Below are 110,938 nucleotides of genomic sequence, written 5' to 3' on the forward strand. Positions count from 1 at the left end.
TCTCAAGCAGATTGCACTGAGCACAGAGCCTAATGTGGGGTTTGATCTCACGACCCTGAGATCATCACCTGAGCTGAAACCAAGGGTCGGACGCTTAACCAACTCACCCAGGCGCTCCTCTTTATTCCTATTCTTATACAAAGTTGTCTGTCTTGGGCACAGGACAGCCACCTAAGTGACTAGTACAGCTGCCAATCTTAAGACTCCCGTGTGAGGTTTCCTTCTCATCGGGTCTAATGTGACCCCTTTCGCATCTCTGGTCCAGCCACTTCTGGCCGCGAGACCTCCTCTGGAAGCCAGCCGAAACCAGTACCTGATTGAATTAAAACCCAAACGGGACCATTTCCTAGGGAAGTTGACTGTAAGGACCAAATGTATTGGGATGTTGCTTAGACCATGATGGATTTCTACCTTTACTGTTTTCAATGTCCTATACCACTTAAATTACAGCATGGGATAATTTCCGCTTGTAAAATTTTTCTAGTGTGTTCCATGGGTTAAAAACGGTGGGTTCTTCACGGCACAGCATGGCAAGGCAAGGCATGGCATGGTATTTTGGTCCATTCACTGGCACCCCTTTGTAGCCTAGGATGCAAGGGAAAAGCGGGGTGGGGGGGCACCAGCATCCCTCCTACAGGGCGGGGTGGTGATCATAGCAATTTCCTTAGAGGGACACCTTGGGTCGCTTTGACACCAGGAGCCTCTGATATATCCTACATGGGATGCCACCCGGGGGGTGGGGGGAGGGAGGATTTTCTTGATAACGGACCTTCTAGGCTTCTTTTTCAGTTCCCAAGGGCTCTCCCTTGGGATGCCTTTTTACCCACTGGAAACAATTTGGATTGCAAGCTCCAAGAAAGGACTGGTCTTCTGTAACACTGCATGGCCTCAGTATTCCTTAGGAGATGAGGAGGGGCGCCTGGGTGCCTCAATCAGTTAAGCATCTGACTTCAGCTCAGGTCATGATCTCAGGGTCCTGGGATGGGGCCCCACATCCGGCTCCCTGCTCAGTGGACAGTCTGCTTGTCCCTCTGCCCCTCCCCCCACTTGTACTCTCTCTCAAATAAATAAAATCTTAAAAAAACAAAACAAAACAAAACAAAACCAGGGGCGCCTGGGTGGCTCAGTTGTTAAGCGTCTGCCTTCGGCTCAGGTCACGATCCCAGGGTCCTGGGATCGAGCCCCGCATCGGGCTCCCTGCTCAGCGGGAAGCCTGCTTTTCCTCCCACTCGCCCTGCTTGTGTTCCCTCTCTCGCTATGTCTCTCTCTGTCAAATAAATAAATAAGCTCTTAAAAAAAAAAAAACCCAAAGAGATGAGGAAAAATGGCTAATTAATGGGACATTAAGCTTCAATACGATCTATCTGTTAGATCTCTTCTGCAGGAAACATGGCAAGTGGACGGAGGTACCCTATGTCCAGGCCTTCAGGGCCCTAAATCAGGACCCCGACTTAAGGGCCTCTTGTAGAATGTGTTTGGCCATTAAACAGTCTAGAAAACCCCCTCCCCATATATTGGATGATGATTATCTAAACAGGCTTCCTCCGAATAAACTCAGGGTACTGGAGGAAATACGGGCCATCCCTGACAAAGGGGACACGGACTCTCTCTCACTGTTCCTCCTGATAGACCCAGACTACTAGCGCTGTATGTGGGGGCTTCTCCCTCACTCACTTCCCGGGCTCATGGCTCTGATAATTGGAGCCAGCTGTCTCTGGTTAGTCTACCTTGGGATGGGGACTTTAAGGAATATTCCCAAGCAGCGGCCGAAATTCCTTTTGTTTCGGGGAATTTCTCTGTCTTCTCCAGCCCGACAGGGACTGCCTATTTCTGCTTGTTGTTGGAAAGACAACCTGTCTTTTTATCTGTCCAAGCTGGTGGGCTTTAGGACTGGGAATCCTCTTTCTCTGCCCGCTGGGCTTTTATCCACCTCCAGCCTTCCTGGGCGCATCTCACCTCTTCTGCCTTCCCCTCCCCCTCCTCCTCCTCCTGTTTCTGCACCACCTTGGGTGTGGCCTGCATAGTTGGCCCCTAGACCATCCTTGGTGCCTCCACCCCACTGGCTCCTTCTCCTCCCCTCACTGTCAGGGAGCGAAGAGCACCCCCTTGGACTTACACCGCCCCCTTCAGATTTCCTCACCACTGCCCCAGGTAAAACTTGACAATGGGGAACAAACGGATTGACTTTTAAGTGGACCCAGGAGGAACATATTCTGCATTTAAACTAAATTTAAGTTTGTTGGTTTAATTAAGACCTGTCTTTAGGGTTATCAGCATTAAATATAAAACTTTTATTCTACCAAGGAGTCTCTTATTGCCACCTTGGTTAAATAAATAATTAAGTTTTAAGTTCTGTCATGATCTGTAATCCTATTTAGGCATGGGCTCTATAACTTTCTGAGGTTTTATTTTATTTTTTTAAGATTTTATTTATTTATTTATTTGAGAGAGAGAGAAACAGCATGAGAGGGGAGAAGGTTAGAGGGAGAAGCAGGCTCCCTGCTGAGCAGGGAGCCCGATGCGGGACTCGATCCCAGGATTCCGGGATCATGACTCGAGCCGAAGGCAGTCGCTTAACCAACTGAGCCACCCAGGTGCCCACTTTCTGAGGTTTTAATCAACTTCCCTGAGATTTAAATCATAAACGAAGTCTCTTTGACTAATTAGGCTCATTTATTTGGTGTGTTATGTTCTGCTATAAGGTCATCACTTAATATTCTGATTATTGAAGTGTTAGATGTCACAGAGATAACAGAATTTCCTTGTCAGCTCTATTACAATGAACTCTCATCAGATCTTGAACCATGTCCATTTTTGAGTCTTTTGTCATTGATAGTTATTGTTCTTATTTTCTTGTGGAATGTGTTTCATCTTCAAAGAGATTCATAAAAAGGGCTTCTGACAAATACAGGTTTTTGATATCTTTAAAATCATAAAACTGAAATGGGTAAGAATTTCCGGAACTAACCAAAGAGCTGCCTTCAAACTGAATAAGAATTAGGAACATGGGACTAAATGCACTAAGGAAGATGATTATAGTTTTTGTGACTCTTGTTTGAAACATTGCTGGCTCTCTGATGTTTGCTCTTCCAGATTGAGGGAACTTTCTCTTAAGATGTCCATGACTTACAGAAACATGATAAAATGTTCTTTTGTGAACAATTTGAAGTATTTAACTTTTCTCTCTACCTGAACTCTCTGAAACTCAGAAACTCTCAGTGAATATTCTTTCTTTCATGGCAATCATAATCATTGGCATAAGTTCAATAAGAATCTGTTCTCCTTGTAACAGGACACCATTGGAAACATTGGTTATTTTACCAAGGCTTTGAACAGAATGTCATATTTGAGGGACATGCATAGACTCGGATATGACCAAACAGCTTTAAGGAATTAAGTCTGACTTTATGAAACCCGGAGTCAATAGAGCCCCTTGGAAATGCTGGCCGGATACCTTGCTTGCAGAGGTCCCAGCAGCCTTACCAGGTGAGTAAAGGATGTCACCTCCTGGCAGGTGCAGGAGCCTCAGGATATTTAGGGACCTTGAGAAGAGGAACACGCCCAAATCTACAGCTACTGCAGGCATGTCTGATGGTAAGCACTTGGCTTGGCTTCTGGCCTAGAGAGGCTACTGAAAGTTCAACCGAGATTCCTTATAAAACTTCCAGCAAAGCAGATTTTATTTTATTTTTATTTTTTTATTTTTTTAGATTTTATTTATTTATTTGAGAGAGAGAGAATGAGAGAGAACACATGAGGGGGGATAGGGTCAGAGGGCAAAGCAGACTCCCTGCCGAGCAGGGAGCCCGATGCGGGACTCGATCCAGGGACTCCAGGATCATGACCTGAGCCGAAGGCAGTTGCTTAACCAACTGAGCCACCCAGGTGCCCCAGCAAAGCAGATTTTAAAAGATCTATGTGATCAGTCACTATTCTTGCTGAGCTTATGTAAATAATTAGGACAGGTTTGTTAAAATTGGACTTTCTGGGACGCCTGGGAGGCTCAGTCGGTTAAGCATCCAACTCTTGATTTCGGCTCAGGTCATGATCTCAGGGTTGTGAGATCGAACCCCACGTGCTTAAAATTTTCTCTCTCCCTCTGCCTCTGCCTCTCCCCACCTCTCTAAAAATAATAATTATATAATAAAATAAAATTGGACTTTTTTAAAATGAATTAGTCTTGATTTGGCTATCTTTGATAAGAATGAGGGTGATTATAGAGAGAAAATAGGTTTCAATAACATCTTTGTAGATATTAGATTTTAACACTATTTTCTGAATTCTTCTGGTTTCCTCAAATATCTAGCTAAAGGAATACACAGGCCATATCCTCCCTCCACCTGATCTGACGGTTACTAGCAACCCACCCCACAGAAACCCAGGAGACACGGTTTATTTCAAGGATTGGAAGTCTAACACAGCAGGGGGTTTAACTCCAAAATGGAAGGGCCCCTACTGGGTTGTATTATGTTCTCCCATGGCCATAAAATTGGAAGGTCATTCCTCATGGACTCCTATATTAGGAATGAAACCTGTACCTTCCTCACAGGAATCCAGCGGGCTGGCTAACCCGCCTTCTTATTTCTGTGGACCTGCGGAAGACCTCTCACACTTCTCTTCAAACGACAATGAAGGCGCTGGAGGAAAACTTTGGTCCACTATCAAAGGCCTTTTTTATTGGGCTTCTCTTTCACATAATAATGTTAATCTTCTTTTGTTTTTGGTTTTTGTTTTTGGTTTTGTTTTTTTCCCGGTGTCTCCCTGCCTGGTGCCAAGACCCCTTCCCTACCATAACTTCCTGCCGACAGATGATCCCTTTTCCTCAGGGAGATTCATATGTGGTGTCTACACCTTGGATTGGCTGTCTCTGCCTTCGGTAACTCCTATATATATAAAAGTTCCCCAAGTGACCAATGCTGACCCAAAGGTGGGGACATCTCTAGGCCCCTATTCAGCAGGAAGAAGTTACAGAAGAGAAGACCTTCCTCCCTCAGCAACCTTAAAGGTTTAAGGGTCAAAACTGTTCAGAGGGGAGAAAAGGATGAGGAGAACAAAAGCCAGAGAAATGTAGCTTAAATTCCATCTCCTTACAGCCTGCAGCCCACTGCCGAATACCTGAGACAGGTTGAGCGTGATCTTTCTCAAGGAACTCAAGGCTGCCTTCCTGTTGATGTTTTACTAGGGACGAAAGCAACCTTACCTTGACGACAGCCAGGCCTCCAAGGTCCTGTAGACCCTGCTCTCAGCGCACAAAAATTCCTGAGAAACTCACATTATCTCTACCCCGACTTCCTCCACAAACTTAAAAGTATATAATCAGTTGCTCCTCACCATCCTGGTGCAGCATTTTCTGCCCATGGGTCCTGTCCCCGTGCTTTAATAAAACCACATTTTCTACACTGAAAATATCTCAAGAATTCTTTCTTGACTGTTCACTCCCGGGCCGCACATGAAATCACACAGTCCGCACTCCGCCCTCTCTTTACCCTGCATGATTTTTCTCCATGACTTGCCACCACCGAACAGAGTAAAGAGAGTATAGTTTGGTCCTCTCCCTCCAGGGGCTGCGAGCCACTGTCATTTTTCCCCTGGAGTATTTGCAGCACATGGAATACTACCTGGCCCATAACAGGGGCTTCTACACTGTGCAAAACGAGCGCCCGGACCATGGGAAACGCCATGCAGCCTTTACCATACACCCTGCCAAATAGGCACTGCAGCCCGAAGCATTAGGTCCCTTGTTTTAGAGATGAGGAAACTGGAGCTTTAAGGGGCTCCCTGCCCAGCCCAAGCGCCACAGCCGGTCAGAGGCTGCAGAAGGGCCAAGGGACTAACTCCACAGCCCACGCTCAGAACCAGGACCCCGCCCCCCCAACTCCGTCCACCTCCTTCCGAAAGAGACAGGAGACAGCTCAACCCACAGGATCCCTTCCTAACTTGGTGCCCCCACCCCGTGCCTGGGCGCCATCTATCCATCCACGTGCTCCTCACAGCCCCGCCTCCCCCTCGTCTGCCCCCGGCCACGCCACCCCCATCCCTGTCCAATTAAGGACATCAGAGCCTCCCTCCTCTTCCCACCCAAAGAACCGGCGGTCAGTTTTCCTGGCCTCCTGGGCCCGTCCTCTGGCGTCTGTCTTCCTCCGGTCCTCCTTCACCCCACCGGGCTTGAAACTGGAGAGGACCTCGGGCGAGGGCTAACGACCCAGGCGGGTGGGGTCGGGGGACGGCAGAGAACGCGCCGCCCAGCGGCCGCGGAGCCTGGAGGTGCACGCGGGGGCTCCAGGAGTCCGGAGCGTGGCCGCCGGTGGCCGCCGCGTGGGCAGCAGGGCGCGGGGCGGGGGGGGACACCCGGGCGCGCGGTCCTCCGCGAGGGTCTCGGCCCCGCCGCGCATCCGGTGGCGAAGCACGTGGCCTTGTGCAAGCTTCTTGCACGTGCAAGATAGGCGACGCGCTGGGCCGTCGGGTCCCCCTGAAACTGCCTGGAGTCCACCCTACCCACTCCTCCCGTGTGGCGGGCTCGGCCCAGTGACAGTGCCCTCTAGGCTTTTCCCATCTGCCAAGCCTTTGCCCCCGCTGTTCCCCATGGAGCCCTGCCACGCCTTTCCACTCTCGGTCCAGATTGTATGCTTTCCCCTTTGCAACCGCGAGAGGAAAGAGCACTTGACCTGGGGTCAGAAGACCTGTGATCGCCATCCGTTCTGCTGCCTTGTGCCTTTCGCAAGTGCTTAACTTCTCTGACCTTCTCATCTGCAAAAGGGGGATGATAACACCTCCTCTACCCGCTCACCGGTTGCTGTGAACATTTAACAAATAAATATGCCCAAGAGCCTCCTAAAGTCTAAAGCAATTCTTGAAGGACAGGGGTAATTACTACTTCCTTCCTGAGTCTGTGTATCTAATATCTCTTCCCAAATCTGGTGGATCGAACATTTCGTTGTTTAGATCTTGGTGCTCTTTTATCCCAAGAAGATGGTGCCATAAAGGCAAGCTGGTCTGATACCAATCTAGCTACACCAGCTCTCTTTGCCTGATTTGACTTTTTTTTTTTTTTTTAAGATATATTTTTAAGTAAACCCCACGCCCAATGTGGGGCTCGAACTCAGGTCGCAAGATCAAGAGTTGCGTGTTCCACTGACTGAGCCAGCCAGGCACCCCTGCCTGGTTTAACATTTTTCCCTCTTGTACTCTCAGCCTTCCTGTGTCTGTATATTTTAGGTGTGTCTTCTATAAACACAATAGGGCTGGAAGTTTCTAGAAAATCATTTACAAAGGTATGATCATGATGTGTATATATAAAATCCATCTTATTTTTGTGTTTGCCAATGGTCCAAATTCATGTTTCTTTTTTCTCTTTTCTTGGCTTTTTAAGAATTGATCAAACAACAACAAAAGAGTTGATCAAGGCTCTCCCCCCACCACGCACACACCCAAACACTGTCTTGGAAATTACACATTCTATTTCTATTCTTTCAGTGGTTCTCCAAGACATTAATTTGGCAAAGTCTAAAGTTAATCCAGTGTTTACCCTCCTCCCAGACAGAAAAGGACTTTATAACACTTTGTGCCTTGCCAGCTCCCCCTGAAATGTACCAGTATAGTTTTGAACACTAAACCACATGTTTACTGTCTCCTTTGTGTGTCAGATCTCCTTTGTGGAAAAATGTCCTTCTTCCACAAGGAAGATTCTTTAGATGTTTCTGTATCAAAGGTCTGTTGCTGATAAACTCTGTTGTCATTTCTCTGAATAGGCCTTTATTTTCTTCATTCCTGAAAGATAACTCACAGTACACAATTGTAGGTTGACGGTTGTTTTTCACACCACTTTGAAGATACCATTCCCCTGTCTTCTGACTCCTTTTGTTGTTGAGGCATCAGTTGCCAGTATAATTGTCATTTCTTTTAGGACAGCATCTTTTCTACCTGCTTGCTTTGGGGATTTTTTAATTTTTATTTTTAAATTAATTTTTTAAAGTAATCTCTATGGTCCAACATGGGGCTTGAACTCACGACCTTGAGATCAAGAGTGCACGCTCTACCAACTGAGCCAGCCAGGCGCCCCTGCCTTGGGGATCTTAATGTTCATCTTTGGTGTTCTGCACCATCCATTCTATATTTGTGTTTTGTTTTGTTTTTTAAGATTTTATTTATTTATTTGTCAGAGAGAAAGAGAGAGAGAGAGCACAAGCCAGGGAAGTGGCAGAGGGAGAAGCAGGCTCCCTGCTGAATAAGGAGCCTGATGGAGGACTCAATCCCAGGACCCTGGGATCATGACCTGAGCGGAAGGCAGATGCTTAACCGACTGAGCCACCTGGGGATCCCCCATTCTATATATGTTATAAAGCACTTACTGTGTGCTGGAACTGTGCCAGGTGCCAAAGATTAAGCAATGCTGAACAAAGTGCCAATATGATAACTATAAATGTGGATTTCTTCTGTTTGGGGATTGCTTGGCTTCCTGAATCTGAGGTTTGGTGTCTTTCCATTTTGGAAAATTCTCTGCCCTTATTCCTTTGAATGTTGCCTCTCTCCCAGGGCCTCCTTCAGAACTCCGATAGAGTTATGTCAGACCTTCTCATGCTATCCTTTGTTTCTTAACCTCTCTTCTTTTGTGTTTTTTGCTCCATTCTGAGTAATTCCTTCAAATATCTCTTCAAGGCTACTGATTGTCTCTTCTGATGTATCTATTCTATGAATTAATCCATCCATTGAGTCTCTAACTGTTCATTTGTAGAAGTTCTGTTTTTTTCCTTTTAAGTTCTACCTGGCACCCCAGTCTCCCCATCGTCACATTCCAAAGTCTCCACGTGCACTTGACCACATCTCCTCTTTGTGGGCCCGTGTCCCGAGCTGTGAAATAAGGTGGATGTAGGAGAAGAGTTTCCGTATTGTGTTTTGGGGGCCATACCTCAGAGTGGCGGGGGTGGTGGTGCTGGTGGGCTCTAACAGACCCGCTCTGTTTTATACCCTGTGTAAGATTTCTTTTGAGCCAAGGGTTTGAAATAAAAAACATCTCAAACTGCTGGGCTTCTGGAGCTCTAAGCTCCCTTCAATTTCAAGTCTGTGAATCTGAGTGTAGATCTTCGATATGATAATGTTTTATAATGTTGAATCTGTCAATAGTTTTTAGATTCATAGGTATGAACACAAGCCCTCGACTACCTGGAGAACTGGACCCTCAGGGTTCTGCTGTGGCCAGTGAGGAAAACCTCTGTTTTACTTCTTGACAATTTTTTCAAAACTTGTGGGAAGCACTCAATAAATTATTATAGAATTGATAATAAATGAATACATGAATGGATGGTCAGACAGACTGGTGATGGGGCTCAGGACATGCTACCCCCAAATTTTGGCACCATGGCATACTGAACATCTTAACCTGAGCGTTTGAAAAAATGGCAGAAGGAAGTCACTCTGACCCCATCCCTTGTCCTTTCCTGAAACAGGTCCTAAATCTCTGCGTGAATGGTATCCTCCCTGTACCACGAGGAAAGAGGACATTTTTATTACCAGAGACAGGGAATTTATAACCAAGGAATCTGTATAAACAAACCTTGTTAATCTAACCCTTATCTTCCTGGTTACCTCTTCACCATTCACTACCCCAGCCCAGACCTCTTTGTCTTGTCAATTCTTCACACATTTATTGTCTCTTTGTGTGAAAGGTATAAAAGCTCCCTGCTCTTATCACTTCATCAGGCCTTCCTTCTCTTGTGAAAGTTCTTGTGTACATGTAAAAGTTCGAAAAAATGTACGTGTTTTTTTCTCCTGTTAATCTTTGTCAGTTTAATTTTCAGACCCAGCCAGGGACCCTAAGAGGGCTGAGGAAGACTCTTTCCTCCCCTACACCCATCACCCCCTCCCTCTCTCTGAATAATTAACGTGGTAACACAGGTAATGAGAAATGCTGATGTTACACATTTTCAGACTTTACTAATCCCTGAGTCAACACTATGAGTAGCCCCACTTTTCCGATGAGAAAACTGACTCACAGTGAGGTTAAGAGATTGTCCTGTCTCTTACACAGCCAGTCATGGGGTGCCAGTAGGGATTTGACCAAGGCTTTCTGGCTCTAGGGCCACTTTGGAGGGAGGCCGGGAGAGTTGGAATTTCCAGGCTGTTCTGGAGACTCCCAGGATGGGCCTACGGCAGGGGCTCCTGCAGGTTCAGCTGCCTCTGGTCCAGTTTTGGCCAACAGAAGACAGAGACTTCTCCTGGGACAGGGGCTTGTCTCTGGCTCCCTCATCTCGAAGGCTCAGCTTTGTGAAAACAAGAAATACAAGATTTGGGAACTAGACAAGTGGCTTCCGTCCTCACTGGCAGGAGAGCAGAGACAAGAGGAATTTGCTTCCTGTGGTTGACAGTTTCCGGATCAGCAGATACTATAGGATGAAATACAGAGTACTTCCAAGTGTCTGTAAAAGCTGGCCTCCCGGTGGTGAGAAGGTCTGGTGGGAAGCCCCATTTCCTCAGTGTGGCTCATCTGGCCTTTCCTGGAACCTGGCCTTCCTGCCACCCTCCCTCCCAGTCGGTGGCAGCTCAAGCCCCAAGCTGCTCAGGCCCCAAACCTTGCAATCGTGGATTCTTCTTTTTCTCTTGCATCCTGTCCACGAGTGAATCCTGTCGCCTTGCCTTCAGAACATATCCAAGAGCGGCCCTGTTGGGCGAGGCAGTCGCTTGCCTGTTGTCTTTCAAACCCACCCACTGGGTAACAATGGGCCTTGAGGCTGGAACACTTCCTTCCCAAGAGATAAAGAGCCCACAACAGCCTGTGCTGACCTTGTCACCTCGTGTGGGAATATCTTCCCCTATTTCAAGCCCAGGGTTCGCTCTTTTGTTCTGCTTACGCATGCGTGTCATGTGGCGCGCGGCCAACCCCACTGCTGTGTCTGTCCTCTGCAGGGAAGGGAGTGTCCTTCCACTCTGGCAGGAGAGAGGGGAGAGTAAGCCAACTGCCCTGCCTCAGTTACTGCTGGCCACGGGGGACCGCCGCCCGCCGCCAAGGCTGATCTGGTCTTTTCTAGGCGTGAGTAAGGCGTTGTCCAGCCAGTGACTGACCGCACTGCTTTCCTTGGAGCCTCTGATTACTCTGACAGTGGGCAGAACTGCCTGATGTCCTTCCCTGGAAGGGACAATCGGTGCATGGTGTTCTGCTCAACACGGCCACTTGTCACCACCCCCATCTCTACCTCCCAGCCCAAGCCATCGACACTGTCCTTTTAGAGTGTGAGTCAGATCATGTCCCATTCTGCCCAAAGCCCATCAGCGGCCCCTCATCTCACTCAAAAAAAGCCAAAGTCCTCAAAATGACCTACTAGCCCTTTGCTACCTGGTCCCTGATGCCTCTCTGACCTCGTTCTTTCTTCCCTCCCTTGGCTCCAGCCACTCCGGCCTCCCGACCGTGCCCAGAAACAGTCTGGCCAGGCACACACCTGCTCAAGCCTTCCTATGAGCTGTTCCCCTGCCTGGAACCTCTCATGCCAAATGGAATCTCCTGGTACTTGGGGCTTTTTCCCCTTGATTCGGGTATCCCCAGCAGCTGGAAGACTCCTAGCTCCCATAGGCTCTTGGTTGCTTGTTGAATGAATGTTCGAACGTCAGTTACGAGACCTGCCATTTGGAAGGGGGGCACCCCACTGGTGGCTCTCGCTGTCCCCGTACCTCTGGTGGCACTCTTCTTGAAAGACAGCCCTCCAGCTTCTGGGGCCACTGGGCCTGCCTGGTCAGGGAGCCAGAGTAGCCTGGGAGGTTAAGTCACTGTCCCCCAACTCCAGAGCAGCCCTTGGCCAATGACCAGAAAGCCCAGCCCCCGCCCCTGCTTGCACCAAGCCAGACGCTGCATTCAGGGTCTGCTTCTGGGGACCCCCACTTAAGACAGGGGCCTTCCTCTGCCCCCCATAAAGATCCGATCGAACTCGAGGGTCTGGGACTAGGAGGAACCGGGGTCTCTGAATATACTCTCCCCTCTGGTTGACACAGGCTCTATTAGCTGTCCCCCCACTGTGGCCCCCCCACCTTTTCATTCCCTTTGGAAATCTGACATATTCACCACATACACACAGGAGCACGCACAGCGCAAGCCTGCCGTGTGCCAGGAACTGGGATAAACAAGAGAACCGGAACTTGGGTTTTTAGTCCCATGCCCCGAAGGTCACACCTCTCCCCTACCCAAGGCTGCCTCAGCCATGACCTTGAAGGGTCCTTCCTTCTAGTCCACACTTCTGTATTTCACTACATATACGCTCAGGAACGACATATGATATCGCTTGGAGGTTTTTAAATTCATGCGAACGCTCACGTTGAAGATGCCATTCTACAATCTGTTTTGCTCACCATAGGGGGACCCATGTCAATAGAACTAGGTCTGGTTTATTCACATGAACTGCTGAACCATATCCATAGAATGAATGTACCACACGTTATCTATTCGTCCCCTTCTGATGGTGAAACTGTTTCTAGCTTTCCTGCAGCTGCAGCCACTCGGTGTCCCTTGGTCCCTTCCCAGGGGTCCCTTTCGGAGCTCTTGCCTCCTGCCAGAGGACTCTTAATATCTGTTCCCTGAGAGCAGGCCCCAGAGTTGAGCCCTGCAGCCCGCACTCAGCAATACCACGTACCGAGCCCCAGGAGGGTGGTGGGATTGTGCACTAGGCCTTGATCTCTTTGTGCTGGGGACAAGCCGGGATGGCCTGGGAGAGCCCAGGCCCATGAGGCCCTGAGGTCAACACTCGGTCCAGTCGATGTAGATTAGGACCCTGGCCATGGGACACTTGGGGCTTCTGGATGGGTACTGGTCCCAGTCAGCCCTGACACCAGGACATAGGGTCTGCCAGGAAGAGGTCGCCCCTTGCCTACTGACCCCACATCATCACAGGATCAAGGAGCAACCCACCAACTTTGCTGTGGCTTAGGGAGCTTTCCGAGGGCCAGGCACGGCACACTTCATTCGTCTCATCACCCCCGGGGCAGGCATTAGCTCTTTTCCAGGAGACACTGAGGTCAGAGACATTAAGCTGCCCAAAGGTACACAGCCAGAAAGTGGCAGAGAGGGATGCAAACCGGTAACCAAGTCATCTGATTCAGAGACATGGATGCCCATCGGCCACACCAAACAGCGCCCTCCTCTGCTGGGGCCTTGGCTAGGCCAAAGCTGGGGAGTGAGCCCCTGCTTCCTCCTGCCACAACAAAATGGGCAGCTAAGCCCAGGTTCCCTGCGGGTTCAAAGGAGAAATCTCAGGAATGGCAGGTCCAGGCCCCAGCCCGGCTGGGAGATTAACCATGGCTCAAAACACACCCAGCTACCGATTCCCCAAATGTGAATGCCATGGCCGTGGGAAGGGCAGCTGGAGGCCGTGGTGGGTCTCAGGTGCTGCACACACCTCCTGCCTCCAGCCCCGAGGTCCCCAAGCACCAAGTTACCAGGCAGTGAGAAGCACAGGGACCTCACTCCCATGCCGGGCTGCTCCCAGGACTGAGCATCACCCAAAGCTCTCAGAGCTTCCATGGGCGAGGTCAATAAACTTTGGGCAAGGCCTGGCTCAGGCATGGTTCAGGACGGGGGCTACACGGAGCCGCTAAGGGAGGTGAGGAAAGAGACCACGGTTCCCAGCCTCAGACCACTGGGGTACCTTGAAGGGAGAGGAGGCTTCAGGGAGTCTGGGACAGGTGTGCACGGGGCTCCGGGCCACTCAGGGCACTTGACTAGGGAGATGGGCAACAGGAGAACACAGTCCAAGAAAGGGGGGTGGAGGTCAGGAACATCTCTAGAATGCCATCCAAGCCACGAGGAGGGCGATGCAGCCTGGGCTGTCTCTGGGGTCTGCTCCATTGGCCCCTGCGCTGGGGCCAAAGCAGACTGGCTTCAGTACCCTTGCGGGGAGTGACCCCTGCCCTCCGAGCCTACAAAGGGGTCTGTGGGCGCCTCTGGTGAGTCAATCGTCTGGTAGTCACTGCGCTCCTGTGATGGTCCAAGGAAACCTGAGGGTGGGGGTGATGAGGGGGGAAGGAAAAAACGAAGGGTGAGGACTCAAGGCAGTCTACTGAGTCCCAACCAAGATCCACCCACCCCCCACCAGGAAGGCACTGGGACAATGACGGGGGCAGCAGTGCCCCCCCCCCCGCCGGCTTTTAGCAGGTGTTCAGCCAATCCTCCCATAACCCTCCAGAGCAGGTATTTGGGTTGCCCCCACTTCACAGACAGGGAAACTGAGGGTCAAAGAGATGAACTGACTTGCCCCCAGTATGGTGCTTGATGCGGAGGACACTAAAATTCAAGCCAAGGCAACATGGGCCCAAAGCCAGTGCTCTTGGCCATCACACTGGGGCCTTCCCGGAGCAGCACGCATCTGAGCAGAGGGATGCCCAGCCCTGGCCCACAGGCTCCTCTCCCGGGCAGAGTGGACCCCGAGCTACTGTAACCAGAAGGCCCAGAGCTGGCACAGTTGCAGAGCCCAGAGCTCTGGGCTGGGGGTCCTAGGTAGGGGCGAGGGCTCTAAGTGCCCATGCTCTTTGCTCCCCTCTCTGCCCTGCACACTTGACCCTGAACAAGTCCCAGGGGCTCTGGGCACCAGCTCCTTCATCTGCCCAATGCAAGGAATGTGAGTGACTCCCCGCAACCCCAGGGCATTGCTGAGATCAGCCCTGGGGAGGCCACAGGTGCTTTTTGCCCTGGCCCAGCTGCCCCTCTAGGTGGGTCATGGGCCCCTCCGGGCCTCTCCTCTTGGGAAGGGACAGTGGAAGACCACCCCCACCCTCTCCCCACCTCTCTGAAAGGAGATGAGCAGTATGTGAGAGAGAACAGGAAAATGGCCCAGCCGCCAGGAGAAGGGGCTACAGCTCAGGAGGGTGTGGGAGGGCCAGTGGTGGGCAGGCTGAGGTGACCGGGACATTAGCAGGGAAAGCACCCGCAGTTCAGGGCCAGCTTCGGCTGAGGCTCCACGGCCCATGCCAGCAGACCCCCTCCCTTGGCCACCCAGACCCCACACGGCAGGAGGGGAGGCTCTAGGCATGGGGCTGAGAGGAAGCTGGCCCCGTGGATGCCTACCAGCCTCAGGCTGCAGGCCGCCCAGAGCTGCCTGCGGGACTGGGGCTCACCCAGCTGCATCCGTGCTCGGGTTGAGGCGGGGCTCTGGGCCTGCCCCCAACTCTGCCCGTAGCCTGATGCCCGGGAAAGCTCACAGCAGGCTGGGATGGGAGCCCTGGGCTCGTGCAGCAGAGACCGGAGCTTGTAGACCTTCTAGCCTGGTCGTCAGTGTCGGCACCCACCTCCCCCACCCCCACGCCTTGAGCCCTCGTCCCCCGGGGCAAGGCCAGCTCACATGGGCAGGGGCTGTGGGTGAGGCAAGCCAGAGACAGGGGAGACGTGGGAGATGGCGCCGCCAGCACCTTGGCCGGCGAGAGGGGCAGTCAGGGAGCTGGCCAGAGGTGTGGCCTCACCAATACGGAGCAGGAGCTCACCCCCGCGCTCCCGGTACATGTGGTAGACGAAGCAGCAAGACAAGGGCTTGAGGAGCAGGCTGAGGATGGCCATGCCGGCCCCAAAGCGCTCTGTGTCCGTGAAGCCGGCCCGCTGGTAGAAGACGCTGATGTGGACGATGTCCAGGAAGATGGTGGCCGCCAAGCCACTGAGGAACTGCAAGACAGGCCAGGCGCAGGGCCCGGGGGGACCATGTGCCATCAGGGTTTATGAGCACCCTGACGCTCCATCACGGCTCATGGCTCCCTTACCACAAACACCAGACTGGAAGCTCCGTTTGTGCCCTCCTGTGTCCTTAGGCTTTGCTGGAAAACAGATCAGCAAGCAGGCAGGACCTGGTGGGTGAGACGCCTGACCGAGGACTACAGCACCCAGTGCAGGGATGTGGGGACCCAGGTCTGGACCTAGCCTGTGGCCACGATGGGGCACAAGACTTGGTTCTAGAACCTCTGAAATGTAAGGTCCCTTGGAGTTCACCCACTCCGTCTGCACCACAGGGAACTCCCTTCTTAGTTATCCTGACAGGCCCTGCTGGAGAGCTGGCTGCCCCTTGGGGCGCAGTGGGTGCTGGGAAGCTCCCCCACGGCAGAGCTCAGCGGGGCTGTGTCCACTCTGACCTCACGAAGTACAGCAGTTCCCTCTTCGTGGGGCTCCCTGCTAAAAGAGGGCCCTAGAGGTGGGTTATCGGGGACATGCTCCAGTGCCCTCGAGGAGTGGCCAAGCTGGGGCACTTGGGGGGACCCCGCCCATGCTTCTCTCAGGGGAACGCACTGAGCAGACTCAGGGCTCCCGGAGCCAGGCAGGCCGAGAAGCGGGCCAGGCTAGTGAAGACACACCTGGGCTGGTAGCTGGGGAGGGCTTCTTGACAAGGCTTTAGAAATGGAAAACAGGGGGAGGGGTGGGGGCCCCCTTCCTTGGAAGAGACAGGATTGGGATGGGTCGAGGGGGGTAAGAGGGGGGGCCACGGACCACCCCGAGGCCGGTCCCTTCCCTGCTTCCCCCACCTCACCAGACTTATGGCGTCGATGGAGTCCCGCTGAGCGACAGCCCACACACCCACGGCCAGGATGGTGAAGTTGGCCCAGGGATAGGGGCCCGAGAACGTGATGCAGCCCCTGTGGGAAGAGGCACCCGAGTCACGTCAGGTTTCTGGATTCTGAAGTGTTCCCTACAGAGAACGCGTACAAAGCTGTGAAGTGTAGAACCTGACTCAGCTGGATAGTCTTTAAGTCACCTGACTTTTTGGTTTTAAGAAGCTAGTGCGGGGGCCCCAGCCCAGACCACAACTCAGAATCTTGGGGAGTATGACTGAGAAATCTGTATTTTGACCTTGCTTCCCAAAGTCATTAGCCATGACTTTCACTGTCTGCATTATTCACAACCATTTTACATGTGCAGCATACTTCAAGCTCTGCAAAATGCACACAGAAGCTCAGCGGTTTCCAGTCCTGCTTTGGCAGGGAAATCGCCCCACAGCTCGGCAGGTAAAACAGACAGTAATAATGAAATCAAGCCTGCAATGCTCGAGCCTCCCTCTGTGGCAGGCCCTGGGGAGTGTTGGATGAGCACAACATGCTTCTCCCTCACAGCCCCTGAGGGATGTGCGCTATCCTTATACCCATTTTACAGATGGAAACCAAGGTCCCAAGAGGTGGGCCATTTGCCTAAGGTAACCTGGCTGGACCACAGCTGAGCCAGGACCTGCCCAGGTCCATCTGAATCCCAAGTCTGCCATCTCTGGGCAGGAGTGTGATATAAGAAATAGGGTCCACCCCTAAGCAAGTGATCCCACCTTGCATCTTGGGTCATAAAGTATCTACTTGCTGAGCTGTGGAGCCAACCCACAGAAGGTGCTCAGCCCAGTGGCTGGCTCCTAGACACCCTCAAGAAATGTTAGTGGTTATTACAGTTTCTAAAACTCGGCTTTCACCTTCCAATGACCTTACAGGCTAAATGGGAGGGTCAGTAATGCACTCATTTTGTAGGTGAGAAAATGACTCAGGGAGTCTAAGTGACTAACCCAAGGTCACAGACACACAGAGCTCTAGCCGGCATCCACCCCACGGCTGCCTCGGGGAGTCCAGCAGGCTATGTGAGACGGGCCCCCTGGCTTTAGCACCTCACACCTTCCAGATACAAAGGCCTTGGGGAGGAACCAGAGTCATGCCAAGCCCCCAAAGGGGCCTGGGCAATATCTGGAGGAGGATCTGAGCTGTGGGGACTGCCCTGGGCCAGCCACCTCCCCTAGGATGAAGGCTTGAAGCTTCTGGGATGGGGGGGGGGTGATGGCAGAGGCCTCTGGAAACTGCCTGCTCCTCAGACATTCTTGGGACATGGGGATGCTGATGACATTCTTGACAAAGGTGCTATTTAGTTCTGGAACTGGCCAGGAGACACATGGACGAGAGCCTGGGGGTATATGGACCCAGATCCTGGGAGACAGGTGGACTCAGAAGTGGTCACCTGCGGAGTCACTCACCAGGTCGTCAGCAACCAGTGAACCAGCAGGATCGTCTGGGGGAAGGAAAGAAAAGAACTATGAGTGAGACCACCATCTGGGGAGGGGTGGGAGAGCTTCTGGAGCCAGAAAACACAGGAAGCACCTGTCTAGCACCTAACAGGGCTTTACAAATATGTTTAAACAACAACAGCAACAACAAAACACCAGCAACAGTGAGCGAAGCAGGGGTGAAGGAGGAAGAGTGCAGGTCAGGCCGGGGGAGCTGCCGTGTCACTCGGCCCTACTCCCTTGGGGCAGCAGACACCCACACGCCCTCCTGCTTCCCTCCTGCTTCACAATCTGCTCTGGCATCAGAGGATATACCTGGATAGGAAATGGCTGGGGGGAGGCGTGGGACTCAAACGAGGCTGGTTTCTTGGCACACAGAGCTGGGGTACAGAGTGGGGCCCAGTGGCTGTCTGCTACCCGCATCCAAGGAGCAGGAGAGCACCAGGGGGCAGGAGGGGAAGAGCAGCGGGAGGGTAGCGAGGGCCTCAGCACGGAGCGTGGATTTTTTCTAGATTTCTACACCATTCTACCCCTTTCATTTTCCCATATGTCCTTAAAATCGCAGCCCCCTTTACTAGAACTTGTCTCTACTCTTGGTAATCAAAAGGGCCCTGCTTGGAAAGCGAATGAAGAAGGAGGGAGCGGATGCTATGGGGAGGGCAGGGCGGCTGTCAGCTGGAGCTTCCGAAGTAGGAGGGCGCTCCAGGTAAGGGATAGGCAGGGACCAGCCAGGCAAAAGGGAGGAGAGCAAGGTGTTCCAGAGGTGGCAGAGGGAACATAAATGGGGAGGAAGAGGGAGTGGACCCACATCAGGAGTCCCAAGTCAGGAGCTTCCATGGGGGTCCCAATGGTAGATGGGGGACCTTGAAAGAGTTACTCAAGGGATTGGGGGGGTCAAGCTGGGAGGGGGGATGCCAAGAGCCCGGGGAGGGGGCAGTGTACTGGCCTGAGTGTGAGGGCAGACACGGCAAGAGTGTGCAGTGAATGGCCCAGGCTTCTGGACCGGTGAAAGGGCAGAAGTGGGGATTGCCACCTGCAAGAAAGAACTCTGGCTTTGGAGGGAGAAGCCCTTCGAGAAGAGTTACTATTTACTGCACACCTGCTCTGTGCCAAACACCTCACGCCTCCTTCTTTGGGCCTCACGAGAGCCTCTGAACAGACACCATGATCATTCCCATTTTACAGATGGGAAAACTAGACTCCGAGGAAAATTAAGTTGATCTAGATTCCACCGATGGTGGGGTGAAACTCGAGTTCAAGTGTAAGTCTGACTCCGGTGCTCCCAACCTTTGCAGGGTGGGAGGGCCCGGGCTTTCAGCGGAGGGGAGCCTTTGGAGCTTGTGACAAATGTGGACATTTTCTGCACATGGGGGGAGCTGAAACGGCCGGGACGTTCCACCGTAACCCCCCAGGGCCCAGTGCGAGTGAACCAAAAGGGCTCTGGTGCCATGGCCCGAAAGAGAGTCGTTAAGCTGGGAGAACAGCCCTGCAAGGACCAGTGCTCCTGACTTTACGGAGCAGCCGAGCCCCTGACACAGCCACGTGTGCACTCTACGGAAGGCTGGCGCTAGAAGGGAGCTTCGTGATTGGCTACCTCTGCTCTGGAAGGGAGCTTTGTGATTGGCTATCTCTGCTCTGGAAGAGAGCTTCGTGATTGGCTACCTCTGCTCTGGAAGGGAGCTTTGTGACTGGCTATCTCTGCCCTGGAAGGGAGCTTCGTGATTGGCTACCTCTGCTCTGGAGGGGAGCTTTGTGATTGGCTACCTCTGCTCTGGAAGGGAGCTTTGTGATTGGCTATCTCTGCTCTGGAAGGGAGCTTCGTGATTGGCTACCTCTGCTCTGGGAGCTTCGTGATTGGCTACCTCTGCCCTGGGAGCTTTGTGATTGGCTACCTCTGCCCTGGAAGGGAGCTTTGTGATTGGCTATCTCTGCTCTGGAAGGGAGCTTTGTGATTGGCTACCTCTGCTCTGGGAGCTTCGTGATTGGCTACCTCTGCCCTGGAGCGCTGCCTCAGTGTGGGCACCACTGTGTGTTCTGAACGTGGACGTCTTTAATCCTTCCAACCCCCAGAGGTGCCGTTTACAGTTGAGGAATCTGAGGCTCCGAGGTGAGTGACTGCTGCCCAGTGGCAGAGCCACGGCTCAAACCTGACCGTGAGCCCGGTGTCGCCTGAGCACTAGGCCTCTCTGGGGCTGGGTGGGTGTGCTCCTCCCGTTACAAAGTTGGGGAGACCGAGGGAGAGGAGGCTTAGTCTGCCATGGGTTTCTTTTCCCAGAGGCTCGAGACACATGATCAGATGGTGCTAAATTTTCAAACACTTCACCGGGCATCCCTGGCATCTGCTTGGCACCCACCCTGGGGGCTCAACGGTGAGCAGGGCAGCTGTGGCAGAACTTTTATGTCTCACCTGCTGATCAGATCATCATCTTAGGAATGAGGGATCCAGTGAGACCTTCTGAGGGACAGTTATATAGTAAAGGAAAAGGAGCCTCATTCTACAACCGGGTGGGGTGGGGGAGAGTGGGGTGGTTAGGAGGCTTCTCTGAGGGAGTGACATTTAAGCCAGGGTAAAAACGGTGAGCAGGGGGTTCACTAGGGGCAGAGATCAAAGAAGAGCATTTCAAGCAGAAGGGGCAGCACCTGCAAAGGCCCCGTGGCAGAAGGAAGCATGGAACATTCTGGAAACTGAAAAGCCAATGTGGCTGGACAGAAGATAGTGGAAGACAGACAGGAAGCTGGGGGGTGGGCAGGGCCAGGCCTGGGGGTTGTGGGGAAGAATTCTGATCTTTATCTCAAGAGCCAACCAATACCCCCTCTGTCTTGACAGGAAACCCTGCCCACAGAGGGGAGAAGCCCTGCCTCAAAGGCCCCAGCATGTGACCAGCCGCAGTGGTCCTGGTGTCCGGCTTTCAGACTGAGAGCAAACACTGAGGAAGGGAGCACAGGGGAGGCAGGTCACATGACCACCTTCCTCCTGAAAATCAACACCTGAGCCTTCCCCACTGTTGGCTTCTATTCCAGAAACCGTCTTCATTTCCAAGTGCTCTGGTTCCCACATCCAGACCATGCACACAGTGGGTCTTTAACACGTGGGTACTTCTTGGCCCTGCAGAGCCCTGCTTGATGAAGGGGAGATGAAAAGCTGAGACCCGGAAGCCAGCTGAGATGCAGGCAAGCCTGTGGGGAAATGGCTGCGTCACCTGTGAGACAAATATTTTGCCAAGCGCCGGAAAGACCTGTAATACGCAGTGAGCACCTGCCCGAAGTCCAAAACTAAGCCATTTGTTTTGGGAAGAGTGCAACCTGGAAACACTGAGGACCCCTAAAGACATACTGTGTCCCCTCCATGTGCCGTCACTTTTGCTTTATAAATAGTTAAGAAACTTAGCACCTTTTGATCATGTCTCTTAAGCCCTTGGGAATAGAAACCCCCAGAAGATGAATCCTCCTCTTTATTAGTTTCCCCATCTTCGTAATGGGAGGGCACACCCACCCAGGCCTACAGAGGCCTGGTGTCCAGAAGAGCTCCAACCAGAAAATGAGCCAAATGGGCCCGGCTCTTCCTGACACAGGAGGGAACAGTGACTCATCTCAGCACAAAGAACTGTCTGCCGGCTGCTGGGAAGGTTTCTGATAACCAAGGGGACACTAGGGATTCTCAGGTACTGCCTGAGAGACTAGGGGAGGAAGGCACTGCGTTCTGAGAGAATGCGCCTGGGCAGCCCATCCTGGCTGGGCAAGAGCAAAGAGAGTTCGGAGCTCCTGCACTCTTCATACAGTGCTCGGCGCCCGGGAGGCTGCCTGGCTTTTCCCCAGAAGACGGGGCAGGGGAGGGAGGATGAGCCAAGGCAGCCAGGGGTCACAGGATGCTGGACTGGAGGCCTGGGTTCTGGTCCAGGGACCATGTCCCTTTGCGTCTGTGCCCAAGGTTCACTCTCTGCGAACTGGACGCAATCCTTATCCCCCGCCCCCATATGTCCCAGTGGGGTGCCTCAACCACAGAGAGGTGTCTGACAGTCACTGTGCGAATCCACGTAACAACCATAAGTACCCACGTGGAACAGGCATCCTGTAACAGCGCTAACAAGCTAACAACACACCTCCTGTAACTGACAAGGACCTGCCTGCCATGTGTCTGCACTGCTTCGAACACTTGGCCACTGTGTGTGGGGGACTATTCATGTTCTTGTACTTATGAAGACACTGAGGCAGCGGGAGATTAAGTAATCGGCCCACAGTGTGATACTTACAAACAAGAGAGCTCAGATGCAAATGTCCAATAGCTCTATCTGGCCTGACTTTTTCTGCTACTAAAAATGTAATGCCCCACCAACTCCTGGACCACGGGATCCTCCTCTTACCACCCTAGAAGGTAGGGTTTATTTTTATCTTCTTTTTACAGTGAGGAAACGGATAGTCAGAGAGTTAAGAGACCTGCTTAAGGTCAAAGGGCTAGTAAGTGGCAAAGTCTGTGCTATGCTGTCAGGATCTGGAAGAGCAAGGGAAGGGTGGATGGAAATGAGGAGGTTTAACCAGAAGGGAAGGCTAAGGGGAAGCCAAGGGGTCATGGGGACCAGGACTTAGACCCTTTATGTGCCACTAGAGGGCCCAGGGGCGAATGGGGTGGGGGGCAAAAGACTTCTAGGACAGGAGGTAGACAGACCTAAGGCCAACAGACAGATCAATACGGGAAATATAGTTCTATTAGTCCTGTGTAAACACTCAGCAGCCTGTTACATGAGGCAGTAAGGTCCCCAAGGGTAGCTGAGGCTAAGAGACCTAAGTCAGGAATGCCGTACTGGGGAGGCAGAGTCAGCCAGTGGTTAACTGTGTGGGCAATGAAGCCAAATATGCGGATCTGATCCTATGGAGCCGGGGCTCCGTGACTTGGAAGCTGTGTGATCTTGGGCAAGTCACCTGACCTCTCGGAACTGCTGTTTGCTCTTCTATAAAGTAGGGACCATCACGCCTATGTCATGGGGTTGTTCTGTGGATCTAGTGGTCCAGGGAGGTGGAGAGGCGTGTGAAACACACAACACAGTGCCCACCAGGTGGTCAGCCTTCAGTGCGTGGCCATTCTCATTGCTACCACTAGGAAGTCGGCTTCCTGAGTCCTTAACCCTAATGCTACACTACTCCCTGGACCCTCCTCCCATGGCCTTTTCTCACAAGACTCCAGGAGGTTTCTTTTCCCAGAGGCTTGAGACACATGATCAAATGGTGCTAAGTTTCTCAAACACTTCACTCGGCATCCCTGGCATCTGCTTGGCACCCACCCTGGGGGCTCAACGGTGAGCTCAACGGTGAGCAGGGCAGCTGTGGCAGAACTTTTATGTCATGGGGGACACCTGCTGATCAGATCATCGTCTTAGGAATGAGGGATCCAGTGAGACCTTCTTTCTGAGGGACAGTTATAGTAAAGGAAAAGGAGCCTCATTCTACAACGGGGTGGGGTGGGGGAGAGTGGGGTGGTTAGGAGGCTTCTCTGAGGGAGTGACATTTAAGCCAGGGTAAAAACGGTGAGCAGGGGGTTCACTAGGGGCAGAGATCAAAGAAGAGCATTTCAAGCAGAAGGGGCAGCACCTGCAAAGGCCCTGTGGCAGAAGGAAGCACGGAACATTCTGGAAACTGAAAAGAAGCCAATGTGGCTGGACAGAAGACAGTGGAAGACAGACAGGAAGCTGGGGGTTGGGCAGGGCCAGGCCTGTCTCAATGTCATTTCTCCAGCTCAGGACTTGCCTCATAGATGGGACTCAGTTAGGGACGGCCCTTTGTGTGAAGGGCCTGGGGCAGCTGTTTCTTTCACCTGGCACCACTGACCACTCCGGCAGGGCTGGGCACGAGCAGGATTCAGCCAAATGCCATGGAATAGATGAAACGAGGGAATGCAGGTCCACAGGCATGCATTCTCCTAGCTCCTGAGGGGCTGGCTCAGAACATCCCACTTAAGTGCCTACAAGCAAGGTGTCGAGAGCCGCCCTCCCTACAGTGGCCAGATTTAACAACAACAACAAAAATACAGAATGCCCAGTTAGTTTTGAATTTTGGTTAATAAGCCCTTTGTTAGTGTGATCCAAATATTGCCTAGGATATACTTATGCTAGAAAATTATTCACTGTTGATCTGATATTCAAATTCAATGGGATGTATGTTCCCTGGCAACCTTGGCCCCTCAGGGCCTCCCAGCACTTACTGGTCTCTGACTGGTAGCAGCTAAGACCTTTGGAAACCTGGGGTCCTGTTTCCTAAGCCAAGGGAAGGCCCCGTTTCACTCTGGGGCAGAGAACACCAGCACAGCTCATACCTGTGGGCACACTGGGCCTGTCAGCCCATAAAGTTGCTCAAAAAAAAAAGAAAAAAAAAGCCCCAAACAGACGAAGCCCTCCTAGTGGATGGACACCGTCAAGGCCAAAGTCAGCCCTAACTGGTGGCCAGGAAAGGATATGGCTTTGAAGTCTGACCCCAGTGGGTTCAAAGCCTAACTCTGCCACTTAATCCCTGTGGGACTTTGGCAAGTTACTTATCTGCCCCGAAGTTTGCTCATCTGTAAGAAAGGCGACAATATCAGCTTTCTCAGAAGTGGCTGTGATCAAATGAACCACTTGGCATACCACAGATGCTCCAGGAATGAGGGCCCCCTGCCCTCTCCATTCCTGCAGCTCTGTCCCTCGCCTGATGCTCTCTTAGCCATGATTTTAGGCAAATCTCTCATCAGAGAAAAGGCAGTGGGCACTGACTCCACACTGCCTGGAACACAGTGAATGTTGACACCAACAAACCTCGGTTGCCCTCCTGTAAACCAAACTGGCTGGAAGCTTCTGGGAGGGAGATGAGATTAAGGGAAATCTGCCTCCGTTAAGTCATAACACAAACCCCGTCTAATAATCCAAATATGGATTGTGTTGTTTTGTGGTCCTCTGTCTCTTAGGTTCCTTCAGTGCTGGACACCACGTGTGCTAAATGCTTTGTCACTGGTGAGTAAAAGGGCGTTCCTGGATATAGTCTCTAGGGGGACAGCACCGAGACCCCAAATGGCAGGTTTGGGCCAACGTTCACACCTTCCAGCCCAAAGCTAAAGGCCCCAGCCCCTCTGCCGTCAGCGCAGTCCAGAAGCGGAGCCCGCCCGCACGGCCGGGGACAAAATGAAGAAGCCGCTGGCATCTGGAGGAGCTGAGAACATGCCACAGGAAATGAAGACACCCCAGGAAGCCGCGCAGTGCTTTCCTAAGGGCACAAAGTTGGGGTTTTCTGTTTCTAAGTAACTTCTATTGGAGTTCCTGTTTCCTATGAAATAAGGACGCTGGATTTATAAGCTTTGGAAACCACTGGTCTGGGAATTTCGGGTTTTCTTAACCTGATGAAGCCAACGAAGCAGCGGGGCGGTGCGGGGCGTGCAGATGAAAGGTCTAGCCCCCTCTCTGGGCGACCGGCAGGTGACCGCCGCCGAGACCCCTTGGGCTCTCAGGGCCCGCCCCCACCCCGCGGCTCCCTCCCTCCCTCTCTCCAGGGGAATTCTGGGCGCGCAGGCCAAAGCGATCCTCAGGCTCCCGGGACTCGCGGGCCGGAGGCGCCGAGGCTGCAAAGGGGAACGGGCGGCCCTTTCCCTCCCCTACCGCCTCCAGCTCCCCCTCGGTCTTCCCTGCTGGCCCTTCCCTGGATTCCTCTCCCTGCTATGGCCGGTCTGCTCACCTCCTTCCCACCTGGGGGCCACGCTCTCGCTGTCTCCCTACCACCCCCTCTTGCCCCGAGCTCTCGGTCCTCTCACTTCTGAAATCCTTCTTGAAAAAAGCAAACGCCCCACACACTCTGGGGGAACCCGCCCCGCCCCGCCCGCGCCCCACCCTGCCCGTTGCCACCTTCAGGTTCACGGTAGGCAGCTCCATCCCGACCCAGGCGGAGGGCACCTGCGCGGCAGCCGCTGGGGCTCCTGAGCTCCGAACTCGGGAAACGAACTTGCCCCGCCCCTGCCCGCCCCGCCCCGTCCCGCCGCGCCCCGCCCCGCCCCGCTCGCGGCGGCCGCTCGGACTCCAGCGCCGCTCCCGGCCACGTGAGGCGGGTCACGTGACCCCGGCCCGGTTGCTAGGAGACGGCGTCCGGCGGCTTGCTCCCTCCGGGTTTCTAGCTCCCGCCGCCTCCCACGCGGTTCCGGCAGGCTGTTGGAGAATATTGGGATTTGTGTCGCAAAGGACGCAATATCTTGCCTGGTTAGTATCCCAACAGATGGATTGATGGGACCACCTGCTGCCGAAGAACTTGGGGGAACGTCCAGGTGCCAACAGCTGATGTCTCACCCCCAAGGAGACATCTCTCCTCCCTCCTTCCTCGCTTCTAAGTGGAGACATTGATGGTACCTACCTCTTAGGATCCTTGTGAGGTTAGATGAACTCATTCATGTTGAGGATGAAAAAATTATTCTGACACTTGCTGGAGCGGTAAGGGAGACTTTATTCAAGACTGTTGCCATAGGGGTATTGCAATAGGGGGGGAGTGAGGAAGCTCGCTTCCCAGGACAGCCCGGACAGGCGCAGAGGGAGGGGTCAGCGGATGGAAAATACCAAGAGGAGATATAAAGGGTAGGGAGATTCTTGCTAAACTGACCCAGCAGGATTCTTGCTAAAGGCAGGCCAAGACTTAGACACCAAAGATGGGGGATGGGGAACTTGATCAGATATGGAGGGTGACCAGATATCAAGGGTGGGGGCGATTCTCACTCAACTGACTTAGTAGGAGTCTTGGTAAAACTGGATCTTGCAGTCCCAGCAAGGACAGGCTGACAGAGAAGGCCAGGCCTCGTCTAGAAGAGGGCTCAGAGGAACCTAGCTAAAATTTGGTCAAGGATAGTGTCTTTGTCAAGGTAAAGTGCCCAGAAGTACCTGCCACTTAGTAAGTGAGCAATACACATGAGCTATTGTTATTACCAATACAGGAGGTTATTATCGATACACTGGTTGGAGTCCACTTGAGTCTATATACCAAAAACTTTAGGAAAATCTAGCCGGAAAACCAGCAGAAAACCTATAGCACACACCTCTCTGCAGAAGGAAGAAAACCAGAGAACAAAAAGATTTTATCTAAACACTGTGTGCCCCTCAATTGTAAATGAGAAGAATTGAGGAAAGAAAGAGCTGTCTTACCTGGCATCTCTCTTAGGCTGTTGACTACCCTCACCCCACCCCTCCCCACCCCATCCTTCACCCATAACCAGAGACAATTCTCAGTTGGAGAACACCAGCTTTTATTAGAGTCACTTGGGGTAAGGGTCCCCTTAGGGTTGGTCTGAGTGCTTGCTGGTCTCCAGGAGGGAGAAACCACGTGGGAGGTTGAGAATCTGCCAGGGATTGGCGGTGGGGAGTGGGAGGGTCCTGAAATCGGATCAAGACAGGTGCTCTCTCCAGACACAAAGAAAGGGGGACCTTTGCAGGGCTTCAGGGCCCACTGGCCTAATTTGATGCCCTGTTTGGAGATACAGTCCTCCAGCCCAGGGGACAGAGCGCCCCAAAGCCTGCCACTGGGATCTTGAGCTGGGAAATGGCTACACCTAGTTTGATTTTTGCGGAGTTAGCACACAGGGGAAGAGGCGTTTGAATCCTGGCTTTGCCACTTACTGGTGGAACTTGGGCAAGTTGCTTTGCCTCTCTGTGCTTTAGTTTTTTCATATGTGAGATGACATTAATAGTTATCTTCCTCAAAGGGTTGTTAGGATTTGTTAATACACAAAAAGCATTTAGAACAGGGCCTGGCAGATAGTAAGTGCTAAATCAGGATTGGCTACTATTGTCATTAAGTATTAGTTATTGTTTTTTTTTAAAGATTTTATTTATTTATTTGACAGAGAGAGACACAGCGAGAGAGGGAACACAAGCAGGGGGAGTGGGAGAGGGAGAAGCAGGCTTCCCGCAGAGCAGAGAGCCCGATGCGGGGCTCGATCCCAGGACCCTGGGATCATGACCTGAGCCGAAGGCAGACGCTTAATGACTGAGCCACCCAGGCGCCCCTAGTTATTGTTAATTATTGGTTATGTGATACCTAGAAGAGAGTAATGCCTCAATAAATGGTGGATATTATAACATTATATTATTATTTATCAATTCTTTTTTATTTTTTAAAAAAGATTTACTTATTCATTTGAGATAGAGAGAGGGAGAGTGAGAGAGAGAGAGAGCTCGCATGGGGGGTCCGGGGGAGGGGCAGAGGGAGAGGGAGAAGCAGGCTCTCCACTGAGCAGGGAGCCCCATGCGGGGCTTGATCCCAGGACCCTGGGATCATGACCTGAGCCGAAGGCAGATGCTTAACGGACTGAGCCACCCAGGCGCCCCTCTCTCTCTCTCTTTTTAAAAGATTTTATTTATATATTTGGCAGAGAGAGAGAGCACAAAAGACCAGGAGCAGGAGGAGTGGCAAAGGGAGAGGGAGAAGCAGGCTGCCCCTGAGGCAGGGCTTAATCCCCTCACGGGGCTCAATCCCAAGGCCCTGGGATCGTGACCTGAGCCAAAGGCAGATGCTCAACTGACTGAGCCACCCAGCGGCCTCCATCAATTCTCTTCTAAGAAACAGTCCCCATCCACCTCAGATCCTAGAGGTGTTTCTTCCAAGCCTATAACTGTGTAATAAGACCATGATCACCTTAGGAGGAGAAAATGCAAAACAAGTACTAGATTAAGGCGGACATTAATTAAGTACTTAATTTGTGGCAGACAATGTGAAAAATGGTCTGTAGTCAATTCTCAGTAGTAAATTCTCACAGTGACCCCATGGTGCAGGTACTATCCTCATCCTTGTTTACAGTAAGATGATTGAGGTTAAGAGAAGTTGGAAGGATTGCCCAAGTCACTGGTTGGTATGAAACTGGGCTGGGGACCGAGGAGGTCTGGCTCTGGGACCTTGACATTCGGCCCCTCAGCTCCACCGCCTCCATCTCAGGAAAATGTAGCCCAGGCTGGGATGCAAAGGATGGAGTGAGGCAAAGAAGGGGAAGACAGATTGTGGAGGAAGCACAAGGCTGGGTCTGTGGAATGTCCCTGCGGCTCAGCTCACACAGTGACACTGCATTCATCCTGACCAGCTGGGGCGGGAGGCGTGGGGGAGGAGGCACAAGACCCAGCTGGCTGGGGTTGGGGGTAGCTCACAGGAACAAAGGAAAGTGACTATTCTCAAAGGAGCCATGACCCAGTCCTGACTATGCGAGGACAAATGGGCCCCCACAAAGCATATTCCACAAGGCTTTGGGGTGATAGCTTTCGTGAGCACACTTCTGGAATTCAAGTTTAAATTTATCATGTCCCGGGGCGCCTGGGTGGCTCAGTCAGTTAAGCATCTGCCTTCGGCTCAGGTCATGATCCCAGGGTCCTGGGATCAAGCTCCGCATCGGCTCCCTGCTCCATGGGAAGCCTGCTTCTCCCTCTCCCACTCCCCCTGCTTGTGTTCCTTCTCTCACTGTGTCATTCTCTGTCAGATAAATAAATAAAATCTTAAAAAAAAATAAAAATAAAAAATAAATTTATCATGTCCCTCACCAATCCTGTCTGCCTCAGCCAAGTTTTATCTCTGTACCTTCAATATAGAAAGACATGCAAAACAACTAGACTGAGCTGTAGGAGGGTCTTGCATCCTCAGTGCTCAGCCCCATGCCTGGCACATGGTAGGCACTCAGGGAATGAACCAGCACATGCCAGCTGAACACATATGTGGGCACCACTTCCTCCCATCACAGGCACTGGGAAGACCAGCCACCCCCCTCCTCCGCTTGTCCTCAGGGTACCACTAGTAGTCAGGCTCTGCCCAGGAAGCCATTCAGTCAGTGGTGCTGGTTTTAGAAAGGCTCGTCTCTCTCTCTTTTTTTTTTTTGAAGATTTTATGTATTTGAGAGAGAGAGAGCACATGCACACAAGCTGGGGGGAGGGGCAGAAGCAGAGGGAGAAGCAGGCCCCCGGCCGAGCAAGGAGCCTGACTCAGAACTTGATCCCAGGACCCTGGGATCATGACCTGAGCCAAAGGCAGACATTTAACCGACTGAACCACCCAGACACCCCAAGGCTCGTCTCTCTTTTCACATCTTTAATTCTCATGTGGTAGGGTAGCAACTCCTACTTTATTAATGGAGAAATTGTTACAGTTCGGATGACTTAGCCAAAGTCACAATGAGCAAAGCTTGCATGGGAGCCGTGTAAATAAAACGTGCATACCCCCTCAAGGTCTGCGCATGGATGCCGAGGACTTGGTGTCAGGCAGGAGGCCTTTCCACGGCACCGGAGATGAAGATGGGCGTATGTAGCCGCGTACTGCCAGAACAGTGAGGAACTCATTAAGGAGAACCACCAGGAAGTCAATAGTAATGACTGGTTTTTAAACAGGCTTTCCTCAAATTCACTTGTGTAGTACGGGATGGGAAAAAATGAAATCTCTTGAGAATGTTTTGAGGGTGATGCTGTTTAATTAAAGGCATTGCATTGTGGGTACCCTGGGAGGTCCCTTTCCCTGTGATGTGGGAAACAAAGGCAGAAGAAAAATTACATTTCCTTACCACCTACAGCCCACTGACAAGTCCTTGAAACAAGCAGAGTGACGTTCCTCTAGGAACTCAGCTGCTTCGGTGTTAATACTTTGCTAAGGGCAAAAGGCAATCTTAGCCTGACTCCCAGGATCCTTTAAGTCTAACATATAAAAATTCCTTTGGAAGCTTCCTTTATCTCTACCCCCCAAGATACCTGTTGGCAATCATCCCCCAAGCATAGGACCCACCGATATACATCTGAAGGGTCTCACGACTGAGGGTTTACTAGACGGTAACAAATGACCTTTTCCCAACAATAGCTAGCCCCCTCAGGATCCTGGAAACCTTGCTTCCAAAATACCTGGGAGACTTACGCTATCCCTGACCCCCTCCCAACTTGAAAGTCTATAATGGGCCACTCATCATGACCCCAGTGCAGCTCCTGCTGCCCACAGGTCCTGTCCCCAAGCTTTAATAAAACCACCTTTTTGCACAAAAGACATCTCAAGAATTCTTTCTCAGCTGTTGGCTTCGAACCCTAATGTCTTTCCTACATCACCTGGGCGCTGTCCAGATGGCGTAGGGGAGCACAGGGTTAAGCCCCATGATGTACAATCCTTTTCCCCAGTGTTGGAGATGAAGCCGGGTCTTGAGTCTGCACCTACATATTCCTGTGGCTTCTCAGAGCCCTGTGGACAAGGCCTGAGGGGACAAACCACGCAGGAAACATCTAAAAAGAAAAAAAACATAGAACAAAAAGTAGAAAGGCTCCATCCCCACTCTTTCTGCTGGGCCCCATTTACTCCTACTCTTTACTTTGCCTCTAAATAAGCCAAAGAAGCTATGTTCCCACTTCCAGGGAAAGCAAAAAATTTAATCATTCTCTGAGTTTTGTCCTAGGCCCCAAAGACCTGATAACACCTAAGAGGAGCCAGATCCCAAATATGTTCCAGGGCATCAGCTTCCAACAAACCTCGGCCGATGCTGGCATCAATACCCCATCCCTTCAGTGATTTATAAGATAACACCTGTTATTCACCATCACTCGTCTTTGCTCTGACCCTACCCTGGATTCCCGAAGGAACACGTCCCCTAGACTCCTTTCCAATGGAAACCCCTAGCCCCAGCTGACGACAAGACTCATTCTCCTTTCCGAGTCTCCCAACACTCTGTCAGAAGTACACTGTCACGCACACTATTCGCTGTCACTCAGGCTGTTACTTCCTCTGGCACACATCTGCTTTTCATCCTGCACAAAGCCAAGGACCCTCTTGGTAGGTCCTGCAGGACCCCCACTCTGGGGTCCTCAGACGCAGCCCGTCTGCATCACAAACACCGTCCCATCTCTTTCCCGTGTTTGCTGGCGTCCTTTGGGTAAAGATGTGTTTTTGGATCCCCGCCTTGCCTCCTCCTAGCAAAGCGATTTGGGCAAATTAGGTAGCCACGCCGAGCCCCAGGGTGACGGGGGTCGCGTGAGATGATTTACATACATGCGTGGCCCAGCTCCTGGCACTTCATAAATGCTCAGTAAGCAAATAGCTGCCCTGCTGCTATAAAAACAAAAACAAAAACAAAAACAAAAACAAAACCCCACAGCATCTTGCAGCGTCTCGCAGCAGGTCCTGGCCCACGATAAATGCCGGTTGAATGGAGGCACCAGGAAAGACCCCTTTGATGGAGGGAAGATGCTCTTCCCCCTTTTCCTGTTAGCAGAGACACCGTGGTTCACCCCGCCCCCTCACCCCCACCCCAGCACTGCCACTTTGCGTCTATGTCACTTCGTCTGTCACTTAATCCCTCCGAATTTTTCTCTGCATCTTGACAATGAGGACAGCGATCATGAGTCCCCGGGGGCGCTGTGTGAGGCACCAAGGAAGCACCGAATATGGAAAGGTTTTGAGATGCTTCCCCACCCACTAGCCAGCGAACTTTGGTTCTCAATGCACTGGAGGCCCACAATTGCAATGGGGCCCAGCCACTTCCTTTCCCAAGTGGGTAAATCAAACTGGAAGAAAGAGAGCAGCGAACATCACCCAAACCCTGTTGAAAGTCACACGCACCTGTCAGAAAGCAGGGCCCTTGGCAAGAAGCTTTCAGAGAAGGGCCTGGAAGCAGAGTCGTGGCCCCTGGTGGCCCAGGGGTTCTTTCTGGGGTTTGATCTGGAGACCTGTCCTCCAGTGTTTGTGTCAGCTTGTCTCAAACATGCTGGCTCTGTGTTTCTTGGCCTAAGGTCTGGTGGGGTTATAGGGGAGGCCTGGGAGTTTTGTTGGTCAGTGTTGGCCTTTGGATCTGTGGCTGTGGTCTTCTGTCTCTTCCCAAAGGCCAGCTCCCCTGAGCAGACAGCAGGGCACGGGGGCAGGAGCTGATGGGACTGAATGGAACCCTGTAGGACTGGGGTTGGGGTGACTCTCTTGGGCTCCCAGGCTTCATTCCCTGTCCTTCAGCCCAGTCCCTGGTGGATGCCAAGATACTGAAAGTATTGAACGCCATATAACTCATCAGGAAAATCACCGTGTCCATAGCAGCATTCACTCAGAGCCAGGAAGGGGACACGATCCTGGGGCAAGCCGGGCCCAGAGGGAGTCGGGGTGGACGATTCTGCTACTTCTCTTTTCCTGGGTTTTCTGGAGGTGCCTGGACATTGCCGGGAGGTGGGAGGGACGTCCTCTGTAGAGGACACATTTGTTTTTGTGATTAGTCAAAACACAGGGGGGCTGATTCCGAAATATGTGTCCCAGTGGCACAGAATTCGAACTTACAGCAGCATCCATGGCCGACTTTTGTGGGCCCCACTCAGGATCCTTGAAGACTCCCCCTGGAGCTTTAAAATGTAGCCCGTAGGGCACCTGGGTGGCTCAGTCGTTAGGCGTCTGCCTTCAGCTCAGGTCATGGTCCCAGGGCCCTGGGATCGAGCCCCGCATCGGGCTCCCTGCTCGGCAGGGAGCCTGCTTCTCCCTCTCTCACTCCCCCTGCTTGTGTTCCTGCTCTCGCAATCTCTGTCAAATAAATAAATAAATAAAATCTTTAAAAAAAAAAAAAATGTAGCCCGTAATTCCCAACGTCCCTGTGGCTTTGCCACCTCATCGGGGTCCTATGAACATGACTGCGGGGTGAGCCCCGTCCTGGCCTCACCGGACACTTAGTGATATTACCTTGTCCCTGCAGAGGCCCGCAGCTCATATCAGGCATCAGAGAACACATCAGAATGCCCATGGGGCTCTTGGTGAGCGTGGCAGAAGCAGAAAACGAAGTTGTGTCCTGTTCTTGAAAACAGATGTGTTCGACACCAGCCAGAGGGAAGGCAGACAGAAGAGGCTGCTGCCAGTACGCTCTGCCCTGTGGCTTTCATCCCCCTGGGCCATACTCCAGCAACCCTCTTCATGTCATTGTGTGTGTGCGTGCGTGCGTGTGCGCGTGCCCAGGCTCTCATTAACTCCGTGCCTCCTGCCTCCCACCGCCTGTCCCGGCTCTGTCGGTCTGTCCTGAGTTCAGGCTACCACCTCTTTCCCTGTCTGGCCTCCCATCTCTCCGCATGCTTGGGGCTGGAATTTCAAGGGAGGCATCGGAGGGCTCTAACAGCACCTTAGTGACCACTCAGATCACAAACAAGGCCAGTTATGGCCCCCAGGCCCCGAGGCCCCCAAGGTGCCTATCTGCTGCGGGGCTTTATCCTGGTGTTTACTTTCACACCCTTCTGCCGGGCCAGCTCAGTGCCGATGGCTTTCGGGTCCAGGTCTGCGGCAGGTCCGTGAGGGCTCACGTTCCTCGCTGGGGGACAGTAAGGGAGCCTGCGCCCATGGTGGGGGGAGACATAAGAGAAGAATGGGGAAGTGGGTGCCAGGATCAGGCAGGTTACCTCCACAGGTTCCACCTGCTGGGAAGCCCCTGAGAGGGATCTCAACCCGAGGGGCTTTCTAGAAGGCGGCCTGGTGAGTGCAAGATCTTCAGTTCTGGCAGCCCGGGGCTGGGGCCTGCCCAGCAGAACTCCTGTCCCCTGCTGGCCCTGCAGCAGCCTTGGTGACCCCAAATGCACCATGCAGCTCCTGTGACCTGGGGTGTGGGTGGGGCAGTGGGGGATAGGGAGGACCGGTGACCGACTCCTAGTAGGTGCTCAGCAAACATGTGGCATTTGAGAAGCAACGTGACATCGGTGGACATGTTCAGGTTTTAGAGTCAGAGAGACTTGACTGGGGTCCCTGACGCTGCCATCGAGTAACTGCACTACTTTGGACGAGTGACCTTTATTTCTTGGTGCTTCGTTTTCCTGCTCTGAAAAGGGGGCTCTACGAGTTTCTAACTATACAAGAGGAGGGTGCCTCTGGCCGTGGACGCAGCTCAATAAATGAGCTCACAGTTGTGTTTGGCTGAATGTATTCCCTCTCTCAGCACGCATTCTGCTTTGTGCCAGCCACTGCCACAGGGTCAAGGCTGGGGCATGGAGAGACCGCTCAGGACCACAGTGCCCAGAGCTGAGCAGCCTGACCTGCTGGACGGACCAATCACCAGCGTGGTCCCCCAGGCACAAATATGTGGGTTTCAGGAAACGCCATCACGGAGGGGTGGGATGAAGGGACAGGAGCGCCTCTGTTTAGCCACTTGCTTACCCAAGTGTCTGTCATACACCTGCCCCCATGCCACGCCCACCAGAATAGTCCTGACACTAAGACATGCGTGCCCACTTACATGACAGACGGCGGTCACTGCTGCCACCTGACACTCAGGCTGACAAAGGACTGAGGAAGCCCAGGATGTCACAACACACCAAAGACAACTGCCATGTGCCCACGTGCTGTGATCCAGAGCTGGGGAGCTGAGCTCCAGATGCCACTCTGTGATGACCAGTTTTCTGTCACAACAGGGCCAGCTGCAGTATGGGAGGCTTTAACTGCACACTAATCTAGGTGCTGCTGTGAAAGCATTTTGTGGATTTGGTCAACATCTACAAACAATTGACTTCCAAGCAAAGGAGAGTAGCCTCCATCATGTGGGTGGGCCTCGTCCAATCAGTTGAAGGCCTTAAGAGCGATAACTGAGGTCTCAGAGAAGAGATGTGGTCTCGAGGCTATAGTATCAATTCCTGCCAGAGTTTCTGGCCGGCTGGCCTGCACTACAGATTTCAGACGTGCTGGCCCCTGCCACAGTGTGAGCCAGTTCCTTAAAATAAATCTGTATAAATAGAAGATATATACAAATACACAGACATTTAAAGATATATAAATACAAATTCCACTGGGTCTGTTTCTCTGGAGAACCCTGGCTGATACACCCCCAAGCCAGCTACCTGATCCCCTGAGGGCAGCGCCCAGGCTGCCAGCAGAGAGCTGAAATCCCTGTGGCCTTGGGTTCAACTGGCTTTGACTCCTCGCTTCGGCACTGCTCCGGCCCTCATGAGTAGAGATGGATTTGAGTTGACGTCCCAGGACAGAAGGGGTTTTTAAAAGCCTAGCATACCTTTCTGCAAAACATGGACCCAGGAGTCAGCAGTATAGTTTAGGGGGTGGCACCTACAGATCATGGGCAGACCCAGCCTGCTGCCCTTCTGTGTGAATAAAGTTTTACCGGAACACAGCCATGCTCATTCATTTGTGCATGTCCGTTTTCAGTGTTGTCTATGACTGGCTTGCACTACGATGGCAGAGCTGAGCAGCTGGGCCAGCGAGGGAAGGACTTTTGAGGCTTCTATGAAAGGGGAGCTTCTGGGCTCGATTCCCTAGAACCATCCCCAGCGAGAGGCTCACCAGCCACCTGGGGCCTGAGTGGGGAGGAAAGTGAGTTCTCAGGAAGGTTTGATGATGCAGTTCTCAAACCTAGGGCAGGGGGCTCGTCAAACATGCAGCTTGCCAAGCCCCATCCCTAGAGATTCCGAGGCCCAGGCCCAGGTGGGGCTCAGAAACTTGGGTTTTCTCCCCCAGAGGATCCTGATGCTGGGAATCCCTGGCCCATGTTTTGGGACACTCTGGATTCCCACGCGTCCAGGCTGCAGAAGCCGGTCCCTCCGTGGTGTCTGGGCAGGGAGATTCCCAGAGGGACAGCAGGCCCTTAAGGGCCTCTCCCCAGGACAGTCTGGACCCCGGCTTGGCTTCGGGACGTGGAGCCACTGAGAGCCATAACACAGCCTTGCTCTGTATTACAATCAGCCAGGCCTGGCGGGGCCTGGTCAGCGGAGGCGGGTGGCACTGGCTGGAGCTGCCACCAAGATAAGAGATGGCCTTCTCGGTGCTGAGCCAGGTCCCCCCCTGGCCAATTCACGCCCTTTCCCAAGATGGCATCTGAGCCTGCCCAGGCCCGGCGTCAGGAGGCTGTGCTTTGTTTATCCCCATCCTGCTGAAAGTGGCATCTGCTTTTCCCTGCACGTGGCCACCCAGGCCCCAAATGAGGCCAGCCTGCTGTGACTAGCCTTGTCATCTCTTTGGGACCTCAGCTGCCCCAACCCTAAAATGGAGAGGGAGGTCAAGATATGAAATTCCCACCAAGAGGTCTGGTTAAAGGAGCACGATGAGGTCCAGGTGAGGACAGAGACTCTGTCTCGTTTACTGCTGAGCTCAGAGCAAATGCTCAAAGATGTGGCAGAGGAAATACTCTGCCCCTCCAAACGCCCCAAGCATGCTCCCTGCCTGCACACACAGATCATCTCCGGGAGAGGCAGAGAGAGATGAGAAGGCAGCTAATTAACCATCAGCTCTTTATTTACAGCTCAAGAGAGCGCATGCAACACGCCATCACAGGACTACAAGGGCATAGCACCCCCCTCCCCCTGCTGCCCCCACACTTTAAAGAGGAACCACAGCACCCCAGGGAAGTTCCCAAGAGTCAGAAAACCCAATGACTGCAACTGCGGTGGGGGGGGGCACCCCAGGTGCTCCACTTGATTTCCTCTGAAAATAGACCACTCCCAGCCCAGGAGGCAGGGGCTCAGAGCCTGGGAGTTTGTCACTGCTGGTTATTAACCAGGCAAACCGGATCTCCGATTTGCCAACTCACACCTGAAGGTAAATGCCCTGAATCATCCAAAAGTCCCTGACCATCCAACTTTTCTGTTTCCCCTTATGGATCATAGACCTGCGTGTCTCAAACTTGATCGTGCCCAAGAATGGCCTGGGGACTTGGTAAAACCCAGATGGCTGAGGCCCACCGCCCGAGATTCTGGTTCAGCAGGTCGGGGATGGGGCCCGGGACCCCGTGCTTCTGCCGAGCTCCCAGGTGATGCCCTCCCTGCTGCTGGTCCAGGACCACACTGCATAAAGAGGGACTAGGAAGCCTCTCGCACCCAGAAGAGGCTGAGGATCCTGTATCAAACTACCCGTCCTGACTTAGAATTCAGAAAACACACTCCCTGCAATGAAGGTCCTTGGTTCTGCAAACCAATTCCTGCCGCCCCCCTCCCTGACACACACACACGCACACACGCACACGCACACACGCACTCCTGTCTCCCAGAAGAGGAAAGGTGATCATGGAGGTGATGGCGCCAGCCCCATGAAATCCTAAATGGTTTGCTTTTCTGGCTCCTCTCAGTGTCCCTCCCGGCACCCACTTTCCTTGCTCTTCTGTTGTCTTATAAACACGTTCCTTGCAGGTTACATGTCAGTTCACTGACTCTCCTGCTGCAAAGTGAATCCCATTCAAGGCTGTGCCCACCCTCTCAGCACTAGATATTATTCGGTGTGTTGAATATGGCTTTAAGTGAGGATCCATCTCTGCGGTGGAAGGGGTCGTGGCTTTGGGATTTGACTTGTGGTTCAGTCACCCCTCAAGGGGCAAGCGAAGCTGTCACTTTCCCATGAGGCTCGTCCCTCATACCCTGTGCCCCTCAGCCCATTCCCAGCAGGCTTGGGGGCTACTCTTCACATGGCCGGACAAATCCCAGAAAGGAGTCCCATGGGAACCGTGAGCACCTCTGGGGAATGGTGTAAGACTCTGCAGAAGGAATGCAGGAGGGCACGGACCACCCATGGTACCACCACCTACTGGTTTCCACTTGGCCTTCTGCTCAGCTCGCCCTCTGGTTGTATTTTTTTGAAACTCATGAACCCCACCCCAGACCAATACCACTTACACCTCTTCCCACTCTGCCTCCGCACCCGGGATCTATACCTGCTGCCTCGGGCTGAGTCCAGAACAGTTTTCCAAACGTCTTTGACCCCAGAACGCCACCCTCTCTTTCCTACAGGAGCATCTCCTGGCCCGTGTTGCAGGGGAAGGAGCCTGAGTGGTGATTTTGACAGATCATTGTCAAAGAACAGACCACCTACCAAAATTACCCTAGAAAACAAATTAGCCAACACTGGGAGCTTATTATGTGCTTGGCACTGTTCTAAACACGCTATAAGGATTTTACGTTTACTTCTCACAACATTGCTATGACGGGAGAGTCATTATTCCCATTTTACAGATGAAGAAATCAAGGCACAAGTAACTTTCCTAAGGTCACCATGGTGGTGAGAGGTGGAGCAGGCCGTTTGTCACCAGCAGCATTCCCATAGTCGGGAGGACGAGGGCAGAGTTCATGCCCAGCTGTACATTAGGGTTGCCTGGGGGAGCCTTGAACACACATGAAGCCCAGACACAACACAGACCAATGAAACCAGCACCTCTGCAGGTGGGCCTGGGCATCATCAGTACCTTTGAAAGTTCCCTAAATTATTCTAACGGGCAGCCAAGTTTGAGACCAGTAGACTGGAGCACGAATCTGCCAAATGATAGCCTGTGGGCCAAATCCAACCTGCCGCCTGTTTTGGGGTAATCTGCAAGTTAAGAAAGGTTTTTACATTTATAAACGGGTTTTAGAAAACCAAACGACAGATAGTAGTTTGTAACATGTGAACATGATATGAAATTCACATCTCAGCTTCCATGAGTAGTTTTATGGGAACACAGTCTAAAATATTTACCTGCCCTTTATGGTAAAAGTTGGCTGAATCCTGGATTAGGGGGAATTGACTTCTGTACTAGCCAAAGAAATCTGAGATAGACCTAAGGAAGAACTTCCAGGCGGAGAGGTTTGTTAAACACTGAGGGGGGCTCTGGGATCTCTAACTCTGGGGTGAGGAGGTTTTTACCCACCCACCTTTGCAACCATGAAATGAAGGTAACTAGGGCAAGGAGCTAGGGCCTGAAGGTCCAATCGCAGAACTCCCCTGCTAGACGGGGATGGTTCCATGGGGCCTTTCAGCTTTGTCCTGACCTTCTGTGCTTTCCATTGTTGATGCCCCAGGGCCATCTGAACTGTCACCCCCAAGACATATGCGATGCCAGACATAAGCAATGCTGTGTTTCCTGCCTGCAGCCCACCCCCCCTTAGGGTTCTAGCACATTCTCAAATCAGCCAGCCCCAGTGAAGCTCACACAGCATGGGTGTCGTCTGGTGTCTTAGACAAAACTGCTGGTGGGTTTGATTTCCAAATAGCCGGCTTTGATCTCTTTTAGTTCCTCTGCCCCACCCCCACCTCTAAGATTCCTTTGCCCATAGAACTTGAATAGGGAGACATGAGCAAGGATATTTGGTTTCTCCTCGATCCATCTGCTTTGCCTGGTGCCAGACCCCTGACCCTGACTGATTTTCCCATGGAGTAAACAGCCCTGGCATCGAGGGTGTGGTTCCTCTGGCAGGTGTCCAGGCCTGCGAGGAATTTGGATGGGGAGGGCTTTTGTCATTTGTAGCCTGGTTTGCCCTGGACCAGAGGGCTGACCAGGAGTGAGGTGCCAGGTGTGGGGGTGGGGGGTTTAAGTGGCTCTCCTGGGGTGGCCCTTAGAGCCAGATCTGCTGGGATAGATGTTCTGGGTGGGTATCGTGGGTCTAGCTTGTGGGGGGTGGTTTCAGAGAACACCTTGACCTCAGAGGTGCCCCAATGTCTCAGTAGGCTCTGCTGCAGAAGTGTGGGGTCGGGGGTGTCTAGAGATGGTCTGTGGGAGGCCTGAAAGCCACTAAGGCCGAATGCAAAGTGGGTGCACATGCGCGATGTGTGCATTATTTTGAGCCCATATCGGCATTCGATTCTCAAAGGGCATGAACTACTATGAAACTAAAGAAGCTGTAAGAGCAGTGTCAAAGTGCATGTCCTGGGACTGGGTGAGCAGAGCCACAGAAACAGAAGGAACAGCACTATCGTTTCCCCCAAACACATCATATCTCAGATTACCAGCTCCCAGAGGGCAGCGGCCAATCTTCCCAAATCATGCCTTACCACCAAGCAGGGGCTTAATGCAATGCTTTGTTTTTAAAGATGCTACACCTTTGTTCAGGGAAGGAAGAGAACAGCCTGTTACTGCAGACCTCACCACCGTGAAAGGAACTCCCAGGGAGGGCTTCTCTCTCACTGAAAGCCATGGAGAACTTGGAATAAGTCCGTGGCTGTGGAGAAGCAAGGATGCGGGCCCAGGAACCCGACAGGCTTGGCCCAGGTGCAGATCCCGGCTCAGGCATTTACTCCCTAGGACCTGGGTGCTCTCGGAGGGGTTCCCGCCAGCAGCAGCAGCATGCCCCCGAGAGCTTGTTAAAAATGCAGAATCGACCCAACCAGACTCTGCATGCTACCCAGATCCCAGGGATTCTTACACAGGTTAAGGTTTGAGGAGCACTGATCTGGGACCCTGGACAAGTCCAGTTATAACTAACTGCCTCGGTTTCCTCACCGGTAAAACGGTGATAATGCTCCTTTGAAAGGTCATTGTGGTAACTAAATGAGATAACGCATGGCACGCATCTAGCACAGTGCCCGGTACGTACAGGTGTTCCGCACTCATCCCCTGGGGTGCTCTGTCTCTCTGGTCCTTTCCCTTTCTTGACGCGCCCAGAAACCTCTTCGTTGTTTGACTTGAAGCGGCTGCAGTGCTGAGGTTGGGCAGTAGAGGGCACTCTCGACATTGCCAACGCGGAGCACCAGGCCACCGGGAGGCGCAGGCCTTTGCGGGTCCTCCGGGGGCGGGGAGGTGGGCGCAGGTGTGCTGCAGCTTGGCTCCTGGGCCAGGGCTCCCCTCCCAGGGCTGAGGGTCCCGGGCTCGAGCCTGCAGCCTCGGTCATCGGGTCCCCCATCTGAACTCCCACTGCTAGTTCTAAACAAATCGCCCGGCTTCTCCAAACGTCGGCGCGGGCGCCAGTCCCCAGGCCGGTGGGGAGGCGCCTCCCGCAGAGCCGCTAGACGTTGATGAAGGATCCCTGGTCGCCGTTGGCCGTCTCCGGCTCCACGCAGCGCCCCTTCCTCCGCGTGACCCTGCGGTTCCGGTGGAATTTGGCGTAGCAGCGCAGCCCTGAGCGAAGAGAGGCCAGGGGGTCAGGGGCGCCCACGGCCAGGGCCCTCCCCTTCCTTCCTTGCGCCCTCTGGGACTCCCTGCACCCTCTCACCACCACCCTACGCTGCCCTACAACCCACCCACTCTCCCAGGACAGCCTGAATGGGCTTTAAAAAGGCGATCATTGGGGGAGAAGGGAAGGAGGGACAGATGGAGCACAGGGGCTATTTAAGGCCCCCCAAACTATTCTGTGTGATACTGTAATGGTGGGTACCTATTACGATGCATTTATCAAAACCCATGGAATGTACAATGCGGAGAGTGAATGTGAATGCAGATTATGGACTTTATCAACGTTGGTTCCTCCACTCTAAAAGCCGAACCACACTAATGCAAGTAATAACAGGGGGACTGTGCAGGGGGAGAGGGTATATGAAAACCGTGTTTTCCGTGCCACTTTTCTGTAAACCCAAAACTGCTAAAAAAAAAAAAAAAGGTCTATTAAAAAAATTTGTAAAGGAATGCAGGTTCTGCTCTCCCCTATAAAACCTCCCGTGGCCCCCCCTTGCACTCAAAAGGAAATCCAAACTTCCTACTCTGGCTTACAAGACCCCCTGGGACCTGGGCCTGCCTCCTCTCTGCCCTCTTCACTTCCCACTCCCCTCTTCATGAGCTCCAGCCACACTCAGTCTTCTTGCTTTTCCTCAATAGCCAGCCATGCTCTGCCTCAGGGCCTTTGCACTTGCTGTTCTTGCAGCCAAACCCCCTTCCCCAAGCTCTTTGCATCATTGGCTCCTTTGTGGCCCCAGCCATGTTCTGCCTCAGGGCCTTTGCACTTGCTGTTCTCGCAGCCAAACTTCCTTCCACAAGCTCTTTGCATCGCTGGCTTCTTTGTGGCCTTCAGGTCTCAGAGACCCTCCCTGACCACTCAAACTAAAGTCAGTGTGGCCCTTTTGGCCCACCAGTGGGAGGGCTTCAGAGCTGAAGCTCTCTCTGTCATGACCACAGGCATCCCCTGAGATACATGGGTGGACATAATTTTTATTTAAGGCCTCAGAAGGCCACCTCCTCTTGGTGGTGGGGGCAAGGGATGTGAGTGTGGCCTGAGCAATCCCTACACTTCAGGTTAGGAGTTGACCCCAGGGAGAGAGGACATTGCTACTTGAAGATTCACTTATGTCACTACCAAGAGAATAAAGGAACCGCTGTGAAGTTTGTGCTTAGGGGCCTAGAATTTACACCTGGGTCACTGGGCATCTAGACATGAGGTCACACAAGTGACACTTGGAAAGGGGCAGGGGATTCATGAGCAGGAGTGCTTGGTTTCCACAGAAGCCCTTCTGGAACCCTTCACAACTCAGGCTGGCCTTGACTGCTGGACTTCAGCCCTGGGCCCTCAGAAGTCCTCAGGACTCTTGGTCCTCATGAGGGTTCCCGGCCTCACCTAGATCCCTCTGGTGTGTCATCTTAGTGACACTCCTCCTGGACCAGCTTTAATGAGCTGCCCAAGCTGTCATTTCCATTCTTCTTTTTTCTCTGGAGCCTGAGTCTCCAGGGAGGAAGCAAGAGTTTCCTCCAGGACTGACCAGTGCCAGACAGATCAGAGGAAATGAGCAGATAGGGCTTTGGATGCAGATACATCTTTTGGATGCCTGCAAAGCTGCCCCCTCCCACCTGAGGTCCAGGGGAGGAAAGAAGGAAGGATTCCTGGACTCAGTAGGGCCATATCCCCCTCGCCTGGGCGTCTGGGTTGGACCTGGAGGCCAAGGACTATGATTGGGCCTCAGCACTGTTCTGGACTCTGTGGACTAGAGTGCCCTCTGGCCTGCTCCACACCTCAGTCTCCTGCTCTGTGAAATGGGTCCCCAACCCTGCACGCAGGTAACAGAAGATAGTTTCCCAGCATCTCCTGCCCCTCCCACCCCTGCCTGCCTCCAGCCCCTCACCTCTCTGTCTCCACTCCTGCCCCCCAGAGTCCTGCAGCCAGACCATGTCATTCTCCAGCTTAAAACCTGCCTGTGACTTCCAATTATAAATCAAAAGATCCTGTGTGATCCTCCCCACCAGCTTCTCCCACCTGGCCCTGGGGCCACCTTCTCTGTTGGCCACTGTGTGCCAGGCCCACTCAAACACGCCAGCCCTGTTCCTGCCCGAGGTCCTGGCTTCTGCCCTGCTTCATGCCTGGGGCTCTCCCTCCCCGCACCCCCATCCTCAGCTGGCTGGTTCTGCTGTCCCCTCCTGTCTGTCCTTTCTAAAACAACCCTGACTCCTCATCACACCACCCTGATTTTTGTTACAGCCCTTATTTCTTTCTAAAGACATCTCATCTCTGGATTTGCTTACTATCTGCACATCTCACTAGAATGGAATCCAGAGGGGCAGTTTGCCTGTTCTCTTCGCGGCTGAATCTAATCTCAAGTCTCCAGAATGGTACTGGACACGTCGTGAGCACTCAGTAAATATTTCTTGATTGACTAGACCCAAGTAGCTTTATTGCTTGCACAGCAGATAATTTCTGAGGCTCATATGAGCAAAAATAGGGCTCGTATCTAAGGATGGTTAATAGAAGGACCAAGACCAAATTCTCCAACTCAGGGCATGTGAACAACCAATTAGCTACCGAATGATATTGAGTAATTATTGTTCATGTTTGTTTGTTTTTTTGTTTTCCTTAGAGAGAGTGTGTGTGCGCGAGCAAGGGGTGAGGGTCAGAGAGAGAGGGAGAGAGAGAATCCCAAGCAGACTCCACACTCAGTACAGAGTCCGACACGGGGCTCGATCCCACAACCCTGAGATCATGACCTGAGCCGAAACCAAGAGTCGGATGCTCAACCGACTGAGCCACCCAGGTGCCCCGGTATTTTATTTTTCAAAGAGTACTTATCTTTTAGAGATATATACCGAGGGGCGCCTGGGTGGCTCAGTCGTTAAGCGTCTGCCTTCGGCTCAGGTCATGATCCCGGGGTCCCGGGATCCAGCCCAGCATTGGGCTCCCTGCTTGGCAGGAAGCCTGCTTCTCCCTCTCCCACTCCCCCTGCTTGTGTTCCCTCTGTTGCTGTCTCTCTCTGTCAAATACATAAAATCTTTTTTTAAAAAAGAGAGCTTTATACTGAAATATTCACAGATGAACGATCTGTAAACTCCCCAGAGTTGCTTCAAAATCATACTGGAATGGGGAACTGAGTGGGGGAGAGACAGCAGAGATTGGCAGTGAGCTGGTAAGTATTGAAGCTGAGTGATGGGAAATGGGGGTTCATTATTGCAAACACGAGTATTTGAAGTTTTTCAGAATATAAAATTAAAAATATTCCCCCACTTTTCTAGCTGTGTGAGTATGGGCAAGTCGCTTAACTTCTCTGTGCCTCAGTTCACTCAGGTGTGAAACAGTGATGGTAAGAGCTCCTTTCGTGGGATGGTTGTGAGGATGATCATAACGGGAGTGAAGTGCTCGGCACAGAGCCTGGCACGCCCGCCGGGGCACACCTGGGCAGGAGGGCACGCCCGCTGCAGCTGGGAGCTCAGAAGAGCTAAGGACATAGCTGGCCAAGTGCATCCCCCCTGGGACAGGGCTGGGAAACCCAGCCCCCCACCCCCTCATTCTCACACTTGGAATGCTTCCCCTGGGGTAGAATTCTGGTGTACCAGCCTTCTCAGATTTGATCTTATATAAAGAGATGTGCTCCTCTCCTCCCTTCTCCCACCTCCAGATCCTAGGAGATCATGCCAGCTTGTATTTCAAGAGGCGAGAAAAGCAAATCTGAGAAACGATGCCAGGAATCGAGACTGCATGAGTTCACAGACTGGGAAGGCACGGAGCAAAGCTGTTCTTGCTCACGTCTTCAGCTCGCGAGGGATCCCGCTGCCCTCTCCTCCGCCACAGGCCCCTGGGCCCGCCCTCCACCCTCCGCAGGGAAGCCTTGGCCCCCATTCCGCGCAGAACCAGCTTGGAGAAGAAGGGGTTTAGTGGCCCTGGGAGCACAGGGGCACTCCCCTCCCCGAGAGAATGGGGCTCACCTTCCATACACATGCAGTCATCAAAGCATTTGTTGTTGAAGCCGCGGTTGTGGGGCGTGCAGAGATGCTCTCGCAGGTCACAGCAGGTGCCTGCCCACACAGCAAGGCCACCGTCAGCCGAGCTGCCTGGACCCTCCCCCACCCTCCCCCCGCCGACGTGCACACGGCCCCGCTGGGCGGGAGATCCATCATTTCCATGGCAGGGCCGTGCCCTGGCAGGGTGTGCCATCTGATGCACAAGGCTCCCTACCGGGACCACCAATGGATAGCATGGCCAGGGCCGCCGGGGGGCCTGTGGCGGAGACCCCAGCTGCCCCAGATGGGCAATTGATAGATCATGGGCGGAGCGAAGGCAGTGTGGGATGGCCTCCCAGGGAGAGGGGGCGGAGCAGCTGGGGGTGGGGTGAAATCAGCTTGGAGCTGGGAGGGGCCTCCAGGATCATTGCCGCCAACGTCTTCTTTGACAGATGGGGAAACTGAAGCTCCCCGGGGAGCAGCGGGAGGGCCCCAGGGAGGCCCCAGGGAGGCCTGAGGCAGCGGTTCGCCCCCCACAGACCCAGTCAGCTCCTAGGGCCACTGCCCAGTTGGCCCAAACTCAAGCCTTTTCTTTCTGCTCAGGGTGAAAACAATGGTTTGGAGAGGCAACAGCCTGTCCGGGAGCTGGTGGTCTGCCTTAAACAGCGCCGAATTGCTGCTTTGGTTGCTATTATTGTGGAATATTCTGGCCGCTGAATTAACAAGCATGGCACTGTGGAAGTGGGCCGCTTGGGTCTCCCCCCCTCACCCCCGTGCTGTCCGGAGGTGAGGACAGCAGTGAGCTGGCGGCCTCCAGTGTTTGCACCTTCAGGAGCCACCAGGCCGATGTCACGCTGGTTCCGCAGCAGCCCCACCCCCCAGCAGAGGGACCAGGGCCTGGCCGGTCCTGCCCAATGGGGCCTCCGTCAGCAGGCAGTCTTGCTCTGGAGCTCCCCATCAGGCTGAGACTGCATCACAGGTTTCTGGGTCCATTCCTGCTTCCTCCCCCCTTTTGCCATTCACAGGCCTTCCCTCTTCCCCCAGAATAAACCTCCTGCACTTGGAACCCCACCTCGGTATCCGCTTCCCGGGGCCCGAACCGACCCGACAAGGGCCAAGGGCCAGCAGTCCCAATGTCAAGCCCCTTGTTTGTAGACTGTATGATGGGCGCAGCTGCTATACAAGGAGGGTGTCATGCCCCTCACCCCCCACCCCCACAAAGCCCGGCGGTGTCATAAGGGGACAGGGACAGAATTAAGCCCGAGCAGGTGTTAGGAGGAAGAAGTCGAGAGAGGGCTCATCCTGACTTGAGACAGCATGGGGCAGGGGTGAAGAACCACACAGACCCAGGTTTGAGCTACCTCCTCGCTGTGTGACCTCAGCCGAGACACTCAGCCTCTCTGAGGTTCGGTTTCCTTGCCTGAACACTGGGGATGAGAGAGGCCCTTTCTCGGGGTTGCTATGAGGACTTAATACAGGACGACAGCAACTCTCAGTAGAGCGGTAGCCCTGATTGTTATCATTTGTCCTCCCTAAAGGGTCAGGGACCCACAGGCCCTGCTCGTGGGCCTGGGAACGGCCGCAGCCCTGCACGGGCTCCCCCGGCACCCAGCCTCCTGCTCTGAACGTGGATGCTGCTTGGGTACCTGGCAGGCAGTCTTGGTGATGGTCGCACGGCTCCCCTTCAGCTGGTGATGTCTCGTTACCATCGCTGGAGAGTTTACCCCGGTGTTTCTCTGGGGACAAGAAGATGTGTCGTCAGAAGCTGACGCCCAGCAGAGCAGAGAGACTGAGCACAGGGGCTCATACCGACACTTGCGCTGTGTTGTGTGGATAAGACTCTACCTCTCTCTCTGCCTTAGTCTTCTCCTCTCTAAAATGGGATCAATAGCAGGGTAGACCCAGCAGCTGGTTTTTCAGGGGAAAATGAGTTGGTAGAGGAAAACATTTGGCCTGCGATCAGCACTTGATAACAGCATTTGCGTTTTGGGTGTTAGTCCCAGTTTAGACTGCATGCCCTTCCACTCTGGACATCTGTAGGTCAGGCTGGGCTCACTGGGGCCCTCAACCCAATAGACAGTGGGCAGGGGAGGGAGCCCAGGCATGGGGTGGCTGGGGAGGTGGACATACCTTTCTTTTTAGCAGAGGGCCAGACTTCAGGTTTTAAGTCTTCATAATCGGTCCAGTCGAACAAAGCCATGTCCAGTGTGGGCATCACCTCCCCATCAGGCCTGGGCTGAGCCTGCAGAAGGGGCACGGAGAAGAGTGAAGCTGGAGCTCCCAACAGGTGGGAGCGGAAATGTGGGACCCCGGGGCCAAACGGCAAAGAAGGGACTCCTCAGAGGCCAGCTTATCCCCTGCTGGGCAGCCTGAAATCCCAGCCCCAGGGACAGGGAACAGCTGCCTGAGGCTCAAGCTCCAGGAGCCACCATCCTGCAGGATGGTATGGATGCAGATGGGTGAGTTATCCCTTGGGCCCCTGGGGGAGGGGCTGGGAAAGCAGTTGCACCTGCTCAAGGTTTCTACACCTGTGTTGTTGAGGGGAGCTGGATGAAGCCAAGCCACTCACTTCCCTGCCCCTTCTCTCCTCCGCAAAAGTTATCAGCTCTCTGTGGCCCATGAGACCACAGCTCAGTTGGGCTCACAGCCCTGGCCAGCAGTCTCGGGGCTGGATCAGCACACGGTAGGACATGGGCAATAAAGGCATCTTCTAGGGCTGGGTTCTCAACCGATGGGCTTCCGGGGGCCTTCAACAGTGTGGATCGCCATGTATTCCTTGGAGATGGTCCCTAGCTTTTATCAGACTCTCAAGGGGAGGGGGGGTGCCTGGCTGGCTCAGTTGGTGGAGCATGTGACTCTTGATCTAGGGGTTGTGAGTTCAAGCCCCACATTGAGTGTAGAGATTACTTAAAAATAAAATCTTAAAATAAAAGAACCTCAAGGGGGTATGAGACCCACAAGGGAGTAAGAACGATCTACTGCTTAAAAAGTTTTATTTCTTGGGCGCCTGGGTGGCTCAGTTGGTTAAGCGACTGCCTTCGGCTCAGGTCATGATCCTGGAGTCCCTGGATCGAGTCCCGCATCGGGCTCCCTGCTCGGCAGGGAGTCTGCTTCTCTCTCTGACCCTAACCCCTCTCATGTGCTCTCTCTCATTCTCTCTCTCTCAAATACATAAATAAAAATCTTTTTAAAAAAAGTTTTATTTCTTCTATACATATACTTTACTGATCATCTTAAATAATTTTATTTGGAAAAAAATTCAAAGCCACAAAAGGGGTCCAAGAAGGATGCACCTCTTGTTGATTTTTTATTTATTCATTTGAGAGACAGAGTGAGCATGAGCAGGAGCAGGGGGGGAGGGGCAGAGGGAGAGGGAGAAGCAGACTTCCCACTGAGCAGGGAGCCCGATGCGGGGTTCGATCCTAGGACCCTGGGATCAGGACCTGAGCTGAAGGCAGACGCTTCACCGACTGAGCCGCCCAGGCGCCCCGGGGACATGGTTTTAAAAATTCTCTGGACTTTTGGGTATGTATCAAATTCTCCCCCGAGTTCCCCGCTCTTTTCCATGCAGAGCCAGCATGATGAGCTGGTGCTTGCTTCCTTGCCCATCCCTGGAGTGAGCCCCTAGGATCACGCTCTCCCTGACAGCAACAGCCCTTTCAGGACAGAGCGAATGCTGGGCCATAGCTGAGCTGGACGGGCATCAGGAGACCTGGTTCCATGGCCTCAACCAACTCCCTCCCATCTCCGGGCCTCAGTCTCCCTGAATATACTCCGAGGCTGTTCTGGGGCCCCTTACCTGGGGCCACAGGGATGTGACGGGCAGGATCAAGGACTCTTCTGTGGCAGGTGCTGCTTCAAAGGTGGTTAGGTAGAGTATGGTGGGGGCCAGGCTGGTGGAGGACTCCTCCATCGTGGCATCCAGTGCCTGGTCTTCAGAGGGTTCTGCTTTCTTCATCAGGGAGCTAGGACCTCGGACCACAGCTCGGCCTGAGACACGGAGGGGGAAACACAGGGGCTTTATCTGCTCACCGCCCTGTGTCAGCCCACATCGAAACTCACATTTCCAACTGCAAGCAGGGAGGCGGCAGGGACCATGTGACAAGCCATCGGCTCAGCCAACATTCCTGCTGTCCCCCTTCCTGGGGAGGTGGAAATGAGGGACTGGGGTGGCAGGGAAAGAAGAGGGAGGGAATGTCTTGAATGAATCTGTGGTGTTGTTGGGGAGACAGCCCAAGGATTCTCTCTCTAAAGCAACATTCCAGCAAGTTCAAGTCCGGGTTGGTGGGTGCAGCCAGGGGTGCAAGTGTAACAAATGGGAACTAGTGGGATTAACCACGGAAGGCTTCCTGGAGGAGGTGAAGTTTGAGGAGGGGAGTCACGTGATGAGGCTAAGAGGCATTGCAGTGGGGGCGGAGACTTTGAGAAGGTAAGAGCCGCAGCTTATCATGTATAAACGAGTGCTTCCTATGTGGTGATAATCATCACCCTGTTTATTAAGCACCTGCTGTGTGGCAGGCCCCTGGTGTATGCTGGGTCCTGCCTTACAAGCATTATTTCATCTAACCACCGTAGGAACTCTTAGGAGATGGGTGCTTCTTCAGTTTCACCTACGGGGGAGGAATCTAAAGCACAGAGAGTTTAGGCAACTTGCCTCAGGACACACAGCCAGAGGGCAGCAGAACCTGGATTCAAACCCAGGTCCATCTGAGCACAAAACCAATGCTTTTTAACCACTGATGCCACCTTCCAAGACCCATGGGCATTGGGGTAGGTTGAGTGAGAGGGGGAGAGAGTGTGCAGGGTTGGGGGTGATCAAGAACAAAGGGAATTTGAGAGAAGCTGGGGGGCCCAGGCTCATCCTTACCTCTTTTTCTCAGGCAAGATCTGACTTTAAGGTTGGTTGGGTCCTTTGGGGCCACCTCGCCCTCCAGAAGCGAACCCCAGAGAGTAGATAGGGGACTTAGGGACCACTGAATCCACTCCATTCCTTTGATAGACAGGGAAACTGGGGCCCAGTCAACTGGAGCACCACAGCAGGTTAGCAGGGCTGGGCCTGGCCTCTAGATTTCCACTGTCCCCTCCTCCATGCACCCAACACACCGACTCCCTTAGGAAGGCCCCTTTGGCCTGATGGAGCTGGGGCCTGGAGCTGAGCCAGGGATGAGTTCATGCTCCAAGGATGCCAGCGTCCCCTCCCCAACCTGAAACGTGACCTCCAGGGGTGGAGGCTACGTCTAAGCTGGGGTCTCTCAACCGTGTTCTGTCCACCTGGTGGGGGGGGGTCTCAGTAGGCCTGGCAGGGAAGCAAGCCCCAGCTGATGCAGGTGAAGGGGGCGCCGAGTCTCCATCACTCTCCTCCTACAGAACACTTGCCCCACGTTTGTGGAACTTGGTCTGCCCAGGAGGCCGTCTGGTCACATGAAGAGACTCGGAAGCTGAGGTTGCCTGGTGGCCTTGGGGCCTGGTGAGACAGGAGGAACCGCCTGGATGGAGCTGCTGGGGCATGTTTGTTCAAGGACTCAGTGGGCAAAGGGAGGGGGCAGCTGGGGCCAGGGGGAGTGGGGCCCTCACAGGGATTTGGGGATGTGGGGGAAACTTAAAAGAAGGTGAGCAGGGCTGCAGGGGAGCACCCCAAGAGACACACAGGGCAGAGGCTGGAGGGATAAGGACACCTCGTCTCTCCCTGGGTCATCTGTGTCCGGGTCGGAGGCCAGTGATTCCACGTCGAGAGCAAGTTGAGAATTAGCTACTGCTCATTGCCCCTGACGCTTGCTAGGTGCCATTCTGAGCATCTAAGTCATCTATGAATCGACCCTGAGCGTAGATGGGATGCAAAATTATCCTCATTTTGCAGAGGGAGAAACTGAGGCACAGAAAGGTGACTTGCTCAGGGCACATGGCCAGTAAGTTGCAGAGTCACAACCCGAACTTGGGCAGACCCAGCGTCAGGTTTCTAAGTGCTTGGTCCCCGCTCTGGGCTTCAGAGTTGATTAAGTGATGTGCTTAGAGGGCACTGAACTAGTGCATCTCAGTTCAGGGCTCATAGTGGGGTGGATTTAGGTCAGACACAAGGTAGAACTTCCTGACTTAGGAGGATCGTTCATTGTTAAGACGGAGCTTCGAAAGCTATGTATCCCTCTCTTCCCCTGTTCCACCACCAGGCCTCTCCCAGCTCCCTCCCCTTCCCAGATCACTTTGACTTTTGAGAGACCCCTCCCCTTCTCTGGGGGCTCACTGCCTGCCCTCTTTGGGGCCTCTGGATATCTTCCCAGGGTCCTCACATCATTGACACTTCACTCACGGCCTCCCCCTCCTGCTTGGAGAGCCCCCTTGGCCATTTGGGTATGACCTTCCCCCATCCCCCTACCCCTCCCTTCCAGGGCAGGACCCCAGCCCCCGCAGACCTCCGCTACCTCTGTGCAGCTTCAACCTCTCTCTGCGCCTCTTGTGCTCCCTGCTGCGTTTCTTGACCCTCTCTGACCCAGGAGACCGGTTCTCCTTCTCAGGGTAGGGCAGCGCCAGCCCCAGGAGCAGCTCCTTGTCCTGCACCAGGCCTGCAGGACTCTGCCCAGGCAGCAGCTCCCCTGCTCCTGGCAGCCTGGAGGCCTGCCTGGTGGTGGAGACCACAGTTCCGTCCTGGGCCCGGCCGGGCATGCCTGAGCCCCGCTCCTTCTTGCCCAGACCCCGCCGGCGGTGGTGGCTGGCTGGAGGCATCCACAGTGCTGGGTCCTGGAGGTCGATGTGATTCTCAGGAAGGTTCCGAGCAAGGGTTCCAGGTCCCAGGGAGCCTGCCAGGCTCAGCTCCAGGAGCACCAGGAGGGCGAGGAACAGCATAGGGACAATGTGGGTGCTGGGCCCAGCCAGCCCCAGGAGCAGCCCCATGAGCTCTGGTCTGGAAGAAAAGCAACACCATGAGTGGACAGCTTAGCAGCCCTCCTCCTCTTCTGCTTCCCCATTTCCAAGTCCCCTGGCCCACATTATTAGAGCCCGGTGTCTCTCAACAGGGATCAGGACAACTTTGCCCCCAGGGGACATTTGGCAACGCCTGGAGACATTTTTAGTTGTCACAGCCGGGTGGTGCTGCTATTCCAGTGGCTGGGGTCAGGGATGCTGCTGGACGCCCCGCAGCTCACAGGATGACCCCACCATGGAGACTTCCCGGCCCAGAGAGACCACAGTGCCAAGGCTGGGAAGCCCTGGTTTAGTTTAAGCAACATCCAGCTTCCAGATGAGTCTAGAATCCCTTTCTCCACACGCACCTCTGCCCTTTGCCAAGTCCCCCAGAATGAGCTGAGTCCTTCCAAGCTCAGAAATAGGCCTGTCATCCCCGAGGCTTGACTCAAAGCGTAAATTCAAAGGAACAGAACAGCTTCTCTGAGCACGTGCCCTAGGCAGGAATCAGCTTTAGTGCTTCGCGGGAATTTATATCACTTTGTCCTTTCGACAAGCGTCCGAGGTGGCTCCCAGCATTTTCTGCAGCAGAAATTAACTGGCGTACTTGGCATTGCCATGTCTGTGCTCTGAACCTCGCTCACGGCTGCCCCAAGACAGCCCAGTCCTGTCCTTGCTCCTTTCTTTCCCTCCAAGGGCCCGGCAGGTTCTGACCCAGCTCTGTCCCTGCTGGGGCTGAGGAACTCTGGAAGCCTGGCTCTGCCGCCTGCTGGGCGGGGTGAGCTGACCCTGACCTACCCTCAGGAGCACCCTCCTTTCTCCACCAGAAGTGGGGCCTCCTCCTGTGGGAGGAGGGAGTGACCGCCGGATGTCCCGGAGGACCTTGAAGCTAAGGCTCATAAGCCCTGTGGATGGGGTGGGGTGGGGTGTCTGCTGAAGTCTGGAGACCTCCCCCTGCAGCCCTCCCCTGCGGCCCTCCCCCATGGCCCTCCCCCACGGCCCCCACCTCTGTACCAGTCTCACAGCGTCCGGACAAGTTCGGCACCAGGCTAGCCAGGCTGATTGAATTTTTATGGCCTCCCCGGGCCTCCTACGTAGCCATTAGGCAGGCAGAGGTGCTTACACAACCATTTCCTTTGATTTGCAGCCATGGGATCGCCCAGGGCCGAGGAAAGGTTGGTGGGCCTGTGATAATTCCCAGCATCTCTCCCTCCAGCCCTCTCAGTCCCTGCAACTCTCTCCCACCTCACCGCCCCCCACCCCCCGCACCCCCACCAGGTTCATCTTTAGCCAACTCCCAGTGAGGCCCTGGGAATGGTCATGGGCGGAGAGGGTAGGTGGGACAGGGAGGCTGGAGCCCAGCCGGGCTGACCCACTCTGAGGGGGTGGGGGGCCAGAGGGGGGGATTAGCTCCTCCCACCTTGCCTGGTCCCCACCATCCTTTATCCTGCTCTCCCTTCATCCCAGCCAGGAGTGTGCTGGTCCCCGGGAGGCCCGGGCCCTGTCCCCACCACTGCCCTTAGTTCTGCTCTTCCTGGAACCATGGACTGAGAGAAAGAGGCTGCCCTATATCCCCTCCCACCTCGGGAGCTGCATGCACGTCCTGGGAGAGCCTCAGGAGCTGTGTGGGACCATGGGATGGCTTGGGGTGACAACTCCAGTCTCATCACACACCCTTGCATTCCTAAGACTATACACCATGCAGCCCCAGCCCGCTCTCCTGGCCGCCTCATGGGCCACAAGAGGATTCTGCCCCCTCGGCCTCACCTCCAGCCTTTCCATAATGAGGGCTCTGGAGGCCCAGCTCAGGCAGCCAGGCCCGCGCTCCGGAGCTCCTGAGCAGCTGGGTGGGAGGAGGGGCCCATTCTAAAGGCCTGTCAGTCAAGTATTGTTCTGCTCCCAGGAACCCCTCAAACCCGGTTTCCAGGCCTGAGGCAGATGTGGGCTGCTCTCCAGGCTGGCGTTGGCCAGACTTAGCTCTCCGTGTGGCTGAGAAAGGCTTTGAGGCTGTGTGGGATGCTGTCCCCCGCCTGGCCCAGCCCTTCTGTCTCGCAGGGACAATAGCCCCGGAGAAGCCCACAGAGCGCCCTCCTGGGAGGGAAGCTTTGGAATCCCCCCTCCCGCGGTGGGAGTCGGTGAGGCAGGTCACTCCAGAAGTGCAGGAAGAGGCCAGCGAAGCTTGCAGAGAAGGAGGGGTGGGCTGAGCCGCGGGCCTGTGCTTGACACGTAGCTAGTCAGTGACTCCCAGAGCCAAGGTCTGAGCTCACTGACCCGCCCCCGGGGGGCGCTGTCTCAGGGGACGGCCCCTCCTCTGCAGAGCCCAGAGAGGAAGCCTGTCCCCACACCCTCAAGGCACCACGAGCCCATCCGTAGCCATCTCTCTGTCTCTCTCTCTCTCTCACTGAAGTCCTGTTGCCAAGACTCTTCTAGTGGCTGTGGGTCTGTTTAATGTACCCCAACTAATTTCAGGGCCATCTTTGCTCCCTCCCTCCCTTTGCACCCCACAAATCATGCACGAGCCAGCCAGGGGCCAGCAAGAGGGGGATTTCGGTGTGTAGTGCTGATGCACCCACGGGGAGCCGTTCCTCTGCCAGGACCTTCTCCGCACCATTCTGCCCCAGACCAGCCCATACTCCTGACAGATTTCTCTGAGCCTAACCCTCGCCTGCTTAAAACCGTCCTTGGCTCCCTGTTGCCTTCCCATTTAACCATGGACTCCTTACCTTGGCACTCAAGACCTTGTATAATGTGGCCCCGACCTGGCTTTGTAGCCTCGACTTCTACTCCCTCCCCTTCACAGCCAACCAGAGACTATTCCCTGGGCCCCAAACACACCCCTCCTTTGCTGTGTCTATTCTCACTTGGGCTGTTCCCTCCGCCTGAAACAACCTCACCTCTCCACCCCCATCTCTCTCTGTCCAAATCCTGCCCATCCTCTGGGGTCCATCCCAAATGTCCTCTCCTCCAGGAAGCCTCGTCCATCCCCCAGTTATGAGTGCTCCCACACAGCTTTGTCCAGCTCTTGAAGACCTCCCGTGCTGTCTCGTGCTGGGGCAGTTGGCCTTTTTTTTTAAGATTCTGACTGGACATAAAGATCCTATGGGTCTCCATCCCACTCTTCCCTCTGTTCCTATCACATCTATAGGACCCTGCAAATAATAGGCACTAACTATGGATCGGGATGGAAGTAGATTGAGCACAAACTGACAGCCGCGCAGAAGATCACAAATAAATTCTCAGGGTGTGTGTGTGGGTGTGTGTGTGTGTGTGTGAGAGAGAGAGAGAGAGAGAGAGAGAGAGAGAGAGAGCTAGCGCTGGAGTGAGGGCTGAGGATCCTGGCACCACTTTGCCCTGATGACTACATGGAGCCCTCTCTCCAAGCCCACAGGATTTGTATGCAGATCTTGGCACAGCCCAGCAGCCAAGATGCCAGCCTGGCAAAGTGCCACTCAGGAAACGTGGGATTCTACAGAAGTGGTGCCAGGGATCCACGGCGATGAAGGGCTCCAATCCATTTCTGTCACTCTGGAAGCCGGTTGGAGGCTGCGTCACAAAGCGCCAAGCATCCAGGCAGAAAGGGGCAGCAGGTGCCCACCTCCCCCAGCCCCGTCAGCCCTGGACGGTTCTGCCTGTGGCTTGCTCACCAAGTCTGCTCTGCTGCGTCCCCAGCAGCCTGGAGGAGAGCTGTCGAGGGACATCAGGACCCGTCCACAGCCCAGAGATGGCCCTCGGCCCTCTCATAACTGAGATCTAAGTGACTCACTAAAAGCAAAACAAAACAAAAGCAAACGTAATCATCGGAGCCGCTGTTTCCTGGGGAAATGTGGGGCCCAGGCTCTCACATGCTGATTTCACCCACTTCTTACAGAGTCCTCTCAGCTACCCTGCGCAGCGTGCCATTTTCCACACTTTTACAATGAGGAAGCTGAGACTCTGGGCAGGGGGCGGGGTAAACCACACATCCAAGATGATGCGACTCACGCCGCACACACAAGACAGTCCTTGCACACCCTGCCCGTGCACTGAGCTTCATCAGAGGTCCCCTGCCTCGCCCTCATAATCTGTTATTGCTGTGAGTGCAGTCAAGGCCCAAGAGGGGGTCCAGACACTGGCAGCTGGGGACAGAGGGGAAAGAGCTGACCTCATGTCCTTAAGCTGTCTCTACACGGTGGGGACAGCTGACCTGCAAACTGTCGCCATCCAAAGGCTGCATGTGCAAATGAAGGCAATTAATTGAGCCTGGAGTGGGCTTTGATTCCTGACCCCTCCCCCACCAACAGCCTGGCATGTGGGGGCTGGGAGACTGGGGGGACTGCTGCCCCACCTGCCTGGCAGACAACTGTGGAGCTGGGATGCCCCTGGGCATCCCAGGACAGCTGTAGGTTCACATTCCTGCTTTGCTGATCAGCTCATCCGCTGCATGGTGGGTTGGGGGATGGTGGGTTGGGGGCGGGAAGCAGGGGGGAGGTGGGTGGGGGTGGGAGTAGGGCTGGCTGAGGGGCATCCGATGGGGATCTGGGCCAGGAATATCAGTGATGCTCTGACGGAGCTGAGGATTAGGGAGCTCAGTCCGGGCTGTGAGCCAGACAACCACCCACTGGGAGAACTTGGCCCATGAATCCCTCTCCCTGACTCTGGGTCTCCTCCTCATGTGGGAAAAGGACACATTGGAGCCACCACATTTGGTAGAGATGTTTCAGGGGTCCTTTAGATGTTTGATTCCAACGTTACTTTTTAAAAAATATATTTTAAACTATTCTGAAAGCTGTAGCAAAAACAGCAGACTCTCAGAGGCGTTCTCTGCTCCAATTTGAACATGAGTGTGCCATCACAACTCGGGTTCTCCCGGGTCACTGAAGAGTGTCCCAGGGATGTAAGGTGAGCAGTTTCAAAGAACCGTGCCCATTTGCACCTACTTATGTACCCACTCCAGGATTTTCTGGACGTGACTGACCAAAGCCAGTTAGAGGCCCAGCCTCCTCGGAACAAGTGCAACCCGCAACCACTACATGCCTTCATATCCCCAAGGACGGGTTCTTTTTTCTCGCTGATTCGCTTTAAGGCAGGATTGTAAATTGGGGGCATAAGGGTGGTCACCTGGCATGTCTACGCAGGAGGCTGAATGCTTAGGAGAGCTTGAAGTTGTGTCTGCCTGAGACAGGGAAAATTTTGATTCCGGGAAGAGATTCGTGGTGGGGGTGTTCTGTTCGTAAAACACTGCCTTTCTCAGTTTGATGTGTTGGGATTATGAATAAGATTCCATGGGAAATGATTTGCATTGCTCGAAAAAGTTGGGTGAGGGGAATAGGGGAAGAAGACCACTGGATCAACAGGTTGGGTGGCCTCGGCCTTGTGTGCCATGCTGGGGAGCCTGGGAATTTACGACTCACAGTGACAAGCTGTCTCTATCTGTCTGCCTAACTGACAGCCCCCTGTGGGGAGGGATGACAGGTAATATCCTTCAGGATCTGGAGTAAGTCCCCAGGGGCTAGGAGCATCTCCTGAGGGAGCGTGAATTCAGAGGCCGTATTGGTTCATGCTAAAAGATAAAGCACGGGGCACCTGGGTGGCTCAGTAGGTTAAGTGTCTGCCTTCAGCTCAGGTCATGGTCCCAGGGTCCTGGGATTGAGTCTTGAGTCAGGCTTCCTGCTTGGTAGGGAGCCTGCTTCTCCGTCTCCCCCTACCCCTCTCCCTGCTTGTGCTCTCTCTCTCTCTGTCAAATAAATAAATAAAATCTTTAAAAAAAATAAAGAGCTCCCCCCCACTCCCAGCCCCTCGACACCCCCAGCCTGGGAGCCCTGGCAGCGACTATAGACCTGGAACCCTGGCTCAGTAGTGCTTAGGATGGATTTTGTTCAATGCAATAATCATCTCTGGTTTTACATTCCCATATGTCCATCTCTGGTTTTACATTCCCATATGTCCATCTCTGGTTTTACATTCCCAATGTCCTAACTTGGAACCCATCTGTCTGACTCCTCCCTCTGGCGCCTCGTCCTCATCAGGTTGGCCGCTTCCTGGAAGGGCTGGACGTGGAGAATGGAGGGGTCCATCGCCAGGCCCTCCTTCTGCTCTTAGAACTGTGGGGCTGCCCGAGCTGGAGCTCCGGTTGGGGGGGTCTTAGAGCTCCTGGGAGCAGATTCCTGTCTTCTTTAGAGGGAGCTGACCCCCCCAGGGCTGGAAAATGGGTAATTTTGCTTGTTCGATCAAAACTGTTATAGCCTAGATGAGAGGAGGGGAGGGACAGGCGGCTCATAAATTCATGGGCTGGGCTCTTCCCAAGGCATTTTGTGACTAGACTTCGTCCCTCTAGCTGCTCCCACCATCAGACCTCCTCATGAGTCCTAATGTCCCTATCTGTGAAATGGGACTATCAGCCTGTCATGAGGTAGGATTATTTAGGAGATCAGTATTTCTGTATGCTGCGTATCTGGGGAGGAAGCAGGATTCCAGTATGCATGGAACCCAGGTAGTGTATATGGGGTGGAAGGCAGCAAAGAGGTGCCCACTAGTGGGATGCTGCCCTGGGCGCTGCTCACTGACATTCTGGGGCCTTGACAGTCTTGAGCTAGTCCCTACCCCTCTCCCTGGCCAGTAGGAAGGGCCCTCAGAAGAGCCAGAGCCCTACCTACCCTTCCATAGGCCTTTGAGCCAACCTGGCCTCACACAGAGGACTCTGCATCTTGACCCCTGGAGCACCAGGTGTTGAGCACCGGGTGCTTCTCTGCAATGGAGGCTGCAGGGGAGAGTGACACCAGGTGGTCACCACTTGCTGAGCCCCTCTGGGTGCAGGACCTGGATGTCACGTCAGCCTCCTCCAGTCTGAAGGAGGAGACCTGGTTCTGCTCCAGAAATTGCCAGTCCTAGTGGGGATACTAGCCCTGGCCCTAGAGAGCTCCCAGTATGATAGGGGAGATCTAGGTCTTGCCTTGGGAGACTAGGATCTAGGGAGGACTCCTAGATGGATAAGAAAGACACCACTCCTGCCCACAAGGAACTCTCAGCCCTGGCCCCAAGCTGCCCTTAGGGATTTCCCAGTCTGATAGGAGAGACCCAAATCTGGCCTTGGAAGTTCCCAGAACATGGGGAAAACATATCCTTTGCTAGAAGGAGATTCTAATCTGCGGGCAAAGACATAGTCCCCTGATCTCCAAGTATCCCCACTCGGACCAGGTAGAGAGGCCGCAGGTCTAATGAAAGATCAAGGCACAACCATAACTAGCAATGATTCGAACACAGATGGCGGCACAAATCCATGAAGCTCCGCCATGGGAGGGCCCCATGGAGCCGAGCGGGAAGAGCTGTGTGACCTTGGGCGAGTCACTGAACCTCTCTGAGCCTCAGTTTCTTCTCCTATAAAATGCTAGGCCTTGTGAGGAGGAGGAGAGGTAAAGTATATAAAGTGAGCAGTCACCAGTAAGGGCAAAATAAGCATGAGCCCTCCTTATTATGGGGAAGGGAGAGAGAGAGTGGGTGGCAAGTGGAGGTGGGGAGAGGGGTTGGTCCTGGAAGCATTTGTGCATCTGTGCCCGTGTGTGTAGGGGGGCAAGCGCAGGTGGTCCTGTCCTCAGTCCTCAGTGGGGTGATCGATGGTTTCCATGGGGTGGGGCAGGACAGGCCCAGGCCTGCCTGGAGAGGACCATTGTCTTGGTAAATGAGGTTTGGCTTCCCCACAGGGGCGGCCCCATCTGCTTACATTGTTTCCAACAGCAGCCTTGGGAATTAGCAACCCCCCAAGGCCTTACACCTCAAAAAACCTACGTAGGGGTGTTGAGTTGGGGGGCTCCTCAGAGCCCCCCCCCCCCCCCCCCGAGGCTCCCCCCTTTGTGCTTCTCTCTCCCCGTGTCCCCCGCCCACCTCCTGGCCAGAGTCCTGACTTCTGCTACATTATAGGTAGCCACCCCTTCCCCCCAAGCAATCCTCTGGCACCCCTCTTCCCCAACTTCATTATCTTGGTGCCCAGACAATTTAACACCACTTTGCTGTTCGGTCAGAACCACCACTTAATCATCAAGTGACAAAATGCTTGCTGTTCGCTCTGGCAGAGGCCAGCGTGGAGTGGAAAGACACCTGGTGTCAGGCAGGCCTGGGGGTGGATCCTGGCTCCTGCACTTCTTAGCTGGGTGACCCTGGGCAAGTCATTTAACCACTCTGGGGTTCAGTCCCACATCTGAAAGAGGAATGTGTTGTTTGAGTACCATTTATTGGCCGTTTACTAATGGGGGGGGCCCAGAACTTTATGCGCATTATCTAATTCAGCCCTTTGAAGTGGGCAAACAGGACTCAACATCAGGACAAAGCTTTGAGGGACTTGCCCAAGGTCACACAGTAGAGAAAGTGGTAGAGCTGAGACTTGAACCCATGGTTATTGACTCCAAAGGCAGGTCCTCTGACCACTCCTCATGCTACCCTCGGTGACCCATACCAGTGCCGGTGCTGTGACTCTCAAGGACAGCTCATGTGGGCGGCTGTGACCCAGAGCCTGGCACAGAGACCTTCAAGGACAGCTCATGTGGGGGGCCGTAACCCAGAGCCTGGCACAGAGACCTTCAAGGACGGCTCATGTGGGGGGCCGTAACCCAGAGCCTGGCACAGAGAGAGCCTCAAAAAACTTGTAGTTTCTACAATGACTTCATCTCACCTGCTCTGGATTCTAGCAGGGGCCTTACCCCTTGTACCCCCACACCCACCCAGTGACGTGTCCCAGACGGTCAATGCCGGACCATGGCGTTGTGGTACGGAGAGCTGCCAAAGCTGGGACCTGGTGGTGGTGAGGGGCAGGGCTTCTAGTGGCAAGGGTTCAGCCACCCTCCCATGTCCTTCCTGCGGAGGGCCTGTGTCCTTCCTGGGGAGGGCTTGTGCTCTGGTGGCCAGCTGGCCCCCTCAAGAGGAAGAGCAGCAGAAGACAGGCAGAGGGGCTGGAGCAGCAAGAGAGGCTGGTGTCACCCGAAAGGGCCAGAATAGGGATGCTCGTATGACACCTGCCCTTGGGAACATGCCCAGGACCCCTCTCCGGAGGGAGCTCCTGTTCTCCCCAGGCTGCAGACTCAGGGAGGCCAGGATGCAGATCCCCGCTCCCCCACATTCCTGGCTGAGACCAATGAAGGAACTCCCTCCAGGTCACATAGCTAGGAAGCCTTTGGTGGGGATTCAAACCCATTCTGCCGGACTTAGGCAATCACTTCCCTGTCTATAACCAGGCACAGAAATCATCCTCATCTTCCAGAAGGATGAAGAGCCCCTAGTACCACGGGGATTTTCCAGGTGGCTTGCTCCCCCTCCAACCTTCCCATCTATGGTCCTTTGCTCCAGGGCCAACCCTGGATAACCTGTGGCTTGCAATTTTCAGTTCACTCCTAACCCCTTGACCAACGGTTCCATTGGATAGAACACGTGTGCACAGAGCACCGACTGTGTGTACTGGGACCACAAATGGAACAAGACCCAGCCCTGCCCAGGGAAGGGCAGACCACGAGAGAAAGGGAGGCAAGGGGGAGTAGGAGGGCTTCCCACAAGAGGGGACGGCTGACCTTGGCCTGCAAGGAGGGCAGGCTTGGACTGAATGCAGGGCAGGGGAGACATTTCAGATGGACGGAAGAGCCCTGGCAAAAGCTCAGAGGAAGCCAGCGTGGAGATGCTCAGCCCTCGGTGGTGGCTGAAACCCAAGATGCAAACGAGAGTACTGTGGGAGGCAGGTAGAGTTGTTAATTGAGTGGCAACAGGGAGCCATTTGCAGGATTCAGGGCTGGGGAGAGGGGGTGGATTGAGTGGTGAGGAGGAAGGCAGAGAAGGTGGGTGAGGGTCAAGGAGGCTCTGAGCCGATTTCTGAGGGGTCGCAGGGGTCGCTGAGCTGGCTTTCCTGAGGATGGCTATGGCCAGAGGAGGAAGAGATGGCAGAGGGCCCTGGGTTGCCAAAGCTGGGCCTGTCTGCCAGGCAGGATCATGAGCAGGAGGCTGGATGGGGTGTGCCTGTGTCTTTTTTTTTTTAAGATTTTATTTATTTATTTGACAGAGAAAGAGATAGTGAGAGCAGGAACACAAGCAGGGTGAGTGGGAGAGGGAGAGCCCCTGTGTCTTCTTTAAAGAGAAAGGCTCAGGTTGCCAGCCCTGACTGGGGCTAAAAACCAGAACTTAGCCAGGAGAGCCTAGAACTTGCCAGCTGGGAGGTTTCCCTCTGCTGAAGTGGCCCTCATTAAGCCACTTGGCCTCTATCACTGCTGGACTCCTGGGGGGGGGGGGGTGTGTGTGTCACCTGCTATGAGGACAGAGATGCTATGATGGTCAGAGGCTCTGGGCAATTATACAGCAGGTCCAGGATACAACAAGACAATGCCCCCAGAGGAAAGGAAATGGCTTGTGAGCTAGTGCCATTAAAAAAGAAATCGGGGCAAGACAGAGGTTCAGAATTGGGAATGAGTCACATGGATGCCTCATGATGAATGACCAGCTGTTGGCAACATTGACTCAGCGACACTCCTCTCATTTTGGAAGCAGAGACCCTTTTCACCCTGATTTTTAAACTGATTTGAGGACAAGCAGAGAGGAGGATCGAGAAGAGAGGACAGTGCCTATGAGAGTGGGAACCCTGTAATGGGGGGGCTGCAACTGTGACCCCCATGTGGTAAGGGACCACAGTCCCGTTTCTCTGCAGTGTCTCTAAGGCTTGAATTGGTGATCCATATCCCCCTTGCTGTGGCGCCCCCAACCCCACCCCAGCCAGGGACTGAAGCCTCCCCCATGATCCCCAAGCGTGTACTGTGCTGGCATCCAATCTGTTTTTTTTTCCCCCCACTGTTCCAACACACGTCCCTGTAGGTAGGTGCTATTATCCCCGTTTTATGAAGGGGACACTGAGGCTCAGAGACATGCGTTCCTTTGTCCACGATCACTCCCAGGGCCTCTGTCTGCCGGATCCCAGAGGGATGGTGCTGAACCCGCACGGGGACACTTCGGCGTGCCACAGGCTGGGAGGAGGGCAGAGTGGAGGAGTGCGCAGGGCAGGAGACCAGATGGAGGCGAAGGCCGGAGGGAACACCCAGTGGAAGAAAGCAAGAAGAAAACCCAAGAGCCCTCACGTCTCAAACCTCGGCTCCTGGCTCCGGCAGGCGGCTGAGACCCGGGTGCGCGAATGGAGAAAAGCCAGTGGGGAGGAAGAGGGCCTGAGCCGGGGCCGTCGGGGTTTGCAAGCGCGCGGAACTGGCCCGGGCGCGGGGCCACCGGCAGCGCCGGAAGGGCGCACCCTGAACCTTCTCCCCCCGACATACTTTAGCCCCCCAGGCAGCCTCGAAAGGGGCAGGAGGACATGCCTGCCAGCTCTGTTCGGGGCTCAGGAAGTCTTCGAAGCTTCTTTGAGCGGTGCGGACTCCCCAGTCCACTCCCCCGCCTTGGTGACCACCCAGAGACTCAGAGACAGAGAGACAAAGAGAGACGCGGTCCCTGAGGGAGGAGGAGAGTGGGCGACAGCCGCGACCCAGAGAGGGCGGCGAGGGCGCGCGCGAGACAGAGTGTCAGAGCGTAGAAAAGTGAGCGTCCGGCGGGAGGTGGGCGGACGCGGGGACCGGGAGCAGAGGCTGGAGACGCCGCGAGGAGCGGAGGCGGCGGACACACGGACCGACGGCTCCGAGGGCGGGGCGGGCAGGGAAGAAAGCGGGATCCTCACCTCCGGCCACAGTTCCCCGCGCGCCCCGCCCCTAAGCGCGCCAGGTAGCCCACCTTTGTCCGGGGCCGCTACCAGGTGAGGCGGGAGGGCGGGGCCAGGGGCGGGCCAAGGCCATGCCTTACCTGTCCGGTCAGCGGGGCGGGGGCCGAGGGGCGCGGGGCCGAGAGCCTGCGGGAGCCGAGCGCAGCGGAGGGCCGAGCCGCGAAGCAGGGACGGCGCGGAGAGGTGCGCGGGCGGCAGGAGGATGTGCCCAGGCTGAGTGGGGCTGGAGCGAAGGGGAGGGGGCGGGCGCGCGGGAAGGGGGCGGGCGCGCGGGGAGGGGGCGGGGGAGGGGCGGCTGGAGCGGGCTTGGCTAGCCCCCTGCTGAGGGGCAGCCCCGGGCCGGGCCGGGGCCCCCGCGCGCTCCCGGCCGGCGCGCCCTCGCCAGCTGCGCTCGGCGTTCCGGGCCCGCTCCCCAGAGGCCTAGCCGCCTCCGCCGCGAGGGCGCGGGGCAGACAAAGGAGGCAGACAAAGGCGGGCGCAGCCCGGCGGCCGTGCGGGCACCGGGCGAGGCGGGCCCACTCCTCCCGGTGCGTAAGAGCCGCCTCGGCGCTGCCCCGAGAGCGTGGGACGGGCGGGGCGCGGGCAGCGGTGGCGCATCTGGAGCTGCCCCGCCGGGAGTGGGCGACAAAAGGCCGCGGCAGGGGGTCCCTGGCAGACCCCAACAATGGATCGGAGCTGAGCGCTCAGCTGCGGCCGCGTCTGGCTGGGCAGGGGCCGGCCAGTCCCCAAAAGGATTATTCCGCCCAGGCTGTCAAATGGGACGGAAGAAATGCCCGGTGCAAGGAAGGCGGGACGGGGCACCGCGGGGCCTTTGTAGCCTCGAAAAGTGCGCGGAGCGGTGGGGCGGGGTTCTAGGAGAGGTCTCTCTTCGATAAAGGGGTATAGGGGGGTCTTCAAACGTTACCAGGTGGGAATCCCGGGCGCTGACTGCCGCACTGGCGTGTCCCCTCCCCACCCCCCGGAGGGAAGGGAGAAATACAATTCTCCTACCCAACACACACACACACACACACACACACACACACAGTCTTCCTCTCGCCACGCCCCGTCCAAAGTCCGTCTGATGCTCCCCAGCCCAGCCCCGCCGGGACAAAGCCAGCCCCAGGGGCGGCTCATCCATCACCGCGTGGGGCGCCGCGTCCCGACGACCCTGGGAGTCCAGGAATGCTGTGTTATGAGTCCCGCGGCCCCCATAACTCACGGCGGGGTCAGTGGGGCCACAGGCGCTGCAAAGATCAAAGAGTGGTGGGGCGGGAGTCTTGCCTGGCTCCCAGAGTTCGCCCAGTGGCTTCCATTTCGACTTGTTTTCCTCTTCCTCCAGAATGTGGCAATTATGGCTCAGAGGTTTAGGAGCTCCGTTCTGTGGTCTGGCCAGATGCCTGGGCTTATCTGCTGATTGCCATTCCTGGTGCCCTCCGGCAAGGCGCCCAACCTCTCTGAGCTCATCATCATCATCCCTAACTCTTGGAGTTCAAGGATTAAGTGCGATGGCCTTTGTAAGGAGATAATGTTCCTAAGATCCTGACCTCATGGGAAATGCTCTAGAAAAATTAAGTGCTATTGTTATTGTAATATTATCAGCCTGATGGGCACCAGGATGGACTGGCTTCTGAGCAGAGTAGAGACCCAAACTGATAGGCTTTAACTAATTCCTTCCAATTCCTAAAGTTGGGAATAGACTGCTGTAGGGCAAGGACAAAAGTGGGGAGACAGGAACTGTGGCTTGGATGAGAGGGGGGTCTGTGGGCATGATTCTCCTTTTCAGGAATGAAACTGTGGCCAGGTATTCACTGAGGACTCTGGTTCAAAGGCTGCTACTCTGGCTTTTCACCAGTGGGGTGATCTTTTTTTTTTTTTTTAAGATTTTACTTATTTGACAGAGAGAGAGAGAGAGAGCACAAGTAGGCAGAGCGGCAGGCAGAGGGAAAGGGAGAAGCAGGCTCTCCTCAGAGCAGGGAGCCTGATGCGGGGCTCAATCCCAGGACCCCAGGATCATGACCTGAGCCGAAGGCAGACGCTTAACCAGCTGAGCCACTCGGGCGCCCCACCAGTGGGGTGATCTTATGTCATGCTCTCTGTTCTCTGGGTTGTCCCAGAGTGATGCAGTGGAAAAAGACAGATGTGAGGAGAGGCCTAGCCCATTGTGGTTATGGTGACTTTGGGCCTCAGTTTCCCCCAGAGTTGTATGCCCAAAGTGGAAACCACTCAAATATCCATCGACTGATGAGTGGATGAAGAAAATGTGGTGGATTCATACAATGGAATATTATTTGGCCATAAAAAGGAATGAAGTACCTATACACGCCACATGTGGATGAATCTTGAAAACATTATGCCAAGTGAAACAAGCCAGATATAAAAGGCCACATGTTGTATGATTTGTATGAAATGTTCAAAATAGGCAAGCCCATAGAGACAGAAAGTAGTCTAGGGGTTGCCTGGGGCTGGTGGAAGGGGAGACGGGGGTGGGGAGGTGACTGCTACTGTGTGTGGGGTTTTTATTTTTGGAGTGATGAAAATGTTCTGGGATTAGTGCTGATTACTGCACAACTTACTAAAACCCACTAAATTGCATACTTTAAAGATTTTATTTATTTACTTGTCAGAGAGAGAGAGAGCGAGAGAGAGCGCGCACAAGCAGGGGGAGCGGCAGAGGCAGAGAGAGAAGCAGGCTCCCCACTGAACAGGGAGCCCAATGCGGGGATTGATCCCAGTACCCTGGGACCATGAAGGCAGATGTTTAACCGACTGAGCCACCCAGGCGTCCCTAAATTGCGTACTTTAAAGGGAGAACTTCATGGTTGTGAAATGCATCTCAATAAAGCAGTTATAAAAAAAAAAAAAAAGTGGCAGTTGAACTGGATCAAGGGTTCTTACCCTGTGGTCTGGGATGACTTCAGAGGGCCCAAGAACCCCTGAAATTGTGGAAGACATTTTGTGTCTCTGGGTGGAGGTTCTAAGTTTAAGAATAGATGATTTGTAAGGTCCTCCTGACCGACAAGGGGTCAATGATATTGGGGAGTTGACAAAACACCAGGGAGGGGATGGCATGTGTAGGCTCTGCCCTGGCTAAGGTGCTGGAAGCACCCAGTGTTGCTGGCCTAAGGTCAGGGCCCTGGCTTGGGTCCGAGGTCAGCAGAGGATCCAGGGAGCTGTGTAGGTCAGGCCTCATCTCAGAAGGCCTGATCACAGAGGGGAGGAGCTGAGTGTGGGCCACAGTCCCTTGCCTTTAGGCGTCTTGGCCGTGGGGATACATGTCCTCCCTTAGGGCACCTTGGGGGCTGCCTTTTTGGAAGTGGGGAAGGGGGTGCAGCTGAGGATGTTTTAGATGGGGTTTTGTTTTTTTTGTTGTTGTTGTTGTTTGTTTTTAAAGATTTTATTTATTTATTTATTTATTTGACAGAGAGAGACACAGCGAGAGAGGGAACACAAGCAGGGGGAGTGGGAGAGGGAGAAGCAGGCTTCCCATGGAGCAGGGAGCCCGATGTGGGGCTCGATCCCAGGACCTTGGGATCATGACCCAAGCCGAAGGCAGACGCTTAACGACTGCGCCACCCAGGCGCCCCTAGATGGGGTTTTGAAAACATGGTGGCTGGTACGGAGCGCTTGCTCTCGGTGCTTACATAGTGTGTGTAGATCTTAATCTCATTGTCATAACAGCACTAATTGAGAATTTATGTGCCAGGCGTTGTGGACTTTACATTTTTACAAACATCTCACTTGTTTCCTGCCCACCTCCCCACCCCCACCCCCCAGCCCTACGGAATCGGTGCTACCATTATCCCATTTACAGATGAAGAACCTGAGATTCAGAGAGGGAAGGACCTCACAGCTGGCTAAGGAGAGTGGTGGGGAGAGGAGCGGCGCCTTATGCACAGGGGCAGCCTGGTGGGTGCAGGGATGGGGCACATAGACAGCATCCCCCAGCTCTTGCTTCATTATTGAAAGCCACTCTTCTCTGCCCACCACCACCTGTAGCTCAGGCACTGAAATCCCAGGTCTTTGTTCTCATCCAGAATAAGTCAGGATTCAAGTGGGGCAAGTGGCAATGAGTCACTGTGCACCCTTACTTCCTCTCTCTGGTCTTTCATTAATTCATTTGCATGCACTCACTGAGAACCTGGGTATGGCCAGGCACTGGGTGAGGTGCTGGACCAAAAGTATGAACAAGGCTGGGTCTCTGCTCAGGGGGCTTTCCAACTGGCTGGGTCCTTGAGCAGCAGGGGACCAGTGGGATTGTCACCAGGCTTTTTGTGGCTGTTTCCCTCCCCCCCCCCCCCCCCCCGTCCCTTCCTGTGTTTGGTTTCTTAGGAATCTTAGGCAGGGATGGGATGAATGTTGAATCTTGGGAGGACTTTGGAAGCATCTTAGGGGTCTGGACCCTTCATCACCTGTTGTTTTACCCAGTTCACTAGTTACGTGTTTGTTCAGGGGACCCCAGGAATTCTCCTTTGCCCCTGAAGGCCTTGGTCTTTGCAAGACTTTGTTACATCTTGCCTTCTCTTGGTTTCAATTTAAATGTGTCTTGGGAGTGATTTTCTTTCTGTCCTCATTGCAGACCCTCAGGGACCTGCTCCAGTTGGCAAATAAGCTCTCTCTCCTCCTAAACATCCATCCTTTCCTCCCAGATGCCTTCCTACATATTGTCGTTATGGTGAAAAATATGCAAATAACTTTGAAAAACAGTCAACCAGCAAATGGGTATTCAAAAATGTAATAAATTAACCCCATAATGTAATCTGGGTCCCAAGACTATCCATCACGCTGATGGGCTTAAGATCTAGAAACCCAGATGCCGCAGAGCCCTATGGATAAAAATGACAGATGAGTCCTCATAGAGCTCCCCCTTGGCCCCCCCCCCGCCCCTCTCCAGCTTCTTGGCCCCCGTGGAACCCAAGGCTATGTTCATTTCACAAACGAGGAGACAGAGGCCTTTTTGGGGTTAGGGGGCAGATCAACTTGAATCCTTCCTCATCTGTCTCCCCGCCTGCCTTCCTCTGCTTATGGCTGGCTTTGAATCCAAAGCCTCAAATGTAGGCATTTCGTCCATGGGTTTCTAGTTGACAAGGCAGGTGCCCCAAGTGTCAAACAAAAGCTGTTGGGACCTCACTTTCTGCATATGAAAAATGTTGAGTGATGGGTCGTATGTCCGCCAAGGTTTCTTTGAAGTGCTTTAGCTCCGTGGGTCAGGAGACCGGCAGGTGGCTTGTACTGTGTCTTCTCAGGGCAGGGGGCTAAGGCTGGGGGCCTGGCATGAGACCCCACGGTGCTCACACTATACCCTGGAGGCCACCCCACAGGAGTAGCTGGACTCTGAGCTTCCCACCCCAGGATCCAATCCTAAGAAACTCTTTACAAGGAATTGCCCCTGCCCCCCCCAAGACTGCCACTTCCAGATGCCAGTGAAAAAAACTGCTTGAACAGCCTCCAGAGAGGGGCAAAGGACCCTTGCTTTCTCCAGCGCTAAAGTATCCACAATGATGAAATCTCAAGGAGCCAGGGGACACTGTTTACAAGCCATTGAGCTGCTCAACTCCTGTGGCAATGGTCCTCTCCTACATGGCATGACATGGGCAGGGTCCCCAAGTCTTGAGAAGGGCTGTTGTGCCCCAAATGGGCTGCCAGGTGTATCAATTCTTGAAATAAATCATCTATCACTTTGGGGTAAGCATGGAAATTGTATGAAATGCAGACTTTCCTTGGGAACAGCCCAGACTGCTTTGGCCATTCCCATACTTTTTTGGGCATCAGGGCCCTTCGGGAACTTGTTAAAGGGCCAAAACCCCGCTTTGCACCCAGACTGGTCCAGAAGGTCAGGGAGGCCTGGGTTCCAGGTGTTTAATGGGCTCCCGGGGGGGATCTGATGCAGATTTCCGAGGACTGCCTCTGAGAAATGCTTTGCTGGTATTCCTGGCTTAATGGGCCAAGTTACTTATCCCCTCCCCTGCCTTCACCCCATCAGAATGGGCAAATGCGGGTTTGAAGGCATCCGGAGTGAAAAGGGGTACAGGTCTCCAATACTGAGCTGTAACCGATTAACATTTCTGGGGAGATCTGTGTACTCACAGGTGGGCGTGACTCCTAACAAGCTCTTATGTCCCTGGAGGTCAGGGACAATGTCCCCAGGCTTCTGGTCATGATTTGTTACCTATAACTCCACAGCAACTTCTCTGACCTTAGTTTTCCCCCTGTAAAATAAAGCGGCTGAAAATGAATTGAGGCCCTGGAGTCAGATTAGAAGTCAGAACTAGGTGTGTTTACCAGCTGTGTGATTTTGTCAAATTAGGGAACATCTCTAAGCCTGTTTACCATCTATGAAGTGGGGCTGGAAAATGGGTGCTTAGCTCTGAGGGTTAATGAGGGAATTAAAGAAATCAGTTCTTGACAGATAAACGTTCAATCCGTGTTGGTGATGATTTTAATATTACTATTCTTATATCCCAGGGGCCTCTCAGCCCTTCCAGGGTCCGTGTCTCTAGTGGCCGAGGACAACTCCACGCATCCCCTCCCTCAATAGATGTGTGATTCGGGCAGGTTAGGGCACCCTGTCTTCTGCTGTCCCCGCCCCCAGAGCCGGCGGATTCGCTTTCGGTTGGGCCCTGAGGTCCGGGGATGGTGACTCTGGGGCTAGCAGTAGATGTCGCTGTCTTTAGTCCCCAGCTGTGCCCTCCACCTGGTCCTCACCAGCAACACCTATCCGTCCCCTCTCAGAGCTTCCCAAAGCGAGAGAAATGGCCTGGGGAGCGGAGCGATCTGCAAAGGTGTCTTTTTTCGCGCCCACCCCAAACCGAAGGGAAGCGGCGCGACGCAGTCTCAGCCTCCTCGGGCGCGGGCATCTAGGCGCCGAGGCCGGGCCCCGCCCCTCACAGGCCCCGCCCCTCCGGCTGCCGCTCCCTCCCGCCACCACGGTTGGCTGCGCGGGGGAAGTGGGCGTGGCCGGAGGCGGTCACTAGGACCTGCCGAGAGCCGCGGACGTCACCGAGCGGCTTCCAGGCCCCTGGTTGAGCGGGAGGCGCGAGCGGTCGGGTCGGTGGTTTCCCGCGCTGGGGCCGGGCCCCGAGCCGGGCCCCGAGGCCGGAGCCGGTACCGGGGGCGGGGGAGAGGGGCGGGGTTCTCTCCGAGGAGGTTTCCGGCCAGGAAGAGCGGGGGGAGTCTTATTCCAGCCTAGTTTCGCTCTCCGCGCGTCCCATTTTACGCTCGTGGGCCTGCGCAACCCGCTGTGGCCATGCCCTTTTTGCGAGCACAGCTCTGGCCTTTCCTACCCACCGAGGCGGCAGGGCGAGAGGGCCAGTAGACAGGCTGATCGGGGCGCAACTGATGTCCCCGAGCTATGATGCCAGCGTGGGGGGGGGTCCTTTCTAGCCGCCCCGATTCTGTGTGAAGGGGGGGGCGTCCTGCCCGGATTCCCCCCAGACGGAGGGGAGGGGCAGTGGAGGCGGGCGGACCCTGCGGCTGCCTGGCCCCTTGGAACTAGCCCCCACTGCTGCCCCACTCCCTAGGTGGCGGTAAGGATGACCACACTCACGCGCCAGGACCTCAACTTTGGTCAAGGTAGGGAGGCGGAGCCTGTGGACCCGGGGTGGGGGGCGAGGGAGGGCCTGGGCCGGCGGGCTTTCCGAGCTCACTGGCTTCTGTCCCCTCGCAGTGGTGGCCGACGTGCTATGCGAGTTCCTGGAGGTGGCCGTGCATCTCATCCTCTACGTGCGCGAGGTCTACCCGGTGGGCATCTTCCAGAAGCGTAAGAAGTACAACGTGCCTGTCCAGGTGAGCCCCCACATCTGGGCTGGGGCCATTGGGTCACCCCCGAACCTCAAGGAGGGTAGAGGGTGGATTTTTGAACCGTCCTCCACTTGCAGGCTCAGCCCCTCTCCCCCTCTTCTCCCCAGCGGCCTGGCCTTGCTTTCCAGTTCCCAGCCGCAGCTGACAGCCTGACAGCCTCCCACCCCTACTGCAGCTTTCTGTCCCCTCTGAACTCGAGTTCCCTTTGCCCCAAGTTAGAGACCAGGCCCTGAGATCAGAGTTGCCCCTGGGGCATGGTTGTATTTAAAAGAGCTCCTGAGGCTGGTGAATGGTTGCTTTGAGGAGGTGATTCCTATAAACCTCAGGTACCTTCTCTCTGCCCTCATTGTAATGGGTTGTCTTAGGTCAAAAGGCAGACAAAGCAGTAAATATATGTTCCCCTGTCCCCACTCTCTAGAAGTGCCGGCCCCTTAGAAGGCACTCAGTAAACGTTAGAATAAAGGAATGACCCAATACCGGAAGGTGGTGGAAGCTTGAAGGATATACAAGGAAAAGGAAAACAGAATAGCATTTACTGAGCACCTGCTGTGTACTGGGTGCTTCTCTCACTCCTCACTTGGTCTTTACGAGATCTTCCACAGATGAAGTACGTAAAGCTCAGAGAAGTTAAGTGATTTACCTGAGGCCACGTAGCTCTTAGTTCCAGATTCTCAGTTTTTTTTTTTAAGGTTTTATTTATTTATTTGATAGAGAGAGACACAGCGAGAGAGGGAACACAAGCAGGGGGAGTGGGAGAGGGAGAAGCAGGCTTCCCGCCGAGCAGGGAGGCCGATGCGGGGCTCGATCCCAGGACCCTGAGATCATGACCTGAGCCGAAGGCAGACGCTCAACGACTGAGCCACCCAGGCACCCCCAGATTCTCAGTTTTTGAAAATTGATTACATTTTTGGATCCCTTCTCTGGGACAAATGCCTGCATGCCCAAATACACACGATTTAGGGACTTCTCAGCTTCTGGAGGAGCCCACAGACCCCACATTAGAAACCCCCAATGCTATATTAAGCGCTAATGTTGAGACTAAATTCTTATCTTCTAACTTCTCCCTCTCTCTGGATAATTCCAGTTCTTAGCCCCATGATGGGAAGTCAGTGTCCTGGGTGGGGAGCCCTAGGGAACTGCTGGCCTCCCTCCCTGGGCTCCTGGAGGGGTCGGGTGGTTTCCCCGTTGGTGCTTTGGGCCTCACGAGCCATCATGGGGTTGTACGCAGATGTCCTGCCACCCAGAGCTGAACCAGTATATCCAGGACACCTTGCACTGTGTCAAGCCGCTCCTGGAGAAGGTGAGGGCACCAAGTCCCCCAGCCCACCTCCCCCCCCCAGTCTGCTCCAATGCTCCGGGATGGGGTGATGCTGGGACTGTGCGGGGTCCCCATGACTCTACACCCAAAAGCCTGTCTCCTATATCCTGGAGACCACCCCTGCCCAGGGACAGACCTCAGGGCACGGGAGCCACATTCAGTGTGTGCTGGGCCTGGGAGCCCTGGTTAGTGGAGTTGGCTGAGTGGGGCCTGCCCCAGAGGGTTCTGGGTTTTTCCCCACATCTGTTTCTCTCCCCGTCCCCAATTTCTGTCGGGGCTTGGCCCCTCAGAATTTCCTCCTTCTGTTTTGTCCTGCTCTCTGAGATGTACCCCCATGGGGCCAGGTGTCCTCCCCCCTCTCAGTCTGTACCACTCATGCCAGGGGGTGCCTACTTGAACTTCTCAAACCTTCTTCTGGGCTCTCAGGGACCCTTAGCCTCAAAGCTGAGTGGGGCTGTGAGTGTGCCCTTCCCATCCTTCCTTGGGCAGGGAGGTGGTGGTGGTGGGTGGGTTACCCTGTTCTGGAGTAGGGGATTCCTGTCCTTGCAGAATGATGTGGAGAAAGTGGTGGTGGTAATTTTGGACAAAGAGCACCGCCCAGTGGAGAAATTCGTCTTTGAAATCACCCAGCCTCCATTGCTGTCCATCAGGTAAGCTACCTCTCCCTGGTCTTCTGGCTGGTTGGTGTGAGGTCCCTAGAAACAGCCCTCACGCTCACCCCTTTAGGGCAGCCCCTGAATACCTTGGCTTGGTCCACATTCTCAGGTCCCTCCTTGGCTGCACCAAGCTGCCTCTCTTCCTTCCTGCCTTTCAGAGCCCCTCTGAAAGCCCACCTCCTCCAGGAAGCTTGGTAAAGAGAACGGCAAGGCACGCCATCCTAACAAGGCCTGTTAGCGGCTGAGCCACGGCTGGCCACCCAGTGCTCTCCCTGTAACCTCTGTGATGTCCACACCTGGAAAATCATAGGGTTGCTAAACGGCTAGTCCTAACCTCATTTTATAGATGGAGAAACCAAGGACCAGAGAAATGACATGAGCTACCCAGGATCACCCAAATGGTGGCAGAGCCAGGACACAGACCCAGTTTTCTGCCTTCCCAGTCAAACGTCCAGTCCATAGGCAACCAGAAGCTGACCTTGGGCAAGGGTATTGGCTGGTCAGGGCACTGGAATCTTTCTCCACTTGCTGTGTAGCCTTGGGCAAGCCCTGTCCATTCCTGGCTTGGTGTCCTGGGGTATGAAGAGACTTGGGCTGTGTCCTTGTTCTCAGCCTGGGCTGCATATTAAAGGACCTACGGGGGCTCCCTATGGCCCATTTGGACTTAGTTTGGGATGGGACTTGACATTGGTTTTCAACTCTCCAGATGATTTTAACTGTGTAGACAAGATAGGTAGCCAGGCGCTTAGAAGCCAACACACTCAGAAGCAGAGAGGGGCTCTGGACCCCCGGGTCTGCTTCCAGGGTTGACTGCCTGCTGGTGGGAGGGGGCGCCAGTGTGATGGGAGACCCTCGTTTTCTCTTCCCAGCTCAGATTCCCTGCTGTCTCATGTGGAGCAGCTGCTCCGAGCCTTCATCCTGAAGATCAGTGTATGTGATGCTGTCCTGGACCACAACCCCCCAGGTGTGCTCATCCCCACGCCCTCATCCTCGGGCATGTCCACAGCTCCCTTGGCTTGGTGTGCATTCTCAGGGCCCTACTTAGCTGCAGCAAACCGCCTCTCTTCCTGCCTCTTAGAACCTCTCTGAAAGTCCGCCTCCTCCAGGAAGCTACCCTGATTTCCACCTGGCTTCAGTCTCCCTACTGACCGTGTCTTGTCCTGGCACTTGGTTTCCACTCTTCTCCTCTGGGGGGCTGCCGAGCCAGCCAGGGAGGTGGGAAGAGGCTATGCCCAGTGGCGGGCATGAGGTGGCCCGGCCCTGACCAAACTCTTGCCTCTTCAGGCTGTACCTTCACGGTCTTAGTGCACACGAGAGAAGCTGCCACTCGCAATATGGAGAAGATTCAGGTCATCAAGGTGAGATGAGACTGGTCAGGGAAGTTGGGCAGGGAGACAACAGCTGGGAGGCTCTGAAAACCAGAGTGGGCAGGGCTGTCGCTGACAGTGCACTCGTTACCTTGCTTATGGCACTGCTTGGCATCCAGTGGCTTTTTGTCGTGTGTCAACTGTGTGGCCACGTGCTTGTCATTGGCCCACCTGGGCACTCAGCACAGAGAGGAGGGTGGAGCCTCGTCCTGGGGCTGCCAGCTCAGCGGCAGTTCTCGGGGGCGGGGGGCGGGGGATGGTCTTTGCCCATCAGTTTCAGAATTGGTGCTTGGGCCTGGTTAAATCACTTGGGTTCCCAGCCCAGCTCGGATCTGTAGACTCGGCCTCTCAGGAGGAAGAACCTGGGCATCTGTCATGCTGGGAGTTCCCTAGTGATTCTGCTGCTCCCCGAAGTCTGAGGACCCCAGCTCTGGAGAGGAGAGGGGGTAGCGAAGTGAGGGCAGGCCACGGTCTAGCCCCCTTTCACCGCCTTCCTTTGGTCCCCTCCCTAGGACTTTCCCTGGATCCTGGCAGATGAGCAGGATGTCCACATGCACGACCCCCGGCTGATACCACTAAAAACAATGACGTCAGACATTTTAAAGGTGAGCTGCATGGAGACCTGGTAGGCTTTACTGAAGGTATGCTGAGGGCTTGCCAGAGGCTTATGTACGGCTCAAGGCTTGGAGGAGATGACCAGGGAATGCCTGGTGTAAGGCTCCAAACTCCCTTTCTCTTAACCGGTGGCTGCACCATATAACCCCAACCTTCGGCAGAGATCTGTCTGCCAGGGGCTTGTGGGCCCTCCTGAGGAGGTGCCCCGGCTGTCTTCCTGACCGTGGCTGTGTATTCCTGCCTACCAGATGCAGCTCTACGTGGAAGAGCGAGCTCATAAAAGCAGCTGAGGGTGTGCCTGCCCCCACCATGGATGCTACAACTGTTGGACATTGGGGGCCCCCAGCCTCGGGCAGTGCTGTAGGGCCACCCTGATTCCAAGTGCTCTTATTGCCTCTGTGTATGGACCACCCACCCTCCCGCGCGGCACTGCTCAGGTCTGGTTGCCTTCATGGAGAAACTCTCCCCAGGAGGGCAGGGAAGGATGCTCGGACCTTGATTTCTTATCTCCGCCTCCTGGGATTTGGCCGGCCAACACTGTTTGTCTCAAATACTGTGCTGTGACTTGCTTCAATAAAGGGCCCCAAGGGCAGAGCTGGGCTGTCACTAACTGGAGTGGGAGGGACAGGAACAGCCAAATTAACCTGGGAGGAGGGGCTGCTTCGCTGCCCAAGTGCCAAGGGCCCCCACCACTAGACCCAACCCCAGGCTGGTTTTACTGAAAACATTTATTGTCACAAAATGTCAGAGCATATGACAGGGACTTACCACAAACTGGTGGGTTTGCCCAAGGTTGGAACTGGGGCAGGAGCTCCCGGGGCAGGGGCCCTCACTGCCCACAACAGGCTCAGCTGGAGGGGACCTTTGGAAGTCGGTGGCCCAGACAGAGGACGGATGAATGGTCATCAGATGACAGACTGTCAGAAGGGCCTGTGGAGACGAAGTGAGGAGGGCGGGCGGGCAGCCTTCTCCTGCCCCTGCATGGTCTCAGGCTGAGCTGTGGAGGGGGCCGGGTCCCTGGTCATCTTAGGGCTGATAATGATGCTGCTGTTGGTGATGCGGGGCCCGTACCAGCCTGCCCAGAACTGGGTGTCCTTGCCCCCATGCTGGAAGAGGATGTGGCGGACCCCTGAGGGGTAATCCGAGAAAGTGTGGGAGACCTGGGAGGAGGGGAGAGGAAGAAGTGATCACGAGGACTGGGGAGGGGAAAAGATGGGGTGATCACTCCACTGGAGAGGGGAAAGGGGAAGCGCCAGGTCCTGCAAGGGAGAGCCAGGCAGGCTGGAAGGCAGGGGCTCTGAGAAGCGGGTGGCGGGGGGCAAGCAGGTGGGGCCTCACCTCGGTCCACTCGGCATTGTTCCACTGATCGATAATCACGGGCGGGGGCTCGAAGGAGGCCAGGACGATGTAGTTGTCTGAGACCAGCTGGACTCGGATGTGGTAGGCACAGCCACAGTCTGCCCTGGCAGCGAACCTGGGGGAGGGTGGGGCTCAGGACTGTACACCCCCGGACCGAAGGTGACCCTGGAGGAGGGCAGGCAGCAGACCCATGGACTGGCGCTCTGAGCTGGATTGCCCTGCTCTGCTCCTGAGGCCCAGCTGTGCCCCCGGGGTGAGTAATCTCTGGGCGGGGCCACATCGGAGCAAAGTGGCAACCCTTCTGGGTGTCCAGTGAAGACGTCCCCTTAACAAAGCAAAAGGCGCTCCACAGAGATAAGAGCCTGGGCTGTGGGAGCTGTGCTTCCTGTACGTGATAACGGATCTGACTGGGGATTCTGGGAGATTCAAGGGGTGGCCTGTGTGATGGGGGCTGGTACAGAGCTCACCCTCTGCTCAGCCCTGCCGTCCACCCCTCTGCAGCTCTGCACGCTCCTCAGACCCCACCCCTTTCCCTTAGAGTGGTGGCCCTGGGGCCTTGCACAGCTCCGGGCACAGAGCAGGAGCCTGGGAAAGAGCTGAGGGATGCACAGTGAAGGGACTAGGGGAGGCAGATGGGCAGAAGGCGTGGGAGTGAGGTCCAGGGAGGCTGGGTCCTGCTGCCTCTGTTGCTCTAGTACCTGTTTGTGACAACTTATCTCTAGGCCTCAGTCTGCCCATCTGTAAGCTGGAATTAGCATTTGCTGATGCAGGGTGGCAGGCCAGGAGGTGCGGAATGAGCAAGTGCCGGCTCCTGGGGCAGCCCCTACCCTAGGACACCGCCGGGCACAGAGCGGGCACTGCCTATACGTGTCCGCAGGAAGAGGGAAGGATGCAGAGCATGGCCCGAGCCCCACTCACCAGTCCTTAACCTCGATTTCAGGCCGGAATGTGTCTAGCAGCTCCTCCCAGTAGCCCTCGGCCTTGAGGTCCACCAGCTGGGACTTGAGGCACATCCTGTGGAGCAAAAGGAAAGGCTTACATTCCTGGGTGTGCTTTGCATGGCCAGGACCCAGCAGTGTCCCCTGACTGCTGCAGGACTGCTGCCTCTGGCTGGCGCAGGGGCTCTGACCCACTTGTGCCTAGGTGGCACGTGATCCTGGTTCAAGGGCCCCGATGAGGGCACCTCCGTGAATTCCTGTTCCTAGATGAGGAAGCTGCACACACCTCTGACTTACCCTGATCACCCAGTGGCTCCCAGCGCCCTCAGATTACTACCCACCCCCCCACCCCCCGCCACTGCTATTAATCCTGGCCACTGAGTACTCCTGCTCATGGAAAGCAGAGACGCTGAGCCCGTCTGGGAACCACTTTCCTCCAGCTGCACAGGGAGGCCCTCACTTAGGCCTGAGATTTGGCAAAAGGAGTCCTGACCCCCCTCCCCCTCAAAACCACCAGCCCGGTTGTTTATCTTACCCAAAAGATGTGACAAAGTACTTCTTGACTTTGGAGTCCGGAAAATCTGTCCCATGGTCTCCAGGGAGGCTCTCCACCCTCCAGTGGTCTCCCCCATTGGAGTCAATTTGCCAGGATGTCATACCCTCTAGGGAAAAACAGAAGCCGAGGTCAGATCTCCTGTGTAAATGCCCGGGCCGGTCCTGCCCACCTGGGCCAGGGAGGGAGGAGGGGGGTTAAGGCAGGGTTTGCTCATGCTCACATCTCAAGGGTGCACCCCAGCTGTGGCTCGGAGCACCCCTACAGAGTGCCCTTCCTCCAACACGTTTCCACCTGTCCCTGCCATATCAGCTCTGATCTGGGACCCTCCCCCTCCCCCTCCCACTTTGTTCCTGAATGGCTTGACTCCTAGCATGAAGCTGGGGGGAAAAAAAAGTATTACCAAAAATTCTAAACTAGCCTTTCCTTCCTTTCATGTTGCTGAGGGGCTCTGGGAAATACCAAAGTTTCAGTTCTCAAAACAGGAAGTTATGAAGGGCCTGTGATAATATTTCGGTTCTTGGTGACTAATGTCAGTTTGTCCCAATGCACACCACTTACTTGACGACTGACATTTCCCGACACCCTAACTAGGTAACTGAGATCCGAGGGGGCCCAAGGACTGGTTTTCTGGGTTTGCAGCTGTGCCAGCCCTGAACCCCTCTGCCCAGGGTGGGAGGGATAACTGTGAAGGTGGGCATCCTCGGTGCTGGTGGCACGCAGGAACCCCGTATTCGTGATCCCCACCAGGTTGGCTTGGTAGGTTCTGGTCTCCCCCTTCAGACTGAGCCAAGAGGACCTTAAAAAAAACCAGCAGTGTTTCCCTACCAAGGCTTTCCAGAACAATCACCAAGGGAGCTTTTCCAAATTGCTCCCTCTCCTACGAGCCCACACCTATTCCCCAGGTGCCCTGGGGCCTGCCAGGAGAGAACCAGAGGAGTGACACAGAAATCCAGGAGTGGGGCTGTGCCTCGCTTAGGCCCAAGGAGAGATCCAAGCAAGGCCGGACTGATGGCCGCTAGCCCCCAGCCCAGTGCACGTCCGGGCTGCAGGGGGGCTCTGTAGAGCTGTGTGAGCTGAGCTGGTGGCCTGGCTGGGCAGCTTCTGAGTGGAATCTGGGGCAGGCAGAGAGACTGAGTGTCTGAGCCACGGTCTATGGGGCCTCTGAGAGGGGCCTGAGGCCCTTCATCGGTCAGGACCAGGCCCCGGCAACTGGGCAGTTCCGGACCTTTGGGTAGGATCCTCACCATGGCCTCACACTCCCCATCTATAAAATGGAGCCAACCCTACTTATTTGGCCAACTCCCCAGGTCCTTGTGAGGATCAAGAGAGAAAATCGACACGACAGGGACTCTAAGTGTACAAACTATGCCTCCGTTAATTGTTGCCGTAGCCCAGCAAGAAGCCTGGTGTGCGGTGGGTGCTCAGTGAAGGAAAAAGACCCTGGCAAGTACAAGAGAACATTATAAGTTAAACAGGGGCCTCAAATGATGTGATTGCAGTCACCTCTGGAAATCCTCCTTTCCTTCCGCTGGGTAATGGGGACAGTGGGAGGATAATGACATTTGTGAAGCCCTCAGCCCGGTGAAGTCCAGCGCCTGGTACAGAGGACGCCCTCCATACATGTCAGGCAGCTTAGACTGAGCTAGAGAGGGAAAGGTGAACGTGCAGTTTGTTCATTCATTCAACAAACGTTTTTTGAGCACCGGCTAGGTGAAGGCGTCATTGTGGACACTGGGTGTAGAGTGGCAAGCAAGACCCATTAGGCCCCTGGACCTTGGAGTTTGTAGCAGAGAAAACAAAAACAAAAACCAAAACCACGAGATACAACAGGCAATGACAGGTTACGAAAGTGCCACGAAGGAACTAAATGGAACGGACAGGATAGAGGTGGGGGAGCACAGTCTCCAGATGGGGGCCCAGGGCAGGTGTCTGAACTGAGACCTGCAGAATGAGGAGGAACCAAGAGCGTGTGGTCCGGTGTCAGGGGTGTGAGAGAACATTCCAGATAGTGTGGGAATCACAGGGGCAAAGGCCCTGAGTTTCAGGAAAAGGGAGGGAGCCAGCGAGGGAGCCAGCCCGGGGCAGCCCCCAGCCCACCTTCAGCACACGGGTTGCGCAGGAGGTTCCGGCGGAGACTGCACAGGAAGTAGAAGATCTTCCAGTCGGCCACGGGCTGGTCCCAGTCCTCGGTGACGAAGCCCTCCCGCAGGCACTTGCGCTTCCAGAGCGTCACCAGGTCAATGAGGTCTCGCCAGAGGCTGCAGACCGGGCGGCAGTGCAGAACGAGGTGGTGGGCGGGCACGTGCGTGAACAGCTCCAGCAGAATGTTCTCGGGCAGCTCGTTGATGCTGACTAGGGCCATGGCTGGTGGGGAGGGAGCGGGCGCCCACAGGCCTGTGAGGGGCAACAGTGGTTATGAGCCCTGACCAAGGAGGTGGACCCCTCAGATTTCCAGGGACCTGGGCCGGGGGCTCTTCATCCTCTTTCTTTTGTGAAACAAGAGGGGCTGGAGCCTTCTTCCAGTACAAAATATGGAGCAGTCACACACGTTGCACACATTTGAAAGAGTGTAATAAAAATGTTAATAAAGACTTTAGGGATTAATATTTAAAGAGGCCCCCATCCCCCTGTTAAAAAAAAAAATAATCGCTTAATTTTAAGTTGTTGGGCCCAGTGAACTGGCAGACCTCGCCGAGGCCACGCCGTTGTCTGAGCTCTGCAGGAATTTGCGGTCAGGTTATTTTCGTGCCGGGAATTCAGTTAGTCTGGGGGTGTAATAAAGATTTTACATTCTATGTCACAGCTTCATTAAGTCATTTCGCTAGTGCTAAAACCAACTTCCTCTCCTCAAATTGCTCACATTGGCCTGGAAGCCAGATGTGATAAAACACCCCAGTGAGGAGCGCCTGCCACTCCATTCTGGTTGGGGCATCAGGCCCAAGCCCACTTTGAAATGCTCAGAAACTGCAAAGCCGATTAAGGGACCCTCAGCAAGACTGCCCGGGACTGAATCCTGGCTTGCAGTGGTTAGCTGGGGAGCCGTAGCAGGAGCAAGCAACTGTCCCGACCTCAGCAGGGCCGGGAGGACTGAGTTAGTACAAGTAAAGCATTTAGCACCCGGCTGGCAGAGAAGTGCTCCAGAGCATCATTACTTCTACTCTAAGGTTGGCGCGAAAACACTCTCCAGTGGTTGTAGTTAGCTGCCCCCAAGGACACCTTCCTCCCTCTACACCTGAGTTGCACAAGGGTTTTGGAAAATTTACAGTGCCCACCCTGGCCTGAATCTAGGTCTCTAAGCGGATCCCCCAGGTGGGGGTGGGGTGGGGGAAGGAAGGCCAGCCACTGTCACTCAGATGGGCCTCATCTGCTCACAGGTGGGAGAGGGAGGGAATATTCCCCTCCCAGACCTACAGTCTCTGAGGAGGCTTCTCATTTTCCATAGAGACTTGGCCAAAGAAGCCCTCCACAGACTTCTCAAAGCTACCATCCCAGCAAAAATGAGAGTGGGCGCACCCTCTGGCTCCTGCCCAGGCAGGAGCATTTCAGCATGGCAGAGAACAATAAATAAGGTGCTTGCACCTTGTGCAAAAATGCTATGACGGTAAAAACTCCGTGTGGCTAGGTCTTCTGCTTTTTCAGGAGGAACTCTAAACAATTTCGAAAATACGAAACCTGTCAGGTTTTAAGTGTTGGCAACTTTTAAAAACACTGTCTAGGCCAAATAAAAGTCGTTGCGTCAGAGTTAGAGGCGACTTAGGTACGAAGAGCTCCCCGCCGAGGCGTCCAGAGTCTGGTCTCTGGGTCTGGTCGCACGTTATCACGTTATCAGCCTCCTTAGTTTCTGCCGTTCTTGGGTCTAGGGCGAAGCCTGACTGCGCACGGATGGGGCATGGGGTGAGGCCTCCCCCCGCCACCCCGGGGGTACCTGTGCTTCCCACATGCCCGGCCCGAGTCGCGACCTTCTCAACGACCCCTGCAGGCACGGTTACTACGCCCATTTCTCGAGAGCAGAAGCTGAGGCTTCGGAGAGCCCGTCCCAGGACCCGCGGGCGTGGGGGTGCCGGGAGGTCCCAGATCGGCCCTGGGCCGGGTCGCCACCAGTGAGGTGTGTGGCCAGGGTGTCGCTCCCAGGAAGCACTTCCCGGAGTCGGAGCCAGAGCCGGGCCGCGCGGGATCCTGCCCGGCGCGTACCGCGCGCCGCCCGGGCCCCCACCCCGCGGCCCCGGACTCCCCGCCCGCGGGAGACTGCGCCGCGGGCTCAGTTAACGCCCCGCCCCTCCTTCCCTCGCCCCCGCCCTCCGGTGTCAGACACCCAAGCCCTTCCCGGTCCTGTCGCGCCCTCCCCCCCTCCCCCCCGCCCAGCCCGTTCCCCAGCTGGGCCGCGACCTGGACGCGGGACCTGACGCCCGGCGGGACCGGACCTCCGGGTCGGCCTGGAGCCTGCAGCCTTCGCTGCGCCGTCCGCTGTCGCCCCGCCCCGCCCCGCCCCGTGTCACGCGCCGCGCTCGGGCCGCCCCCCTCGGGCTCCGGGGCCGCGCCCACCGCTTCGCCTCGCCCCGCCCACAGCCTTCTTCATTCCGAAGCCCGCTTCCTCCGCTGCTACCCGGCAGGGGTCCTGGAGTCCTCAGTGCCGGGGCTGCGCGATGGACTCCCCGGACCTCGTAGCCTGAACCTGTCTTCCCCTCCAGGTGATCGGCGGTTCAGCAGCAGGATCCCACCGCTTCCCTTTGCTTTCTCCTCCCTCCGGGAATTCCGAGCCTTCTCCTAACCTAGTCTCCACCTCTGCGCGAGCCACTCCGAGGACTCTTCACCAGTTTCCTCCGCTGTAGGGAGGGAGGCGGGCCTCTCTCCGGAGGGTGATTGCTGAAACTCCGGGCTGGAGCCTGGCTTTTACCTTCACTAGGGCATGGCCTCGGAGACCTCAGTTTACTCAAAGGTAAAAACCTCTCTGCGTTTTTGTCATGAATTCCTTTCTTCCTTCAACAAGTAATCATCAAGCATCTACTTAAGGCAACCAAAAAGGGTTGTGCAGGCTGTGCACTGCCCAAGGATGCCGGGCCCAGGCCACCTTGTTAACTCGCCAGGGTTGCATCTCCCCCAAGGGTGTCTTTTGCTAACTTACATACAGCTAGTGAGTGGTGTCCCTGCCACGGCTGAGGCCCTAATCCAGCTCACTATTGAGATAATTAAACAGTACATTGAGCATCTACTGTGTGCCATACACCGTTCTAAATGCTTTGGCTTCATCTAATGTCAGTAAAGCACTTGGCAGAGTAGGTGAGACAGCAGAGAGCAGTGCCTGCGAGAGTACTGCTGCCTCAGCATGAGGTGTATCCAGGGGCCACCCAGATATCCACCCCGCCCCCCGCCCCCCCGCCGGCCTTGTGGCCCCGCCTCTGGAGGAAGCTCACAGTACTGGAGGGCTGCAGGGGTGAGATGTTGGCAGCTCATTAAGGGGTCTGTACTGGGGCTCTGGTCCTGCCATAGTCTGGCTCCTGAAATGTCAACCATTCCCTGCACCTTGGACAGAAGCTGCGCAGGCTCACCTTCTGCAGGTCCAGGGCAGGACTTCCCATGAAATTTGCCTTTCCTCCCAGAAACCACAGGACACAGTTGGGCTAGAAACACCTTTTATTTAGCTGCATGCAGCAGGGGCAGAATCCGAGCGCTGGGGTCCTTCCAGCAGGAGGGAGAGGTAGGAGTGAGGTTGGGCAGGGTGGGGAGGTTCAGGAAAGGCAGTTCCAAGGGTGGGATAGGGCATTTCAAGCCCCAGGGAAGCTGGTCTAGGCATGGAGGTGGACAGGTGGTCCTTGAAAACCACCCACTCACCTCATCCAGGGCTTGCATGCCCCATTCTTAGAATCAGGGTCTAATCCTTCCCCCCACCTGCCCTGGGTTATCATGCACAGGATTCCAGGGATCTTTTGGAGATTCTGCCCCCACCTGATACCCATCTGACTTCTGGGGCTTCACTGACAGTAAGGTCAGTCCAGACCTGGCCTGGCCCCCACTCCATCTTGGCCCTGCCCATCTCCGACTACGCCTGAGCCTCTGGGTCCAAGTCGCCTCTCCGAGCAGGCGGGCAGAGCAAAGAGCTTGGAAGTGGCAGAATGAGGCAGGGGACAGGCCAGCACAGCCCCTCTTCCACTCCCAGATCTGTCTGAGCTCCATGGTCACCTCCCAACATCTGCACTACGCAGGCAGCCACAGGCTTGCCAGATGTCCTGACTGTCCCTGCTCCGAGGGCCCCCAGTGAAGACAGGGAGAAAGGGCCCAGGAGGGGAAGGTAGAGACACACATCTAGGTTGGCATCTGAGCTTGGAGACCACTCTTGGAGGAGCCTGGGAGAACACCTTGCACCTCCCCAACCTCAGGGGCCCCATCTCTTAAAGGGGTTGACACAGGCCTCCCCTGTGATCACTGGTTGAGACCTGGGGCCTAGAGCACTGGCCCCCCCTTGGCGTGTGAGGGCCGCACAAACCGAGAGGCTCCATAAAATAGGCAACTGTGGGGCAAGGATGAACTAGGAGGTCTGGGGGAGCCTGGGCCCCCTCCCCTTCCCTAACCCAGCCCTTCTCTGACAGCAGTCAGGGTCTGGCGGATCAGGGCTTGGGGGGCGTCAAGGCAGGGGAGGCCCAATGGTGATGCTGCTGTTGGTGACTCTCGGGCCGTACCAGCCGGCCCAGTAGTGAGTGTCCACGCCGCCGTGCTGAAACCAGATGTAGCGGACGCCGGGTGGGTAGTTGGAGAACGTGTGAGAGACCTGGAGGAGGGGGTGGGGGGGCGGGGACAGGTGGAGGGAGGGAGAGAGGTCAGGAAGGGGCCAAGATCTTAGTGCTGGACAAGGAGTCAGCAGAACTGAGTTCTAGTCCTAACTCTGTGATTTTGGGCAGGCCACTTCTCCTCTCTGCCTCAGTTTCCTCATCTGTAAAATGGAGCAAAATCCTCCCGGGGCCACTCCACAGGATTACCTAAGTACAACTCAAGGGAACTGAAGGAAACTCTGCAAACTGCCCAAAGATGTCCACTACGGTCATCCCTGGACACGTGTGGCTATTTAAGTTGAAATTAATTAAAATTAGATAAAATTAAAAATGTAGTTCCTCAGTCACAGCAGAAACTGGCTCTTTTAAGCATTCCATAGTCACACGTGGCTACTGACTACCGTACTGCACAGTTGCAGACACAGACCATCTCTCTCATTGCAGAAAATTCTACTGGACAGCACTGGTCAGACTGGCAAACTATGGCTTGGGGCCCACGGCCTGTTTTTGTAAATAAAGTTTTATTGGAACACAGCCATGTCCATAAAGCTGCTTTCACCACACAATGGCAGAGTTGAAGAGTGGAGTAGTTGTGACAGAGACAACTCGGCCTACAAAGCCTAAAATATTTGCATCTGGCCTGTTAAGAAAATGTTTGCGGCCCCCTGGTCTAGATAGGAATAATAACCGATATTAGTAACTAATAACGGTCAACCTTTTTGAACATGGCTTTACCAGCATCATTTCAGAGCCTGAGCGGCTGAGGCCCAGGTCAGAAGCAGCAGAGCTGGGATCTGAACCCAGGCCTGTTTGACTGCAGTCTCGGCCTTGGGCGATATGCCACCTGCCCTCTTCCCGGCCCACATACCTCCCTCCACTTGGCATCGCTCTTCTGCTGGATCGTTGCCGGGTCTGGCTGGAAGGTCCCCAGGGGTGCATGTGCTGACGACAGGAGCTGAACACACAGCTGGTACTTGGACCCGCAGTCTGGCCTGGCTGCGAACCTGTGGGCAGAGGGAGGGCCCATCAGGGCCTTGGAGATGGGGGGCAGGGTGGGGGTGGGGCGCCTGAGTAGCAGGCCCCCCTCCCCCAGACCCTCGCCCCAGGCACTCACCAGTCCTTGACCTTGATGTCCGGCCGTGTGGTGTCCATCAGCTCCTCCCAATACCCTTCGGCCTTGAGGTCCACCACCTGGGACTTGAGGCAGGTGCTGGGGGCGGGCAGAGGGGTGGGAGGGGCTGGGGCTCAGCACTAGGGCACTGGGCGGGGGGGGGGGGGGGGGGGGGGGGGGGGCGAAGACTGCCCTTCCCAGAGCAGGAGATCCTGGGGTGAAGTGACTTGGGTTTCCCCCCAACCCCAACAGTTCCCCAGCCTCAGATCTTACTAATAAGAAGTCACGAAGTATTTCTTGACCTGGTCATTGGGGAATTCCTTCCTCTGGTCTCTAGAGAGATCCTCCACCTTCCACTCATCACCTCCATTCACGTCCAGGCTCCAGAATTCAAAACCCTCTGGCCAGAAAGCAGAATTCACATCATAGGGAAGCACCCCCCCCAGTGGTCTCTTTCTTGCAAGTGCCCCTTCCTCCCAGATCCTCTCTCTGGATCTCTGTAGCTGCCCTCAAGCCCCATGCTGTGGGACACTGTGTGGGACACTGCAGATCAATAGCGGCTGTCTTCTATTAGATGCTTCCTGTGTGCCCAGCATCATGGTAAGGGATTTCCACTGGGAATCCCAAGACATGTGACCATGTGGATGACCAGATACCTTCTGTGATGGAGAATGCTCTGACACCAGCCAGACAGATCTGATCTGGGGCTAGTCCCAGCTCTACTAGTACTGGGCTGTGTAACCTTAGATAAGTTGCTTTCCCTCTCTGAGCCTTGGTTTTGTCCTCTGTAAACTGGAGTTAAGAACAAGAGCTGGCAAACTTTTTCTGTAAAAGGTCAAAATACTGTAGGTTTTGTGGGCTACATACTATCTCTGTTGCAGTCTCTCTCTCTCTTTTTTAATAACCATTTAAAACTGCAAAAACGACTTTTAGCTTCTGGGCCAGATTTGGCTCATGGACCACAGTATGCCAACTGCTGGTCAAGAATACAGCTGTTGGGGAGCGAAGTGAGGCAGGCATCTGAAAGCTCTGGACAGCTTGGAGTCATTTCATTATCATTTTGCTCCAGAATTTGGCCCACATAATGGGAAATGAGGCACCCATCTCATCCTAGTGTTGAGCCGATGAGTTACACCACAGTAAGGGGAAAAGGGAGCTCTAGATGATGTAGAAGTTTTGTTTTACCTGTTGTTGTAATATGCTGGAAAGAAGACTGGATCTCTCATTCTTCCATAAGTAAAGTCCCCTTTGCACTCTGGGGCAGTCCTAGGAGGCCTAGCCCTGGAGTCTGGGATCTAGGCCCACAAATTATGGCTCTGACTTCCTGGTCTTGGGTCTTGGGCACAAGTAGTCCCAACTGGCCAACAGTCCCTCTCCTAGGACAGGTCACTGGGGATATGAGGGTGGAATACAAAAAATGCCACTCTTGGTCTCAGGTTGCCCATCTGAAAAATGGGAGCACTAACATCACCTACCTCTTAGGATTATTGAGAGAGGATTAAAGGAGTTAAACCATCCAAAGTGCCTGGCTCACAGTAAGTGCATAATGAAAGTCAGCTGCTATCATGACAGTGTGTGCGTTGGGGGCATGCCAGACCCACTCTGCACCCCACCTTCAGCACACGGGTTGTGTAGGAGATTCCTGTGGAGGCTGCGTAGGAAGTAGAAGATCTTCCAGTCGGCCACGGGCTGGTCCCAGTCCTCGGTGATGAAGCCCTCCCGCAGGCACTTGCGCTTCCAGAGCGTCACTAGGTCAATGAGGTCTCGCCAGAGGCTGCAGACCAGGCGGCAGTGCAGAAGCAGGTGGCGGGCGGGCACGTGCGTGAACAGCTCCAGCAGAATGTTCTCGGGGAGCTCATTGATGTTCCCCACGGCCATGGCATGTGGCTTCTGGACGCCCCCCCTGTGGTTATTGAAAAGCTGCACTAGAGACCAGGCCCCCTCCCCAGAACTGAGTATTTGCCATTTATGATCTCAGGAAATTCACCGTCCCTCTCTGAGCCTCAGTTTCCTCCTCTGTAAAATGGGGCCAGGAACGGTACTAAAATGGTTTCAAATGACCTGACACAGCAGATGCTCGATAAAAGGTGATTGATTTGGGGGTGCCTGGGCGGCTCAGTCGGTTAAGCCGCTTGCCGTGGGCTCAGGTCATGATCCCTCTGTCCCTGCTCATGCTCTCTTGCTCACTCTCACTTTCTCAAGTAAATAAATAAAATCTTAAAAAAATTAAAGGTGATTGATTTTACTGTCACCTCACAGCAGCCTCTAACGACGCTAAGGAGGCCCAGAGGGGTGCGAGTACCTGCCCAAGGTCACACAGACAGACAGAGGACAGAAAGAGTCTTCTCTGATTCTAGAGCAAGCCTTTTCCAATAGGCCAGGCTTTAGAGTGTAAGTAACAATGCGCAGGACCGCAGAACCGTCCAGCAAGTCCTCAAACGGAGGAGGGAGAAAGGTTGGGGGCAGGGGGATAATTATCATTGTCTCCGACAGAGGTCCAAAGAGCTCAAGAGACCTTCTCAAGGCCGCAGAATAAATGATCTGCCCGGTTGGGACTCGAGAGGGGGTGGGCGACGGGGAAAGGCCTTTCCCATACTCCCACCTCCACCCCCGCGGCTGGGCTTCAGCCTCAGGATCCCCGGCGCGCCTGCGGCCTTCCCACCTCGCGTTGTGGCCTTAAAGTGCCCCCCAAAGCCGGGGCTCGGACCCCTGGACATCGATTAGCGACCCCAGCCCGGGTTCTAGCCTCCGTCGCCGCTCTCGGCCGCGCCGCGCAGCCCCCGAGGCCTGGGCCTTGTCCGCACCCGGCCTCGCTCCACGCACTGCCCGGAAACCGCCCAGTCCGCCCGCCCGCGGATCCCTGGCCCGCCCGCATCCCCACCGCGGCGCTCCCCGCGCCCACTCCCCCGCGTCACCTGCGCTCGGCCGCCGCTGCGCGGTCCCTCTCAGCGGAGGGGCTGAGCGGGCCTCTGCCTGCCAGAGCTGGAGCGTGCGGCCCCGCCCCGGCCCGCCAGACCCCGCCCTGGCCCCGCCCCCGCCCCTCGGCCCTCCCCGCGCCGCTCCCCCCATCGCGTCGTAGGAAAATTACCTGGGGGTGGGGGCGCCGGGAGGAGCCTCCGCCCCCCTCCCTCCTCCAGGACTGCGCGCCCCGCACCCTCCACCTGACCCAGACTCGCTGCCCCCTCGCCTCCACCTCCCAGCAGCCACCCCTGGAGGGAGCTGGAAGACGCCCCAAATCGGATTCCCTCCCCCCATTAAAAAACCCGACTCCCGACCTTTCCCAGCCTCCCGGGGCCGCCGAGGAACCGGTAGCCTCAGGCCTGGGGCCGACCGCTCCGGACTGCGGGGCGTCCCGGCGCCGGGCCAAAGGCGGGGCGGGGGCGGAGGCGGGGGCCTTTAAGAGGCGCGGCCAGCCGGGCCCGACCTAGACGCGGGCAGCGCCTGGACTCGCCGCCGCCGCGGGACTCTGGCAGCCCCGCAGCCCCGCAGCGCTCCGGCTCCTCCTCCTCTCAAGACCGCCCTCCGCAGCGATGGACGGAGACGGTGAACCAGGTAGCTGCCGCCACCCGGATCCACTCGCTCAGCCCGGGAGGGGAGACCGGGGCACGCGGGCGACTGCTACACAGAGGGGGCATCAGAGAGCGAGGGGGTCCCCGACACCCAGCGCGGCAAACTTTCACCCAAGCAAAGCCCTTGAGACAGTCTTAAAAGAGCGCAGCCCTCTGTCTGGCTGGAGGCCTCTAGAGGTGACAGGCTCCTGGGTCCTATTTACCAGGCAAATAGCATAGGAGTAATCCCACGTTCCCGCCTGTCAGCTTCCTAGGGTCTGTTGGGTCTGGGTCTGGGACCCATCTGGGATGCAGGAGGCTGCAAGCCTTTTTCTTCCATCAACTTCTTTCATTTGTCAGCTCTGGCCCTTGAGCTGCCTGTATCCCCATGGATTTCTTGGGGTTACCGGCCTCTCCCCACCCCATCCCACTCTTCCTCCTGGGCTCCCTTGGCTGGAGGGGCTGCTCTTCAACTGGGTGGCTGGTTGCCCAGTGGGGATCAGGCCAGCCGTGAGGGAGAGTTGGGGCATAGCTCTCGCCTGTGCTCAGGGCCCTCAGAGACTGCCCAGTCATCTTGTCTGGCACCAGAGACCCTCCCCCCCATCCCTTGAACTCCCTACTGAGCCTCTAGGGGTTGCCTGCTGAGTCAGGGTGGGAAAAAGACCTACTTGCAGATTCCCCCACCCCTGCCCCATCGGGCCCATCTGAGAGTGGGCCTTGCTTTGAGCAGGCCACCAGAAATATTGATGCACGCTCAGGAGGCCAAGCCCCTCTCCTCTAGCCCTGAAACTCCCAGCTCCTTCAGCCCCTGCTCCCCATCCATGACCCCCTTGCCACACCCTCTATAGGGTCCCAGAATGGGTTCCTGCGTTTTCTCAGGGCTCAGCTATTCCCTGGACTCCAGGGCCCAATGCAGGTGAGTGAGTCAGCCTGGGAGGCAGCTTCCAGGGGCCAGATAACTTTCCGATGGCAACAATGTGGAGAGTTGTGTGTGCTGGAAAGGGGGGGCGGGGGCTGTAATCAGATCTGGGGCCTGGAGTGCCAGGCCTGAGGCCAGAAGAGGGGACCGGGCAAGGTGCACCTTTCGGGGGAGCATCAGGTGTCCAGCAGGGCCAGGGCAGGGCAGGGGGAAAGGTGGAGAGGTGAGGACACTGGGCCCAGCTCCCCAGAGAGCTGTGGGCAGCAAGACAAACGGGTGATGTGGCTTTGGGGCCTGGGATTTTCCTCTCTGCACATCCATTGTTCCTGGGCGAAGCTAGTAAGCCTCTCGGGGGCCTCAGTTTCTTCTTGGCAAAAAAGAAAGGGTAAACCCCCACATCATAAAGATGTGGCAAAAAAAAAAAAAAAAAGCTATTAATGAAGGAAAGTGTTATGCTCAATAAGATTCACTAAGTAAGATTTATGAGGACTGACTGTGCTCTGGGTTCTGAAGAAGAGGTAAACCCTGATTCAGTTCGAGGGTCTGACTGCGGGAGGAGAGACATACCGCATGTGGTGGGGGGAGGTAAGCACTGACAGGCTGGGGTCCTGGCAACACACAGACTTGGGTCTAGGCCCTGCCTGTTCCCTCCCCCAAGGCTCGGCCTGTTTCTACCACCGCCTGGGCTTTCCAGGCTCTAGCCCTTAGGACCCCCACCCCCCCATCCTAGCTCTGAGAGCACTGTCCCTCCTCCCCCATCATCCGGAGTGGCCCCATCTCCTCGCCACTGTGTCTTCCTCCTCCTGAGACACTGTGTGCTCAGTATCTGCTTACTCAAGGTTTTGATGGCCCAGCTGAGGCCGGCTGGGTTCTAGGAGACCGCCCAGCCTGGAGCTCCTGACATCTGCCCCCTCCTTACGATTTAGAGTGCCCTGGCCCCCCCTCAGGGGATCGGAACATCAGCGCTTGTTTGAATGGCCTGGCCCAATGATTACTCCCATTCACAGATGAGGAAACGGAGGGCCAGGGGTAGGTAAAAAAGGGACTGAAAGGACCTTCGTTTCTCCAGCATTTATTATAGCTCCTTGTTCCGTATACCTGCTCTCTTCTAGCGAGCCCCCACGTCACACAGCTGTGGCTGGCAGGGGGTTCCAACCCTGTGCTCCCTTCCCTTCAACCTCAGATCCCCACGGCCCTGCCCTCGTACCAGCGGTGTAACATTTGGCGAGTCAAAATCAAACTCATAATGGTGCCTCCAAAGTCAATACCTTATTTTATCGAGGGCACGGTGGTTAATGGTGGCTCTGGAGCTGGACTGCCTGGGTTCAAGTCCAGGCTCCGACCGCTCATTTGCTGTGTGATCCCGGGTGGTTTCACCTCTCTACGCCTCAGCTTCCTCATCAATGAAATAGCAACGGCAGTAGGAACAGCCTCCAAGAGATGCTGTAAGGATTTAGAGTAAAGAAACTGCTTAGAACAATGCCTAGCTCTTGCTAAATGCCCAGGAAACATTAGCTGCTGACAGTGTGCCAGGGAGGGTTCCAGATGCCAGGCACTGGGATGAACCAGTGAGCGTCCCAGACCCAGTTCCTGCCCTCTCACGCTCAGTCTGGTCCTGAGAGAGGTGTTTACAAGCCAACACACGCTAGGACAAGAGCTAGGAAGGACAGGAACTCCACAGTGGGAAGATGTCCTGGTGGGAAGTCTGGGAGCACTCCCCGGAGGAGGCGAGGGGAGCAGGGATCTCAGGGGGTCCTGGTAAGGATAAAGGAGTGGATGTGTGATACATGGAGTCAAGTTCGTGCAATAGATGGATGCCCTTATAGGAATATTATCAGTTGCTGTTGTCTTCTCAGGTTTACTGGCCCTGCCGGGACAACTGAGGCCTCTGAGGCCACTCTTGGGACGGGGCTGGTCTGTGGCCCTCATCCCAACCCCTCCCCCTTGGGTGGACCTCCTCCACTGGGCACCAGTCTCAGGGCGCAGTATCTTGGGGCCCAGCTGCGGATTGCCCGAGGCTGGGTGGGAGGCAGAGAGCCGACACACCGGGGTTCTCAGGCTCGGAGGGGGACAGTCTGAGCGGAGTCACAGCCCCCCACCCCCGCCTGCAGAGAGCGTGGGCCAGCCGGAGGAGGTGAGCCCGGAGGGGCAGCAGGAGGAGGCGGGCGCGCAGGAGGCGAGCGCCGGGGAGGAGCGGCCCGAGGAGGAGGAGGAGGAGGAGGAGGAGGAGGAGGAGGAGGAGGCGGCGGCGGCGGCGGCGGCGGCGGAGGCGGCCGCGTACCTGGCCGAGCTGCCCGAGCCGCTGCTGCTGCGCGTGCTGGCCGAGCTGCCGGCCGCCCAGCTGGTGCAGGCCTGCCGCCTGGTGTGCCTGCGCTGGAAGGAGCTGGTGGACGGCGCCCCTCTCTGGCTGCTCAAGTGCCAGCAGGAGGGGCTGGTGCCCGAGGGCGGCGCCGAGGACGAGCGCGACCACTGGCAGCAGTTCTACTTCCTGAGCAAGCGGCGGCGCAACCTGCTGCGCAATCCGTGCGGGGAAGGTGAGGGGCTCGGCGAGCTCGACTTGCCCTGCTGCAAAATGGGCCGGAACAAGGCTAGCCCGCTTTGGAGGGCTCAGTGAGATAAAGCCCTGGCGCAATGCTCTGCAGAGTGGCCCCAACGCATACTGTACGTGTGGTTGCCTCCCTGGCTGCCTGTTCTCTGGGGGTCCCCTTTCCCAGGTCCTTCCCCCCTCAGCGAGCTGGGGCAACACCGGCCCTCGGGAGGACCCTCCCAGGAGGGAGAGAGGATCTGGGGACGGACAGGAAGGGCCTCCCGTTCTACCCGCACCATCACCTGCCCAGCCCACCGTTCAAGTCCCACGTTGCCCAGCCCTGTAACCCCCCCCCCCCCCCAAACTATAGGAGCAAGGGCCAGGTCTGCCACACCCTCAGCAGGGAGTGGGTGACCAGGGTGGGGCTGTCCTCTTCCTACAGAGGACCTGGAGGGCTGGTGCGACGTGGAGCACGGTGGGGACGGCTGGAGGGTGGAGGACCTGCCCGGAGACTGTGGGGTGGAATTCATCCACGATGAGAGCGTCAAGAAGTACTTCGCCTCCTCCTTTGAGTAAGGAGAAGGGGGATGGAGGGCAAAGCGGGGGAGAGGGGGCGCCACTCCCTCCTAACTCCAGTTCCCCAGGTGGTGTCGCAAAGCGCAGGTGGTTGACCTGCAGGCCGAGGGCTACTGGGAGGAGCTGCTGGACACCACTCAGCCGGCCATCGTGGCGAAGGACTGGTGAGCAGCCGTGGGGATGGGCCAGGACTGTGGGGAAGGGAAAGGGGACGGGTGAAGGAGGGAGTGTGTGTGTGTGTGTGTGTGTGTGTGTGTGTGTGTGTGTGTGTGAGGGGCAACTTGGAGCCGCTGCCCTGCCCCACGGGCCGCTGCCTCCCAACTCTAGTGGTTGTGGTCACGTGGGCCAGGGGTTTTCAGCAGAAGGTGGAACTCCTCCTCCCCTCCTGATTTCTAAATGTTGGCAATCAAAAAACCAAAACGTGTCACTGTGGGCTGGCTTTAGCCTCAGAGTTGGGTCTGGCCGACCTGGGGTGTAGTCGTTGGGTTAGGACCTTGGGCGAGTCCTTTCTCTCTGTGGCCTCAGTTTCCTTATCTGTAAAACGGGGACCTTGGTAGTACCGGCGGCGGGGTTGGGCGGAAATGAGAACCCGTGTAGCAGGCCCGGCCCACAGTAGCGGCTCAGCAGGGCGCGGCCGGCACTCGCTCCCTCCCTCGGGGCAGGTACTCGGGCCGCGGCGACGCCGGCTGTCTGTACGAGCTCACCGTGAAGCTGCTGTCGGAGCACGAGGACGTGCTGGCCGAGTTCAGCAGCGGGCAGGTGGCCGTGCCCCCAGACAGCGACGAAGGGGGCTGGATCCAGGTGAACCTGGAGGCTCCGGGTGGCGGGGCGGGGCGGGGCCTGGGAACGAGGGGCGGGGCTCGTGGAAACCCCGCCCACGGAACGAGGGTGGGGCAGACGTGGCGGAGAGGTGTGGAAGAGGGACCCAGGCTGAGAAATCGAGGGGAGGCTAGAGGCGGGAAAGTGCGCCGGGGTGGGGTGGCTGGGTGAGGCACCAGCGCCCTAACCTGACCCTCCTACCTCCACTCCCCAGATCTCGCACACCTTCACCGACTATGGGCCCGGCGTCCGCTTTGTCCGCTTCGAGCACGGGGGTCAGGACTCCGTCTACTGGAAGGGCTGGTTCGGGGCCCGGGTGACCAACAGCAGCGTGTGGGTGGAGCCCTGAGTGACCCCCTTTCTCCAACCTCACCCGCCTTGGAGGGGCAGAGGTCTGGGGTACATAGGTCTTAGTCGTTAGCATCCTCACTTTTACCATCCTCACCCCCCACTCCTCTCTTGCCCCATACTCCAAGCCCAGCCCCCACACTGGGAAGGAGGGGTTTTGTTGGCACATATTTGCATCTGGAAAATAAGATGGGTGAGGGTATGGGCCTGGGCTGGGCCCACCGCTGAACCCCCTGCACCTAGTACCGTGCCTGCCACAAAGTGGGCGCTTAATAAATATTATTTGTCCAAGGAAGGAATGAATGAACAAACGGATGAATGAACACCTCTCCCTTTGCATCCTTCTCTGTCTCCTGAGGGCCCCAGGCCCGGCCTGGAAAAATACTTGGTGGGGCTCCAGCTGCTCTGGTTTCCAGGGGCCCTTGGGCCCGTGCAGAGCCAGCCAGGCCTGGGCCGGCTGGACAAAGGCTGGGATTGTGAGGGCGAGGAGTGGGGAGCTGGGCCTGGCGCCTGACTGACACCCAAGCTGCCCAGAGGCCAGGACAGGGTGTGTGTGGGGGGTTGTCCTCCAGGCCTCTCTGGATCCCTTGATCCCCATCCCGTTCCTTTCTGAGGGCAGGATCATTGGGGGGGGGGTTGGCAGCACCTCATCTAGAATACAAATTCTCCTGGGCCCAGGGATGGATGCCAGTGGCCCAGGTGGGGATGGGGAGATGGAGAGGGTGGCTGGGGGAGCAACATGGCGTCCCTCTTAGCTCATGCGCACTTCATGCCATCCTCTCGGGCCTGGTGTTGGATTGAACAGGAGTCATTCGTATCTTGTCTTTGGTCTTTTTCCAAGCCCTACCCAGAGGCTGGCCCCCTAGCACTGGTTTGAGCGGAAGGGGCAGGGGTGTGGTGCCCGGCACTCTTTCTGGCCTCCCCAGCAGCTCTCACACCCAGCCCTTCCCCAGGATGCTCAGCTGCTGGTCCTGGGGGTGGACTGAGGGTCTCCACACAGCTGCTCTCCTCTTGGAAATGGTGACCAATAAAACCTCAGTGGCCCTCCAGCTTTCCTTTGATTCTGAGCCCCGGTGCCACCTGCTGGTCAGATGGGATTGCGGGGTTTAAACTGGGCCAGCCTGCACTTGTTCACTGGTTCATTCATTCACTCACCATTCCTGAAGTCCCAGCCCTGGGGCCAGGCTCTGTGCAGGGCCTTGAGATTCCAGGGATGAGGGAGACACTCTTTGTCCCAGGAAGATGGGGCGCCCTGGGAAGAGATATCCAGTGTCCTGGGGGGGCTCTAGCTAGAGTCCCAGCTCTGGGGTCATCCTCAGTCTCTCTTAGAATTCCCAATCTGAAGGTGGAGGCAGAGCCCCTGCCCCATGGGCATCCTTAGTCCTTTCTAGGGGATCTCACACATTCTGGTGGGGAAGGCACCGTCCACAATTACCTGAGTTGCCAATCAGGGGAATTGATGCCTTGATGGGTTTGATGAAAGCCATGGAGGAAGAGGGTCACCCCCCATGAGTTTCCATGAAAGAGTAATAGGCAAGGTAGTGCTCTGGGGCGATGGACTAGGATGGGCATGTGGAGAGCCCCATGAGGGTGAGTTGGGAGAGGACTGGGACCCCCCCCCCCCGGAGGGGGTTTCAGGAAGAGGCTGGATGGAGACTCAGCGAGCATGAGAGGCAGGAGTTGCATCCAGGTGCCTGCGGGGCCCGGATGTCAGGGCTGTGATGTGGGGGCATGGGAGGTGCTGCGGGTGGAGGAGATCCCCCCCCACCATGGGGCAGTCAGAAGAGAGACCCATGAGGGGCCTGGGGCTCTGGGCTGGAGGATTGGCAGTGTATGTGGCCAGCAGCCAAAGCCAAGGCCACTGGTGAGGGCTGGGGACGAATGTGGAGTGAGGCGGGAGAGGGCACAGAGAAACCTCCAGGGCTATGATGGGGGAGACAGAGCAGCCAGGGAGGCGGGGATGGGGGAGTGGGGAAGGAGGATGCAAGCCCAGTGAGGCCACCTGCAGCCAACTGTCTGCTCTCAGAGGAGGGAGCCAGAAACCCAGAGACCAGATTCTTTGCCCTGAGGCCCCAGGGCATGGGAACCACGGAGGAGACCTGAGGGGCTCAGATAATGGGATGCTTCAGACCCACTGTCCCTGAGTACCTGTCACTAGAGGCTAGTTGGATACACTGGTGGTACTCAGCTTGGGAAGACCAGGCAGCTGCTCCTGAGTCATCAAAGGGCTGATGCTGGGACACCTGGGTGGCTCAGTCATTAAGCGACTGCCTTCAGCTCGGATCATGATCCCAGGGTCCTGGGATCAAGCCCCGCATTGGGCTCCCTGCTCAGCGGGAAGCCTGCTTCTCCCTCTCCCACTCCCCCTGCTTGTGTTCTCCCTCTCGCTTTGTCTCTCTCTGTCAAATAAATAAATAAAATCTTAAAAAAAAAAAGGGCTGATGCTTCGGGGCTAGGTGGGCCAGCAAAGCTCACTGTGCATGGGGCACGGCCTGTCACACCACCCCCGTGACCCAGTCGGAGATGGGGAAGGGGGAGAGGGCATTGTTAACCCTGCTGTACACATGAGGATACTGAGGAGCCAAGACTCGGCAGATGACTCACAGATTCATTGGAGAAGCACAAGGTTCAGCCTAGGTGCAATGGGCTTCAAAGAGCGGGCGCTTAACCCCTAACAACCCCCCCCCCCCAAACATTGATTATAGGACTACAGATGTCGGCTTCCTTCAAGGGAAAACCTACGATGTCCAGCAGGGGGCGCCTCAGGGCCCTCTCTGGACAGTGGGGAATGTGGATAGCGGACAGCTTAGCCACGTGGCTCAATGGCACCTGAACATCGGCTCAGGAGAGAGAGGTGCATATTCCCGAAGGTCCTTTCTAATCAATCAGTGTTTACTGAGCACCTACTATCTGCCAGGAAGGGTAAAACCAGACGAGGACTCTGCCCCCTGGAATATACAGTCTAGACGGAGAAACCTAAATACAAGCATCTAAATAAATAATTATCAACATGATGGAGCCCTTAATATACATACCAGGCAATACTCTGAGAGCTTTATATATATTGATTCATTAAAATAACCTCCTGGAGGGGGAAGTATTATTACTTCCATTTTTACAGGTGAGAAAACGAGCACAGAGAGGTTAAGCAACTTGCCTGAGGCCACAGAGCTAATATGTGGTGGAACTGGAATTCCACTTAGCCACTTAGGCACTTGACTTCTATAGTGAAGTAAACAAACTAGAGAGTGAGAGTGGTCACTTTGGTCAAAGTGATCAGGGAGGACCTCTTTGAGGAAGGGACATTTGAAGGATGAGGAGAAACCAGCCATGCAGATATCTGGGGGGAGAGCACTGTAGGAGCAGTAAGTGCAAAGGCCCTGAGGTGGGAATGAACTCATTCACAGATCAGAAAGACTGGAGCTCAGTGAAAGTAGGGAAGTGGTTTGACATGAGGTTGGAGATATAGGCAGGCAATCCCAAGAGTTTCCTGAGCACTTACTGTGTGCTCTGTCTTACAAGGTATACATGTTTTAAGGAAAAACCTTTGCTCTATCCAGCAGGACCCGAGAATGGGGAGTTAGACAGGAGCAACTTACAGTTGACGTGATGAAACCAAATTTCCCAAGAGTAACAGGATGAACAGGATGCTGATTACAGCAGTGATGGGGATGATAACAGGCATCCGTTGGGACCTGCTGGGAGCCAATTCCTGTGCTAAGCACACAGGCCTCTTCGATCTGCTCAGTGGCCCTCTCCGGTGATTACAGATATTCCCATTTTACAGATGAAAGAGCTTAGACTCCAAGATGTTGGGTAACTTGCCCAGGGATATACACAATGTGCAGATAGTCATGGCTTTCCACTTTCAAATCCAGCTGAGCTGGATTCCCAGCTCAGGTCCTAGCCACTTCCCTCTGGCACAGAGTCAGAGATGGGCACATGCCAGGGGACAGAGCCGGGGCAGAAACTAGGGGCTCTGAGGTGAGGAAGCATGGAAACGGTGGAGATGACCGGGGCTGTGGGGCTCCAGGCCTTTTAAGCATATTATTAATTGCCCCAGGCAGAAGGAGGGGATGCTAAGTGTTTCTGGGCCATTCTGGTCATGGGGTTGGGGAAGGTAAAATGAATTTTCTTTCAGATTTCTTAGTGGAGCCCTCTATTTAGCAGTTTTGCAATGGGAAAATTTTCATCTCTGATTTGTTTTCTTTGTAAACCTGGATTTTCGTAGGCATGGTTATATGTTCAGTAGTGGTTGTATAGGGAGGAGGGAAGAAGGACCAGTTCTTCAAACCACCACTAGGTGTCAGCATTGTCAAGGTAGTTCCCAGGCTGGGCTCCTCTTGCCCCGTTCTCTGCAGAGGAAGGGGGTATCTGTAGAGGGGATTTGAATTTGGAGCCTGATTTATTGTCTGGGGCTGAGTCTGGGCCTGAGGAGCTGGGCCTCCTGCCTGCTTTGGGGCTGCTCTAATGCCAGAGGCTCCTGAGAAATACTTAGGATGCGAGGTCCTCTGAGGTTAGAGTCCTATAAGACTAGGAAGGACTTGTGGTCTCTGGGAATCCACCCCCAATAAGTCTGGGGGCCTAGACACCACCTTCCTCCCACCGCCCCTGCTAACTTGGCAGAGCCCTGGGCCTTCCTCTTGGCCCCTCCCCTGCAGTGAACACGGAACACCCAGGCAGATCCAGTTCTGATCTCCTGGTGAGTAATGACTTTGCTATTTTTTCCCCCATAAATTAAACCTAATCTTGTGTTGACTCTGCTGAACAAGGAGAATAATGAAGAAGATTAAGATGAGATGGTATTCATTCTCCTCCAACAAAAGCCAATTAATTGTCAGCAGGATTACTGCCCTGAGCCAGGAGCCACCACTAACTCTGCAGACAGGGTGGGCAGGGCTGGGGGCTGTCTCCTAGTGCTCCAGCAGGGGTCTGCTGGTGATGCAACAGGAAAAATTTCAGTTAGATGTAAGGAAGAACTGCCTGGATGAGAGAAGGGGCTGAAGCCAAGGAGGGGGATGTGAAAGGTATGAAATACCTTCCATACCAGGTGAGGTTTGCAGGACAAGGAGGAAGCTCCCTGGGAACATCAGGGAGCATCCCTGCACGTACAAGGCATTTGCTCCCTGAGGCCCCATCTCCATCCCAGGCCAGCTGACACCCTTCCCTGCCTTTCTTCCCTTAGGGTATCGCTCTGTGACCTGTCTCAGCCTCACGGGCTCCATTCTGGGGTTGCCTTTGGTAAATGAACTTGCATGTAGGGATTTCCAGCTTCTTCCCCACCCTGCTTGCCCTCCTCCTTTCCTGTCCCAGGAATTGGGGTTCAGAGCATGGATTTGGAGACAGAAACACTTGGATTTCACTTGGCTTTGCCCCTTGTCCTCAGCTGCAAAATGAGACCTGCAACCCCACTTGCCAACCTGCTTTGCAGCTCTGAGGAGCTTAAGCACCCAAGCTTCCAGGCCCAGTCCTAGCACCTGCTGGGTTCTTTGTATAAGACAGGGGGCTGAGTGGGTCAGGTGGACTGCCGCACCGCTGGGGCCACTGTGGAGAGGCAGGGGTGGGAGGTAGGGAAGGAGACTAACATTTGTCAATTTCCTACCTGGTCTACAATATCTCACCCACTCCCTGTAGCAGCCCCTGGGGGAGGCTTCACTCGTCATCCCAATTTATGGAAGAGAAGTCTGAGGTGCTGAGAGGTGGGTCTAGTGGTCAAGATCACAAACTGTAACCTGCAGAGCTGGCTGGGGTGGCCCTGGATCCGAGGGGCCCTTGGGCTTGTGCTCCTCCCGAACTCCACGTTGCTTCAATGCACTTGAAAGGCATTCAACCCACACTTAATGAATGAAACATTCCTCAATTGCCATTTCTGGCCCAGTAGGTCCCCGTTTCAGACTCTCTCGCATCCTGGTAGCTCCCAGAAGTAAATGGATTGTGCGTGATTGCAAAATTCTTCTTGGTAATTCTTGGCAACTCACCCGTCTTACTACTACTATTAAGAAAAACCCATTGTTCCATCCAGATCTCAGGCCTTGCTTCATTTACTGGGATTGATAAGGCTCTATTATTTTCTGAGCATGGCAAGAGTATCCCCGAAGTCCGCATTTTCTAGTTCATGGTATTGTACACCTACCGAGCGCTCACTATGTGCTAGGCATCGGTGTGGGGCTTTTGAATCCTTCCAGCACACCTAGGCACTGTTTTCCTTCCCATGTGAGAGACTGTGGCTCTCACTGATTGCCAGAGAATGCAGGCTTGCCAGAGGCCACACAGCTGGAATCCACTCCAGGAGGGAGTCCTGTCCACACCAAGGGGCTGTCCCACGTGATAGGACTTTCATGGCAGATTCCGGTCCTGTACAGGATGGGATTGGTGAAGGGTGTGGGTCTCAGGGTCCAGTGAACCCCTGAAGGCCTTGTCCGCTGGGAGCTCACCGACTAAAGGGGGTGATACCTAGATTGCCAGTTTTGACCCTCCCTGCTGTGTGACCTTGGCCAAGTCACTTAACCAGTCAGCGACTTAGCTTCCTTGTCTATAAAACAGGGCTGATCATAGTACCTACCTCATAGGGTTGTTATGAGGATCGAATGAATGAATAATTTGTAATGCACGAAGTAGTATTTGTGAAGATCAGGGCTTGCAGATATCAAGTACTATATGTGAGTTTGTTAAAAAAGTAAAATGAACAAATCTGGCAGCTTATAGTCCAATAGTAAAAGGGCTATGAGAAAAAGGCCCACCATATTTTGGGAACCCAGAGGAGAGGCATCTAACTTGGACCTTAATCAGGGAGGGCTTCCTGGAGGAAGCAGTGAGTGGACTCTTGATCTGAGGAGTAATAGAAAGGTAAATCTAGCCAGCTCTTAGCTTCCTGTCCCATAAGTTGGAGGTGTGGTAGTAACTGGTCATTTCCTGGGGCTTATTGTTATAATTTATCAATGTGATAAGCACCACAGTGTTGTGTGGATTTGAGCAGAAATCTGTGTCCTTAGGGACCCACGATTGAGGGTGGTGGGCCAAGAGGGTCCTCAACCTTCTCTTAAGATAGAAGATGACCCTGGGCAGGTGCAGAGAAATCTCTTGCTGTTCACGGTGTAACAAGGCCCTTGTGGCCTGCATAAAGACAAAGATGTCTTTGGAAAAAATAAAAAGAAAAAAAAAAAAGGAAAGGAGAAGCAGGCAGGGAAATGATTTTCTCAGCTGGCATTTCTCAGGGAATTAAATCTTGTTTTTCGTCACCACTGAGTGGAATAATCCAATATATTAAAGCAGAAGCCCCCCTCCTATTTATTGCTGTGACTTTGACCTAACAGTCTTGGGCTGCATTTGGAATCAGATGGTCCTGGGCAGGGAGAAGGGAGGGAGGCATCGGCCCCCTGGATCAATTACTCTGCTCTCCGACACTGGAAAAATGAATTATTCCTCCAAAAGCAGGCTCCTCATCTAATGAATTCTGCACTGCAGAGCTGGTGGAGTTATACCAAATTGAATTTGCTCTTTGAGAGACATTTAAAACCAGGTGGAGTGTGCATGTTCATGGGGAGTGTCTGACAACCACAGGGGCCTCTGTTGCCTGGCTGGGGAAGCCCCCCGCTCATAGTCCTCTGGGGTGGGGAGGGGGGGAAGAGGCAGCCATCCCACCTGCCCAACGGGCCACCTGCATTCTGCAGGGGTGAGACATTTTGTTCCCAGCCTGAGGCTCAGAGAGGGGAGGTTGCTTGTCTGAGGCCACACAGTGAACTAGTAACTATGACAACCTGTTACCTTTTTGTCCCTCCCTCTCTGGGCTGAGCTGAAAATGGCCTCAAATTCATCCCCCTGCCCCCGCCCCCCCCAAACCTCAGGTGGAACAAGTTAGGATTGAGAGCTTTTCACTCTGGGGTACTGGTTCTACCCAGGCATAGCTGTGTGACCTGGCACAAGTAGCTCAATCTCTCTGGGCATCAGATTCCCGATCCAAAAAATGGGTTTACTTGTTGCCAATATGTCAGCTGCAAATGACAGAAATGCAATTCAGAGTGGTTTAATAAAAAGCAAATTTGGGGGGCGCCTGGGTGGCTCAGTCATTAAGCGTCTGCCTTCGGCTCGGGTCATGATCCCAGGGTCCTGGGATCGAGTCCCACATCAGGCTCCCTGCTCGGTAGGAAGCCTGCTTCTCCCTCTCCCACTCCCCTGCTTGTGTTCCTGCTCTCTCTGTCAAATAAATAAATAAAATCTTTAAAAAAAAAAAGCAAATTTGGGGCTCACGTAACAGAAAAGCCCAGTGCCGATTTCTCTCAGGTATAGCTGGATCCAGAGACTCCAATGGCATACTCAGAATTTGGGTTTTCTCTTTGTCTCTCACCTCTGTGTGGCTTCATCCCAGGCAGGCTCACTCCAGAAGGGGCCCAGCACCCCCAGCATTAAGTCCAGTGGGTTCACGTGCCCGTCTCTGAGACTGTTATGGCCCTCCCGTGGGCAACAAGGCCTGGTATGGACTCACCCAGTGAGGACCATAGGCTGAGAGAGGGGGGCAGACGCTGTGGGGTTAAAGAAGGGGGACTGGATGCTGGGGGGGAGCCCTGCCCCTCACGGGCTCCAGGTGAGAATGAGTGGGTGCTTGGCACAGCGCTGGGCATTGGGCAAGCATTCTGCCAACCACGGTCCTGCTGAGAGTGATAGCTTCCAATTTTCAGTGAGGAGGATGCAGTGTCCACCTGGGCAGGATAGGAGGGGCTCTGCCCAGACTCTCTCTGCCTCTTTCACGGTCTCCGGCTCCATCTGCTCCCCCAGCCCACCCCCAGGCCAGATCCCAGCCTTGGCACTCTGCCTGGCCAGGGGTCCCCAGGGAGGGGGTGGGGTTCCTTACCCCACACAGTCCAGGAGATGCAGAGATTGCACTTTCACTAATGATGTGGGGAAGAGAGGAAAAAACTAGCCCGAGTTGGAGCTATTTTAGCTGAAAAACCCTCCCTCTGGATTTGAGCAGATTTTTCAGGGCTAATGAGCTGGGGCCAAAGGAGTTGCTGGGGAGGGGGCCGAGGCTAGAGCTCTGCAGGGGCTGGAGGCCTGGCCAGGGAGAGAGGGGTGGGGGCAGAGGGGGCTCCGTGCCCCTGAGCTGAGAGCTGCTCAGCCTGCAGTGGGCACCGCCAGCTCTCCAGGGGCACCTGCCCTCCTCATGCCCCCTTGCTGTCTGATCTCCCTCATGCAGGAAATATCTCCAATGGCCAAGGCAATTTTGCCAGGCTTGATTATCTCTAGCCTGTATTGTGAAAGCACTGGGTGTCTGTTTTATGTTCTCCAAATATAAAGTCATGTTATAAGATTGCGCTTGCCTTTTTATGTTACAAGCTCTGCCTCCCACCCCATGCCGAGAGATTCTGATGAACTCTACTGTATTGATTAGACATCTGCCCTGGGGATCAAGGAAGGAGGAGGAGGAGGACAAGGAGGAGGAAGAGGATGGAGAAGGGGAGCAGTCTTGTTTCCTACTCACCATGGAGTGCCGGCACATTTTGTCTTAGGGGTTTTCACTCAAGGCACCCCCTATTCTGCACTTTTCCAGGTACAGATGAGGAAACTGAGGCCGTGTTGCAGGAGGGAATGAACATGCCTCTTTTGAGAGTCAGCCACCTCGGTTCTGGGATCAGGTGTTTGTGGAGAGGGAGGTTGCATCCCACACCGTTGTCCTCTGGGTGGTGGAGAACCCAGGCTGGGGAGGGGCATGTAGGCTTCCGGAAGGCTCCAGAGCCAGAAAGGAAATGAGGTAAGAAGTGGGAAGAGCTGACAGACCCCTGGCTTCTGGGGGGTCCTCAGGTGCCTGATCTGACCACCTGGCCCCTGCTCACTGGGGAGCAGAGGAAGAGGTGCTGACGGACACAGAGCAGCCAACCTGGAGTCTGGTTCTGACAGGCGGCAGAGCGCCGAGGTCCCCGGCTCAGGCATGGGTGCAGAGTGACCAGCTCCATCCCTTGCTGGCTGTGTGACTCTGAGTAAGACTCCAGACCTCTCTGAGCTTGTTTTCTCCTCTGTCAAATAGGGAGAAAGATTGGGCCTACCTTGTTAGGTGGTCATGAGAATGAACTTAGATGGTGTGTGAAGCACAGTGCAACCCCTGGCACAGTTAGGGCTCAAAACAAATATTTGATTTCATGAGTATTATATTACCTCGAGGACATAAAGGCTACTCTAGGGCTCTGGAAGAGGAGCCAGAGCAAGAGGCCCTGTGAGGGACAGGGGGTGGGGGCATCCAAGCCTGCTTCCTGTGGTCCACAGGGGTTTGGGGAAGGGGCAGCAGAGGTGGTGTGGGAGATGGAAGCTTATGGACCCGTGGAGGGGTGGGAGCACCTGGGGCAGTGTGGAGGCTGGATCTGGGGGAGTTCAGAAGTGCTCTGCCTCCAAGAAAGCTTTCCAGAATCCCTTCAGTCTCCCCTGCCTGCCCCCACTTCCCATCCATCAGCCCCGAGGAGTGGGCATGGTTGGAAAAAGTGTAGGCAGCACTGGGGTTCAAATGTGTCTCTACTCCTCGTGAGCTGGGTGGCCTTGGGCAAGTTCTTTACCTCTCAGAATCTCAGTAAGTTTTTTTTTTTTTTTTTAATGGACATCATGATGCCTACTCCACAGAGTTAGGTTTGTTCTGTGTAAAGCACTGGGCACACTCCGCATGCTCACCAAGGACTGGTACTGATCTGGGTTTGATGTGTGCAGGGAGGGGGCTCAAGTCCCCTACAAGGCCCAGCACATAGTGGAGAGGTGGGGACCTCTGAAGGGGGCCTTGTTGGGCACAACTGCCCCTAAAGGCTGTGGCTTGGGGAACAGAGCACAGAGGCTCGGATGAGAAATGCTGGAAAGGACGGCGAGGGGGTGAAAGTAGAGGAGTTGCCTGGAGAGCTGGTGCTTCAGCCTTGCTGAGCCCAGGTGTGCCCTGCCTTGGAAGCACTGATTGCAGGTGTGTAGAGGTGGGGTGGGCCCTCCTTGTTTTCTGCCAACTGCCCTACCTTCCTGAGTAAGGTGGCCTGGGGTATGAGGACAGGGAGAATGGGACTTCCCAAGTCCAGAGTTCAAGTCCACATACTGCTGCTTTTTCCCAGTGGCCTTAGGCAAGTTCCTCTACTTCTTTGAACCTCAGCTTCCTTCCCTATAAAATAGGATAATAGTACTACATGTGACTGCTGCTGGAACCAATGAGGTGGGTGGTTGAGAAAGTGCTTTATGAACTGTTAATGTTCTGCAAATAAGGTTCACCTGGGAGAATTTTCTCTCTTCTAAAACCCTCCCTTGGAGACGCTGTTTTATCGAGATTCTGGGCTGCAGCCTCATGTCCCCCCTACCCCCCAATTTCTAATGTCTTCAGGACGATGTTCACCCTGTCTATTGGCCTTGGGGTGGACTGGAGCTTTGGCCTGACCTGATGCACAGTGTGGATTTCTGGAACACACGCACTGTGTGCTGGTTCCAGTATTTCAGAGAGAAGCTGGCTTTGCAGAAGCCAGAAGTGTCCAGTTGGGGTATATTTGCATGGACTGCCTGTCCCCTCACTTCCAGATCAACTTCTGATCAAGTGGAACTAGGGCTGAGGGAAGGAGAGGGCAAAGGTTATTGTCCAGCTAACAAAAGTCCAGAGAAAACCAGAGCCCAAAAGGAGAGCAGGAATCAACCAGAACAATACAAACCTCAGACACAAATGCTGGAGCCAAGCAGCTGGACTATTACTTGGCTGAAGCTGGCGATTTTCTGTGTCCATATGGGCTGGAGGGCAGGGTACTCTTCTTTTGGGTGCGTCTGCCCCCTGCCCTCAGTTTAATCACTCTGGGATATGGGGAGGCAGAACCTTAGGAGGACATTTGGGCCTTTGTCTTCCAGGTCATCTGCAGGGGCTGCCTTGGGGGTGGTGGTGAGGTTTTCAGAGCAAGCCAGCCAGACTGCGCTCGGACAGGAGAGAACGCATCTGGAACTAAGAGCAAGCAATAGGCGTGGTTCAGCACCGCGGACAGCACCCCGGCCACCACCAAATAGGCTCCAGGAGTGGAAATCCTGAATGGGAGAACCACAAGTCGGCAGGGTAGAACAGTCTAAGGGAAGGAGAGGGGGAGGCACAAGGATTAATGGGCATTCATATAAGCCCACACCAGTGTTGGACACCTTAATACATTACTCCAACTTGGCCTTATCTTTATTCTCATTTTACAGCTGAGAAAACTGAGGCTCAGCAAGGTTAAGCAAGTTGTCCCAGATCACACAGCTAGTTAGTAGTAGAGCATGGGCCTCCATTGAAGTTTGTCTGATTCTGGAATCTCTTACTGTGACTCTGATCAGACAGGAGAGGCACAGCCTCTGCACACTTGTGGCAAAAATGACCCCAAAGCTGTTGGGCTTATAGCTGAGAGGCTGGGTCTCTATTTATGTGTGTGGCTTTGTGAGTGCCTCTGGATGTGAATGAGGGTGGATTCAGTGGAGTATGACTGTTACAGGAGGCTGCGTCAGTCCCTGGGGGAGCTAGAAGATGAGAGTTGGTGTCATTTCTCAGAGACCCTTCCTCCTCCTAGAAGGAGACCTAGAATTCACTGTTGGCCTTTTTTCTTCTTCTTCTTCTTTTTTTTTTAAAGCACTTAAAGAACAGACCAGAACTGATAGCTAAATTAAACCTGCTGAGAGCGCCTGTTTAATTGAAAATGCCATCTGTAATTTAAATGTCAGAATCGGGATGGTTATTATAGCCGCCTTGAAGACTGGAGCTCATTTCACAGTTTCAAAACAGACCAAGAAAAGCAGCAAATGGACCATGGCTTGCGGCGTCGTGGAGCGATTAATAACTTCTCTGGTCCTGCTGAGCTCCGGCTCCCACTTCAGCCCCCACAGAAGGAGCCTGGCGGGAAGCTGGGAGCTGGGAGCTGGGAGCTTGGGGCTTGGGCTCCGGACTGAGCCTCCTGCCTTCCCTACTCCACATCTCTGCTCCAGCCTTCACTCACTAGCAGGGCACCCTTTCCAACGTATAAATCTCATCTTGTCCTTCTTCAGGGTCTTCCTGGCATTTCTAAGATGAAATCCCAATCTTTTAGCCTGACATTCAAGGTCTCTGGAAGACAAGGCACTGCCCACCTCTCCAGCTTCAGCTCCTGCCATGGCCCATGGCCTGCTATGGACATCCTGAATGCCTCCAGGCCTTTGCACGGGCTGGGTCCTCTGCCTGCAAAGCCATTGCCTTTCTTGTCTACCTGGTAAGGACCATTTATCATTCACGACTCAACCCTAGTGTTGCCACCTCTGGGAAGCCTTCCCTGATTGTGCCATAGCTCCCCAGAACACTGAGCCAGGCAAGGTTAAGAGCTTCCTTCTTAGTCTCCCATGGTCCCTTTGCTCACCTCCATAACTGACTTAAACAGTGCTGTCTTTTCCCATTCTCCTTATACACGAGCCCCTCGAGGACAGAGATGGTGCCTCATTCATCTTGAGGCCTGGTGCCCTGCCCTGAACAATCACAATAGCTAACATTTATTGAGGTCCTACTATATGTTAAGCACTGCCATCAGTCCCATTTCAGAGATGGGATAACTGAGGCATGGAGAATAATTTGTTATAAGCCAGATGGCTACCAGTAGCAGAGCTGGGATTGGAGACAGTCTGCCTCCAGAGGCCAGCCTCTTAGCTACTATGCTATAGTGCTTCATACTGGGTCCTCAGTTGAGTGACTGTTTATTCATTGACCAGATAAAGAGCTCACCAGGTGTGTTCCAGTCTCTACTTGGGGACGATATGCCATAACAAAATGATTGGGCATAAACTCCAAAGGGAGTTAAGCCAGCCCCTTCTTGTGATGACTTTCCTGTTCTTGGATTCAGGTCTTGGTACTTCTTCCTTGCATGAGGGGCCTGCAGGAGGGGGTAACTGTGCCCAAGGCCCCCGTGGCTTTAAAGCAAGGGTCCTTTTTCCCTCTCCGACCCTTCCATAGGCAACTCTCTACCTGCCCACACTCTGCCTATGAACCCCCAGTTTGTACTTAATGAAGCAGTGGGGTGCAGCGGGACAACCAGGGCTGGTGTCCCAGCCTTCTCCTTACAGCCATGGGACCATGGCAAGACATTTCCCCTTTCTGACCTCACTGTCTTCATCTTTGAAATGGGATCATAGTAGTATCTGACTCTGAGTGTTGAGGATTAAATGAAAGCACGGAGATGCAGTGTTTAGCAGAGGCACATAGCGAAGGTCCAATGTATGATAGCTATAACATTCATTCACTCATTCACTCATTCTTTCCTTCTTAGCCCATGTCCAGGGGGGGAGCAGACTGTGCCTGCTCCATGTTTCTGGGCCCCCAACCACCAGTTTCGAGAGATTTTAAACTGCTCAATGGAAGGAGAGTCTCTAAGGTCACATGCTTGTTCTGAGACTGACGCTACACCCATCATGCTCTCATCATGGCCCCCATCTCCTGACCCCTTCCGCCCACACCCCGTCTTCATGTTTTCTTTGCCCTCTGCCCTGCTCCGTATCCCAATGTTCTCTTCCCTGGGGTTGTCATGCAGCCAACTACTCCCTCAGCCAAGAGAAAAACAGAGAAACTCACTCCTAATTAGATGGGTTTCCATCTCTCCAGGTCTTCACTTCTTGCATGTTCTTGACTTGTTAGAGGAAATCGTATATCGACATTGGTATTGATTTGCATAATTCAGATGTAATTAGGAGAAAGATTTGCCAGAGTGGCTGGCAGCGGGGCTGGTGTTGCTGTATCCTGCTGCCCTTGGGGAAAACTTGGAACTGGGCCATTTACCCTCACCAAGTTCGTGGCTCCCATTCTCTGCAGAGCCCTGTAGGCACTTGTCCCCTGAAATTTACTCTTCTGTGAGGTTTCAAGGTGATAGGAGAGCCCTCTTGCCCCCAGAGTACCTCCTTGCCTGGCCCAGCATCTGGAATTCTGACCATGAAGGCCATCCCATGGGGTCCTGCTGGGGATGTCGGGAGACATTACACCAGCCAGGAGGACAGGGTCCAGTTTGCTTATGATGCCAACCATCTGGAGGGAGGGAGAGGACCTCGGGGTAGTGTCGTTTTGACAGTGGGAAGAAAGGAAAGCAAAACCAAGCAGTGCTTGAAGCAGGTGACTAGAAATTAGTGTGACCCAGTGAATTATATCACTGTAGTGATGAAAAGTCGTGGTGCGTCCTTGGAAAGATTAGGAAGATAACAAGGCAGGGAAATAGATGAAAATGCACAGCCATGCCTGTTCTGTTCTGTCATCATTCCTTCATGCCTTCATTTATTCATCTGTTCAATCACAAATATTTATTGAGGGATTGTTATGTGCCAGGCAAATAGTCAAGAATCAGGTGTTGACATGAAAAAGTGTTCAATATCGCTCGGCATCAGGGAAATCCAAATCAAAACCTCAATGAGATACCACCTCACACCAGTCAGAATGGCTAAAATTAACAAGTCAGGAAA

The 110,938-nt window shown here is 54.8% G+C and overlaps 6 protein-coding genes and 1 non-coding gene across 18 annotated transcripts; 3 read left to right on the forward strand and 4 right to left on the reverse strand.

Annotated features, from left to right (window-relative positions):
• Positions 1-12,346: 12,346 nt before the first annotated feature.
• AGTRAP (angiotensin II receptor associated protein) lies at positions 12,347-25,936 on the reverse strand. Of its 2 annotated transcripts, none has more exons than XM_032393519.1 (5): positions 25,835-25,936; positions 17,949-17,983; positions 16,479-16,584; positions 15,451-15,625; positions 12,347-13,971 (listed from the first exon to the last, which is right to left on the reverse strand). In XM_032393519.1, exons 1-5 carry the CDS (start codon positions 25,859-25,861, stop codon positions 13,856-13,858), a joined length of 459 nt encoding a protein of 152 aa, XP_032249410.1. In that variant the 5' UTR covers positions 25,862-25,936; the 3' UTR covers positions 12,347-13,855. The 2 variants fall into 2 exon arrangements, with proteins under 2 accessions (XP_032249410.1, XP_032249404.1); XM_032393513.1 differs by having other exon boundaries at positions 15,430-15,625.
• Positions 25,937-31,017: 5,081 nt separating this feature from the next.
• Positions 31,018-31,200, forward strand: LOC116626953. Its single transcript, XR_004298380.1, has one exon. It is a non-coding gene; the product is annotated as a small nucleolar RNA SNORA73 family (small nucleolar RNA).
• A 4,501-nt stretch (positions 31,201-35,701) lies between these two features.
• Positions 35,702-65,830, reverse strand: DRAXIN (dorsal inhibitory axon guidance protein). Of its 4 annotated transcripts, none has more exons than XM_032393547.1 (7): positions 65,523-65,830; positions 52,134-52,621; positions 49,526-49,716; positions 47,857-47,968; positions 47,373-47,462; positions 45,712-45,801; positions 35,702-41,715 (listed from the first exon to the last, which is right to left on the reverse strand). In XM_032393547.1, exons 2-7 carry the CDS (start codon positions 52,609-52,611, stop codon positions 41,603-41,605), a joined length of 1,074 nt encoding a protein of 357 aa, XP_032249438.1. In that variant the 5' UTR covers positions 52,612-52,621; positions 65,523-65,830; the 3' UTR covers positions 35,702-41,602. The 4 variants fall into 4 exon arrangements, with proteins under 4 accessions (XP_032249438.1, XP_032249446.1, XP_032249427.1 ...); XM_032393555.1 differs by lacking the exon at positions 65,523-65,830 and adding an exon at positions 65,226-65,252; XM_032393536.1 differs by lacking the exon at positions 65,523-65,830 and adding an exon at positions 64,402-64,554.
• On the forward strand, positions 64,261-76,784 carry MAD2L2 (mitotic arrest deficient 2 like 2). 3 transcript variants are annotated; one of them, XM_032393616.1, is made up of 9 exons: positions 64,261-64,354; positions 71,821-71,872; positions 71,967-72,085; positions 73,329-73,400; positions 73,968-74,068; positions 74,944-75,038; positions 75,359-75,432; positions 75,954-76,046; positions 76,305-76,784. In XM_032393616.1, exons 2-9 carry the CDS (start codon positions 71,833-71,835, stop codon positions 76,344-76,346), a joined length of 636 nt encoding a protein of 211 aa, XP_032249507.1. In that variant the 5' UTR covers positions 64,261-64,354; positions 71,821-71,832; the 3' UTR covers positions 76,347-76,784. The 3 variants fall into 3 exon arrangements, with proteins under 3 accessions (XP_032249507.1, XP_032249498.1, XP_032249509.1); XM_032393607.1 differs by lacking the exon at positions 64,261-64,354 and adding an exon at positions 71,271-71,347; XM_032393618.1 differs by lacking the exon at positions 64,261-64,354 and adding an exon at positions 71,370-71,404.
• Positions 75,445-83,383, reverse strand: FBXO6 (F-box protein 6). Of its 2 annotated transcripts, XM_032393592.1 has the most exons (7): positions 83,296-83,383; positions 81,007-81,303; positions 78,889-79,015; positions 78,334-78,429; positions 77,395-77,530; positions 76,825-76,986; positions 75,445-75,871 (listed from the first exon to the last, which is right to left on the reverse strand). In XM_032393592.1, exons 2-7 carry the CDS (start codon positions 81,269-81,271, stop codon positions 75,815-75,817), a joined length of 843 nt encoding a protein of 280 aa, XP_032249483.1. In that variant the 5' UTR covers positions 81,272-81,303; positions 83,296-83,383; the 3' UTR covers positions 75,445-75,814. The 2 variants fall into 2 exon arrangements, with proteins under 2 accessions (XP_032249483.1, XP_032249474.1); XM_032393583.1 differs by lacking the exon at positions 75,445-75,871 and having other exon boundaries at positions 76,804-77,216.
• Positions 83,384-84,505: 1,122 nt separating this feature from the next.
• LOC116625221 (F-box only protein 44) lies at positions 84,506-90,148 on the reverse strand. Of its 5 annotated transcripts, none has more exons than XM_032393636.1 (6): positions 89,873-90,148; positions 88,398-88,687; positions 87,087-87,184; positions 86,788-86,883; positions 86,542-86,677; positions 84,507-85,672 (listed from the first exon to the last, which is right to left on the reverse strand). In XM_032393636.1, the coding sequence occupies exons 1-6, from the start codon at positions 90,037-90,039 to the stop codon at positions 85,512-85,514; spliced, it is 948 nt and encodes a 315-aa protein (XP_032249527.1). In that variant the 5' UTR covers positions 90,040-90,148; the 3' UTR covers positions 84,507-85,511. The 5 variants fall into 5 exon arrangements, with proteins under 5 accessions (XP_032249538.1, XP_032249527.1, XP_032249516.1 ...); XM_032393625.1 differs by having other exon boundaries at positions 87,058-87,184; XM_032393652.1 differs by having other exon boundaries at positions 87,058-87,184; positions 90,060-90,136.
• A 23-nt stretch (positions 90,149-90,171) lies between these two features.
• FBXO2 (F-box protein 2) lies at positions 90,172-97,827 on the forward strand. The gene is made up of 6 exons (XM_032393664.1): positions 90,172-90,336; positions 93,363-93,785; positions 94,221-94,350; positions 94,423-94,518; positions 95,017-95,155; positions 95,388-97,827. Exons 1-6 carry the CDS (start codon positions 90,315-90,317, stop codon positions 95,520-95,522), a joined length of 945 nt encoding a protein of 314 aa, XP_032249555.1. The 5' UTR covers positions 90,172-90,314; the 3' UTR covers positions 95,523-97,827.
• The last annotated feature ends 13,111 nt before the right edge of the window (positions 97,828-110,938 follow it).

This window comes from Phoca vitulina, unplaced genomic scaffold (assembly GCF_004348235.1).
Source record: "Phoca vitulina isolate PV1807 unplaced genomic scaffold, GSC_HSeal_1.0 scaffold2, whole genome shotgun sequence".
Classification (NCBI taxonomy): domain Eukaryota; kingdom Metazoa; phylum Chordata; class Mammalia; order Carnivora; family Phocidae; genus Phoca; species Phoca vitulina.

Bases quoted from the DNA above. Each gene is read 5' to 3' on its own strand.
- FBXO2 (XM_032393664.1), top strand. From the start codon at position 90,315: ATGGACGGAGACGGTGAACCAG. The intron at 93,786-94,220 runs GTGAGGGGCTCG...CTCTTCCTACAG, and splicing joins GCGCAATCCGTGCGGGGAAG to AGGACCTGGAGGGCTGGTGC. The intron at 94,519-95,016 runs GTGAGCAGCCGT...CCCTCGGGGCAG, and splicing joins GCCATCGTGGCGAAGGACTG to GTACTCGGGCCGCGGCGACG.
- LOC116625221 (XM_032393625.1), bottom strand. From the start codon at position 90,039: ATGGGGGGAGGGAATCCGATTTGGGGCGTCTTCCAGCTCCCTCCAGGG. The intron at 87,185-88,397 runs GTGGGGTGCAGA...CTTTCTGGCCAG, and splicing joins ACACAACCCGTGTGCTGAAG to AGGGTTTTGAATTCTGGAGC. The intron at 85,673-86,541 runs GTATGTGGGCCG...CCCCTCCTCCAG, and splicing joins GCGATGCCAAGTGGAGGGAG to GTCTCTCACACGTTCTCCAA.
- DRAXIN (XM_032393547.1), bottom strand. From the start codon at position 52,611: ATGGGGCTGCTCCTGGGGCTGGCTGGGCCCAGCACCCACATTGTCCCT. The intron at 45,802-47,372 runs GTACCCAAGCAG...CTGTGTGGGCAG, and splicing joins TCACCAAGACTGCCTGCCAG to GCACCTGCTGTGACCTGCGA. The intron at 41,716-45,711 runs GTGAGCCCCATT...CTCTTCGCTCAG, and splicing joins TGACTGCATGTGTATGGAAG to GGCTGCGCTGCTACGCCAAA.
- AGTRAP (XM_032393513.1), bottom strand. From the start codon at position 25,861: ATGGAGCTGCCTACCGTGAACCTGAAG. The intron at 16,585-17,948 runs GTGAGTGACTCC...CTCTTCCCACAG, and splicing joins CACTGGTTGCTGACGACCTG to GGGCTGCATCACGTTCTCGG. The intron at 15,626-16,478 runs GTGAGGTGGGGG...CCTGTCTTGCAG, and splicing joins CCATCGACGCCATAAGTCTG to TTCCTCAGTGGCTTGGCGGC.
- FBXO6 (XM_032393583.1), bottom strand. From the start codon at position 81,271: ATGGCCCTAGTCAGCATCAACGAGCTGCCCGAGAACATTCTGCTGGAG. The intron at 79,016-81,006 runs GTGGGCTGGGGG...GTTTTTCCCTAG, and splicing joins GCGCAACCCGTGTGCTGAAG to AGGGTATGACATCCTGGCAA. The intron at 77,531-78,333 runs GTGAGTGGGGCT...ACCCTCCCCCAG, and splicing joins GAAATCGAGGTTAAGGACTG to GTTCGCTGCCAGGGCAGACT.
- MAD2L2 (XM_032393616.1), top strand. From the start codon at position 71,833: ATGACCACACTCACGCGCCAGGACCTCAACTTTGGTCAAG. The intron at 75,433-75,953 runs GTGAGATGAGAC...TCCCCTCCCTAG, and splicing joins AGAAGATTCAGGTCATCAAG to GACTTTCCCTGGATCCTGGC. The intron at 76,047-76,304 runs GTGAGCTGCATG...CCTGCCTACCAG, and splicing joins TGACGTCAGACATTTTAAAG to ATGCAGCTCTACGTGGAAGA.